Source organism: Nerophis ophidion, linkage group LG10 (genome assembly GCF_033978795.1).
Source record: "Nerophis ophidion isolate RoL-2023_Sa linkage group LG10, RoL_Noph_v1.0, whole genome shotgun sequence".
NCBI lineage: Eukaryota > Metazoa > Chordata > Actinopteri > Syngnathiformes > Syngnathidae > Nerophis > Nerophis ophidion.
Genome location: NC_084620.1, coordinates 45,810,257 through 45,939,700, shown reverse-complemented (window position 1 = coordinate 45,939,700; position 129,444 = coordinate 45,810,257). Strand labels below are relative to the sequence as shown.

Here is a 129,444-nt window from a genome sequence, read left to right as displayed (position 1 = left end):
GGAATTCTAAAGAATTTATTTGTAAATTATGGTGGAAAATAAGTATTTGGTCAACTATTCAAAGCTCTCACTGATGGAAGGAGGTTTTGGCTCAAAATCTCACGATACATGGCCCCATTCATTCTTTCCTTAACACGGATCAATCGTCCTGTCCCCTTAGCAGAAAAACGGCCCCAAAGCATGATGTTTCCACCCCCATGCTTCACAGTAGGTATGGTGTTCTTGGGATGCAACTCAGTATTCTTCTTCCTCCAAACACGACGAGTTGAGTTTATACTAAAAAGTTATATTTTGGATTCATCTGACCACATGTCATTCTCCCAATCCTCAGCTGTATCATCCATGTATCCATTCTGTTATTTCAAATAAAGCCATCGATCCTGAAAAATTAGCTCTGTATCCATACAGGTTCTCAACTAGTAGTCTATATATGTTTATGAAACTGTCCATTCTGCTCTTGAACAGTTACCCAAGGATTTTAGAAAACTGTGGAAGTAAAGAAACAGGTCTATAGTTTGTAAATTGGTGTTTGTCTCCAGTCTTATAAATCGGTACAAATTTAGCTATTTTCATCTTGTTTGGGAATTTGCCCATTTGAAATGATAGCTTACTAATAAACATTAATGGTCCTGAGATGTTTTCAATAACATTTTTTATCCTTTCCGTATCAATTCCTTTACAAAGTCTTGGATTTGCATTTTTTTTCTCCACATTTTTACTATTTCCACTTATGTCACTTTCGTGAGGAACAGTGAGTTGGGATTTCTATCTATGGTGTCATTGAAGTCCTCAGTTGAAACTGGGTCTGGAATTCTTTCCTTCAATTCTGGTCCAATAATTACAATGTAATTATTGAAGCTTTCATTTATGTTGCCGTCTGAGAAGTATTGGGGGTAATCCCTCTTCCATCCATCCATCCATCCATCCATTTTCTACCGCTTGTCCTTTTGGGAGTCGCCCTACTGTGGCCAAACAGTTCGATTTTTGTTTCATCTGACATCACATGGACAAAAATAAGACCTTCTGGAGGAAAGTTCTGTGGTTAGATGAAACAAAAATTGAGCTGTTTGGCCACAATACCCAGCAACATGTTTGGAGGAGAAAAGGTGAGGCCTTTTATCCCACGACCACCACACCTACCGTCAAGCATGGTGGTGGTAGTATTATGCTCTGGGCCTGTTTTGCTGCCAATGGAACTGGTGCTTTAAATGGGACAATGAAAAAGGAGGATTACCTCCAAATTCTTCGGGACAACCTAAAATTATCAACCCGGAAGTTGGGTCTTGGGCGCAGTTGGGTGTTCCAACAGGACAATGACACCAAACACAGGTCAAAAGTGATAAAGGAATGGCTAAATCAGGCTAGAATGAAGGTTTTAGAATGGCCTTCCCAAAGTCCTGACTTAAACGTGTGGTCAATGCTGAAGAAGCAAGTCCATGTCAGAAAATTAACAAATTTAGCTGAACTGCACCAATTTTGTCAAGAAGAGTGGTCAAAAATTCAACCAGAAGCTTGTGGATGGCTACCAAAAGCGCTTTATTGCAGTGAATTTTGCCAAGGGACATGTAAGCAAATATTAACATTGCTGTATGTATACTTTTGACCCAGCAGATTTGCTCACATTTTCAGTACACCCATAATAAATTCATAAAAGAACCAAACATCTTGAATGTTTTTTGTGACCAACAAGTATGTGCTCCAATCACTCTATCAAAAATAAGAGTTGTGGAAATTATTGAAAACTCAAGACAGCCATGACATTATGTTCTTTAATAGTGTATGTAAACTTTTGATCGCGTTAGTATATATATACAGCATGTCTCTGATCCGCGACCTTGGTGCTCTTGCAAACGCAATAACACAGCAAGTCATTCCAAAGTCAACAACAACAGGTGTGTCCATGAGAGACGGACTTTTTTGTGTCTTCACTGCACTGTCCTCCAGGAAAGTCTGGAAGCCAGGGAAACAATGCAAATGACAATGTTTGTGAGTGAAAATAAATGTGCTTTTCACTCGTAATTGTCTATTTTAATCCAATTCAATCCTATCCACTTTATTTATATAGCACATTTAAACAACAAGAACGTTTCCAAAGTGCTGCACAGCCATGTTAAAAACAATATTAAAAAACAATATTATGATCCACCAAAGACTGAATAAAAACAAAAAATAAATAAATATAAAAAATATATAAAAATAAATATGATTAAAAACAATTTTAATGGGTAAAAACAATTAAAACAGTAAAATAGAAATCAAAAAGTATAAAAACACAGAGGACAACACAACTCACATAGTGTTAAAAGCCAAAGAATAAAAGTGGGTCTTAAGAAGAGACTTAAAACACTCCACTGTGGAAGCAGTTTGAACATGGAGGGGCAGAGTGTTCCAGAGCTTAGGGCCGACCACAGAGAAGGCCCTGTCTCCCCTGGTCTTAATTCTGGTCCTGGGCACCACGAGCTGGAACTGGCTCTCGGACCTCAGAGCGCGCGCAGGAATGTAAATTTGGATGAGGTCCGAGATATATTGAGGTGCCAGTCCATGTAAAGATTTAAAAACAAACAGCAATGTTTTAATATCAATTCTAAAATGAACAGGGAGCCAGTGCAAACTCTGAAGAATTGGGGTTATAAACTGGCGTTTCCTGGCCCCTGTTAAAAGTCGTGCTGCCGCGTTCTGGACTAACTGCAACCGGGAGAGAGCTTTTTTGCTAATGCCAGCATAAAGTGCATTGCAGTAGTCCAGGCGACTTGAAATAAAAGCATGCACAACTTGTTCAAAAAGGTTAAAAGATAAAAACGGTTTAACCTTTATTAAAAGACGAACGTGATAAAAACATGATTTTAAAACGCCATTGACTTGTTTGTCTAGTTTAAAATCGCTGTCTATTGTGACGCCAAGGCTGGTGACTTTGGGACGCACATCATTTTGCAATGGTCCCAAGTCAGTGAGGGCTGGACTAATAGCTGAAATTTCCGTTTTTTTCCCTCATTCATTATTAAAAAATTCTGTGCTAACCAAGCCTTGACGTCGCATAGACAGTTGAGAAGGGGTGTCAGGGGCCCTCAAATTCATCCTGCAGGGCAGCGATCCCATGTTATCCAAAATCACAAAAGTGTCCACGGTTCTGTTCGCATCCTCTGATCATTGGTGGCAGCTTTAGGGTACTTTGAAGGCTGCCAGCATCTTCCAATTTGTCGACAAACCAGAGCAACGCTTACTCCAATCAGCAGATGTCTTCAACGTCTTCGACTGAAGGTTCGCCAGGCACTCGGCATTCATTCTCAACCCAACCACTTGGTCCAGACAGGCAGGTTCTCCTAAACCTGAGACCATGTCCATTTCGTTGAGAAGTAAGTAAATCAATTCCATCAATCTTGTCATCAATATTAACTGATAGTTCCTTGTCCCACACACCGTTTACCCTCTGAGTGGAGTTACCAGCTATTACATTATAAAACAGACTAATAGTCACTGCCCCCTGGAGGTTGAAACAGCACTTGTGCAATAGCAGGAATTTCAGGGTGTTCAATAAAGCAGAGTTTTTCAGTGAGATACAATCTGGTGTGCCATGGAAGATGATTTAATTTCACCTATTTGGGTTAAAAATATTTTTTACGAACCAGTAATTATAGTCTGCAAATGATGTGTTGTTGTTGAGTGTCGGTGCAGAGTAACTGTGTAATAAATACTCTTCCATATCAGTAGGTGCCAGTTGGTAGCTAATTGCTTTGTAGATGTGGGAAAAAGCGGGAGGCAGGGTGCAGGTAAAAATGTATCTAATGCTTAAACCAAAAATAAACAAAAGGTGAGTGCCCCTAAGAAAAGGCATTGAAGCTTAGGGAAGGCTATGCAGAACGAAACTAAAACTGAACTGGCTGCAAAGTCAATAAAACCGAATGCTGGACGACAGCAAAGACTTACTGTGGAGCAAAGACGGCGTCCACAAAGGACATCCAAACATGACAAGACAATCAATAATGTCCCCACAAAGAAGGATAAAAACAACTGAAATATTATTGATTGCTAAACAAAGTAGATGCGGGAAATATCGCTCAACGGAAGACATGAAACTTGCTACAGGAAAATACCCCAAAAAGAATAAAAGGCCACCAAAATAGGAGCGCAAGACAAGAACTAAAACACCACACACAAGAAAACAGCAAAAAAAACCTCAAAAGAAGTCAGTGTGATGTGACCGGTAGCTATGGCGTAGTGGGTAGAGCGGCCGTGCCAGAAACCTGAGGGTTGCAGGTTCGCTTCCCACCTATTGACATCCAATTCGCTGCCGTTGTGTCCTTGGGCAGGACACTTCACCCTTGCCCCCGGTGCCGCTCACACCGGTGAATGAAAGATGAATGAATGATAGGTGGTGGTCGGAGGGGCCGTAGGCGCAAACTGGCATCCACGCTTCCGTCAGTCTACCCCAGGGCAGCTGTGGCTACAGATGTAGATTACATCCACCAGGTGTGAATGGATGATGGGTTCCCACTTCTCTGTGAGCGCTTTGAGTATCTAACAATAGAAAAGCGCGATATAAATCTAATCCATTATTATTATTATTGTTATTATTTTGATGCATGCTTGGTTATGTTTTAGAGCAGGGGTCACCAACCTTTTTGAAACCAAGAATTACTTCTTGGGTACTGATTAATGCGAAGGGCTACCAGTTTGATACACACTTAAATAAATTGCCAGAAATAGCCAATTTGCTCAATTTACCTTTAATAAATAAATCTATATGTATAAAAAAAATGGGTTTTTCTGTCTGTCATTCTGTCGTACATTTTTTTGCCTTTTACGGGAGGTTTTTTGTCGAGAACCAAAGGATGAAAAAAATACTTAATTGAACGGTTTAAAAGAGGAGAAAACACGAAAAAAATGAAAATTAAATTTTGAAACATAGTTTATCTTCAATTTCGACTCTTTAAAATTCAAAATTCAACCGAAAAAATGAAGAGAAAAACTAGCTAATTCGAATCTTTTTGAAAAAATTTAAAAAAGAATTTATGGAACATCATTAGTAATTTTTCCTGATTAAAATTATTTTAGAATTTTGATGAGATGTTTTAAATAGGTTAAAATCCACTTTTAAATAAGAATTAAATTTGATTCTACAGATTTTCTAGATTTGCCAGAATAATTTTTTTTGAATTTTAATCATAATAAGTTTGAAGAAATACTTCACAAATATTCTTCATCGAAAAAACAGAAGCTAAAATGAAGAATTAAATCAAAATGTATTTATTGTTCATTACAATAAAAAAAAATACTTGAACATTGATTTAAATTGTCAGGAAAGAAGAAGAAGGAATTTAAAAGATAAAAAGGTATTTGTGTTTAAAAATCCTAAAAATCATTAAGGTTGTATTTTTTCTCTAAAATTGTCTTTCTGAAAGTTATAAGAAGCAAAGTAAAAAAATAAAAACATGTATTTAAACAAGTGAAGACCAAGTTTTTCAAATATTTTCTTGGATTTTCAAAATCTATTTGAGTTTTGTCTCTCTTAGAATTAAAAATGTCAAGCAAAGTGAGACCAGCTTGCTAGTAAATAAATCAAATTTAAAAAATAGAGGCAGCTCACTGGTAAGTGATGCTATTTGAGCTATTTTTTAGAACAGGCCAGCGGGCTACTAGTCTGGTCCTTACGGGCAACCTGGTGCCCGCGGGCACCGCGTTGGTGACCCCTGGTTTAAAGCCATATCCAACAATTGCGACTTTTTAGTGTCAACTGAGTTTCGTTTTGTAATGATTTCTGCTGGTGGTGTGCCTCTGGATTTTTTCAACACAAAAAAGGTTGAAAAACACTGCAATAAGAGTTATGCTCTGTGATGTAATGCCTTTTTTGTATAGAATGAAACACAAATCTTATTTTGGAACCTGGTATTTCTTTATCAATTGTCCAACTGTACACTCTAGTAACACCTTAATATTACGAAAAATGTTGTTTCCTCGCCAACGTATATGACGTCATTGCTGTGCGACGGACATCGGAAGACACTTCCCGTCGTCGTCGTGTCTTCTTAGCGCGCTCGGCGTATATAAAATGTTGTCCTTTTAATGGTTATAAAGTCACATTTTCTGTTCCGCTACATGTTAATGTCATGCGGCGGTGTGCCTGCGTGTTTATCCAAAACCGTCGAATAAGCAACGGCTGACAACCAGCTATTTCTGGTCCTCAAATTCATCCTGCAGGGCGGCGATCGGATATTATCCAAAATCCCAAGAGCGTCCACAGTTCCGCTCGTATCCTTCGACCATTGGTGGCAGCTTTGGCGTACTTTGAAGACTGCCAGGATCTTCCAATTTGTCGACAAACCCGAGCAGATATTCCGTTGTCGTGATGGCGAATAGGTGGATATCTTCAACGTCCTCGACTGGAGGGTCGCCAGACACGCTGCCTTCCTTCTACACCAAAGAGTCTGTTGTGTGTACAGCAACAACCCCCGTCGGACGTCGGAAGACAGTTGCTGTCGTCGTTGTGTCTTCTTAGCGCGCTCGGCGTATATAAATGTTGTCCTTTTAATGGTTATAAAGTCACATTTTCTATTCCACTACATGTTAACATCAAGCGACTGGTCCTCAAATTCATCCTGCAGGGCGGTGATCCGATGTTATCCAAAATCACAAAAGCGTCCGCAGTTCTGCTCGCATCCTCCCACCATTGTACAAAGAATGAGTCCATCATTCCCGGTGAAAAATCAATGATTCAAACAGTCTTTTATATAAATAATTAAACAATGTTGATGTTTTGTTGGACTTGACGTTAGCGCCCTATTTTCTAGATCAAGGGTCGGGAACCTTTTTGGATGAGAGAGCCAGGAAAGCCAAATATTTCAAAATGTATTTCCGTGAGAGCCATATCATATTTTTTAACACTCAATACAACTAAATGCGTTCATTTTTAAGTACGACCAACATTTTTAGAGTACAAAAAGTCTCTTATTCTTTTTCATAACATTGTTATTCTGAAGCTAACCAATAATAAATAAAATGCCATGTCTGTTGATCATGTATTTGTTTGTCCATGTGCTGTTTGTCTTTTGGACTCTTTAAGTTCCAGTTTTTTCCCACTCCCTTGTCTGGTTTCCTTGGTTACTCATTTGGTCCCCCTGTCTCTGGTGGACAAAATGCCTACTCACCTGCTTCCCGAGCACTAATCAGAGGCAGCGTTTAAGCTTGTCTTTGCCAGTCAGTCGCCCTGGCGTCAATGTGATCTTTTCTTGCTCTGTGCTGACTTGTTTCATGCCTTGCCATAGTTTCGTGCTTCATGCCATGCCAAGTAAGTTTTGTTTGATTCATGTTCTTAGTCTGTTTATGCTTTTGCTTTCTTCCTTAGCCCAAGTTGTGCCTCCGCTGCGAGCGATTTTTGTTTGTATCTTTTTTTAGTTTAAATTAAGTCATGTTCTTACCTAAATGCCATGTCCCGAGTAGTCTGTCTGCCTTCCTGGGAAAACAACCCCACAGCAAGCTGCGACCCCCCCATCGTGACATAAAATACTTCTTACCGTTAATGCAACTTCTTGAACAGGTGCGGTAGGAAACGGATGGATGGATTTAAATGCATGAGAATGTTTTATATTTTGAACGTTATTTTTAGCACTGTGAATTCCAGTGGAATTATTCTTAATTATCATGTTAAGCAATGTCAGCTAAGATATATCTGAGAGCCAGATGCAGTCATCCAAAGAGCCACATCTGGCTCTAGAGCCATAGGTTCCCTACCCCTGTTCTAGATGAATCATTCGTCATTTTACCCATTTTAACATATACTTTTCCCCATTCAGTGTAAAGATAGTTAAAAGTCAGCACATGAAACATTCATTAAATCGACGTATTGCCTGAGTTTGACCAACTATACACGCTAGTAACACGTTAACGTTACGAAAAACGCTGTTTCCTCGCCAACGTATATGACGTCATTGCTGTGCGACGGACGTCGGGCGACAGTTGCCGTCGTCGTTGTGTCTCCTTAGCGCGCTCGGCGTATATAAATGTTGTCCTTTTAATGGTTATAAAGTCACATTTTCTGTTCCGCTACATGTTAACGTCAAGCGGCGGTGTGTCTGCGTGTTTATCCGAAGCGTCGAAGACTCCCGAGGAAGAAAGCGACGGCTGACAACCATTCAATGAAAGTGTTAGCATCACATTAGCAGTTTAATTAACGACAATATTACACCGCAGTCGACGCTCGGCTCTGCTTCCAGGCGGATTTATAATTAATACTCGCTCTTTTACAACGGTAAGTAACATTTAAACATACCTGCTTGAATGCGGCGTTTGATTGAAGTGTGCGACACGCTAGCCAGCCGGCAGCTAGCGTGCTAATGCTAACGGTTTAATTGTTCTCTTTTTATTCATTCACGTTTTGCCGTTGAAATGTCAAATACAAATCGTCAAAGCTCGTTCGCGTTCGGAATAAGACAATGCGAGTTAGCTGACGTTTACAAAATGTGAGTTTTTTTAATTTTTATAATATGCTGCCGTTAGCCTGTTAGATTCGGAGTTAACGTTGTAAAACAGCGTTTTTCAACCACTGTGCCGCGGCACATGAGATACAGTCCGGTGTGCCTTGGGAGATGATCTAATTTCACCTATTTGGGTTAAAAATATTCTTTGCAAAGCAGTAATTGTAGTCTGCAAATGATGTGTTGTTGTTGAGTGTTGGTGCTGTCTGGCAGAGTACCTGTGTAATACTCTTCTATATCAGTTTGTGGCAGCTTTGTAGATGACGGAAACAGCGGTAGGCAGTGTGCAGGTAAAATGGTGTCTAATGTTTAAACTTAAAATAAACAAAAGGCGAATGCCCCTAAGAAAAGGCATTGAAGCCCAGGTAAGGCTATGCAGAATGAAACTAAAACTGAACTGGTTACAAAGTAAACTAAAACAGAATACTGGATGACAGCAAAGACTTACTGTGGAGCAAAGACAAACTACTTCTGGACATGACTGATTGATTGGAACATTTATTCGTAGATTGCACAGTTCAGTACATATTCCGTACAATTGACCACTAAATGGTAACACCCCGATAAGTATTTCAACTTGTTGTAGTCGGGGTCCACGTTAATCAATTCATGGTAAATCAACAAACAACAAAGTCCCCACAAAGAAGGATAAAACAACTGATATATTCTTGATTGCTAAAACAAAGTAGATGTGGGAAATATCACTCAAATGAAGACAAACTGCTACAGGAAAATACCAAAAAAGAGAAAAAGCCACCAAAAAAGAGTGCAAGACAAGAACTAAAACACTAAACTCCAAATAAGTCAGGGTGTGATGTGACAGTACACCTACTTTGAGACAAGAGCTATAGTGATGCATGCTTGGTTATGCTTTAAAGTCATATCCAACAATTGCGACGACGACTTATTACTGTCTACTGAGTTTGGTTTTTGAAGGATTTCTGCTGGTCGTGTGCGTCCGCATTTTTTCAACGCAAAAATTGTGCCTTGGCTCAAAAAAGGTTGAAAAACACTGTTGTAGACCTGTGTTTTTCAACCACTGTGCCGTGGCACACTAGTGTGCCGTGAGATACAGTCTTGTGTGCCGTGGGAGATGATCTAATTTCACCTATTTGGGGTAAAAAATGTTTTTTGCAAAGCAGTAATTGTAGTCTGCAAATGATGTGTTGTTGTTGTGTGTCAGTGTTGTCTAGCGTAACAGTGTAATTAATACTCTCCCATATCAGTAGGTGGGAGCCGGTAGCTAATTGCTTTGTAGATGTTGGAAACACCAGGAGGCAGTGTGCAGGTAAAAAAGTTATTTAATGCTTAAACAAAAAAAATAAACAGAAGGAGAGTGCCCCTAAGAAAAGGCATTGAAGCTGAGGGAAGGCTTTGCGGAACGAAACTAAAACTGGACTACAAAGTAAACAAAACCAGAATGCTGGACGACAGCAAAGACTTACTGGGATGTTATGGCTAAATCAGGCTAGAATTAAGGTTTTAGAAGGATCTTCCGAAAGTCCTGACTTAAACGTGTGGACAATGCTGAAGAAACAAGTCCATGTCAGAAAACTAACACATGTAAGCAAATATTAACATGGCTGTATGTATACTTTTGAACCAGCCGATTTGGTCACATTTTCAGTACACCCATAAGAAATTCATAAAAGAACCAAACTTCATGGAACGTTTTTTGTGACCAACAAGTATGTGCTCCAATCACTCTATCACAAAAAAAATAAGAGTTGTAGAAATTATTGGAAACTCAAGACAGCCAAGACATTGTGTCCTTCACAAGTGTATGTAAACTTTTGACCGACCACGACTGTACGTAAAGCGCTTACAATGTATACCAGCATGATGGGCTACATCAATAACATTCTATTAGAGCTGCGTTAGCATAGTACACAACATTAACTCCGAATCTAGCAGGCTAACGGCAGATTATCAAATAATTAAAAATTTTTAACGTCAGCTAACTACCGTTGTCTTGATGAAATTGGTGCAGTTCAGCTAAATGTGTTGGTTTTCTGACATGGACTTGTTTCTTCAGCATTGTTCACAGGTTTAAGTCAGAACTTCGGGAAGGCCATTCTAAAACCTTCATTCTAGCCTGATTTCGCCATTCCTTTACCACTTTTGACGTGTGTTTGGTGTTATTGTCCTGTTGGAACACCCAACGGTGCCCAAGACCCAACTTCCGGGTTGATGATTTGAAGTTGTCCTAAACAATTTGGAGGTAATCCTCCTTTTTCATTTTCCCGTTTACTCTCTGTAAAGCACCAGTTCCATTGGCAGCTTAACAGCCCAGAGCATGATACTACCACCACCATGCTCGACGGTAGGAGTAATGTTCCTGGGATCTACTCCAAACATATTGCTGGGTATTGTGGGCAAACAGCTCAATTTTTGTTTCATCTGACCACAGAAATGTCCTCATGGAGGTCTTCTCTTTGTCCTCGTGATGTCATGGCTAAATCAGGCTAGAATTAAGGTTTTAGAATGGCCTTCCCAAAGTCCTGACTGAAACGCGTGGACAATGCTGAAGAAACAAGTCCATGTCAGAAAACCAAAACATTTAGCTGAACTGCACCAATTTTGTCAAGACAACACGAGTTAGCTGACGTTTACAACTGTTAGTTTTTTTATAATAATCTGCCGTTAGCCTGCTAGATTCGGAGTTAATGTTGTAGAATATGCTAACGAAGCTGTAATTGAATGTTATTGACGTAGCCCAGCATGCTGGTATAGATCGTAAGCGCTTTACGTACAGTCGTGGTTAAAAGTTTACATACACTTGTGAAGGACACAATGTCATGGCTGTCTTGAGTTTTCCAATCATTTCTACAACTCTTATTTTTTTTGGTGATAGTGATTGGAGCACATACTCACCAAAAACATCCCATGAAGTTTGGTTCTTTTATGAATTTATTATGGGTCTACTGAAAATGTGAGCAAATCTGCTGGGTCAAAAGTATACTTACAGCAATGTTGATATTTGCTTACATGTCCCTTGGCAAGTGTCACTGCAAGAAGGCGCTTTTGGTAGCCATCCACAAGCTTCTGGTGGAATTTTTGACCACTCTTGACAAAACTGATGCAATTCAGCTTAATTCGTTGGTTTTCTGACAGGCACTTGTTTCTTCAGCATTGTCCACATGTTTTAAGTCATGACTTTGGGAAGGTTATTCTAAAACCTTAATTCTAGCCTGATTCAGCCATTCCTTTACCACTTTTGACATGTGTTTGTGTAGGGCTGGGCGATATGGCTTTTTTTAATATCTCTATTTTTAGGCCATATCGCAATACACGATATATATCTCGATATTTTGCCTTTGCCTTGAATCAACATTTGATGCATATAATCACAGCAGTATGAAGATTCTTTGTGTCTAGATTAAAACATTCTTGTTCATACTGCATTAATATATGCTCATTTTAAACTTTCATGTAGAGAGGGAAATGACAACTACCGTATTTCCTTCAATAGCCGCCGGGGCGCTAATTAATTTAAAACCTCTCCTCACTCCTGTGCTTATTCAAAGCATGCGGCAAAAGTAAGCAGGCGCTAATAATTTTAAAACCTCTTCTCACCCCTGCGCTTACCAATGACATGCAGTAAAAAATTGAGTGTGATTTAAAAAAAATAAAAACAAATATTCTGCGTCCACGGCTCGGTGGTTGGGGACCACTGCTCTACAGCATGTCATCGCGCCCACTTTTCCACCAGGCTGTTTGCGTGCCGGCCGGACGCATGCATTTCGCTGCTTCTCATACGAGATCGCAATGCATACTTGCTCAACAGCCATACGTTTTACACTGATGGTTGTGATATAAACAACTTTAAAACTCTTAATAATATGCGCCACACTCTGTGAACCCACACCAAGCACACTTCTGGAGAGTATTGGCTCTGTGGCAGCATAGGGATTACCCATAATGCCGTGTATCTGTGACTATTGGATATAATATACACGCACCCCCAACCCCGCCCACCTCAACGAACGCACGGAGGGGGGTGGGAGGGGGATCGGGGGCGCGTGTATAATATATCCAAGAGTCATGGATGCACGGCATTATGGGTCATCCCTATGCTGCGTTTATAATGTGCCACAGAGCCAATACTCTCCAGAAATGTGTTTGGTGTGGGTTCACAGAGTGTGGCGCATATTAGTAAGAGTATTAAAATTGTTTTATATCACAACCATTAGTGTGATCTGTATGGCTGTGGAACAAGACCCCTGGTTTACACACAGTAAAGACAAAAAAAAAATCCTCAGCCACTTTGAAAATAACATCAGGGAAGCGTCGCTCGTGACGTCACGTATTTGACCAGGCGGTGAAAGCAAGCATGCGCTTATTAATTTGGTGAGCGAGTTTTGCCCGGCAGTAATTCAAGGCAGGCGCATCTTACATGCCCGGCAGCTATTCAAGGAAATACGGTAAGTCAATTGACCAAAACGGTATTTATTAAACAGTTATCAAGCAGTGCAACAAACATTCATGTAATTTCCAAAACAGAAAGCGCAAGATTGTCAGAGATATTTTAAAACAAGATATTAGTGCACTTTTGTGCATGATGTCACTAAGATGACATCAAAACAACACTAAATTAAAGTGCACTCTTTGTACAGAACGCCACTAAAATAGTTTAAAACGGTGCACTTTTGTGCATGATGTCACACAAGATATTTCAATAACTGTCAAATAAAAATAAGCTGCATAATAGGAAATCAAATAGTGTATGTCCTTCACTATATGGTAGATTACTGCGGACATTATCTCCTTTTGTTGTTGACAATTTTTTCATACGGCGTTGATGGTGTAAGTGGGCCTGTAGCACCGAATGGGGATGTTGAAATGCAGGGTTTCAATCACTCTTCATTCTCTAGCAGGTGACTTTTCAAATGATGCTACATAATAGCTGTAATGCTACCTTTTGTAGCAACGATTTGCCCCACACTTGACAAATTACGGTTGTCTGTTCGACATATTCCCGCTTGAAGCTAAACCACCGGCAGACGATGGCCCCCTGCTGTTTTTCTTGGGAATGAATTCTTCCTTCATATGTTACCAGATTCGCACTTTCTTTCTCGTATTACCGCTCGCACCACAGCAAAAGTTACCCATGCTGCTACCTCTTTGCTCCGCGAGGGTGTAAACGTGTTTGACATATGTAAAAAGGTGCGCTTGCTTTCTTTGAGAAGGAGTCACAACAAAGAGTGGGAAGAGCCTGTAGTGTAATGCCTGCAGATAAAAGCAACTGCGTGAGACCGTATACTCGAATATCACGATATTGTCATTTTCTATATTGCACAGAGACAAAACCGCAATATCGATATATTGCCCAGCCCTAGTATGGTGTCATTGTCCTGTTGGAACATCCAACTGCGCCAAGACCCAACCTCCGGGCTGATGATTTTAGGTTGTCCTGAAGAATTTGGAGTTAATCCTCCTTTTTCATTGTTCCGTTTACTCTCTGTGAAGCACCAGTTGCATTGGCAGCAAAACAGGCCCAGAGCATCATACTACCACCACCATGCTTGATGGTAGGAATGGTGTTTCTGAAATTAAAGACCTTACATTTTCTCCTCCAAACATATTGCTAGGTATTGTGGGCAAACAGCTCAATTTTTGTTTCATCTGACCAAAGAACTTTCCTCCAGAAGGTCTTCTCTTCGTCTTTGTGATGTCATGGCTAAATCAGGCTAGAATTAAGGTTTTAGAATGGCCTTCCTAAAGTTCTGACTTAATTGTGTGGACAGTGCTGAAGAAACAAGTCCATGTCAGAAAACCAAAATATTTAGCTGAACTGCACCAATTTTGTCAAGATAACACAAGTTAGCTGACGTTTACAAATGTTCGCTTTCTCGATGATAAACTGCTGTTAGCCTGCTAGAATCAGAGTTAACGGTATAGACTAGGGGTCCCCAACCTTTTTTGCACCAGGGACCGGTTTAATGTAGGCATTATTTTCAGATAATGGCAGATATAGCAAATAAGTGCATGAAAAATGAATGCATAAACAAACTCAACATAACATTCAATTAATGGGAGCCCCTGTTCTTTTCCCTTTGCAAAAAAGCTCCTCATAGACTTGTGTTTTTTTGCTTATTTTTGCCCGTGTTAGGCTTTGTTTTGGCTTTAGTATCTGATGGGTTAGAGGTAATATATCACATTTAAGGACAAAAGCATGGGTATACAGTATAAGAAAGCTACAGATACTTTACATTAGTTCCAATAAATTTCTAAAAGTTATGTATTCGTATTTTGTGCAATATTTCATACATAAATACACTGTTAGCTTTTTTGTTCCGATTTTACATGCGCAAATACATCCGTTATTGCTAACTACTTATGTAATACGACGATGTGCAATAATATCAGCACTTGAACTTATTCGGCCAAAAGAGATGGGTATTTATTTATTTCAGCACAATTATTATATGCACTGTCTATCTGTGTTGGCCCTGCGATGAGGTGGCGACTTGTCCAGGGTGTAACCCGCCTTCCGCCCGATTGTAGCTGAGATAGGCGCCAGCGCCCCCCGTGACCCCAAAAAGGGAATAAGCGGTAGAAAATGGATGGATGGATGGAATTTAGCACTTCTCCATCTGCCTCATGCACATGAACTCCTATGGTCACTTTGTTCCTGATCTGCCCTGATCTTAGGTCATCTACATATGAAACCTAAGTTTTGGCTACGATTTGGCACTTTTACATTTTATGTTTATTAATGTGCATTGTCCCTTGTAACAACAATAGCAAATCAATCAATCAATCAATGTTTATTTATATAGCCCTAAATCACAAGTCACTAAAAGGGCTGCACAAACCACAACGACATCCTCGGTACAGAGCCCACATAAGGGCAAGGAAAAACTCACCCCAGTGGGACGTCGGTGACAGTGGCTATGATGACTATGAGAAACCTTGGAGAGGACTGACCCCCGACCCCCCAACTCCTTATTGGTGTCTGGTGGGACTGGCAAAAGTTAAGTGGGAGAAAATGTGATTGGTTATAAATTATTTAAAGTCTCTGTGCGGCCGGGTAGCAAATGCGTCACGGACCGGCGCCGGTGGTTGGGGACCACTATGCTAACGAAGCTATAATAGTATGTTATTGACGTAGCCTGTTATAGATCGTATGGGTGTAGTGCTTTACGTACCTGTTGAAGAATGATAACACAATCGTATAGAAACAGTTTAATGTTTAACCATCACTAATGTGTCGGGTTTAGTTTAGTCTTTATTTGAAGGGACAATGCAGAGAGACATAAAGCTCAAAGACAGATATGTTCTGCAACAGATTATAGCTAAATAGCTCATTTCTATCTGCAGTTCCTGGCTACCTGAATTAAAGAGATACAAAAATCATGCAATAAAATTATACTATAGTATGTAATCAAATTTAAAAAGTCATAGAATGCCTTTATTGACACCTATCATTTACATCATAACACAGACAATACATGCTCTTGTTCACATCTGTCATTTGTAAAAAAAACAACCATGATTTTGATGCACACCTCAGTTTACAACAAAATGTTCTCATGCATAAACATAATACACATTATGTTGACATGTCAAACATAGTGGCCAGGCCGTGTGAACAGCTTTGAATGCTCCAAAGCCACTTTTTAACTTCAATTCGGTGGTCATGTGTTTTAGGTGACGCGCTGGCGCAGGTTGCAGGGTGTCCGTGGAGAATGCGAGACAGTGGCGGTAGCCTGACCCAGAACCGCTGGCAGGGAGATCTGGGTCTGACTGCTGTCGGCCAGGACGATACTGGAGGAGGTACGCTGTTTTTTTTTTCTTCACGGGGAATTCATAATGGATCATATAGTGATATGTACGTATATGACTCTAGAAGATGTTGCAGTGTTCAAGGGGACATGAAAAGGGACTTTGGTGGGCCGATAGTAGCCTGGTTGGACATGTGTGTTTGAGAAAGCATTATAAAAAGTCTCAAATAGACTGCTCGGTTTTGCTTCCCTCTGAATTTATTTTTGTTGTTTTGGGTGTTTAATTTCAAACAGTTTCTTTATACTGTACAGGCCAAAAGTTTGGCCACAACTCATTTACCGTAATGTGTTTTTTTTATTTTCATGACTATTGTAGATTGTCACTAAAAGCATCAAAACTATGAACATGTGGAGTTATGTACTTAACAAAAAAAGGTGAATAACTGAAAACATGTTTTATATTCTAGTTTCTTCAAAATAGCCACAGCTGATTACTGTTTTACACACTCTTGGCATTCTCTCGATGAGCTTCAAGAGGTAGTCACCTGAAATGGTTTTCACTTCTCAGGTGTCATAGTTTTGATGCCTTCAGTGACAATCTACAATGTAAAAATAGTCATGAAAATAAAGAAAATGCATTGAAATGAGAAGGTTTGTGTCCAAATTGTTAGCCTATACTGTATATTTATTCATATTTGATCAGATTAATTTCCCCTAATGGATTCTAATTATGCAAAACCAACTTTTCTTATCTGTTGGAGCTTAACCATCTGAGATTCCCATAACTTAGTCCCCCAAAATTTCCATCCAAGCGTAGAGGCATGGCGGAGCTATTTATAAAAACAGTCTTGCCTTCTTCCAAATTTTCTCCAAACGCGCCATTTGCAATTTAAGATTTTAGTGAGAGATTTTGCCTTGGTGACGTCAGTGGATATCTCCATTTATGACACAGGTTTACCCGAAGAGCTTTGCACGTTATTCCGTTGCAGGTCAAAGTTACCAATGAGTTCCTTTTCTTTTCTCTATCCTCTTCTTGTGGGTCGGACCAGCTCGTAATATGCACACGCATTATTAAATCTTCCGCATGTAGTTCTAATTAGTAGCTGTCAATAGACACTATGGAATCTCCAAAAAACTACAACATGACTGATGGGTTGGAGATGCAGTTGAAGAGGGCTTGGCCTGAAAGATGGCTTCGGCACATGAATAAGACAACAAACAGCACATTCTGAATAGACAGACAGAAAGCGGCATACAGAAGGTTTGTAATACATAATCTACCATATTTTCCGCACGATAAGGCGCACTTAAACCCGACAGTGCGCTTTACAACCTGGTGCGCCTAATGTAAGGAATTATTCTGGTTTTGCTTACTGACCTTGTAGCTATTTTATTTGGTACATGGTGTAATGATAAGTGTGAACAGCAGATGGCAGTAAAACACAACAGATACACAAAATTTCCAAACGTATTTGACCACCCATCCAAATGATAAAAATCAGGTGTCCTGATCACTTGGTCCGGCCACAGGTGTATAAATCAAGCACTTAGTCATGTAGTCTTTTTCTACAAACATTTGTGAAAGAATTGGCCACTCTCAGGAGCTCAGTGATTTCCAGGGTGGAACTGTCATAGGATGCCACCTGTGCAACAAATCCAGTTGGGAAATTTCCTCGCTCCTAAATATTCCAAAGTCAATTTTTGGCTTTATTATAAGAAAATGAAAGCGTTTGGGAACAACAGCAACTCAGCCACCAAGTGGAAGGCCACGTAAACTGACAGAGGGGTCAGCGGATGCTGAAGTACATAGTGCAAAGAGGTCGTCCACTTTCTGCACAGTCAGTTGCTACAGAGCTCCAAACTTCATGTGACCATCCAGTTAGCCCACGCAGAGAGCTTCATGGAAGGGGGTTTCCATGGCTGAGCAGCTGTAGCTAAGCCATACATCCAATGCAAAGCGCCGGACGCAGTCGTGTAAAGCACGTCGCGACTGGACTCTGGAGTGATGAATCACGCTTTTCCATCTGGCAATCCGATGGACAAGTCTTGGTTTGGAGTTTGCCAGGGGAACGGTGCATTTCGGACTGCATTGTACCGAGTGTGAAATTTGGTAGAGGAAGAATTATGGTGTGGGGTTGTTTTTCAGGAGTTGGGCTTGGGCCCCTTAGTTTCATTGAAAAAAACTTTTGAATGCTCCAGGATACCAAAACATTTTGGGCAACCTTGTGGGAACATTTTGGAGCGGGCCTCTTCCTCTTCCAACATGACTATGCACCAGTGCACAAAGCAACGTCTATAGAGATATGGATGACAGAGTCTGGTGTGGATGAAGTTGACTGGCCTGCACAGAGTCCTGACCTGAACCCGATAGAACACCTTTGGGATGAATTAGAAGGGAGACTGAGAGCCAGGCCTTCTCGACCTGTGACCTCACCAATGCGCTTTTGGAAGAATGATCGAAAATTCCTAGAAACACACTCCGCAACCTTGTAGACAGCCTTCCAAGAAGAGTTGAAGCTGTAATGGCTGCAAAATGTGGACCGACATCATATTGAACCCTATGGGTTAGGAATGGAATGGCACTTCAAGTTCATTTGTGAGTCAAGGCAGGTGGCCAAATACTTTTGGCAATATAGTGTACGTGTAGACTGCAATATAATGGCAGTCACACAAGAGATATGTGTAGACTGCAGTTTGACTCAAGTAAACAACACAAACATTGTATATGTTCCATTGAAAATATAGATCTATCAAAAAGTTTTAGTACGATTTTGGTAAGCTATGAAGCCACATCGCTTGATGGATTGTACTGTGCTTCAACATGCGAGTATTATTATGGTGTGTGTATAAGGTAAGACATATTACCTGGCATTTTGTCTCACAATATTATGCAAAAGCAACTTTTCTTACCTTCTGGTACCTGCTGATCTGGATTTGGGATCTGCATAAATCCCGAACAATTGCGCGCGACCACCTTTGTAGTCCATGAACTTCTTTTTTTTCTTTATCTTCTTGTTATGGGACATTCAATCCTCCGCTGTTGCCATTTCTAATGTATAGTGTGAATTTCTTACTTATATCTGTCCGTAAACTCGCCATGAAAGCGTTAAAACATATTGGTGTAATGAGTTTACATTAGCCCTTTGAGACACTTGTGATTTAGGGCTATATAAATAAACATTGATTGATAATTCAGCCAAGGAATGTCCCATAACAAGAAGATAGAGAAAAAGAAGAAGCTTATCGTCTACGGTGTCGGACTTATGCAGATCCCAAATACAGATCAACAGGTACCAGAGGGTAAGAAAAGTTGCTTTTCCATAATATTTAGAAACAAAACGCCAGATAGTGTCTTACCTTATGCACACACCATAATAATACTCGTATATTGAAGCACAGTACAATCCATCAAACGGTGCGGCTTTATAGCTTACCAATGTCCTACTAAAACATTTTGATAGATTTTTTTAAGCGCCATGTGTAATGTTCTATATTTTCAATGGAACACATTAAATGTTGGTGGTGTTTAATTGAGTCATATTGCAGTCTACACCTATCTCTTATTTGTGACTGTTATTGTATTGCAGTCTACGTGCATTTCTTATGTTTGACTGCCATCTACTGGTCACACTTATCATTACGCCATGTACCAAATAAGATAGCTTCAAGGTTGGTAAGCAAAACCAGAATTATTCCTTACATAAGGCGCACTGTCAAGTTTTGAGAAAAAAGACGCATTTTAAGTGCACCTAATAGCCCGGAAAATACAGCATATCCTTTATTTATTTTATTTTTTTGCTTAAAGCAAGTTGCAATGAGACCCTTTTAACTTTTACTACTTACAGTTAGTGCTCCAAGTGCTTTGAATTTCCCCCTGCCTCCCACTCTCCTAAGAGATGTACACACATGAAATGTCCCGAAACCACTGCCGTCATTTCCATCATTTCCTCCGTTTGTATGTCCTCTTCTCGATTACCTGTTTTTCTACTGTGGTTACTTATCTATTTTGTTAGTGATCATATTTGTTCATGCAAGATCTCAGTCTTGTAGGAGTAGAGATTGGCTTGGAGGTGGGACAGAATCCTTATTAGGTTGGTGGACCATGTTGATATCGTTGCACACCACACTAAGATAAACTGCTCAGTGCCGGATTTTATTTGTTTCTTGTGGAGTCTGAAATAGATTACACATCTCTTCGGTTTGTGGTGCTGTAGACCTGAGCCAATATTTGGTAGGTCAATTAGAATAGAATATATCTTTATTGTCATTGTACAATGAAATTGTAAGCAAAACTAAGTGCAAACTTAGTGCAAATTCATAATAACGCATAACAACATAAGAACGTAGATAAATAGATAAAAATACCAACCACACAGCTCACATGCACAGACGATCTTGTCTTGTGTTCAGCGACACTATTGCTCTCAGGTCAAAAGTGTTCTTTAATCTGTTTGTCCGACATTTTATTGTCCTGTATCTCCAGCCCGAAGGCAGCAGTTCAAAAAGTTTATGTCCAGGGTGAGATGGGTCCCTTATGATGTTTTGGCCTTTTTTGAGGCACCTGGCAATGTACAGTTCATCAAGGGAGGGGAGAGGGCAGCCATTGATCTTCTTGGCAGTTTTTCTGACCCTCTGAAGTGCGTCTCTCTGCCGCCGTGCATCTGGCATACCATACACACATGCAGTATGTCAGCACACACTCTATTGAGCAGCGATAGGACACAAGCAGTTTTTGTGACAGGTGGTTCTTTTTGAGGAGTCTCAGAAAGTAAAATATCTGCTGTTTCTCTTTGATGGCCACTGAGGTGTTCATATGCCATGACAGGTCTTCCTCAATGTGGATCCCCAGGAACCTTAAGTTAGAGACCCTTTCCACATAGTTCCATTGATGTACAATGGTTGGATGTTTATCGTTTTTTTCCTCTGGAAATCCATGATCAGCTCCTTCGTCTCGGTGGTGTTAAGGACCAGGTTATTTTCCCTGCACCAACAAGTCAGCCGCTCCACTTCATTTCTTTAGCCGGGGGTGCCCGCACTTTTTCTGCTGGCAAGCTACTTTTCAATTGACCAAATCGAGGTGATCTACCTCATTCATATCATTTATATTGATTTATTTATGAAAGAGACGTTTTTGTTAACAAGTTAAATGGGTTTAATGATTATACAAGCATGTGTAACACATATAGATGTCTTTTTTTCATGAAGACAAGAATATAAGTTGGTGTATAACCTGATTCTGATGACATGCATTGATTGGAATCAGACCGTATATGATAACGCCCACATTTTCGAATGGAGGAGAAAAGAAGTCCTCTTTTCTGTACAATACCACATGAAAGTGGTTGGTTTTTGGCATCTTATTTATCCAGCTTCCATACACTTTACAAGAAAAACATTGGCGGTAAATTCCGTAGCTTGCTTGATTGACATTCACGGCACCCGAAGGTCTTGTAAGATGACGCTGGCTGCTGCGAGATCATTTATTTGAAAAAATGGCCGAGAGGAAGGCGAGAAACACTTTTTATTTCAACAGACTCTCGCGCCATACCTGCCGTCAAAAGCCTAAAGACCGACTGCACAGTTCCTATCTTCACAATAAAAGTCGTGCTTCATGCTGCCTGTGCTAACAAAATAAAGAGTCTCGAAAAGCTGGCGTGCACAAGCGCTTGTGCACGCCAGCTTTCCGAGCGATTGCTTGTGCACGCCAGAATGTCAATCAAGTGACGTCTTGGTGAAGATTGATGATCGCTAATTTTTAGGTCAATTTTTTTAAAAGCCTGGCTGGCGATCGACTGACACATCCCCCGCGATTGACCGGTAGCTCGCGATCGACGTAATGGGCACCCCCGCTTTAGGCAGATTCATCCCTCCCAGAAATGAGGCCCACTACTGTGGTGTCGTCTGCAAATGTAATAGTGGTATTGCTGGCATAAGCAGGGGTGTAGTCATGAGTGGAGAGGGTGTAGAGTAGGGGGCTAAGCACGCGGCAATTAATTGAACGGTACATTTTTAAATTAAATTGAGAACTTTTCCAGCCTCGATCACCGCTATGTGCATGCGTTATGTCCTGCAAGAGCCGTCACTCTTTGTTTCCGTTTCAGCAGTTGTGGGCATTTGAACTACATGCACATAAATTGTAATCATGGTGACTGCAGTAAAACTCCCTACGATTAGTATCACTGTATTAAATTGAAATTATTGGTAACCACACAGCGATACATTTATGGGGTGATTAGCATTAGCTTTCCAGCTAGCGTAAATGCGAACATGAAAACAAATCGATAGTAAAAAGAAAATCAATCAGTGTGATTGTAAAAAAAAAAAAAATACTGGACACTGCAGGTGAAGTTTCCTTTATTCCTGTTATTTCTTGTGAGGGAATTAGGTATACATGAATTATGGATACAAACAAGCAAGTAAACAACAATTAATGGCCATTCACATCTTATTTGAATTAAGTGTAACCAACACTTTAGGTTGAATTACCAATATAGAAGACATACTTTCTGCTCACATTTTCATAATTCAAGCAATTTTCAATGAAACTACATAAAGCAACATTTTAAGAGGAGCTTTACCTGCTAAATAAAGTTCAACATCTGTCCTCTGTCCTGGCGTCCACCATGGATGACAGCGTCCCAGATGTGTGGAGGCATGTACAGTGGGGCAAAAAAAGTATTTAGTCAGCCACCGATTGTGCAAGTTCTCCGACTTAAAACGATGACAGAGGGCTGTAATTTTCATCATGAAACCAAAAAGTTCTATTTTGGTTTCATCTGACCACATTACATTCTCCCAATCCTCTGCTGTGTCATGTATGTATCCATTTTGGTATAAACTCAACTCGTCGTGTTTGGAGGAAGAAGAATACTGAGTTGCATCCCAAGAAGACCACACCTACTGTGAAGGATGGGGGTGGAAACATCATGCTTTGGGGCTGTTTTTCTGCTAAGGGGACAGGACGATTGATCCGTGTTAAGGAAAGAATGAATGGGGCCATGTATCGTGAGATTTTGAGCCAAAACCTCCTTCCATCAGTGAGAGCTTTGAATGGTTGACCAAATACTTATTTTCCACCATAATTTACAAATAAATTATTTAAAATTCCTACAATGTGAATTCCTGGATTTTTTTTTTCACATTCTGTCGCTCACAGTTGAAGTGTACCTATGATTAAAATTACAGACCTCTGTCATCATTTTAAGTAGGAAAACTTGCCCAATCGGTGGCTGACTAAATAGTTTTTTGTATGCTCCCTCATCCCTGTTGATGGATGGTGTTGGCCCCTAGCTTCCTAATTTACTTTGCCTCCTTCGTCGCCCTCCTGTACTTAATTGTTTCTGATTAGATTACCTCTCTTTGTGTTTCCCAAGTCTGTGCGTCAACGTAATTTTCTCCGCCGTCACTTCTGTTGTCTTTTGTGGCTTAAATTTGTGTTGCAGTTGTATATTTTAGTGTTGGCGTTTTGTCTTTGTGGGTTTTGCAATCGTGCTGTAGCTGAAAGTTTTTGTTTTGCAATTATTGATATTGTCCTGTTGCGTTTGTGTTTATGACCTTTCTCGGTCACCTTAACTATTTGCCATATTTTTATATAGACTTAACATTTATCATCCTTAATTTTAAAAGTGATAGACTTCACATAAAGTCAGGTGTTCTTAAATCCAATGTTTTCCTTTTACTAGTATCGATAAAATCAATCGATTCCCTTTTAAAACACAGTTGGATCAATATCTATCTTCTGAAAGGCAAACTTTCCCAGAACATTTTGATATGGTTAAAATGTAGGAATATGAAAAATATAATAATATAAATATAATATTAAAAAAATATATAAATGGGTTGTACTTGTATAGCGCTTTTCTACCTTCAAGGTACTCAAAGCGCTTTGACACTACTTCAACATTTACCCATTCACACACACATTCACACACTGATGGAGGGAGCTGCCATGCAAGGCACCAACCAGCACCCATCAGGAGCAAGGGTGAAGTGTCTTGCTCAGGACACAACGGACGTGACGCGGTTGGTACTAGGTGGGTATTGAACCAGGGACCCTCGGATTGCACACGGCCACTCTACCACTGCGCCACGCCGCCCCTTTCAGTCAATCATTACATTCCTACGCAATTTGCATTTATAAAAACAATTCTAAAACGTCGACAAATTATAATGGCAGAACATAAACATATTCAAACACACAAATAATAATAATACAGCTTTTATAAAGCCTGAACAAAATGGGGCGGCATGGCGTAGTGGGTAGAGCGGCTGTGCCAGAAACCTGAGGGTTGCAGGTTCGCTTCCCACCTATTGACATCCAAATCGCTGCCGTTGTGTCGTTGGGCAGGACACTTCACTCTTGCCCCCGGTGCCGCTCACACCGGTGAATGAATGATGAATGAATGATTGATGGTGGTCGGAGGGGCCGTAGGCGCAAACTGGCAGCCACGCTTCCGTCAATCTACCCCAGGGCAGCTGTGGCTACAGATGTAGATTACCACCACCAGGTGTGAATGAATAATGGGTTCCCACTTCTCTGTGAGCGCTTTGAGTATCTAACAATAGGAAAGCACGATATAAATCTAATCCATTATTATTATTATAAATGCTTGTTTTTTTCTGCCAAGAAAGTATAGTGTGTGTCCATTTATTTTAGTTATAAATAGAAAAATACAACTTGGTTCAAAGCTTTTGGTGTGTAAATACTTTTTGAGTACATTTAACAATTCCGCAATAATTACTGATAATTAGGGTAACAATAACTTTATTTGAAGGTCCCCCATCTCTTCCTTAATAGAGACCGAACTTATTTTATTTTGGTCATGATTTTTCTTCAAGTGCAAAATTTTGCTAACAGTATATTGTTTTTTTTTTATGTAACTTGGATATTTAATAGTGGCATCCCAACTGCAATGTTAAGGTTTGCAAGAACTAACCTGCATTATTATTATGTAATATTACACCCGTGGTTAATTTGATCCTCAAAATAATGTTGACAATTATCGGCAATAATTTGTAGAACAATATATCGTTATGCAAAATGTGTTATCGACCTAGGTCTAATGAGATGTTTTCTGAGAAAAAAACAACAAATGTATATTTTTATACTTTTTAAAAATTGTTAAATATATATTTTTTATATTTGCCTTAATTTCAAGGTAATTCCAGAATAAGGAAGTTATCTTAATGCATTTTATTAGTTAATATTTCACATTCATGATATTTAACTGTACAATTAAAATTAATGCAACCTTTCTTTGCCTTTTAGGTGGCATCCCAGGAGACCACCTCAACGTCCCAGTTTCGGACCACAGCATTCCCAACCCATTGCACCTCCGGCTGGGCCAGAAGGAAAAGGTGTGGCGGGGAGAGTTTGTTGAGGAGGAGGAGGGGGAAGAGGAGGAGGAGGAAGAAGAAGAGGCGAAAGAGGAGAGGATCGGCTGGCTCGAAGCTATAGGTGTCGAGGAAGACCACCCCAAACTGAACGTAGGCAGCGCCATTGAGTTTGAGGGGGATTGTTGGGAAGATAACGTGGCGGAAGAAGAAGAGTATGACGGAGAGCAGGCGGCAGTTGCTGAATCGAACTTCCCGGACTTTCCCTCCCAGTCCACCCAATACCCGAACTTTGCACCGTCACAGACGCAAGATGATGACACCCTGCTTGTGGATGAGGCATTTTCCCAGGTTAGGACAGGAGGACGCCACTTCCAGTCCCGTCACAATGGCTTTGGCACTATGAAGCGCTCCCGCCACCGTTTAAGATTTCATGGTGGCATTGGGTTCCGGCTCAGCCAGAACTGGAAGAATTGGCGGCAGCGGGCCCAGTGGGCGCACTTCCTGGGTCTGCGATGGAGCCTCAAACGGAAGTACAATATTTACGGAAAACACAGAAGGGTAAAACAATACCGGGTATCTCCTGACACAGACTATGAAGACAACTGCAAGGTTTCTGACGCAAGGTTCACACTGGGGGGCAGAGGTAAGGAATTTTCTATTAGATTACGTTTGTTTTTTCTGCTCGTTCAGCTTTTTTTTTCCAACTGTGTCTGCATCATTTAATTGGGGAAAAAGATTCCTGTGACGTAGAAAACTGCTTTTGTAGAATTTGTCAAAACACTAGAAATAACAAGCTAACGCTGTCCCATCGCCTCAATCCATGTCAGTGACGTTTATACAAAACTGTTACGGGGAAAAGTGGAAAAAGACAATAAGACACAGTACATAGGGCTGGGCGATAAGGACGAAAAAGTATATCTCAATATATTTTTACTTAAACTCGATATTCAATGATATATTTTTTTATATTTTCTGGTGAAAGTATACCTATAAAGCTATTCATTTTGAGCGAACTGCACTGAAATTGAAGTGAATGACAAAAAACGGTCAGTGGCACTTTTATTAACCCATTTAGTCAAGATGGGTATTAACAGCACAGGAAATAAACTGTTTAAGTAGTACAGAATTATATAACATAAATAAAAGAAAAAAACATTCTTTCTACGGAAATTAAATAACGTAGCTGTGCAAACAATATAAAATGTATCAAACTCAGATAAAAACTACATTTGTAGGCAGGCACTTTATAATTCCCTAATGGATTGTCACACACAAGGTTCTGGTCAGCGCCAAGTAAGTGACTTTACTTAATTGTGCGGCTATGATCTTCCTCACTTTGGCATACAATTGTGGCAGCATTCCTCGTGTGAAATATGCCCGGCTTGGCAACTCAAACAGTTTTATAGGTATAGCCTGGTTGGTAGGGTGCCCGTGCCAGCAACTTGAGGGTTCCAGGTTCGATCCCCACTTCTGCCTTCTTAGTCACTGCCGTTGTGTCCTTGGGCAAGACAGTATACACACCTAGTGCCACCCACACTGGTTTAAAAATGTAACTTAGATATTGGTTTTCACAATGTAAAGCGCTTTAGATTAGATTAGATAGTACTTTATTTATTCCGTCAGGAGAGTTCCTTCAGGAAAATTACAATTTTCAGCACAATCCCATTCAAGATCAGACAAACTTTAAAGGGAGACAGAACAGGATCGCTGACGGATCTGCCGGCTTCCAGCGCCCCTTACAAAAAAAGATGAGATACAGGTAAACAAGGGGGGGAGAAAAAAATAGAAGATAAAATAAAAAAATCGGTCTTAGCCTGGGCCCTGGAGAGGGGGTGCAGACTGAGGCCAAGGGAAAAAAACAACAACTCATAGCCATAGTACACATCCCTCTTACTTGTGTGTAAGAGGGAAACATCAAACATCAAAGAACACATAGGACATTAAAGACATTAAAGCAGCAGATACAACCAGACACTTCTACATACAGCTATGAATAAAAAGTAAAAGAAACATATCCACTGTGGTGGCCTCTGCGGTGTTCCACGCCATCGTCCGCTGGGGTGGAGGAAGGATGGCCAGAGACAGGAGCAGACCCAACAAAGCAACCAGGACAGCCGACTCCACTCTCGGCCAGTGTCCAGTCCGCATGGATGAGCGATGATACGTCCAAGGAGACTGAGGTGTCCGACACCTGCTCCCCCCCAGCCAAGACACCGCGAAGCCTCTCCGTCCCAGCGCTCAGTGCCAGCTCCGCAGCCCTGTCCCCTCATCCGCATCACTACAGAAAAGTGCTATATAAATATAATTCACTTCACCAAATGTGGCCAAGTAGACACATTGTGGGTTTCCTGGACGTTCTCTACATTGCTAAAAGAAAAATCTAAAGAGAATCCCTCTGCCATCTTCCACTAGATGTTTTAATACATATATTGCCCACTTGAACATTCCCTCTTTTCTTCTACAGCTCTCTCGTCGTCATTTGGGATGTCCGCTGTGACCTGCCCTATGTTGCCTCTTATTGACCTGTCCTTAATGTTTTGCCTTAATGTCAACTAAACGTGACTCAACATAGTAAACAACCAACCAATCATGAATGTTCTTATACGTGCAAGGAAGGAGGAATGGAAGGTGTTTAGTAGCTCATGGAGTGTGAGAGGGAGTGGGAAGTGGGGGAGAACAAGGAACACAACAAATAAGCGGTTTGGTCATTTTAAGATTCAATAAATTATATCGATATTGCGATATTTTCTTAATTCATATCTTCTTTAAAATTATATCGATACCTCTTACAAACTCGAGATATCGCCCAGACCTAACAGTTCGAATTGTAAGTTTGTTGCTGTATTCGTCTGTTTTTCCCACCCTTTTTTTTCCATAACACAGTTTTGCATTAATGGAACAGAATTTTACTTTGTAAGTGTACTTAAAAAGTACAAGATATGTTTTCAGTGTAACTCGTCCAGAACAGACATACAGTAGACCGTGGTCAACATAACATGAAGACCGATTATTCGCCACAAGGGCGGCGCCTTGTAAAAAGTTAGGAAAAATAGGTAAATATGGGGCGAAGGATGTAAAAAGGCAAATCCCAAACTTGGCTCCTTAGGGGGGATGCGTACCGTATTTTTCGGATTATAAGTCGCTCCAGAGTATACGTCGCACCGGGCGAAAATGCATAATAAAGAAGGGAAAAAACCTATACATCGCACTGGAGTATAAGTGGCATTTTTGGGGGAAATTTATTAGATAAAATCCAACACCATGAATAGACATTTGAAAGGCAATTTAAAATAAATAAAGAATAGTGAACAACAGGCTGAATAAGTGTACTTTATATAACGCATAAATAACCAACGGAGAACGTGCCTGGTATGTTAACGTAACATATTATGGTGAGAGTCATTCAAATAACTATAACATATAGAACATGCTATACGTTTACCAAACAATCTGTCACTCTTAATCGATGAATCTGATGAAATCTTCTTCCTCGATTTCGCTTTTAAACAACTCTGCCAACTCCAAAGGTATGCGCCGCTTCCTCTTGTCGTTTTCTGCTGCATATTTCACTACGTCCAGCTTGTAATCTGCAGTACATGATTTCCTTTTCAGTGCCCTATTGGTTCAGCCCTTCTCAGTTTTTATAAATTATCGCCAACGTTGAAACGACCCATTTTAATAGCTACGGCAATAGCATATAGCAGTTAGCATCCCATGACCCACAATGCACTTCTGCCATGACCCTAACCCGCCGAATTCTTATTGGTTGACGTGTGTGTGACGATTGCTGACGTGTGTGTGTGTGTGACGATTGCTGACATTTTCTTCGTCTCTTCCGCGAATGAGATAAATACTATTATTTAATATTTTACGGTAATGTGTTAATCATTTCACACATAAGTCGCTCCGGAGTATATGTCGCACCCCCTATGAAAAAAACTTTGACTTATAATCCGAAAAATATGGTATTTGTGCACCTAAGCCTGAAGAGTCGCTTGTGTTATGACCTTAGTGCTCTCACAGAGTGTTACTGCCATAAAACAGCCGGTCAGTCCAACAAAAGTCAACGACTGAAGAATCGCTTGTGTTATGACCTTAGTGCTCTCACAGAGTGTTACCGCCATAAAACAGCCGGTCAGTCCAACAAAAGTCAACGAACAGGTGTATGTCCATGAAAGACGAGGTAGGAATTTGGATCTTCTTCGCTACACTGTCCTCTGTGGGAGTCTTACGGCAGCGACCTTGCCCTTGCCAGCGGAAACATACAATCCAAATTAGAATGTTTGTGTTCAAGCAAGTGAAAACCAATTCAAACATCATTCCTTGTCAGAGACTATTTTGAGAAAATAGTCAGGAGAAAAAAGCAGACAAAACCCCGTGACACAGAAAAAAATGTAGCCCTTGTAGCTTTCGAGAGGCGCTGCTGGAAATATCAGGTGTGTTTTATCTTCTTTGCCAATTCCTTGTCAGTGACACTGATACAAAACCGTGTTACTTGCAGAAAAGGGACGAAAAAGGCGTTTATGACTTTCATATATATATGTATATATATATATTAGAGAAATAAGGCATTTATGAGTTTTTTCTTATCTTTTTTTCCCGACAGACAAACCAAGGAGCGGAATTTCTCCCAACAGACAAGGGGACAGAGGCAGACTGGATCTGGAGAACAAACCTGCGGAGCCTGCGCTTTCCGGAGAACAAATGAGCTGTGTAACTGGTGCGAGTCCAAGAACTACATTAGCACAGGAATAACCATTGGCATGAGCACCGTTGCGGTCAACGCTAATACCTGGTGGGAGTATCACACCGTTCTCTATTGTTCACACTCTAGGTATTCTTGAAGAATCGCTGCAGAAGTATGGCAGTTTGATACCGATCCATGTCGAAGACGTTGCGGAGAGGCTTCAAGATATCTTTGACGATAACTTTTCCCAACCGCACAGGTTAGAAACGCCCCATAAGGTTTTGGAACTGTACCAAGCATAAAACAGGACATGTTTTTTAATTTTTGTAAAAGCTGACATTTTCCCACAACACTGATTTGTTAAAATGGCGCGTGTGCGTGCGTATCTACACACATATATATCCCACAAGGGACGAGTGGTTGAAAATTAATCAGACTCCTTTAAATGTTTCACTCTTTCTTTCATTGAAGCCATTTGCTTTAGTCAAAAGACTTAATTTTATTTTTTTATTATGTCCAATCAACAGTGTATCTTGACAGAAAAAAACTGTTGATTTTTTTGACAATTTATTTAAAACAAAAAACTCAAATCACATGTATTTATGTATTCAGACCCTTTGCTCAATACGTTTGTTGATGCTCCTTAAGCATTAATTACAGCCTAAAGTATTTTAGATTGCGATGCCAGAAGCTTGGCACACCTATCCTTCGGCAGTTTCATCCATTCCTCTTTGTAGCACCTTTCAAGCCCCATCAGATTGGACAGGAAGCGTTGGTTTTCATCTGAGATGTCTCTGTATATTGCTACATTTATCTTTCTCTCTATCCTGGCTAGTCTGTTTTCTGCTGCATAGGGCCCTGTCGTGACTTTGCTTTGTCAATATAGAAGGGTAGGCAAACGACTTCCATGGCTTGAGGGACCATATATGGCAGTCCTTGAATATCTCATTCTGCCTTCCAAAATTGTGCAATTGATTTGACGCAGTTCGCCATGTTGCAGCTGGTTTGAAACTCGGTTGTCAGACATTCTGAAAATACGACCACAGAAACTGGAAAACTGCCAAGTCGCTGTCATAGGAAAATCGCAAAATTCCTGGCCTTTTTTCTGTGTTGCTTATTTGTCATCAAGATGTAAAGTCCAAAAAAGATAGGGTTTTACAAGCTTTACAACAATACAAATGACAGGGCAGTCACTACTGGTGACACACCTTAAAGTCTAATATAGTTTCTGTTTATGGACGTTTTACTCTGTAGGAAAGCAGTGGTCCAACACTTAATACAATCCTTCCAGCGTTCCTCTGGATCCACTTTGGCCAAAACGTTCCGAGTCAACTACAAACGCCATGTTCTAACCATGGATGACCTTGGTACTCTGTACGGGCAAAATTGGCTCAACGATCAGGTAGGATGAGCTAATGTATCATTATGCAAGTACAGTAGTCGTGTCAAAGGTGTCATACTGCCATCCTTTTTTCCAGATTATGAACATGTATGGCGACTTGGTCATGGATTCGGCTCCAGAAAAGGCTAGTAGAATGTTATTTAAAATAATCTTTTGTTGTAGCGTTTATTATTGTCATCTTTGTCTTCTTTTTCCTTTTTCAGGTTCACTTTTTCAACAGCTTTTTTTACGATAAACTAAGGACAAAAGGTTACGACGGAGTCAAGCGGTGGACGAAAAACGTAAGTATGGTCATTGTTTATATACGCTACTGCTGATGCAAATCTTGGGGATAGTAGTGATCGTAAAAATTACACAAAAGTTAGTTTGACCCTATGAACTATTTTGAGTTCAAAGAGATTTATTTACTATTAATTCTGATCGCATTGAGTTTTTTCTCCCAACATATCTAGGGGTGTCCCAATCCAATATTATTATTGTTATCGGATATCTGCCCGATATCAGCAAAAAAAAAAACAGGTATCATCCGATCAGTTTGCATTTAAAATCTCAGATTTAAGCAGCCCCGGAGCACGTTTACTTGTGTAAAGCTGTATAAGTTAAATTTCTTCCACACAAAGGTGGTCTTCTCTTGTCTTTTAGTGAAATCATTTATAAATTGTAAGCAATGTAGGTTTTACTATTGAAGGGTTTCCCCCAGATTGAAATCTACATGATCATATAATTTGCATAATAGTTGATGGTGCATATATATATTAATGCTAAAAATAATGTTCATATATTTCAGTTCATTTTCAGTTTATTTCAAACATGCATACGATACAATGTAATGCATCACATATTTCTAGTTGTTTCATCACAGCCCTTCCAAAAAGGAGTGGGAAGAAGCAGAGGTCATTTAATCCTACCCCTTTTTATACAATAGTATTTGTATCCTGTTCTGTTTATTCACTGTTCTCTGTAACAGAACAGTGAATAAATAATAAATAAATAATATACCATAGTAGATAAACTAATATTAAATATATCAATAATCTTTATCGTAATAAAAAGGTTTCAATATGTTAATCATAATTATTGTTCTGTGTACATAGTAAACACTTGTAGTTTCAACAGTCTCTTAAACTGATTCATATTGGTGCTTTGTTTGATTTCTTTGGGTAATCCATTCCATAATTTAATTACACATACGGATATGCTAAAGGTGTTAAGTGTTGTACGGGCATACAAATGTTTAAAATAAGATTTATCTCTTTCGTTGAGAAGAACTGTTGTACATTCTTGGGTAGCAGGTTATAGTTAGCTTTGTAGATAATTTTAGCTGTTTGCAAATGCACTCCATCCATCCATCCATTTTCTACCGCTTATTCCCTTTTTGGGGTCGCGGGGGGCGCTGGCGCCTATCTCAGCTACAATCGGGCAGAAGGCGGGGTACACCCTGGACAAGTCGCCACCTCATCACAGGGCTAACACGTTGAATTTAATTATTTTGGATTCAATAAAGGGTTTGTATTTTCTCTTTATCCAACGTTATGTATTATTCTAATTGAGCTTTTTTATGACATTGTTAGTGAACAAAAGCACAGTTAGTTGTTAAAAAAAAAAGGTCCGTTATTAGTAATTAGGATTAACATATTTTTGTAATATTGTTTTGTTTATTTTTATAAAAGTTATTGTACAATGTAACTCAGGCTGTACACCACTCCCGTCCAAAGGCAAAACCCAGTAACTCAATTTCGGTCAAAACTGAGCTGATAATAATTTTGGAGTTCCTAGGTGATATGCTTTACATTAGTGTATGCGATATTGTAATTTGTTCCGTAAGTAAGCTGTTATGCGCATTGCAGGACCTAGCAACTACCACATAACCGCGTGGATACAACAGAAAAACCTAGAATCTCAAGGGACCAATCGGAGCTTCTTTGTCAGTCGCCTTATTGTCTTTTAATGAGACATTTGCACGAATGCGGGCCGACGGTCAACCTGATTGTGATATTATGGCACGAGGGGATATTTGGAAGATTGGCCCAGGACGATGCAAGCACCTTCATTAAATGTATTCTTGATTCTTCCCCTTGCATACTCTTTTGGGCAGATAACTGTGGAGGTCAAAATAAAAACTGGACGCTGTACACGGCTCTTGCCCAATGTGCATACGCAGAATGGGGCCCACCCGAGATTGTAATAAAATATCTGGAGAAAGGGCACACACGTTCATGAGAGCAGATTCAATCCATGGCTCAATCGGCAAGAAAATGAAAGCTCAAGAAAACATCTATACGTTTGATGACTTTGTAGATCTTTGTAAGACAGCATCAAGATAGATTGGTTTTCCTTTGTTTTCTCAAAATCCGCTAGAAGTGAGTTTCTAGGTTTTGCCTTTGGACGGTAGACCAGTGGCAGCTGCTGGTCTTTCAAGTATGGACAGCTATTTTTCAGCAACTCTTTAAACATGAGTACAGTCTCCAAATACATCCATCCATCCATTTCCTACCGCTTATCCCGTTCGGGGTCGCGGGGGTGCTGGAGCCTATCTCAGTTACAATCGGGCGGAAGGCGGTTTACACCCTGGACAAGTCGCCACCTCATCACAGGGCCAACACAGATAGACAGACAACATTCACACTCACATTCACACACTAGGGCCAATTTAGTGTTGCCAATCAACCTATGCCCAGGTGCATGTTTTTGGCGGTGGGAGGAACCCGGAGTACCCTGAGAGAACCCATGCAGTCACAGGGAGAACATGCAAACTCCACACAAATATCCAGAGTCCGGGATTGAACCCAGAACTGCTCAGGACCTTCGTATTGTGAGGCACATGCACTAACCCCTGGTCAACCGTGCTGCCCCAATAACGTAAAATAAACTGCTCAAAAAAATTAAAGGAACAGTTTTTTATTAGGGTATGGAGTGAATTCAATTGCACTTTTCTGATAAGGTTTTGGTCAGGTACGTGGAAAAGGGGGTTGTTAATCAGTTTCAGCTGCATTGGTGTTGATGGCATTAACAACATGTGCACTAGAGGGGCAACATCGAGATGGCCCCCAAAACAGGACTGGTTTTGCAGTTGGAGGCAATTTCAAGTTCCTCCCTCTTGATCTTTTTTAACTGTTTTTCCACAAGTGTTGGCTTTAGCTTGAGTCATCATCACGACTTGGAGCATGAGGCGATTTCTTAACCCTCCTGAAGTTGCGCAGATTGTCCAACTCCTCCAGGATGGCACATCCATGTGTGCTGTTGCAAGAAGATTTGATGTTTCTCCCAGTACAATCTCCAGAGCATGGAGGAGATTCCAGGAGACAGGCAGTTACTCTAGGAGAGCTGGACAGGGCCGTAGACGGTCCTCATCCCATCAGCAGGACCGATATCTGCTGCTTAGTGCAAGGAGGAACAGGTTGAGCACTGCCCGAGCCCAACAGAATGACCTTCAGCAGGCTACCGGTGTGAATGTCTCTGCCCAAACAGTCAGAAACAGACTTCACGAGGGTGGCTTCAGGGCACGACGTCCTGTAGTATGCCCTGTGCTCACTGCTCAGAACCGTGGAGCTCGATTGGCATTTGCCATAGAACAACAGAATTGGAAAGTCCGCCACTGGCGCCCTGTGCTATTCACAGATGAGAGCAGGTTTACCCTGAGCACCTGTGATAGACGTGAAAGGGTCTGGAGAAGCCAAGGAGAGGGCTATGCTGCCTGCAACATCATTCAGCATGACCTGTTCAGTGGTGGATCAGTGATGGTCTGGGGAGGCATTTCCATGGAGGGACGAACAGACCTCTAAAGGCTAGAGAACGGCAGTCTGACTACCATTAGGTATCGGGATGAAATCCTTGCACCCATGATCAGACCCTACGCTGGTGCAGTAGGTCCTGGGTTCCTCCTGGTCCACGACAATGCCCAGCCTCATGTGGCAAGAGTATGCAGACAGTATCTGGAGGATGAAGGAATTGACACAATTGAATGGCCCTCCACAATCACCCGATAGAACACCTCTGGGACATAATGTTTCGGTCCATCAGACGCCGCCAGGTTGCTGCTCAGACTTTACAGGAGCTCACTGATGCCCTTAGACAGATGTGGGAGGACATCCCACGAGACACCGTTCCGTCGTCTCATTAGGAGCATGCCGCGACGTTGTCAAGCATGCATACAAGCACATGGGGGCCACACAAGATATTGAAAATAATTTTGAGTTGCAGAAATTGAATTTAAGCAAAATGGACGAGCCTGCCACGTCATTTTTTCACTTTGATTTTTGGGGTGTCTATATACTGAGCCCTCTGTAGGCTGAAAACGATTATTTCCATCAAAAGATGTGGCATCCTTTTGTTCCTGAGACATTAAACTGTCCATATCAGTATAAATATCCAACATTTTTTTTTCACCATTGAAATCTGATGTGTTTTCAAAGTGTTCCTTTATTTTTTTTTGAGCAGTGTATATATACATGCTTGCTTGTACAAAAAAATCACTTAAAAAAATATAAATATCTCCGTATCAACAGGAACAACGGAGTGAAAGTTGAAAAATGCTTTGGCAGTGAGCATCCCCCCAAACCGCCAGCCGCTGAAGCTAAGGTGCAGCGAAGGGTTGAGCAGGCAGAGTCTCGTCTTAGTGCTGAGGCTTCAAGTGCGTCTTTCTTATGGTTGATCAAACTTTTTCAGTGGCCACACTTTCTATGCATCACTAGTCAATAGTGCTGGAATAATATAGGCTATAAATCCATTCATAAAATATATTACTTTAAATTGTTTCCACATAAAAAAAAATCTAATTTCTTAGGTGTGGCAGCTTTAATTTAGATGTGGCCCCACATTACGATCAGTTACATATTAGGTAAACCCTGCTGTAGGATAGGAGCTAGCAGCTACTGTACACAACAGCTAAACACATGGGGTTGTAACGGTACACAAAAATTTCGGTTCGGTTTAGAGGTCACGGTTCGGTTCATTTTCGGTACAGGAAGAAAACAAAATATAAATTTTTTGGTTATTTATTTACCAAATTTGTAAACAATGGCTTTGTCATTTTAACATTGGGAACACAATTATAATCCTGCCCACGTTAATCCACATTAAACTGCCTCAAATTGTTGCTTAGATTAAATAAAATGACAAAATTGTGCTACATTAAACCGTTTCAAGTCAACTCATCATGCTTAATTTATTACAGCATTTGGGAAGCCTGTAGTTGATTTTTATCAACGTGATAGCAGGGTCCTTGCCATTCAAATCTCTGCTGCTACATTACTAATGATTAATGTAACTGTAGCTGAAAAAATAGAACGATAGCAATTAGGGATGCACCGATTAATCGGTAACCGAATATATTCGGCCGAATATGGCAAAAAAAGCCACATTCGGCCTTCGGTGGAATGAGTTAAATGCAAGGCCGAATAGTGGCGTGTGACGCAATGACGCAATTTTTTGACGCGGTGAGGCAATCAACCAACGTGCGGTGACGTTGTAACCAGGCGCCTTCGGAAAAATGTCAGCAGTGTGGAGATGTTTTTAAGTGTTGGAAAGTGACAAAAGTATTGCAGTTTGCAACGAATGTTCAGCCAAACGGTCTCGAGGAGGTGCCTCGTGGCCGACGTCTTTGAGAGGACAAATAAGCTTGCGACTGACAGTGCCAAAGCAAACGGAATTTCAAAGAAGGTAATGGAGTTTATGGCTTTGGATGATCAACCTTTTAGTGTTGTGGAGGACATTGGCTTTCGGAGACTCATGGAGCACATTGAGCCCCGTTACACGATACCGAGCAGAAACTATTTCTCTGATGTGTGCTCTTTACATTGTGTGTGTGCTGTTTACATTATTAGCCTGGTGTGTAGGCTACCTGTATAAGTGTATGAGGTTACAAGCACACACTTAATTGAGATTTTTGCCAAAAGGACAATAATTAATTTGTTGTGGGTTTATTCACTTTATAAACAGACAACATGCTTACTTGACCCTCTTCCTGGGAAACTGATCAAGGAGCTCTTTGTATTATTAGGTCCATCAGTGCTAAATATTATAAACTTATCACTCTCCTCGGGCACTGTTCCCCTAGCATTCAAAAAAGCGGTTATTCATCCTCTTCTTAAAAGACCTAACCTCGATCCTGACCTCATGGTAAACTACCGACCGGTGTCTCACCTTCCCTTTATTTCAAAAATCCTTGAAAAAATTGTTGCGGAGCAGTTAAATGAACACTTAGCGTCTAACAATCTATGTGAAACCTTTCAATCCGGTTTCAGAGCAAATCACTCCACGGAGACAGCCCTCGCAAAAATGACTAATGATCTATTGCTAACGATGGATTCTGATGAGTCATCTATGTTGCTGCTCCTCGATCTTAGCGCTGCTTTCGATACCGTCGATCATAATATTTTATTAGAACGTATCAAAACACGAATTGGTATGTCAGACTTAGCCCTGTCTTGGTTTAACTCTTATCTTACTGATAGGATGCAGTGTGTCTCCCATAACAATGTGACCTCGGACTACGTTAAGGTAACGTGTGGAGTTCCCCAGGGCCCTGCACTCTTCAGCATCTACATGCTGCCGCTAGGTGACATCATACGCAAATACGGTGTTAGCTTTCACTGTTATGCTGATGACACCCAACTCTACATGCCCCTAAAGCTGACCAACACGCCGGATTGTAGTCAGCTGGAGGCGTGTCTTAATGAAATTAAACAATGGATGTCCGCTAACTTTTTGCAACTCAACGCCAAAAAAACGGAAATGCTGATTATCGGTCCTGCTAGACACCGAACTCTATTTAATAATACAACTCTAACATTTGACAACCAAACAATTAAACAAGGCGACACGGTAAAGAATCTGGGTATTATCTTCGACCCAACTCTCTCCTTTGAGGCACACATTAAAAGCGTTACTAAAACGGCCTTCTTTCATCTCCGTAATATCGCTAAAATTCGCTCCATTCTGTCCACTAAAGACGCTGAGATCATTATCCATGCGTTTGTTACGTCTCGCCTCGACTACTGTAACGTATTATTTTCGGGTCTCCCCATGTCTAGCATTAAAAGATTACAGTTGGTACAAATGTTGGATCCGCTTTGGACTGGACTCTCGCGACTGTGTTGGATCCATTGTGGATTGAACTTTCACAGTATCATGTTAGACCCGCTCGACATCCATTGCTTTCCTCCTCTCTAAGGTTTTCATAGTCATTATTGTCACCGACGTCCCACTGGGTCATTATTGTCACCGATGTCCCACTGGGTCATTATTGTCACCGATGTCCCACTGGGTGTGAGTTTTCCTTGCCCTTATGTGGGCCTACCGAGGATGTCGTGGTGGTTTGTGCAGCCCTTTGAGACACTAGTGATTTAGGGCTATATAAGTAAACATTGATTGATTGATTGATTGAATGCACTTTATTTTTTTAGGGAATGCATGTTTTGTTTTAAGGCCTAATATAAATGAAAAACTTTGTGTTTTTTTTTAAAAGCAAAGGCTACTGGAATATTTAAAAAAATGTCAATATTCAATAAAATTGTACTTTATTTAAAAAACATGTCTAAAAATGTATTGTAGGCTATTTATGCAATATAAAATAAAATTGTGAAAAACTGCATTCATTATTCGGTATACAGTATTCGGCCTTCGGCCAAACGTTTAAATTGTATTCGGCTTCGGCCACAAATTTTCATTTCGGTGCATCCCTAATAGCAATAGGAGAGACTATTCATCCCTGAACACCATGGAGTTCATGTAGGCTTTATCTTGCAGTTACATTATTATATCAACTATGACTCTTCAATTAACATCATGTCCTTTTTTGCTGCTTCAACACAGCTCAATCAACACCGTTTGTAACACACGCACACAGACACACACAACGCAAAATGAGCTTACGTTACGCTTAAAGCTAATTAGCCTTCACTTCAAGCCAGGACTGCGAGTGAGCTGAGCTGCAGTTTGTTTCTAGAACGTCAACGGGCTCATAGTGATGTTTATAGTAGTTGACTGGGAAGTGTTTATTATCATTTGGGGAGAGTACGCAGCTTTATGCTCACCTGTTAAACAAACACCTATCTGCTCGACACTGAAGCGCTGACTACATGCGCTTTGAATACGCACTACTGATTGGTTGTCACCGTTCTGAATACGCACTGCTGATTGGCTGTTACCGCTATGGTTGTAACCAATCAGATGGCTGTGTGGTTGGAACAATGCTGGGTGCTGTGTAGGAGACAGAGGCAGAAAGCAGAGCAGCTTGTTAAGACTTTAGATTAGGCGGCTACTTCATATGTTCGTGTGGAAATTTGTTCGGTACACCTCCGCACCGTACCGAAACGGTTCAATACAAATACACGCACCGTTACACCCCTATAAACACAAAAAATATAACATTAACTAGACACACAGAATAAGTCTCCTAAATCAAACAATTTTGCTGACTGAAACACGGCATTTGTCAATATAAACAAGTACAGTTGTAACAAAACTTAAAAGTAGTTTGTGATATGAGCTTTCTTGGCTTTTTGTTATGCTTTGAGTTGTGAGCACAATTAGAGTTAACAGCCTCCTCGCCACCGGTTGAAGTTAGTGGATGTATTAAATGTCAAATGAAGCTCATAAGATACACCCCAAAACATCCAGTCTGCCTTGCAATCAATTGCTTATAGTTGCAGATTGACATATCTCAGTTTTCCATCCATGGTAACGAAAAAAAAATAAGTGTGAAGAACATAACTGAGAAGTGGCGGTTGGTATGAAATAATAAATTTCATGACCGACTGTGTGGCCAACTTGGTGAGGCAGTTCGAGCCTTGCAATGCTAATCTAAAGTCGTCAGACTTGTCACCATACTGAAGCAGGAGGAGCCAGCTTTTGTGCCAGCAAAGATATTAAGCTAGGGCTTGACACGACGGCAAAAAAAATTGTCTTAATTTTTTTGTATCATCCGATCTTGATTAATATCACAATTTTTGGTAAAAGGTAAATAGACGTAGGGTTGCGCGATATGGCCTTTTATTAATATCTCGATATTTTTAGGCCATGTCCCGATACACGATATATATCTCGATATTTTGCCTTAGCCTTGAATTAACACTTTATGCATATAATCCCACCAGTGTGATGAGTCTAATTTTCTATATTAAAACGTTCTTGTTCATACTGCATTAGTATATGCTAATTTTAAACTTTCATGCCGAGAGGGAAATCACAACTAAGTCAATTTACCAAAACTGTATTTATTAAGTAGTTATTAAGCAGTGCACAAACATTCATGTAATTTCAAAACAGAAAGTGCAAAATCTTCAGACATTTTAAAGCAGAAAGTGCAAGATTTTCAGACATTTTAAAACAAGCTATCAGTGCACTTTTGCGCATTATGTCACTAAGATGACATATCAAAATAACAGTAAATAAAAGTGCACCTTTTGTACAGAACCCTACTACAATAGTTTAAAACAAATAAAGTGCACTTTTGTGCATGATGTCACACAAGATATTTCAATAATAGGAAATCAAATAGTGTATGTTCTTCACTATGTTGTAGGTTACTGCGCCCGTCATCTCCTACTTTTGTTGACTATTTTTTTCATACGGTGTTGATGTGGAAATGGTTGCTTCGGCATTTTATTGGTGTGGCACCGAACGGAGATGTTGTTATGCAAAATTTCAAACACTCCTCATTCTCTCGCAGGTGAGTTTTCAAATGATGCTACATTAGTAGAGCTGCTACTTTTTGTAGCAGCACTTTTGCCACATACTTGACATATCACGGTTGTCTGTTCAACATCTTCCTGCTTGAAGCCATACCACCGCCAGACGATGGATTCCGTGCTGTTTTTCTTGGAATTCATTCTTCCTTCATTTTTTACCAGATTCAAACCTTCTTTCTCTCATATTACCACTCGCACCACTCCGCTAGCACCACAGCTAACGTAACCCATACCTCTCTACTACGCGAGGGTGTATGATGTTGGACGCACGACAATATGTGATGTATGTAAGAAGGTGCGCTTGTTTTTACGTCTCTGAGAGAAGGAGACGAGAACGAGTGAGAAGAGCCTGTAGTGTATTTCCCCCAGCTAAAAGCAACTGCGTGAGAACATATACTTGAATATCACGATATAGTCATTTTCTATATCGCACAGAGACAAACCCGCAATATATCGAGTATATTCGATACATTGCCCAGCCCTAAATAAAGCCAACGATTAGTTCAACATTTTATTAACATACTGAGTAATTAACAAAGCTAATTATATAAGAAATAAAGAAGTAAAGTATATAGTCATCACAATATTAAAAAGTCCATAAATGCAGTGCAGAAAAAACACACATTCAATAGGCTAAAATCCAGATATAAAGAAAACACAGTAACATTATAATGTACCAACAAATTCCTTAAGTTTACATGTTTTCAAGTAAAAGACAGCACACACAAGGATGCATAAGTCATCATCTCATCACTGGTGGCTAAACGATAGTATTACAAGCTGTCAGGTTTTAGTTAACTTACCAATGAAGATGTTTAAAGGGGAACATTATCACAATTTCAAAAGGGTTAAAAACAATAAAAATCAGTTCCCAGTGGCTTGTTGTATTTTTCGAAGTTTTTTTCAAAATTTTACCGGTCTCGGAATATCCCTAAATAAAGCTTTAAAGTGCCTCATTTTCGCTCTCTGCGAAGACACTGGCCATTTCCCTGTGACGTCATACAGTGCTGCCAATGTAAACAAACAATGGGGATACCACAGCAAGATACAGTGACATTAGCCCGGATTCAAACTCGGATTTCAGCGATTTAAGCGATTCAACAGATTACGCATGTATTGAAACAGATGGTTGGAGTATGAAAGTATTGAAGAAGAAACTGAAACTATTGAGCGAATAGCTATTGACGCTATTCATAGCCATAGCATGGCCAAATAGCTGCGTTAGCATCGCCGGTAAAATGTGCGGACCAAACGATCAGGACTTTCGCATCTTTTCACACTGGAGCAACTTAAATCCGTCGATTGGTAAGTGTTTTTTTCGCATTAAATGTGGGTGGAAGGAAACGTAATATAGTTGCAAATGCATCTACAGGTTATCCATACATCTCTGTACCATGTCTGCTTTAGCACCGCCGGTAAATAGCATGCTAGCATCGATTAGCGTAGCATGTTAGCGTCGATTAGCTGGCAGTCAACATCAACAAAACTCACCTTTGTGATTTCGTTGACTATCGTTGCAAATGCATTTGCAGGTTATCCATACATCTCTGTGCCATGTCTGCCTTAGCATCGCCGGTAAAATGTGGAGACACTCCAGCACATTCAATGGGGGTCTGGCGGCAGACACTTTCGCATCTTCGGGCCAGTGGTGCAACTTGAATCCCTCCCTGTTAGTGTTGTTACACCCTCCGACAACACACCGTCGAGGTATGATGTCTCCAAGGTTCCAAAAAACAGTCAAAAAAACGGAAAATAACAGAGCTGAGACCCGGTGTTTGTAATGTGTTGAAAATGAAAATGGCGGGTGTGTTACCTCGGCGACGTCACATTCTGACGTCATCGCCCTGGATAACTCCTAAGTCACGGCTTACATTTATTTCGCTGCCCTCAGCTGTGTTCCGTTATTCTGCTCATATCTTTGATTCTATTTATTACTGCGGGACCTTGTAACTAGAAGCAGAGCGGGAAGAGGTTGACTTTAATTAGCTGTTCTCGCAGACATTTCCACCATATTTGATCAAGTTAATACATGCTAACAGCTGATCACCGCGATTGACCTGAAATTCATCCCGATAGGTCCTTATCATATAATTGCCCAGCCTTAAGTTAACATATCGAAACAGTGGCATTTAACCATGAATATATGAGGAATCTGCTTGAAGGAGACACTGCAGAAGTCTGCTTTTCCATATTCAAACGACCAGCTTTCAGTGCAGCACTTTTTTTGCAAGCTCCCCTGACTTTCCGCTTTAGCTACGGAGGCAAATGTCCATCCACTAACGTTAAAATAAAGGCCTACTGAAACCCACTACTACCCATCTGATAGTTTATATATCAATGATGAAATATTAACATTGCAACACGTGCCAATACGGCTTTTTTAGTTTACTAAATTACAATTTTAAATTTCCCGGGAGTTTCGTCTTGGAAATGTTGTGTAATGATAACGTGTAAGCCAGACGTCACGGGTTTTTAGGAAGTATGAGCACACACACCTAAAAGTCGTCTGCTTTAACGGCATAATAACACAGTATTTTGGACATCTGTGTTGCTGAATCTTTTGCAATTTGTTCAATTAATATTGGAGAAGTCACAGTAGAAAGATGGATTTGGGAAGCTTTAGCCTTTAGCCACACAAACACACAGTGATTCCTTCGCGGTCAAGTGAACATGGATCCTACCGAATGTCAACCAGCAGGTTTCGGTGAGAAAATTGTGTTTAAAAAGTTGCCTCTTACCGGATATCAGCTGAGCTCGCGCCGTCCGTACAGCTGCCGTCGACTCCCCTGAGACACTGCGCGTCAACACACTCGTGGACAAACACCTCTGACTATCAGGTACTATTTAACTCACTAAAACACTAGCAACACAATAGAAAGATAAGGGATTTCCTAGAATTATCATAGTAAATGTCTCTAAAAACATCGGAATCCGTCCCAATGCAATCGCGTTTTTTGTTGTTGTTTTTTTCTAGTACGTCGCTATCAATATCTTCAAACACGAATCGTTCATCCTCGCTAAAATTAATGGGGAAATTGTCGTTTTCTCGGTCTGAATAGCACTTTTTGTTGGAGGCTCCCATTAAAAACAATGAATGTGTGAGGAGCCCCCACACTTGTGACGTCATCGTCTGCGACTTCCGGTAGAGGCAGGGCTTTTCTCTTAGCACCTAAAGTTGCGAACTTTATCGTGGATGTTCTCTACTAAATCCTTTCAGCAAAAATATGGCAATATCGCGAAATAATCAATCAAGTATGACACAGAATGGACCTGCTATCCCCGTTTAAATAAGAAAATCTCATATCAGTAGGCCTTTAACTTCTTTGCGGTAATTTCTAACTACTGAAGTTATTTGTTGTACATTCTATTGTATTTAAAAAACTTTATTCATCCCTATGTGGAAATTTAGCGGGACGTCCTCGTGAGCGATACCAGGAAGGTTTACATAGGACTAGCCTGCTGGCTGGGAACTCCCAATTTCTGTGGCAGTGGCCGGCCAGCCTCATCCTCTTGGCTGCTCCTCCTCGGCAGTTGCCCATATAGGTTAGTGATGTGGATGTTCTGGTCCACATTCAGAACAGCTTGTAGCATTCTGGTGTAGCACCCATCAAGGGACTTCAGTAGGGTGTGTGTCAGGGTCCAGCTTTTGCAGGCATACAGGAGGACAGACTTAATGCTTTATGTGTCAAGGGAGATTAGAGGTACCACACTCGACATACCGTTCAGGACCCTCCACACTAGAACATCCTGACCTTAAGTTCCTGTTCTGTGGAGTTCATCCAGGAACCCAAGTATTTGAAGTCATTGACCTCTCGCAGAGCGTTGTCATGTGATGTTGTAATTGGTGGATGGTCCATGTACAAGTAATATATATTTATGTATAAGTGATTACCTCAGTCTTCTTTGCATTCAGTCTGAGGCCAACCTCCACTCTGTTCAGGACTTCCTGTGTCTGCTCCGCACAGTCAGTTGTAGCATCAGCAGTCGTACCTGAGCAGGCCATGACAAACACTTGGTAGAATTTAGTGTAAAATCTATGTTAAGTTAAGTGAACCTGATTTAAGGTATTGTGTTGACATTCCCGTTGTGTGTAATTCATTTGCATGACTTGTTGTTACACACTGTTTCTGCAAATATGCAACGACTTTATCTGGGGGTGATCCGAGGCTGCATGGCTGTCCTGCTAGTTGTGTGTGTGTGTGTGTGTGTGCGTGCGTGCGTGCGTGCGTGCGTGCGTGCGTGCGTGCGTGCGTGCGTGCGTGCGTGCGTGCGTGCGTGCGTGCGTGCGTGCGCGCGCGCGCGCGCACGCACGCACGCACGCACGCATAGTTGTTATAATGTAATTATTTTTCTGTCTACGGCCTCTCGATGACTTGCCCAGCGGCACGGTGGGCCCAGATCTGGGTGTCTTGTCGCTGGCTGGCTGGCCGTCCTGCCTGGGGCCGGTGATACCTTGTTCCCTGTGTACTGCACCTGCTGTTTTGGGTTGGGCTTTCTGGGTAGCTGTGGCCGTACTTGGCTTCTGCACATACTAGGAAACAAACATATTGTACATGCAAACATACATACACATGTATATTTATACATACATACAGTAGGTGCCAGTTAAAATCAAACTAGATTTTTTTTTCAGCATTTGCTTATAAATATTCAGGTTAGCTATTAATGATACAGTATTTGTGGTTATCTACTTTTCAGATCGTTTCGACTTACGTTTGCTATGGATTACCTCTCTGGCTCTAATTTCCTCTGGGCGCCAGACTTGTAGTTCTCATTTAAAACACTAAGGAGCAGTGTCTCCAGAAGGAGCAACCGCAGCTGTCCAGACTAGATGACTGCTGTGTTTCAATGCAGGGGCTATACTCTTCAGAGGGACCCAGCCCATGCGCTCGACAGTGTGGGTCCTGGCAAGAGTCCTCCAGCAGTGGCTGGAGCAATATGTATGGGGACAATCAAGCATACAGGACACTTCCTGGTTAAATTTGTTTCCCCGCCCTTACATTTATGTCACATATCTGCTGCTCAGTTTGCAAGTTTGAATATTCATAAACTTAGAAGAAAAATGTTGAATAGTTTCATGTTCTGTTGGTCCTCTACCCGATTTTAGAGGAAGCGGCTAAGATCTAGGTCTGATTTTCCAGCGGTTAGAGCCGCCCGATCATGGTTGTCATGGAGATGTGTAACTTGTTGACAAGCATTCTAAAGCTCTTATTTCTAAATATTTTTTAATGATGGATATATTTTTATTCTTGTGAATGCTTGTTGTAGTGGAACATTTACCTTTTTAAAAACACGCAAACAAGGTATCTCAAAGTCTTCACGGTCCAGCCATACAGCAATTACAATTTTGTCAAATTGCTTGCATTATATCAAGTACTAGTAAATATTGGCCTAGCATAATATTATCATCATATAATTATTTGCAATGAAGGCAGAGGAAATGAATCTCAACAACTGCAGTTTCAGAACAGGTTTATTAGTTTATATGGGTTATAAAGATACTTTGTTTTTAAATGATTATCCAAACTGGTGTTTTGTGTAATTTTTTGGTTCGTTATCAAAACTAGATTTTTAAGTGTGTCATCCTCAGTGAAAAAAGGTTGGATACCCCTTATGTAAGCTTTTTTATGAATATGAATATTTTTTTACCATGTAAGTGTCACTGATTGGGAATTGTAATTGTGGTTATGAAAATGCTCATTGAAAATTAAATTACATCTCTTTGATTAGGCTTTTTGTTTGAAACCAACTACCAACCATCTGGCCCTGACACTGTGCCGATAAAATTTCTGACCCTTGGAAAGATTTATTAAGGACCCCTGGTATAGAATACTTGTGTCCAAAAGGGTCATTACAGTAGTTATAAGCTATTTTGATGGAAAGTACATATATACTACATATCCCGTCCCGGAGTGGACGGGATATGTAGCAAAATCTTGAAAGCCATAGCCAATGTGATCACAAAGCCTCTGTCACTGTATAAACCTGTCACTTAGTGCTGGCATTGTACCCAAAATGTCCAAACTGACAAAAGTAATCACAATTTTTAAATCAGGTGATAAAAATCATATGAACAATTATAGGCCAATTTAAATTTTACCAACATTTTAAAAAATATTTGAGAAAGTAGTCTATAACCGACTGAATGGCTTTCTACAAAAACTAGATATCCTTGTCCCCTCCCAATATGGTTTTCGTAAAAAAAGCACCACCTGTATGGCTATACTCGACCTCTTGGAAAAGGAAAATGCGGTATTGGCATTTTTTTTTATCTGTCCAAGGCCTTTGACACAATAGATTTTGAGATCTTATTGTATAAGCTATAACACTATGGTGTCAGAGGGGTACCTCTCGATTGGTTCCGTTCTTACCTATACGGAAGGCAACAATGTGTATGCGTCAATGATCACAATTCACCCTGTATGACCATAAATTATGGGGTTCCCCAGGGATCCATATGGGGCCTCACCTTTTTATCCTATACATAGATGATTTTTTAAACTCCTCCAAAACTTTTCATAAAATAATTTTTGCCGACGATACAAATTAGTTTACCTCAAACAGGAGCCTACACGATCTATAAGTAACTGTCAATTCAGAGCTTGTGAAAGTGGATTCCTGGTTCAAATGCAATAAGCTCTCACTTAATGTGATTGATTGATTGATTGACTGACTTAATGTAAATAAAACTAATTTTATTTTATTTCGTTCTAATAAAAACCGGACAAATACTGAGCACTGCCATATCAACATCAATGGGCAGGAAGTACAGAGAGTGTACTCCACAAAATTCCTGGGGGTCATCATTGACGAATACCTCAAATTCAAATGTCACATTAGCCATCTGTTAAACAAATTATCCAAATATGTTGGCCTGTTCTTTCACCTTCGTCATTATCTTCCTCTTTATGCTCTACTTACCCTATATAAAACTCTCTTTCAACCACATCTAAACTACTGTAATGTCATCTGGTGTAAAACCATTCCTACCTACCTTCACAAATTAGAATCCATGCAAAAGAAAATTATACGGGCCCTGTCGTGGTCCAAGTTTAATGCCCCCACTCGACATCTATTCCATAAATATCATCTCTTAAGACTGACAGAGTTCCATATTTATCAAAATGCTTGTTAAACCTATCAAGTCATTTACAGGCTGAATCTTAGGCTCTGTAGCTTGGTTCCTATCTACCATCCCCAGCATGCCCACAACACTCGTAACTTAGATCTGATATCAGGTAAACATCGTTTACTGGTTTGTACCGCTCAAAGTGTTGTATGCAGGGGACCAAAGATTTGGAACCAACTTAATGAGAGCCTGAAGATGCTGTATCTATTCTCTAACTTCAAAAAGAAACTGAAAACTTACCTATTAACCACCTATCTTTAATGCCTCGTGGGTTAGACGACTGTTAGGTTTTGAATGGTTGAATGAATGTGTATGCTTGCTTCAGTACTATTAGCTTGTGTTTATCATATAGCGTTGTTGTTGTGCTTGCTACCATGTTTCATCATTCCTTGTATATACTGTCCTCTGGACCCCTTGTCAAAAGCTTCTTTTAGCTTATTTGGGGGACCCTTTCACGTACCAACATCTTTAAATGATATTCACTACTATTGTAATTGTTATATGGTATTGTGAATAAAATTGAAAACATTGGTACAATTGGCTTTAATACAATGTTGCTCACATTTCGATTTTTCTGAAACACATTTTTAAAGTTTAAGCACTTTTTGTACTAAAACAGTCATTCATGGAATATTTTATTATATAAAAACTAATTGTTGGTGTTTTTTTTAATGTACACAATTTAAAAAGTGAAAAAAAATAGAGGCTCCCGAGTTCTGATTTCTTCCATATAAGGACATGCACAATTTTGCAGGAATGCATTTGCATTGAATGTTTTCAATTGATTCTTCAACCCCCACTGAAGGTCACTGTGACCCTCATGTCTGATACTGTGGGTCGGCAGTCGTAAACTATGTTTTGTAACGTTTTCCAAATTGCATCTCTGCAATCTAAACTAATTACCCAATAAACAAAAAACAAGCTTGTCTGAAAAGAAGCACAAAGAAGCAAAATATTATATTGTCCAACCCCATCCATCCATTTTCTTCCGCTTATCTGAGGTTTGGTCGTGGGGGCAGCAGCCTAAGCCAAAAGACTTCCCTCTCCCAGTCTAACCCCATCACTGAGGCATAATAATATGATTCCTTTTCTACAACAAAATACATGATGACTTTATATAACAATATTTGGTATATAATTACAGCATACATACAGTATATAATTAAATTCATGAATACAACTGTTCTTCTGAGTTTACATGAAAACCAGATATGACACTATGCCTTGCCATCAGCACACCAAGGAAGATACTTTAATTTTTAGACTTTACAAAGACTACAATGAGTACCCTAGGAAGAGCTTTTGTAACCTACTTGTTTTGAAATGGTTTTATTATCTGTTTTACATTTTGCAATATAGATATACATTTGATCAGACTTATATTTTAGCTCATCACTATGGCCAAGTTTTGTAAGTATTCAGTAAAGTCAGGTTTAAATATTGTGTTCCATTGTTGAATATTGCACACTACTAAATCAGTATTTATGGGTCATGCTGATATTGTATGAGCTCAAAATTGCTAACGACCAATGTTCAAACTGAAATACGGTATTGTATCGCAGGTGAAAAAGTTGTATTGAAACACCCTTAGTTATGTAGTTTGCACTTTTACAGTATGAATGTGTTTAACAACCCTAACACTGCTATTTTATTTTCAGAACATTCTGACTTTTTTGAAATAATTTTCTGGTAATTGTCTTTAATCTAGTATCTTGGCAAATTTTCTTGAAAACTTTTTATTTCAGTAGTGAAAATTTGCGGTTGGCACTAATAACCGGCAAAAGAAAGCACCAAATTAAAGATTTGACAGGTGCATGCATTGATTTAATTCCTGTTTTCCCCACAGGTGGATATCTTCAAGAAGGATCTGTTGTTAATCCCTATCCACCTGGAAGTGCACTGGTCCCTGGTCAGCGTGGACATTCCCCGTAAAGCCATCACCTACTTTGACTCCCAGCGGACCCTCAATAGACGCTGCCCAAAGGTAGGATATTACCTAAAGAAAAGTTACAAGGTGAACTTTGTTCTGAAATCCTCTTTCCGTGTCTGAAGTTTAGACAGAAAAACAACACCAAAAATGGCCATTAAATGCTGACTTGCAGTGGAATTGTTGCCACATACCTCTAAAGCCTGAAAATTCCTATCCGTCTGTGGAGGAGTTTTTTCCCCCCTGTTCACATTAAGGGTGTGCCCGTTGTAGCTTCCTCACAATTTGATTACGACTCAAAGCGCTTCGATTCAATTAATAATCAATTATTATGATTGTCAATGCGTCTTTTTCCCCATGCAGGCTTTCTTTTAACAAGGTATATTTGTCAAATTCCATTAAATTAAATGTACCTCTATTACCTTTTATTTGTAAAGGACAAATAACATTTTCCAAGAGAGAAAGCTGCTTTTATTAAATGACCTGTAATACATTAAGTGTAGTTTGAATTATTTGCTGTCTGTGAAAATTTTACTTAGTCAGAAATAAATTAGTACACACTTAATACAATTTGAAAATAACTTGTAACTAAAATCATCACCTTTTGCCATGGAGTTTTGTCCGTTAATAGCAATCTTTCTCTAAAAACTTCTGGCCAACTTCTTAACTTCCACCCTGTTGGCTAACAGTCTGTTATGAGTCTGTTCCTTCCTTTTTCAGTTCCTGGCAACTTCTGGGTGATGCAGTTGTTTCTTTTGTTTATGGAAAATAATAGATTTTTTAACATTTGTCAATATTAATCTCCACCTGGTTGCATCTAAGAATTGACGTCTTGACACACTCCTTTGTTCATATCGTACAGCAACACAGGAAAGATGGCAGAACACAGACGTTTTTTTACAGGCAGTTTGACACACAGAAGGGCTATCCGGCTCTGAATACTACTTCCAGAGCTGTAAAACATGCGGGTTAACTTAAATTCCTGATTCCATCTAGTGGTGCTCCTCACACAGAACTGTGAATCAGGAAAAAATACCCAAAATTCACAAAAGTCTAATAATCTGTTTTACACAAAGGTGGCGTTGCGCAGTTGTTACGGCTGTGGTACTACTTATAAAGCTGGAAATGTTATAGCCAAAACCTGATTTTGTTTGTCGCGGCTTTTCACCCAGACTAGTACAATGCGGTGGGAAAAAAACTAAATTCCTGGCTTAAATAGCGTTGTTATGGCTCAGAAGGGGGAAAAATACAATTCCTGGTCGTTCCTGTCTCTAATCTGTTTGTCTATATAGATATATAGGTAGTACTTTATTGATTCCTTCAGGAGAGTTCCCTCAGGAAAATCTAAATTCCAGCAGCAGTGTACAGAATTGAGATATAATTTAAAAAGTAAATAAGGGGGGGTATAAATGGAAACACAATTTTTAAAATATTACAATAAGAATAAATATAAAAAGCAGCAATGAGAATCCAAATATAACAAGAGAAACTAGGCAGTAGTGACCATGTTATGAAAACGTATTGTACTTTTTTAATGTTTTGCATCCCCTGTCATCCTAGTACCCCCCGCCACCCTCCCCAGAGAGAAGTAATGGCGTGTGGGACAAAGGAGTGTTTTAGTCTATTAGCCCTGCACTTGGGATGAAGCAGTCTAGCACTGAACAGGCTCCTCTGGCTATTGATAATGGTATGCAACGGGTGACTGGCAACATCCATGATGCTCACTAGTTTTTTCCACAGTCCTCTTGTCTGCCATCGTCACCAGTGAGTCCAGTTTTATTCCGATGGTAGCACCGGCCCGCCTGATCATTTTCTCCAGTCTGGAGCTGTCCTTCTTAGATGTACTGCCCCCCCCCCAGCACACCACAATGTAGAACATAATAACACTGGCAACCACAGACTGGTAGTACATCCACATCCATCCATCCATTTTTTCCTTTCAACCACAGGAAAAAAGCAACTTTTACTGCCAGTGTAAAACAGGATTTAGTTATTTTCTTGAGTAGGCACTTGTGATTAGGAGCTTTAAAAATAAAATGTGATTGGTTCCATTGATTGACAGAGGCTACAAATGTCCAAACTAACATTAGCCTGTGAAGATGACCTTACCTTGTTGCTGCTATGTTTTTTGTCAGCACATTTTTAAGTATCTGCAAGCAGAGGCCGTCAAAAAAGACCAACAAGAATTTTTGATGGGGTGGAAAGGATTTTTCAAAATGGTAAGGCCCTTTTTTTCCCCGTTATAGAGTTATGTGCTGTGTGTCACATGTTAACAAAATAAAAATGTGTGTTTTTAGAATGTGGGCCGTCAGAACAATGACAGTGATTGTGGGGCGTTTGTGTTGCAGGTAAGTTTTGCAAATTTTTTAACTAGCAAAAAGAGCAATCGCAATAATTATGACTTTTCTGTGATCATGTGCCGATGCCAAAGCAAGAAATCTACAAGTTATGGATTATTTTGAGTCGTTTCATTGTTTTTATTGCAGCTTTATGCCCGTTTGACAGAGGCGGCCTTACCAGAAAGTTAATAACTGGCTAGAGGAGAACTATTCATATAATAATGAGAATGAGAATATGACTATTTTTAAGTGTGTTTCTAGAAACTCAACATAATACAGTTAACATACAATTAACAAACGAATGAAAGATAGCATTTCGTAGATGGGCTCTGATTTACATCCTTTGGTTTTTGCCCTTAAAGTCCTCTTGTCCAGAGACATACTTCCTAAATTTGTAAACCATAACAAAAATGAAAAAATATTTTTTGATAGTAAACAATATCGATCTACCTACTGTAGTATCGACCTTACTATACTTGGTATTGTCACTAATGATATTTGTATCCAGCGACCCCCTACAACCCCGAACGGGAGAAGCGGTAGAAAACGGATGGATGGATGGATATTTGTATCAATCCGCCTTTGTTTACATTCAAGAACTTAACTTGAGCATATATTTACTACGGTGTGTAGTGTAGCATGTTTTAGGATATCGCTAGACAAAGTCAAATGCTGCTGATACATCCTCTGACTATCTAAAATTGGTCTTCTTGCCATGTCTCCAACATGAATACGTTCACAACTTTTGCCTCACCCCGCGTTGCGCAATGCGCATGCATGTGTTCGACGCTACATACTCAAACATGCTCCAAACTGAGTAGTTAAAAAAAACATCTAGGATTCAAATGACACGCTCCAAACAGTTTTAGATCAACCAAACCATTACATCCCTAATAAGTTCATATTTTTGGTTTTACCCTTATTGATATGTTATTGAAAATATAGTGTACTGTGTAGGATGACACTGAAACTCTTAACCTGAGGGGAGGGGGAAACGACGAGCTGTTAATGAGGGGGAAAACTGTGGTCTTTGGATAGTGATGATTTTGTACATGTAAGGAGGAGTTTTTCACTGTTTGAATAGAAGAAGTTTGCAGTAAACCAATATTTTGTTTCAGTACATTGCAGGAGGCAGTATGGTTTGTTTGTTGGAGATGTAGCGATGGGGGTCATCAGCGAAGGAGTAAGAATGGATACCAAGGGGGACGACTGATGAGGGGTTGGACTCTGAACTATGCGCTCACGTCATGTAGGTTCTGTCCTCTGACTGCGTTTTCATTTGTTTATGCAGTAGCTTCTGCAGGGGCTGGTGCGTATCTTGCAATTATCTTCTAAAAACACTAGAGGGCACTGTTTTCCGGAGTGAGTAACCACAACTCTGGTTGACTCGCGATTGGTGTTTTGTGTGTAGTTTTTGTAAACAATTGTGACCCAAGCGACATCCTGGAGCTGCAGCGAATCGATTTTAAACAACGGTCACTTTATGGTACAAACCCCGTTTCCATATGAGTTGGGAAATTGTGTTAGATGTAAATATAAACGGAATACAATGATTTGCAAATCATTTTCAACCCATATTCAGTTGAATATGCTACAAAGACAACATATTTGATGTTCAATTTGATAAACCTTTTTTTTTTTTTTTTTGCAAATAACGATTAACTTTAGAAAATGATGCCAGCAACACGTGACGAAGAAGTTGGGAAAGATGGCAATAAATACTGATAAAGTTGAGGAATGCTCATCAAACACTTATTTGGAACATCCCACAGGTGTGCAGGCTAATTGGGAACAGGTGGGTGCCATGATTGGGTATAAAAACAGTTTCCCAAAAAATGCTCAGTCTTTCACAAGAAAGGATGGGACGAGCTACACCCTTTTGTCCACAACTGCGTGAGCAAATAGTCAAACAGTTTAAGAACAACATTTCTCAAACTGCAATTTGCAAGAAATTTAGGGATTTTGACATCTAAGATCCATAATATCATCAAAAGGTTCAGAGAATCTGGAGAAATCACTCCACGTGAGCGGTATGGCCGGAAACCAGCATTGAATGACCGTGACCTTCGATCCTATCAAAAACCGAGATCAATCTCTAAAGGATATCACCACGTGGGCTCAGGAACACTTCAGAAAACCACTGTCACTAAATACAGTTCGTCGCTACATATGTAAGTGCAAGTTAATGTTCTATGCACAGCGAAAGCCATTTATCAACAACATCCAGAAACGCCACGGGCTTCTCTGGGCCCGAGATAATCTAAGCGGGACTGATGCAAAGTGGAAAAGTGTTCTGTGGTCTGAGGTGTCCACCTTTCAAATTGTTTTTGGAAATATTCAACATTGTGTCATCCGGACCAAAGGGGAAGCAAACCATCCAGACTGTTATCGACGCAAAGTTCAAAAGCTTGCATCTGTGATGATATGGAGTTCATTAGTGCCCAAGGCATGGGAAACTTGCACATCTGAAAGGTACATACAGATTTTGGAACAACATATGCTGCCATCTAAGCGCCGTCTTTTTCATGGATGCCCCTGATTATTTCAGCAAGACAATGCCAAGTCACATTCAGCACATGTTACAACAGCGGGGCTTCGTAAAAAAAGAGTGCGGTTACTTTCCTGGCCCGCCTGCAGTCAAGACCTGTCTCCCATCGAAAATGTGTGGCGCATTATGAAGCGTAAAATACGACAGCGGAAACCCCGGACTGTTGAACGACTGAAGCTCTACATAAATGATAAATGGGTTGTACTTGTATAGTGCTTTTCTACCTTCAAGGTACTCAAAGCGCATTGACACTACTTCCACATTTAGCTATTCAACACACAATTTCACACACTGATGGAGGGAGCTGCCATGCAAGGCGCTAACCAGCATCCATCAGGAGCAAGGGTGAAGTGTCTTGCTCAGGACACAACGGACGTCACGAGGTTGGTACTAGGTGGGGATTGAACCAGGGACCCTCGGGTTGCGCACGACCACTCCCCCACTGCGCCACGCCGTCCCTAAAACAAGAATGGGAAAGAATTCCACTTTCAAAGCTTCGACAATTGGTTTCCTCAGTTCCCAAACGTTTGAGTGTTGTTAAAAGAAAAGGTGATGTAACACAGTGGTGAACATGCCCTTTCCCAACTACTCTGGCACATGTTACAGCCATGAAATTTTAAGTAAATTATTATTTGTGAAAAAAAAAAAGTTAATGAGTTTTAACATCAAATATCTTGTCTTTGTAGTGCATGCAGTTGAATATGGGTTGAAAAGGATTTGCAAATCATTGTATTCCGTTTATATTTACATCTAATACAATTTCCCAACTCATATGGAAACGGGGTATGTACATAATGCTCTGAAACCGGACGAGAAGACGCTCGCAAAGGTGGACCGTGCGAGCCCTGAATGAATTGAGGCAGAGTACAGGTGTTAAGGAAAACCTCCAAATGATGGTCTAAAACAGTGGTCCCCAACCTTTTTGTATCCGCGGACCGGTCAACGCTTGAAAATTTTTCCCGCGGCCCTGGGGTGGGATCCCTTTTTTTTCTGTTTTTTTTTTCTTCTTTGTCATGAAAAAGGGACGTTTTTGTCATGAAAAAGGGAGTTTTTTTGTGGTTGGTGTACTATTTGTAAGTGTATATTGTGTTTTTTATGTTGATTTGATAAAAAAAATTCTTCTGCGGCCCGGTACCAATCGGGCCACGGCCCGGTGGTTGGGGGCCACTGGTCTAAAACAACTGACTAATTACAGTTCTGTGTCCTCGTAGCCGCCGACGTGAAGCTACAATTTTTGGAGGTGCATGTAAAGGTCTGCCGGCAGAGAAGCCACCCGGCTTAAGTTACGTAAGCTACGTGATGCGAGTGCAAATTTTAGCCTTAACGGGTACCTATCATGCAAAACCAACTATTCTTACCTATTGGTATTTGTTTTTGTGTATTTGGGATCTGCATAAGTCCTGAAAATTTGAAATCCCAACAATGGAGGCATGGGGGAGATAGTTATTAAACAATCTTGCCTTCCGTCATACTTCCTCCACACAAGCAATTTGGAATTTGCCCAACTTTTGACGTTATTTCAACTGGTGATGTCAGCGGATATCTCCATATAGGGTTGTACGGTATTAGTATAGTACCGCAATACTAATGAATCATATTCGGTACTATACGCTAGGGCTGGGCGATATTGGCTTTTATTAATATCATGATATTTTTATAATATTGCGATATTTTGCCTTGGCCTTGAATGAACACTTGATGCATATAATCACAGCAGTATGATGATTCTATGTGTATACATTATAACATTCTTCTCCATACTGCATTAATATATGCTAATTTTAAACTTTCATGCAGAGAGGGAAATCACAACTAAGTCAATTGACCAAAAGTGTATTTATTAAATACTCTTCAGTCTCTCGCGGGTGACTTTTTAAATGAAAGAACAAATTAAAAGTGTTGCTACCTTTTTGTAGTAACACTTCTGCTGCATACTTTGCATATTGCTGTTGTCTGCTGAATATCTTCCCACTTCAAGCCAAACCACCGCCAGATGATGGACCCCCTGCTCTTTATTTTGGGCATTTATTGTTCTTCCTCCATTTGTGATCAGTTTCACACCATCTCTCTCTTGTATTGTCTCAAGTTCCGCTCCGCTCGACTTGCCTCAGCTAACGTTAGCCATGCTGCTACGTCTCTGGTCTGCGAGAGTGTGTGACGCTACATGCGTGACAGTATGTGACGTATGTAGTAACAAGGCGGGCTTGTTTTATGTCTCTGTGAGAAGGAGACAAAAGAAGGAGTGAGAAACGGCGGTAACGTAATGCACACAGCTAAAAGCAAGTGTGGGAGAACATATAATCGAATATTACGATATAGTAATTTTCTATATTGCACAGAGACAAACCTGCGATATATCGCCCAGCCCTACTATACGCCTCTGAAAAATAACGGTCCCCCCCGTCGTCGCCTTCACGTCGTGTCATTGCTGGGTTTACGGGCAGACTAGCATGTTCGATAGTGCACAATCACAGAGTAGTTACAAACAGACACAGTGTATGGAAAGAAAAGGGAGAACGGACGCATTTTGGCTTAAAAACTAACGATAAATGTGAAGATATAACACTGAAACGCCCACCAGAAGAGGTACTTTCGGACATGGCTGGCAAGCTAGCTAGCAGCTATAGTCCAGCCGCAGTCTGGAGTGTTTGTTACTTCTAAATCACTAATCTTCGCCTCCATGGCGACAAAGTACATTTCTTACACATATCATCCCTGCAGGACAAGGAATAGCTAAACATGCTTCACTACACAGTGTGTATCGGTGTCACAATGTAAAAAAACGCCATGGGTGGATCTACACCTAACATCCACTTTAATGATACCAAGTACAGGAGCGTGTCTAGTTGATACTACTATGATAACAGATATTTTTTCAGATCACATCTTCTTTCTTTTTTTTTTTTAAAATCATATTGTGTTTATAAACTTTGGAAATATGTCCCTGGACTAGGGCTGGGCGATATGGCCTTATATTAATATCTCTATTTTTAGGCCATGTCACGATACACGATATATATCTCGATATTTTGCCTTAGCCTTGAATTAACACTTGATGTATATAATCTCACCAGTATGATAATTCTATGTGTCTACATTAAAATGTTCTTGTTCATACTGCATTAATAATATATGCTCATTTCAAACTTTCATGCAGAGAGGGAAATCACAACTAAGTCAATTGACCAAAACTGTATTTAGTAAACAGTTATTAGGCAGTGGCACAAACATTCATGTCATTTCCAAAACAGAAAGTGCAAGATTTTCAGACACATTTTAAAACAAGCTATGGGTGCACTTTTGTGCATGATGTCACTAAGATGACATATCACAACAACACTAAATTAAAGTGCACTTTTTGTACAGAACACCACTACAATAGTGTAAAACAAATAAAGTGCACCTTTGTGCATGATGTCACACAAGATATTTCAATAACTGTCAAATAAAAATGACCTGCATCATAGGAAATCAAATAGTGTACATCCTTCGGTATGTGGTAGGTTAATGCGGACGTGATCTCCTTCTGTTGTTGACAATTTTTTTAATACGGTGTTGATCTGGAAATGGTTGCTTCACCATTTTGTAGGTGTGGCACCGAACGTAGATGTTGTTGTGTTGAGTTTCAAGCACTCCTCATTTTCTAGCGGGTGACTTCAAATGATGCTACAAATTAGCAGTGCTGCTACCTTTTGTGGCAGCACTTTTACCGCATACTTGACCTATTACAGTTGTCTGTTCAACATCTTCCCGCTTCAAGCCAAACCACCACCAGACGATGGACCCCGTGCTGTTTTTCTTGGACAATATTCCTTCCTTCATTTGTTAGCCGATTCGCACGTTCTTTCTCTTGTGTTACCACTCGCACCGCTCCGTTAGCACAACAGCTAAGGTTACCCATGTCGCTACCTCTGTGCTCCGCAAGGGGCGTATGACGCTGCACGTGCGACACTGATGTATGTAAGAAGGTGCGCTTGTTTTATGTCTCTTTGAGAAGGATAGACAAAAAAGTGTGAGAAGAGCATGTACTGTTATGCCCGCAGCTAAAATCAACTGTGTGAGGACGTACACTCGAATATGACGATGTAGTCATTTTCTATACCGCACAGAGACAAACCCGCGATACCTCGAGTATATTTGATGTATCGACCAGCCCTACCCTGGACGCATGAGGACTTTGACCATGACCAATGTATGATCCTGTAATGACTCGGTATCGGGTTGATACCCAAATTTGTGGTATCATCCAAAACTAATAAGCACCCAAGCAACAGAAGAATAAGTGATTATTACATTTTAACAGAAGTGTAGATAGAACATGTTAGAAGAGAAAGTAAGCAGATATTAACAGTAAATCAGGGGTGTCCAAACTTTTTCCACTGAGGGCCGCACACAGAAATATTTAAGCATGCGGGGGCCATTTTGATATTTTTCATTTTCAAACCATAACAAAATATATGGATTTTTCTTTTAATTCTTTGTTTTTTTAATAGTAAAACTGAAATATGCAGTACTTAGATAGATAGAACTATATTGATTCCTTCAGGAGAGTTCCTTTTACTTAGCAATTAAAGCCCTCAAAGATCAATAATGCAGGACACCATTGATTTTAATTATTTAATATTTTTGAGTAATCACAGTGAAAAGTTAAATAAAATCCTACTAAATATATTTGAGATCCGAAAGGTTCCCCACTGATAAAGTGGTACATTTTTATCAGGTTTTTTTTTACTTTTAACACCTAAATTTCAAGATCAACTTCCGATACATCTGCAGATTTAAAGTTTGAACTATTATTTTGTTTGTTTAATGCTCTTTTGTCAAAACGATGTTTTTATATTGCAACCACACATCATATGGAATATTTTTTCCACAGGAAACATTTTAAAGTGATAATTTTTAATAATTCATTATAACATAGATTTTTTTGGTCCTTTTTTTTTTTTGAGCAATGGAAAAAAAAGAAAATAAAGACAAAAGGAAAAAAAAACTGCCTGCATGGCAGCTTTGTGTCAACATTGCCACTTTTTCTCATTAGATTTCACCTCATTCCACTTTTTTATTTTTTTTATTTTTGCTATACTATCAATTTTGCAATTTTTGCAGAATGTGTGGCGGGCCGGTAAACGATTAGCTGCGGGCCGCACTTTGGACACCCCTGCAGTAAATGAACAAGTAGAATAATAATTAATTTTCCACCACTTGTCCTTAATAATTTGACAAAATAATAGAGTGATAAATTACACAATATGTTACTGCATATGTCAGCAGCTAAATTATGAGCCTTTGTTTGCTTACTTACTAATAAAAGACAAGTTGCCTTGTCCATCCATCCATCCATCATCTTCCGCTTATCCGAGGTCGGGTCGCGGGGGCAACAGCCTAAGCAGGGAAACCCAGACTTCCCTCTCCCCAGCCACTTCGTCTAGCTCTTCCCGGGGGATCCCGAGGCGTTCCCAGGCCAGCCGGGAGACATAGTCTTCCCAACGTGTCCTGGGTCTTCCCCGTGGCCTCCTACCGGTTGGACGTGCCCTAAACACCTCCCTAGGGAGGCGTTCGGGTGGCATCCTGACCAGATGCCCGAACCACCTCATCTGGCTCCTCTCGATGTGAAGGAGCAGCGGCTTTACTTTGAGTTCCTCCCGGATGGCAGAGCTTCTCACCCTATCTCTAAGGGAGAGCCCCGCCACACGGCGGAGGAAACTCATTTCGGCCGCTTGTACCCGTGATCTTATCCTTTCGGTCATGACCCAAAGCTCATGACCATAGGTGAGGATGGGAACGTAGATCGACCGGTAAATTGAGAGCTTTGCCTTCCGGCTCAGCTCCTTCTTCACCACAACGGACCGGTACAACGTCCGCATTACTGAAGACGCCGCACCGATCCGCCTGTTGATCTCACGATCCACTCTTCCCTCACTCGTGAACAAGACTCCTAGGTACTTGAACTCCTCCACTTGGGGCAGGGTCTCCTCCCCAACCCGGAGATGGCACTCCACCCTTTTCCGGGCGAGAACCATGGACTCGGACTTGGAGGTGCTGATTCTCATTCCGGTCGCTTCACACTCGGCTGCGAACCGATCCAGCGAGAGCTGAAGACCCCGGTCAGATGAAGCCATCAGGACCACATCATCTGCAAAAAGCAGAGACCTAATCCTGCGGTTACCAAACCGGAACCCCTCAACGCCTTGACTGCGCCTAGAAATTCTGTCCATAAAAGTTATGAACAGAATCGGTGACAAAGGACAGCTTTGGCGGAGTCCAACCCTCACTGGAAATGTGTTCGACTTACTGCCGGCAATGCGGACCAAGCTCTGGCACTGATCGTACAGGGAACGGACCGCCACAATAAGACAGTCCGATACCCCATACTCTCTGAGCACTCCCCACAGGACTTCCCGAGGGACACGGTCGAATGCCTTCTCCAAGTCCACAAAGCACATGTAGACTGGTTGGGCAAACTCCCATGCACCCTCAAGAACCCTGCCGAGAGTATAGAGCTGGTCCACAGTTCCACGACCAGGACGAAAACCACACTGTTCCTCCTGAATCCGAGGTTCGACTATCCGACGTAGCCTCCTCTCCAGTACACCTGAATAAACCTTACCGGGAAGGCTGAGGAGTGTGATCCCACGATAGTTGGAACACACCCTCCGGTCCCCCTTTTTGAAGAGAGGAACCACCACCCCGGTCTGCCAATCCAGAGGTACCGCCCCCGATGTCCACGCGATGCTGCAAAGTCTTGTCAACCAAGACAGCCCCACAGCATCCAGAGCCTTAAGGAACTCCGGGCGGATCTCGTCCACCCCTGGGGCCTTGCCACCGAGGAGCTTTTTAACTACCTCAGCGACCTCAGCCCCAGAAATAGGAGAGTCCACCACAGATTCCCCAGGCACTGCTTCCTCATAGGAAGACGTGTTGGTGGGATTGAGGAGGTCTTCGAAGTATTCCTTCCACCTGTCCACAACATCCGCAGTCGAGGTCAGCAGAACACCATCCGCACCATACACGGTGTTGATAGTGCACTGCTTCCCCTTCCTGAGGCGGCGGACGGTGGTCCAGAATCGCTTCGAAGCCGTCCGGAAGTCGTTTTCCATAGCTTCCCCGAACTCTTCCCATGTCCGAGTTTTTGCCTCCGCGACCGCTGAAGCTGCACACCGCTTGGCCTGTCGGTACCTGTCCACTGCCTCCGGAGTCCTATGAGTCAAAAGGACCCGATAGGACTCCTTCTTCAGCTTGACGGCATCCCTCACCGCTGGTGTCCACCAGGGGGTTTTAGGATTGCCGCCCCGACAGGCACCAACTACCTTGCGGCCACAGCTCCGATCTGCCGCCTCGACAATAGAGGTGCGGAACATGGTCCACTCGGACTCAATGTCCAGCACCTCCCTCGTGACATGTTCAAAGTTCTTCCGGAGGTGGGAATTGAAACTTTTGTCTGACAGGAGACTCTGCCAGACGTTCCCAGCAGACCCTCACAATGCGTTTGGGCCTCCCAGGTCTGTCCGGCATCCTCCCCCACCATCGCAGCCAACTCACCACCAGGTGGTGATCGGTAGAAAGCTCCGCCCCTCTCTTCACCCGAGTGTCCATAACATGAGGCCGCAAATCCGATGACACAACTACAAAGTTGCCTTGTATGTTCACTATTTTATTTAAGGACAAACTTGCCCTAAGAAACATATGTTTAATGTATCATAAGACTTTTTGTTAAAATATAGCCAATAATGCAATTTTTTGTGGTCCCCTTATTTAGAAAAGTATCAAAGTATTGAAATAATTTCGGTACCGGTACCAAAATTTTGGTATCGGGACAACACTAGTAGAGATTTACCCAAAGAGCTTTGCGCAAGTCTGCCATTGTTGTACGACATAATAGTCAATAAGGTATTTTTTGTCTATCCTTTTAATGTAGGCCAGACTTGCTCGTACATGCATATATATCATCCGCTGTTGCCATGTATGAGACAAAGTAGGATGACATTCTAACTTATATCTGTCAGTCGACTCATTATGTAAGTTATAAAAGCTACAACGTGGTTGACGGAAAAAGACGCAGCCGAAGTGTAGGCACGTGAAGTTGACTGCCCACACAGCTTGAATATGTTGTGTAAAATGATCTATATAAAATGGATAACAAGGAACCACCATTACTTGTTATGCAGACCACAAGAAAGTATTTTAAAAGCACAAAAAGAAAATCATATTATGACCTCTAAGTGTTGCCTGTGTAATAGAGGGTGTAGGTGATTTCAGTGGATGAGTCTATAGAGCAGACCTGGGCAAATTAAGGCCCAGGGGCCACATGCAGCCCGTTGATCTTTTTAATCTGGCCCGCCAGAAAATCCCAAATATTTTTTTTTAGGTCTTTAAGATGGAAACTGTAGCTGCCATTATGATGTGCAGTGATGTTTTCAAATGACCGTAAATCTTGAATTATACAAAGTATTTCAATGGTTAAAATCCGCGCTTTTGCATGATAAACTATGGTAGTCTAAGTCACAGCAGCTCAGACGAGGTCCCAAGCAGTGTGGGTGGGGAGCATTTCCACAGAGTGTTTCCAGAGCGGCCAGCCTGAAATGAGGGTGTCAGAGACAGACGTGGAAGGAGATTTTTTACAACAAAGTTCTAAAGCTTAGTGATATATCAGATTTTAGCCGGGGTTTTTTTTACCCTTCACATTCATATTTTGCTGTTGTTGCCTTTTCGTTGCGTTTAGCTTGATTGTAAAATGTCGATCAAGAGTGGGGGGGTGATTCACATTCATATGTTGTCAATTTTCATTGTTTTATCCTTTATAGTTAATATTTTAAATCCCACATTCTTTATTTTCATGTACATTCCAGGTGTCTAATTCAGTAAAACAATTTCAAATTCCATTCCATTTTTTTAAGGTTATAACATGTTTTAAGGTTATAAAATGTCAGAACATTTTAGCATTCAATCAGACATTATTGTGAAGTTTTGTATTAGTGTTCCTAAAAATCGGATATACCGGCCCCCAGATCGGGCTGGGCGATATATCGATATACTCGATATATCGCGGGTTTGTCTCTCTGCGATATAGAAAATGACTATATCGTGATATTCAAGTACCGTATTTTTCGGAGTATAAGTCGCACCTGCCGAAAATGCATAATAAAGAAGGCAAAAAAAAAAAAAAAAAAAAAACATATATAAGTCGCACTGGAGTGTAAGTCGCATTTTTTGGGGAAATGTATTTGATAAAACCCAACACCAAGAATAGACATTTGAAAGGCAATTTAAAATAAATAAGGAATAGTGAACAACAGGCTGAATAAGTGTACCTGTAATATGACGCATAAATAACCAATTGAGAAGGTGCCTGTTACGTTAACGTAACATATTATGGTGAGAGTCATTCAAATAACTATAACATACAGAACATGCTATACGTTTACCAAACAATCTGTCACTCCTAATCGCTAAATCCCATGAAATCTTATACGTCTAGTCCAGGGGTGCTCATACTTTTTCTGCAGGCGAGCTACTTTTCAATAGACCAAGTCGAGGAGATCTACCTCATTCATATTTATAATTTATATTTATTTATCTATGAAAGGGACATTTTTGTTAACAAGTTAATGGTGTTTAATGATAATACAAGCATGTTTAACACATATAGATTCCTTTCTTTCATGAAGACAAGAATATAAGTTGGTGTATTACCTGATTCTGATGACTTGTATTGATTGGAATCAGACAGTAGTGATGATAGCATCCGCATTTTCAATAGGAGGAGAAAAAAAGTCCTCCTTTCTGTCCAATACCACTTGAAAGTGGTTGGATTTGGCATCTCATTTGTCCAAATTGCATACTCCTTTTTAAACATTTTGTTATGAGAGTAGCATATGTGTGTGTGGCAGCAAATGAGTGACTTCAGTGAGTGTGTGGGCGAGGGAGGAGAGGGAGCGGTCGCTGAGGGCGAGGGAGAAATACATTGGCATCAAACTCTGTAGCTTGCTAGCTTGTGCACGCTAGCTTTCTGAGACTCTTATTTTGTTAGCACAGGCAGGATGAAGCCGGTCTTTTATGGTGAAGACAGGAACTCTGCAGTTGGTCTTTATAGAGTTTTGACAGCAATTACGGCCCAAGAGTGTTGAAATAAAAAGTGTTTCTCTCCGTCCAGTAAGTGATTTTTTTCTTAATAATGAGCTCGCAGCAGCCAGCGTCATCGCACAAGATCCTCGGGTGCCAAGAATGTCAAACAATTGACGAAAGTAAGTCTTGGTGAAGATTGATGATTGCTGATTTTTATGTCTATTTTTTTTCATGCCTGGCTTGAAATCGACTGACACACCCTCCGCGATCGACAGGTAGCTCGCGATCGACGTAATGCCCACCCCTGGTCTAGTGTCTTACGTGAATGAGCAAAATAATATTATTTGATATTTTAAGGTAATGTGCTAATAATTTCACACATAAGTCGCTCCTGAGTATAAGTCGCACCCCTGGCCAAATTATGAAAAAAACTGTGACTTACAATCCGAAAAATATGGTATACGTTCTCACGCAGTTGCTTTTAGCTGCTGGCATTACACTACAGGCTCTTCCCACTCTTTGTTGTCCCTCCTTCTCACAGACAGCAAGCACACCTTCCTACAAACGTCACATACGTGTACGCCCTCGCAGAGAGGTACTAGCATGGGTAACGTTAGCTGTGGTGCGAGTGGTAATACGAGAGAAAGAAGGTCCGAATCGGGTAACAAATGAAGGAAGAATTAATTCCAAAGAAAAACAGCAGGGGGTCCATCGTCTGGGGGTGGTTTGACTTCAAGCGGGAATATATCGAACAGACAACTGTAATTTGACAAGTGTGGGGCATAAGCGTTGCTTCAAAAAGTAGCATTACTGCTAATATGTAGCATCATTTGAAAAGTCACCTGCTAGTGAATGAAGAGTGATTACTCCGCATGTCAACATCTCCATTCGGTGCCACACGCCCACACCATCCAAATGCTGAGGCAAACATTTCCAGATCAACACCGTATGAAAAAAATAGTCAACAACAAAAGGAGATAATGTCCGCAATAACCTACCACATAGCGAAGGAGGAACACTATTTGATATCTTATTATGCAGCTCATTTTTATTTGACAGTTATTGGAGATAGGCGCCAGCGCCCCCCGCGACCCCGAAAGGGAATAAGCGGTAGAAAATGGATGGATGGAGTTATTGAAATATCATGTGTGACATCATGCACAAAAGTGCACTTTATTTGTTTAAAACTATTGTAGTGCCGTTCTGTACAAAAAGTGCACTTTGATTTAGTGTTTTTTTATATGTCATCTTAGCGACATCATGCACAAAAGTGCACTAATAGCTTGTTTTAAAATGTCTCTGACAATGTTGCACTTTCTGTTTTGGAAATGACATGAATGTTTGTGCCACTGCTTAATAACTGTTTATTAAATACAGTTTTGGTCAATTGACTTAGTTGTGATTTCCCTCTCTGCATGAAAGTTTAAAATGAGCATATATTAATGCAGTATGAACAAGAACGTTTTAATGTAGACACATAGAATCATCATACTGGTGTGATTATATGTAATAAGTGTTCAATCAAGGCTGAGGCAAAATATCGAGACATAAATCGTGTAAATATCAAGATATTAAAAAAGGCCATATCGCCCGGCCCTACCTTTTTAAATTCGACCTCCTGGGTCAAAATAATTACCCAGGCCTGCTATAGAGGATGGAATCTGAAATGGTATCAAAGACCACACTTGGGGATGGAGGTGGGTTTTGGTGTTATTTCCTTCTGTTGTGTGTCAGTAAACATACTGAACTTTGTGTATCATTTTCTATTTATTTGTATCATGCAATGTGTCTGTTATCACTTTATAACCGGAGCCATCGTGACTTTTCTTTTTCCTTCCCTCTGGTACTGCAGTACTGCAAGTGTCTTGCGCTGGAGCAGCCGTTTGATTTTGGACAGCAGGACATGCCACGCCTGCGGAGGCAAATGTACAAAGAACTGTGTCACTGTAAGCTAACCCTGTGACCCCTTTTCTCCCACCCTTGGATGAGAGGGGGCGGGGCCGGGGCCGGGGCCAAGATAAACAGCCAACATCGTCTTCTATTGCTTGTTTGTGTTGTCCCTCACTCTGTAGTCATCAACTCTCTTTGCAAATAAAAGTCATAACATACTGTACATAAGCATACAACACAAGAATTTTACTGTTCTGCTATTTAACTCTGACAATCGGCGCAACCACCGTCCCTTGGAAAAAAATCAACCTATTTTGGGGCAAAAAAGCCACAGGTTGGAGCTCCCTTTATACTAACAGTAACAACGTGATTCATTCTTTTTTTGTGTGACGATAAATACTTGGCTAATTGAGGATTTTTGTTATTTAGGGGGAGATGAGAACACACAAAGAAGTTTTAAGAAATTGCTATATTTTTTTCTTTGATTGTGACGTTTATAATTTCCAAAATGTTTTTTGTAAGAAATTTTCATTTGTTCAAGGCCCTGTCTTTTTTTTTTTTTTCTCCTCCTAAAATGAGTTTCAACAACTGTTTTATACATCTTCTACAGTGCATTCTGGTCGCTTAAAATTAAAAAGGTGGCCTAACAGTGTTTGTGTGTTTTTACTTAATGAATTATACATTTACCTATATAGTAACTATTCAAATAACAGTTTACTTTATTAAACAAAGTCAACAGTTTTTATTTGACAATTATTATATAGATTTTTATTTTCAATGCATGTTCTAAGACAATTTCTAATGTCACATTTTGCTTCTGAAATTGATAAGACGAGATAGTTCTTTATTGAGCTCCTTGACTTGGGCAAACATTTTTAAAGCAATTTATTGTATAACCAAATTGTTTACTTTTTTGTGCACATAATTTATTTTTATGGTTCTTTCCCGGAAAAGGGGGGAGTCCCATCTCCGGGTTGGGGAGGAGACCCTGCCCCAAGTGGAGGAGTTCAAGTACCTAGGAGTCTTGTTCACGAGTGGGGGAAGAGTGGATTGTGAGCTCGATAGGCGGATCGATACGGCGTCTTCAGTAATGCGGACGTTGTACCGATCCGTTGTGGTGAAGAAGGAGCTGAGCCGGAAGGCAAAGCTCTCAATTTACCGGTCGATATACGTTCCCATCCTCACCTATGGTCATGAGCTTTGGGTCATGACCGAAAGGATAAGATCACGGGTACAAGCGGCCGAATTGAGTTTCCTCCGCCGTGTGGCGAGGTTCTCCCTTAGAGATAGGGTGAGAAGCTCTGTCATCCGGGAGGAACTCAAAGTAAAACCGCTGCTCCTCCAAATCGAGAGGAACCAGATTAGGAGGTTTGGGCATCTGGTCAGGAGTCCACCCGAACGCCTCCCTCGGGAGGTGTTTAAGGCACGTCCAACCGGTTGGAGGCCATGGGGAAGACCCAGGACACCTTGGGAAGACTGTCTCCCGGCTGGCCTGGGAACGCCTCGGGATCTCCCGGGAGGAGCTGGACTAGGTGGCTGGGGAGAGGGAAGTCTGGGCTTCCCTGCTTAGGCTGTTGCCCCCGCGACCCGACCTCGGATAAGTGGAAGAAGATGGATGGATGGATATATTTTTAAAGTGAACACGTAAAGTACATTTTATAGCCCATATATAGTCTATGTAATCTGTAATTAAAAATCCCAACAATTAAGACAAATCGATCACTTCAAATTATATGCATGTAATTTTATATATTATTATAAATGAAATACAAACTAGTTTTGTATTTCATTTATCATAATATAAATGAACAACTGTTTACAAACTAGTTTGTATTTCATTTATGAATGGAGTATGTTAAGTGGTGCTTTTTTCATTATGTATTGGGCGCACGTTATTAAAAAAACGTATCAAAGCCATAATAAAACCATTGGCGTCGATTTCTAGACCGGAAGTGACTTCATCCAGCGCGTCAAGCCCGCCTCCGTCTTGATGACGTGCGTTTCGACCAATCGCCATCCTTTGTAGGCGGGACTACCGGTAAATGACGGCGGCTCCTTGCAATAAGAAAGCGTCGTTGTGCCATCGACGTATATAAGAAAATTCCGCCATAGTTGTTCTTTCTTTGTAATAATGTCCGCCGACAACGATAATAGGTAAGAAACTATTTGCAAGGATTCACCGGAGAAAAGTAGCAATAGGCTGCGCTCACGTTTACACGCGTATCACCATGCCTGAAATGTATTTTATAATCGCTTGCGGTCATGTTAGTGAGAAGAATGTAGAATAATCTTACACCCGGGCCTACCGAGGCTAAAGCTATTAGCATCTTCATGTCTTTTCGTCGTCTTTTTCCCCTTCCTTATATAATTTCACCTTTACTTGTGTCTGCCACTTATATATTGCACTAACAAGAACCAAGCGCCTATAAAGTAATTTAAGTTTAACCGTTATGAATAATATGCTGCAGCTCCGGTAACATGTGACTGCCTGCGGCCTAGCGGCAGCTATCTAGGCCTTCCGTGCATTAATTGTCCAATCCAGTAAAGTATATCCAATATACCCTGTTTTCTTCCAATTTGGTAAGTTAAATAATCACTCTTTACTCATTGTTGGTGTTTTGCGTGTATTCTGGAAGACGTTAACACGTTATTATTAAAGCTGGTTCATGTCACATGGTTCCCAGCTAACAATGCCGGTAAAAATGCGAAATTGTATAGGAATAATATTTTGTGCCAAATAATTTGATAACCTGACTAATGATGTTAAGGCTTAAAACCGAATGGCAGGGCGAGATGCGATGTTTTATTTTCGGTATAAATGCTAATAGTTTAAACGTGACACGTTTACAATTGAATTATTCTTATTGACGAACTGTCTTAAAATGAATAATTTATAACATTTAATCCGCTTAAACATAATTTTCAGGCGCGACTGGGTTTGACGCTGACTGTTCGGTGCCGTGCAACCACCATTTTGGAATGGGAGTAACAAAAATGGCGGCCGCGGTTGATGGAACACGGGCTGCACCCTTTCGGGGTTTATGAGGTTGGGGAAGGCGCAGGTTATTATTTGTGGACTTTTCGAGGCGCGACTGGGGCGACGAAAAATGGGAACGTCTGGCGCTTCCTGGGGCTGTCACGTGTTCACATCGTCGGGTCGGCACACCAGCGTGAAAAAAGGCTGGAAAACTTGACCTTACATATGATGCCCGTCTATCCATTTTTCTACCGCTTATTCCCTTTGGGCTTGGGGGGGGGGCGCTGGTGCCTATCTCAGCTACAATCGTGCGGAAGGCGAGGTACACCCTGAACAAGTTGCTTCCTCATCGCAGTACATATGAAGCCAAACTTGTTATTTGCACTTTTGGTGTTTATGTTGCAGAAATAAAAAGAGGGGCCTTCCGTTGGCAAGTAAAAGTATTCCTCTTTAATGGCTATGAAATTGTTTATTTCTTATAGATGTTGTAAGCACAATACCAATGGTGCGGAATTTGCAAAATGCGCAACCGCATTTTGCAAATTTAACGTCAAATCAAATGTTTATTGGATTCACCACTACAGTGTACATCCACGACTAAACTACTACAAAGTGTGGATTCAGGTTGGGTGGCCTATTTCAAGTTCCAGGTAACTTTATATATTATGTTTAATAAATAGTAAACCAAGTTGTCGTAGTAGTTGGGTCAGTAGTTCTGTCGTGAATGTGCACTGTATAGTGATAAATCCAATAAACATTTGATTTGATACTAAATTATAAAAATGCGCAGCCGCATTTTGCAAATTGCGCGCCATTGGTATTGTGCTTACATCGGCACACCAGCATGAAAAAAAAGGCTGGAAAACTTGACCTTAAATGTGAAGCCCGTCCATCCATTACTACCGCTTATTCCTTTTGGGCACGTGGGGGACTCTGGTGCCTATCTCAGCTACAATCGGGCAGAAGGCAGGGCTACACTGTGGACAAGTCGCTGGCTCATTGCCATAAATATGAAGCCAAACCTGTTATTTGCACTTTCGGTGTGTATGTTGCTGGAATAAAAAGAGAGGCCTTCCGTAGGCAAGTAAAACTATTCCTCTTTAATAGCTATGAAATTGTTTATTTCTTATAGATGTTGTAAACACCATACCAATAGTGCGCAATTTGCAAAATGCGCAACCGCGTTTTGCAAATTTAATATAAAATCAAATGTTTATTGGATTCATCACTAAACAGTGTACATCCACGACTAAACTACTAACTAAACTACTACCGAGTGTGGATTCAGGCCGGTTGGCCTAATTGAAGTTCCAGGTAACCCTACATTATTATATTTAATAAATAGTAAACCAAGTTGTGGTTGTAGTTAAGTCAGTAGTTCTGTCGTGGATGTACACTAAATAGTGATGAATCCAATAAACATTTGATTTGATACTAAATGTGCAAAATGCGCAACCGCATTTTGCAAATTGCGCGCCATTGGTATTGTGCTTACATCATCGGCACACCAGCATGAAAAAAAGGCTGGAAAACTTGACCTTAAATGTGAAGTCCGTCCATCCATTACTACCGCTTATTCCCTTTGGGCTCGCGGGGGACGCTGGTGCCTATTTCAGCTACAATCGGGTGGAAGGCAGGGCTACACCGTGGACAAGTCGCTGGCACATCGCCATAAATATGAAGCCAAACCTGTTATTTGCACTTTCGGTGTGTATGTTGCTGGAATACAAAGTCCTTCCGTAGGCAAGTAAAAGAATTCCTCTTTAATGGCTATTAAATTGTTTATTTCTTATAGATGTTGTAAACACAATACCAATGGAGCGCAATTTGCAAAATGCGCAACCGCATTTTTCAAATGTAATATCAAATCAAATGTTTATGGGATTCATCACTATACAGTGTACATCCACGACTAAACTACTACCAAGTGTGGATTCAGGCCGGGTGACCTTTTTCAAGTTCCAGGTAACCCTACATAATTATATTTTATAAATAATAAACCAAGTTGTGGTAGTATAGTCAGTAGTTCTGTCGTGTATGTACACTGTATAGTGATGAATCTAATAAACATTTGATTTGATTTGACGTTAAATTTGCAAAATGTGGTTGCGCATTTTGCAAATTGCGCGCCATTGGTATTGTGCTTACAACACTGTCGTGTGTTCACATCGTCGCGCTTCTTGTTGCGATCGTCTTGTCGGCACACCAACGCGAAAAAAAGGCTTCGAAGACTTGACCTTAAATATGAAGCCCGTCCATCCATTACTACCGCTTATTCCCTTTGGGCTCGCGGCGGGCGCTGGTGCCTATCTCAGCTACAATCGGGCGGAAGGCGCATACACCCTGGACAAGTCGCAGGCTCATCGCAGTAAATATGAAGCCAAACCTGTTATGTGCACTTTCGGTGTGTATGTTGCTGGAATAAAAGGAGAGGCCTTCCGTAGGCAAGTAAAACTTCCTCTTTAATAGCTATGAAATTAATTTATTATAAGACTGTGAATACTTTGTTTTTATTAAAATAAATGGCATGACTTGCAGTAATCATCTTTGCAAACCCTCTTAATGTTAAAGTACCAATGATTGGCGCATACACACTACGTGTGGCGAAATTTATCCTCTGCATTTGACCCATCTCCTTGTTCACCCCTTGGGAGGTGAGGGGAGCAGTGGGCAGCGGCGATTGGATTCATTTTTGGTGATTTAATCCCCATTTCCAACCCTTGACGCTGAGTGCCAAGCAGAAAGGCAATGGCTCCCATTTTTATAGTCTTTGGTATGACTCAGTTGGGGTTTGAACTCACAACCTCTCAGTCTCAGGGCGGACACCCTAACCACAAGGCCACTGAGTAGGTAAAACAAGTTGCCTCTATATTGATGCTATTACACATATCTGATGTATAACACTGAAAGATGTACACGGTCAGCGGGTAAAGAGAGATGATCCAGAGATGAAGAACCACAGATCCCTTCCCCATCAGCAACAATGCTAATCAAGCAGACTTTGAGAGCCAACAATTAGTATGGGAAAAACTTTAGGCTAAGGATCTTGGTATAAAAGCTGCAAATAATGTTAAAGTTCCAATGATTGTCACACGCACACACTAGGTGTGGTGAAATGTGTCCTCTGTATTTGACCCATCCCCATATTCACACCCTGGGAGGTGAGGTGAGGTGAGGTGAGGGGAGCAGTGAGCAGCAGTCATTTGGTGATTTAATCCCCAATTCCAACCCTTGATGCTGAGTGCCAAGCAGGGAGGTAATGGGTCCCTTTTTTATAGTCTTTGGTATGATTCGGCCGGGGTTTAAACTCACAAACTACCGACCTCAGGGCGGACACTGACCACAAGGCCACTGAGTAGGTGGTAAAACAGGTAGCCTCTAAATTGATGCTGTAGTCATATCTGATTTATAACACCGGAAGATGTACATGTTTTGCGAGTAAATAGATATGAGCCAGCCAGACACGTGATCGCATGATGTAGAGGTAGGAATCCTAGATCTCTTCCCCACCAACAACAATGCAAATCAAGCAGACTTTGTGAGATCCAACGATTACTTAGGGGTAAAACTATTATCCAACTTTGTGCTAAGGTTCTTGGGATAAAAGCTGCAAATAATGTTAAAATTCGAATGATTGTCACACACACTAGGTGTGGTGAAATTTGTCCTCTGCATTTGACCCGTCTTCTGGCAGCAGTGTGCTCATTTGGTGATACAACCCCCAATTCCAATCCTTGATGCTGAGTGCCAAGCAGGGAGGAAAGGTGCCATTTTTTTTGTAGTCTTTGGTATGACTCGGCTGGGGTTTGAACTCACAAGTCTTAGGGCGTACACTCTAACCACAAGGCCACTGAGCTGGTGGCCACATGGATGGGTGGATCTTTGTCAGTGCACAAGTACAACAAATTGTTTAATCCTTACTTGAATTAATGAAAATGGACACATTGTTAGTTAAATTTGATGGACTTTATTAATTGGAACCGCTGTTGTGCATTGCCAAGAAATCGGATTTTGAATTTGGACACCTACATGCTTTAAAACTAAAATGGATGGAGACTGTTTCAAACACGTTTTTCCACCCACAGAGACAATGGCCCAGAGGGCATGGAGCCAGATGGCATCATTGAGGTAAGTTTCCACCAGTTTATTATGCTCTATGTCCTATTTCTATAAGACTGCAACAATTAGTAGACAATAAAATTAATCACCGACAAATATTTGTCACACAACAGTCATGACGTCAACACTCGTGTTTTTCCATGCGACAGCGGCATAAAAACATTGCCAGTGAAAACAATTCAGTGTGGGAACATTTCCTTCTATTCTTGTTAGACATGAATACCTTGCTCATCTTGCAAAGAGGGCCTTGATTTTCATGGCAGTACAGCTGAGACACACCAGCATTTAAAACTGAGGCATGATGTCTGTAAGGGAGGATGCGGTCTCAACCTTGCTATCTAGCTAACAAGTGTTAGATGAAATTGTGTGAAAAGTAACTCTTTTTTGCATAGGTCAGCCGGGTGAACTTTTGTCGACATCAATTAAAGTACTTTTTAAAGCAGGAAAAGGCAAAATAATAAATGCAAGTCACACGCACACTCACATACACAAGCATTAGGCGGTGGCATAAGATACCGTCTAGTAAATGGCCAACATGATAAGAACTAATCAATGATACAATTTTAATTGTCACTATATGAAGCTTTTTTAAAACCACAAGATGCTGCTTTTGTTTTTGAAGTTGTTTTCTTTTATTGCTATTTTACTTTTTTATATAAATGTATGTATGTGTGTGTATATATATATATATATATACAGTAGGGCAAAAAAGTATTTAGTCAGCCACCGATTGTGCAAGTTCTCCCACTTAAAAAGGTGACAGAGGTCTGTCATTTTCATCATAGGTACACTTCAACTGTGACAGACAGAATGTGAAAAAAGAAATCCTGGAATTCACATTGTAGCAATATTAAATAATTTATTTGTAAATTATGGTTGAAAATAAGTATTTGGTCACTTCAAACAAGGAAGATCTCTGGCTCTCACAGACCTGTAACTTCTTCTTTAAGAAGCTCTTCTGTCCTCCACTCGTTACCTGTATTAATGGAACCTGTTTGAACTCGTTATCTGTATAAAAGACACCTGTCCACAGCCTCAAACAGTCAGACTCCAAACTCCACTATGGCCAAGTCCTAAGAGCTGTCGAAGGACACTAGGAAAATAATTGTAGACCTGCACCAGACTGGGAAGAGTGAACCTACAATAGGCAAGCAGCTTGGTGTGGAAAAAAATCAACTGTGGGAGCTAGGGGTGTAACGGTACACACAAATTTTGGTTCAGTACGTACCTCTGTTTAGAGGTCACGGTTCGGTTCATTTTCGGTACAGTAAAAAAAAACAAAATATAATTTTTGGGGTTATTTACCAAATTTTTAAACAATGGCTTTATCCTTTTAACATTGGGAACACTAATAATTCTGCCCACGTTAATCCACATTAAACTGCCTCAAGTTGCTGCTTTGATTGAATAAAATGACAAAACCTTTCTTCAACATGTTCAAAAGTGCTACATTAAACCGTTTCAAGTAAACTCATCAAGCTTCATTTATTACATTATTGGGGAAGCCTGTAGTTGACTTTTATTATGTAAATGTTATATTTTTATCAACATGTGATAGCATGGGCCCTGCCATTCAAAACTAGGCTGCTACATTACTAATGATTAATGTAACTAGCTGAAAAAATAGTACAACAGCAATAGGAGAGAATATTCATCCCTAAACACCATGGAGTTCAATGACATAACAGTCAGACAGGGCTTTGCTGCCACTAACACACACACAGCAAAATGAGCTAACGTTACGCTAAAAGCTAATTAGCCTTCACCTCAAGCCAGAACTGCGAGTGAGCTGAGCTGCAGTTTAAGTTTCTAGAAAGTCAACGGGCTCATAGTGATGTTTAGAAAGTAGTTGACTTGGAAGTGTTTAGTATAATTTGGGGAGAGTCCGCTGCTCCCCAGCTAAAGGAATATCTGCCAGACCTGAAGAATTGACTCCATGCGCTCCGAATACGCACTGCTGATTGGTTGTTACATCGCTCTGAATACGCACTGCTGATTGGCTACAATTGGCTTTGTATGTAACCAATCAGATGGTTGTGTGGGTGGTACAAATGCTTGCTGCTGAGACAGAGGCAGAAAGCAAAGCAGCTTGTGAAGACTTACAAACTCGTTCGGTATGCCCGCGTGCCGAACCGAAACGGTTCAATACAAATACACGTACCGTTACACCCCTAGCGGGAGCAATTATCAGGAAATGGAAGACATACAAGACCACTGATAATCTCCCTCGATCTGTGGCATCACGCAAAATCTCGTCCCGTGGGGTCAAAATGGTCATGAGAACGGTGAGCAAAAATCCCAGAACCACACGGGGGGACCTGGTGAATGACCTGCAGAGAGGTGGGACCAAAGTAACAAAGGTTACCATCCGTAACACTACGCCGACGGAATAAAATCCTGCAGTGCCAGATTGGTCCCCCTGTTTAAGCCACTGCATGTCCAGGCCTGTCTGAAGTTTGCCAGAGAGCTCATGGATGATACAGCAGAGAATTGGGAGAATGGCATGTGGTCAAATGAAACCAAAATAGAACTTTTTGGTATAAACTCAACTCGTCGTGTTTGGGGGAAGAAGAATACTGAGCTGCATCCCAAGAACACCAAACCTACTGTGAAGCATGGGGGTGTAAACATCATGCTTTGGGTCTGTTGTTCTGCTAAGGGGACAGGACGACTGATCCTTCTTAAGGAAAGAATGTATGGGGCCATGAATCGTGCGATTTTGAGCCAAAACCCCCTTCCATCAGTGAGAGCTTTGAAGATGAAACGTGGCTGGGTCTTCCAGCATGACAATGATCCCAAACACACCGCCCGGGCAACGAAGGAGTGGCTCCGTAAGAAGCATTTGAAAGTCCTTGAGTGGCTTAGCCAGTCTCCAGACCTCAACCCCATAGAAAATCTGTGGAGGGAATTGAAAGTTCGTGTTGCTCGGCGACAGCCCCAAAACATCACTGCTCTCGAGAAGATCTGCATAGAGGAATGAGCCAAAATACCAGCTGCTGTGTGTGCAAACCTGGTAAAGACGTAATCGTTTGACCTCTGTTATTGCCAACAAAGATTATATTACAAAGTATTGAGTTGAATTTTTGTTATTGACCAAATACTTATTTTCCACCATAATTTGCAAATAAATTATTTAAAATTCCTACTATGTGAATTCTTTGGATTTTTTTTTTCACATTCTGTCTCTCACAGTTGGTGTACTTACGATGAAAACTACAGACCTCTGTCATCATTTTAAGTTGGAAGACTTGCACAATCGGCTGACTAAATACTTGTTTGCCCCACTGTATGTATATGTGTGTGTGTGTGTGTATATATATATATATAGTTTTTTTTTTTTTTTTTGCAAGAGCGCTGCACAATTTTGAGAGAACTTGAGATTTTTTTACCCTTCAAGATTGCGATTTAATAACATTTCGTAAAACTGCTAAAATGAGTAAAAGAATACATGTTACTTTTAGACGTCCAATCAGCATGTTATTGTCTTACAGAGGAAGTGCACTTTCTAAGAATTTTGTCGCACAGTCAATATGAAAGACATGACGCATGGATTTTTTTTCAATACATTCTAAATATTAAATACAAGTTTGCTTGCAATGGAGCCTACGTGAGTTGTTCTATTCTGATTGTAGAGCCCTTAAATTCCAAACACCTTCATTAAGGCTGTATATACAGGATGTAAGTCAATATTTCTAATAAAATACATATATCCAATTACATTTATAAGATTTAATATTTACGTATTTTGATCAATTTTAAGCTTACGTGGCACACTGATTTGCTTTTTTTTTTTCTTCATCACTGATTACTCGCTGCAGGCTTCGAAAGCCTACAAACATAATAAAAAATTTACTTTACGATATGTTTTTAGAATGCTGACTGCTAGGATGTTCATATATTCCCATTTTAGATGAAAAATGTCTCACAATCCTTGTGAAGAAACTGGGCGGGGGGACCATCGCTAACCTCTTCTTAAAACCGGGTGTCTGGTTGCATCGGTTTTTCGTTGACAACCCTAACGCCAAGCCATACTGGACACAATTGTTAATCTGCCCTAAAGATAACCTTGTGTGATTTCAAGCTCCTTTCTGACATTGCAGAGCAACTGGCATGAGATTGTTGATGGTTTTGATGAGATGAGCCTGCGTGAGGATCTGCTCCGGGGAATTTATGCCTACGGTTTCGAGAAGCCTTCTGCCATCCAGCAGAGAGCCATTCTTCCTTGTATCAAGGGTGAGTCATACAGCTACATGCCAGTTTATACTTGCTCACCTACACGCCGGTTCATACTTGCTAACTATTGCTATCATTGCCATTTAAAAAGAGGCATCATTGTAACATTCATGCAATGGAGGAAAATCAACACCATTCCCCTTTTAATGGTGTATTAAGTAGTTTGATTTGTAACCCAGGTTGGTGTATGGCAATTGTGGTAACACATAAAACTAAAACATAACGTCCCCTAAAAGTTCAAACATTGACGCAAAATAGCATTACTTCGACCAGTGAAAATTGTGGTATCAATCAAGTTCGTATTCTTAGTTAGGAAATCCGCGGCGATTGGGTAGTTGTTTTTGTTGTAGCTATACTAGTGTTGCGAGAGCAGTGATACCGTATACAGGTGATCAAGTCTGTGCAGATAAAGCTCCTGTATGGTCTGACAAGGGTTCTTTTGCTTATTAATGTGGCGCATGGATAGTTGGTTTACTGCGTCCTTTTTAGATTTGAATGCGCCAGACATGGCAACATCACTGAGGCATAATGGCCCAAAACCCACACTTAAGTAACACGAAAAGCACTCAGAGTATATACCACCAAGCCCTAGACTGGTGGTGGTGTACACACCCCTTCCGTCTGGCTTTGTCTTCTTGAGCAGCAAAGCACATAGTCGATCAAAGTGTTGTACACTTTGTGGAGTACATTTATTTATTTATTTATTTTTTTTTCTAAATCCCGGTTTCCACAAAATTTATGCAACGATTTGTATTAAGTGCATGAAAACATACTAATGTATTCAAGCCATCTTTTTTCCATTTAAAAAAAAAAACACCAATGGCTAAAATGATTCTATTAACGTGTATAGAATTGGGATAAGTGTAGGGTAATCAGTCTAGGGTGTATTTTGCCTCCTGTTCCAAGTCAGTAGGGGTCTGCCCCAGCCAAGTGTGGGGTATTTTGCTTTTACTGTTCTTAGTACAGGGCTGCAGCAGTCAATCACATGATTTCTCCAAGCTTGCCATTACACTTGTGTTGATAATCCTATTATATTAAAAAAGCCTAGCAAAATGTGTATTTAAAAACAGTTTTTAATAATTATTATTATTAACAAAATGGTTGTCAAAATGATTTTGTGATGTCACCGTTTGAAAACTTATCAATGTTATTGTGACAAAAATGATTGCGCTATTTTTACATGTGCTCAAAATTTTCAAGTTGTATGTATACAAAAATCTTTTGACCAAGTTATATTTAAACATGCACAAAACCTTCAAATGTATGTATGTACCCCAAGTAGAAAATTATATGTGCATATGAAGGCAAAAAAAGCATTAAGATGGTTAAAAAGGCTGGAACAAAAAAACATCAATAAATATATATGAACATTTTGCAAGATGGCACTTAATGGCCATAACATGTAACTGCACATTATGTCCATATTGATATAAACAGTGATCATTTATGATATGGGGCTTCACGGTGGCAGAGGTGTTAGTGCGTCTGCCTCACAATACGAAGGTCCTGCAGTCCTGGGTTCAAATCCAGGCTCGGGATCTTTCTGTGTGGAGTTTGCATGTTCTCCCCGTGAATGCGTGGGTTCCCTCCGGGTACTCCGGCTTCCTCCCACTTCCAAAGACATGCACCTGGGGATAGGTTGATTGGCAACACTAAATTGGCCCTAGTGTGTGAATGTGAGTGTGAATGTTGTCTGTCTATCTGTGTTGGCCCTGCGATGAGGTGGCGACTTGTCCAGGGTGTACCCCGCCTTCCGCCCGATTGTAGCTGAGATAGGCGCCAGCACCCCCCGCGACCCCGAAAGGGAATAAGCGGTAGAAAATGGATGGATGGATGGCATTTATGATATAGTTGTAAATATAGGGCTGCTTGATTTCTACCTTCAAGGTATTCAAAGCGCTTTGACACTGCTTCCACATTTACCCATTCACATACACATTCACACACTGATGGAGGGAGCTGCCATGCAAGGCGCTAACCAACACCCATCAGGAGCAAGGGTGAAGTGTCTTGCTCAGGACACAGCGGACGTGACGAGGTTGGTACCAGGTGGGGGTTGAACCAGGGACCCTAGCAATATATACGATATATATCATGGTATTTTGCTTTAGCCTTAAATTAACACTTGACACATATAATCACGGCAGTATGATGATTCTGTGTCTACATTAAAACATTCTTGTTCATACTGCATTAATATATGCTCATTTTAAACTTTCATGGAGAGAAGGAAATCACAAGTCAATTTACCAAAACTGTATGTATTAAAGTTATGATCAGGTGACTTTTCATATGATGCTGCATGTTAGCAGTATTGCTACTTTTTGTAGCAAAGCTTGTGCCCCACACTTGACAAATTAAAGTTGTCTATTTGACATATTCCCGCTTGAAGCCGAGCCACCGCCAGGCGATGGACCCCTTGCTGTTTTTCTTGGGAATTAATTCTTCCATCATTTGTTACCATATTCGCACCTTCTTTCTCGTATTACCACTCAACTGGTATGAGAATCAGCACCTCCGAGTCTGCTAGCATCACAGTAGTTTATATTTCAAGATTGGTGATTGGCTCATTTTGCCATCAATCAAAAAAGGGATTCAGCCTCAGACAGCATCCAATCATGCGGAAGCCTTGCATCCAGGCCAGCCAAGGCTGAGTCAACTTCTCATTCACTTCCAGACACGCTTGACGTCCGTGGGCGGGACAAAGCCGAGCATTTATCCAATGCTTGTCTAGTTTGGCTGCGGTGGAACAATCTACTCAGGGCTGTACACCTAGCTTTTTCACTAGTAGCACCAGTGTTACTCAATGAAAATGAGTAGCACAGGAATTTTTGGGAGCACAGAAATTTAGGAGGAATACAAAATGTCTCAAATCTCACACTGAATGTACACTGCGTAAACACAATGCCCACTGAAACGCTCAAACACATCCCTAAATTGTGCTAGCACTGTCAAACACCAGTGGGTGATAAGGATCAAAACTCATATCGCAATATAATTTGGCCCATTTACTAACCCATACATGGAAATATCCGTTGACGTAACTAAATCTCCACCATGCCTTGATTTTAAATTCACAGAAACAAGTTTTGAGGTAATGGAAACATTTTTTATTTTACTGACCAGTTCCTCCAACTTTGTTTGTTCTGTGTTTAAGGCGTGTGTGAGTAACTGGAGCCCCACTCCCTTCCTTCCATGCATGGAGGAGGAAAGGACACACGGCTCAATCTCAGTCCCATTTGGTTATGGTTTACATTTATTTCACACATGCTATACAGATAGGTAAAAATTTTACTCTAGTTTGGATGGATTTATTTTGCAAGAAAAATGCGATGAAACAGTTCAAATCTCTTTGCCCGTGTGCTCTATTATTTTTACCCCCAAAATTCGCACAACCTATTTTTAGTTGCAATGCTTGCACTGTACAGTGCTGCTACTCTGTTGCCCCATTGGGCCCTTTACCTGGAACCTGTAGTTGCTGGAACTATGTAAAAGTGTGTGGTTTGTTTCAACCACATTTCACAGTTCAAAGTAGTTAATACAAATCAGGCTGATGGTGAATCGAGGAATCGTTTAGTAATATTCTACGCTGATGCATGTAAAAAAAAAAATAAACAGACAATATTAGATCAGTTATTTTACTGAAACATAAGTAAATGAAATGTAAATCAACAGAACAGTATGCTTTGGAAAATAAAGTGTACTTACTCGTTCATAAAAAGTCAGGCTTTGTCCGCAATGTCCAACAGTCAGAAAGTTGTCCTGTGGATAAATGATGAATTCATGAGGCAGTTTCTTTTGCTTCATATTATATATTTGACATGTTTATCTTTTTTGACATCGAGAACGAAGAAAATACTAGAACCATGTCTCTTTTAAAGAATGTGCTTTTTTTCAATATTTAAAGATGAATGTGCTTTTGGGTGTTTTCATTTATCAGGTTATAGTTAGTCTCATGGCATTTAACTCATCAGTTGTCTTAGATGTTCAGCCTCTCATCAGAGTATTTTTCGTCAGTTCATTTTTTTAGACTGCGCTTGGAAAGATTTAGTCTGAGCGATTGGTGCCAAGGTCCTAACTGTCACGAATGACACAATGTGTCAGCTGACTAAGCGCCCTCGGGATTGAAATCATCTACTCCAATCAGAGCAGGTGCAAGCAGTCAGTTGCTCCTGTTGTGGCTTTCAGCAGACTGATGTAGTATAGACGTGTAACACCTTTCAATGTAAATGATCCACTAAACGGGTACAAAATGGTAAGATTCAAAGACTTAAGTCAACATGATCATCTTTGTAGTTGGAGTTCCATGCAGCGCGCTCAATTGGTTGACGAGTCAATGCGCACCCTAAAATCCATTGTTTAAAAAAACCCCAAAAAACTCCATTGTTTTTTATTTTATGTTTAATTACCGTATTTTCCGCACTATAAGGCGCACCTAAAAACCTAAAAAAAATTCTCAAAAACTGACAATGCGCCTTCTAATCCGGGGCACCTTTTATTTATGGACCAATATTGAGCCACAATAGGCGGTAGAAATGGATGGCGGTCTCGCAACTGCGGTAAGCAGCCGGCAACTTCATTTTCCCCCGTAGAAGTGCGCTTCTTCTACAGCCGCCGACCTTAATTTTCCCCGTAGAAGAAGCAGCGGGCGGTGCATGCTGGGATATATGACTGCGGGAGGCGTGCCTTTTGTGTCTATTCTGATGTTTTAAAGACTCCAAAATGGCTCCTACTAAGAGACATGCTTACGACTCTGTTTTAACAAATCACTGGTGCGGAAGTGGAGGAAGCAACAAGGGTAGATTGACAAAAGAACTCCAGCTGCTAGATATTGGTGTCAACAGGGCATTCAAAGCTAGACTGCGAACTGCGTGGGAACAGTGGATGACAGAAGGCGAACACACGTTCACCAAGACGGAGACAGCGCCGGATGACATACGCCACTATCTGCCAGTGGATCCTAAATGCCTGGGCTGATATATCAGGAATTGTCACTGAACTGCTAGACAACAGCGACACTGACTCCATTAATGATGACTTCGAAGAGACGGAGCTGGCCATATTGGATGCCGTTATTAGCCCAACTGTTTTGATTCGAACACTGAAGAAGAAGAATTTGAGGGATTCGTGGTTGGGGAATTACTTAAAAAAGTGAGCTTTACATGTTTATTTTGTGTGACATTAACGTTTGAGCAACATTGAGTTATTGATATATTATTGCTGTGCACTACTTCGTTAGCATGCTAATGTTGCACTCACTTCGGATTTACCTTAACAGTATATTATACATGTTATACATTGCTGTTAAAAGATAAATGAAATACCAGGTCACTGACTTTACCTTGGGTAAAATAATAAAACCGCTGTTTATTCATTTTGGGAGTGAACAGAGTTGTCAGAACGCTCGTTTGTAATCTATTATTAAAGTTTGACTGACCTGACTGTTTTGTTGACATTCCCTTTAGCGCAGCTCCATCTAATTGATGCATAACGTAACCCCAGCCTCTACCGTAGCACTTATTCTATGCGCCTTATAATGCGGTGTGCCTTATATGTGAACAAAGTTTTTAAATGGGCCATTCATTGAAGGTGCGCCTTATAGTGCGGAAAATACGGTAAATCTACCATGTTCGCATTGGTTCAAGTTTGTGGTTATGTTATGGTTGAAGTTTGTAGTTATGCTACCTTTGAATGATCGATGGTGTCATTTTGATAATTGTTTATATTGTAATTGTAATATTTGAATAATAACGAATGTGTTGTGGTAGTTGTGGATGTCACTTTTTGTGGGGGTGTAAGGAAACACTTGATTACTTTTCCAAACACATTTTTACAGGTGAACAAAGACAATACTAAACAGGAAGTGCTTAAAGTTTACTGAATGTATGTATATATACTGAGTCTTAAATCAATAGTGTTCTTAATGGTGTTTTTGAAACGGAACCAAGTGTTTTGCCCAGAGGGTTGTGAAAATGGGTACATTTTCAGAATGTGCTTGTTCTATTTTTGACCAAAGTGAAACAAAGAAATAATTGTAAGTTGTCTATTTTTTTAAGTTATGCCATGATTTTACCAGTCAGCCCCACGTGGGAATAGATTTTCCTCCATGTGGCCCCTAAGTGAAACTGAGTGACACCCCTGTTCTAATATAAGGAAAAGCATATTGCACAGGAAGTAAAGCTTAAATTATTTTGTGGTGTAAAAAAAATAATCCGTCCATCAAAAAATGTTAAACATTGAATCGATTTGTTCATACAATAAATTGAATCGCATCGAATCGCTCTGTTTTATAGTTTTTGAATCTCATGTATCGAGACGTGAGTCAAATCGTCCATCAAAGATATTTACATCCTTAATTCTAACGCATTATTTAGTGTATGAAATACATATTTGATTTCCCCCCCCACCCCTAATTAGACAAAGCCCAGTTTTCCTTGCTACATCCCCAACTGGTCTCAAGATGAACAGCCTTTGGCATGTTTGAACAAGGTGGGTAAGGGAATTCGTCAAGTCAGATTTTGGGACTACCGTTTGCTCTAAGTGCTTGGTCAGTTAGGAAGGGTAGAACCGCCCGCCTAAATGGCTGTAATCACACCTGATTTTAAACATTGCTTGTTGACCTATTTTGGCATCCCACCCCAAGACGAGATTGCCTTTTTGTCCATAAAACCACATTGAAGTAAATCTTTGTGTTGTGTTGCAGGTTATGATGTGATTGCTCAAGCCCAGTCTGGAACTGGAAAGACTGCCACCTTTGCCATTTCCATTCTCCAGCAGATCAACATGACCCTGAAGGGCACTCAGGCTCTGGTATTGGCCCCTACCAGGGAGCTGGCTCAACAGGTAATCAAGGGATAGTGTGTACACATTCTTCTAGATTGCCACAATATCACATTACATTGTTTGCATATATTTTCTTTAAAAAGGATAAAGAAGTCATACATACATTAAAAACAAACTGTAATTACTGTATTAAGTGTTAACTTTGGAACACTCAATCTCACAGCAACATCTTAACTTTTCCTCTTTTTTCATTTCTTTCTTTTTTTTTCCTTCAATCCAACAAAACAATACACGGCAATACCATAACAATGCAATCCAATTCCAGAACCAAACCCGACCCAGCAATCCTCAGAACAGCAACAATAAACAGAGCTATTGAGAGGACACAAACACGACACAGAACAATTCAAAAGTAGTGAAACAAAATAGAACAGCAGTATAAATACCAGTAACTATTTTTACTTGGCAATGATAAAAAGTCCCTCATTGATATCATTAGACATTTATAAAAAAATAATAATAAAAATGAACAGTGTCACAGTGGCTTATACTTGCATCTCATAAGCTTAACACACTGTGTCCAATATTTTCACACGGATAAAAATCAGTCATATTTTTGGTTCATTTATTAGTTAAAACAGATTTTAATAATGGATCCCATATTCCAATATGATTAATTATTATCAAAACTAAATGCTGTTTTTTCTACTTATTTCATCTCCATAGCTTGTGTATACCAGTCAGAATGTGTTGGACTATCAACATCTATCCATTTCTTTAATATTACCCTTTTTTTTTATGCATATTGAAAAGCATTTTTACTCTTTGATGACATGTTGGTAAATTGATGGAGATCCTCAATAATGCAAGTTTTCTTTAAAAACACTTTCACTGGCTTTTAGCACAAACTGAGCTGGACATGTGTATTGACATGTTTTTCTTTTTATACATTTTTTAACTGTTTGATATATAGTTTGTATTTGTGCCTTTTAATTGTTTACCTTTTATTTTATAGAGTTTTTGTGCTTATTTTGATTATTTTTAATTTACCTTTCAGGCTTAATCTGTGCAGCACTTTGAGGCAGTAATCTTTTAGAAATGTGCTGTATAAATCTACCATGACCATATATCTTTTTCTAACATAATATTTTGCTCGGTTTGTCAGTTGCTGCTTATTGTACTTTGTTGAGATTTTCTTCTAGAGAAGTCTCCAATCCTTTTAGTCACCATCGAAGACCACTTGCACCAAATGTAGCATCTATTTCTGGTGTTTTTATAGACTCTGTCGCTCCATGTCCGTGACCAAAAGCAATAGCTCCAGATAGCCTGAAGTCATAATTGTTTTGCGCTGCTGTTAGCCTTTCTCTCTTTAAAAGCCGCTTTCGTCGTCTTAAATTTTGCAGATGGTTGTCTGGGAGTATATCTCGGATACATTAAAGTACGCCCACACTGCGGACGTGCTGCCTCCAATTCAGACAATTCTGTGCGTATTGCTTGCATCATCTCAACATTCGATTTAGGCAGCGCTCTTTTGGTGATGTGGGGTTTTTTTATGGCCAAAATTTTACTGCATCACTATCAATAGTGCAAAATTTAACTATATATAGTACATACAGAAGATATTCAGACCTCTTTGAATTTTTCACTTTGTTTCATTACAGCCATTTGCCAAAATATAAAATTCAGCAACCAACTTGACAGAAAAAAGGGAAATTAGATATTTTTGCTAATTTATTTAAAAAAAGAAACTAATATCTCATGTTAAGTATTCAGACCATTCTGGAGTATTGAGTAAAAGCACCCTTTTGAGCTATTACAGCCATGAGTCTTTTTGGGAATGATGCAACAAGTTTTTCACACCTGGATTTGTGGATCATTTGCCATTCGTCTTTGCAGAGCCTCTCCAGTTCTGGTGAACATTTGTAGACAGCCATTTTCAGGTTTCGACAAAGATTTTCCATTGGGGTTAAGTTGGGGCTCAGACTGGGCCAGTCAAGAATGGGCAAAGTGTTCTTTGAAGCCACTCTTGTTATTTTAGCTGTGTGCTTGGGGTCATTGTCTTGTTTGAAGGTGAACCTTCAGCCCAGTCTGAGTTCCCGAGAAAAGGTTTTCTTTCAGGATATCTCTGTACTTGTCCGAATTCATCTTTCCTTTGATTGGAACCAGTTGTCCTGTACCTGCAGCTAAAAACATTCCCATAGCATGATGCTGCCGCCACCTTGTTTCACAGTTGGGATTATATTGGGCAAGTGCCCAATACAAAACAGTGACTGTTTTTTTCCACACTTACCGCTTAGAATAACACCTAAAAGTTCAATCTTGGTCTACGCACACCAGAGAATCTTATGTTTCATGTTGTTCTCTTGTGTTTTTAGCAAACTCTATGCAGGCTTTCTTGCACTGAGTCTTCCATCGGGCCACTCATCCATAAAGCCCCGACTGGTTGAGGGCTGTAGTGATGGTTGTACATCTTTGGGTTCTTCTTTACCTCTTTCGCCTGGGGAAAGTCTATTCCAGGGTGCAGGAGAGGAGAGTCCGGCTGTTAGTCGAGCAGTCACTTTCCCTGAACCTGCACCAGACATCTGTGGTAGTAATACGTTTTGTCATACTATCAGCTAGGGATGTATACCAAGTACTGTTACTTATAGGTTCCGGTTCCAAATTGGGTTGGTCCAAGTGCAACGTTTAAATTCTCTACCAACGATACTGCTATTGGTAATTGTTTTTTTTTTTTTTATCCAGCTGACCGTCGTAATTATGACGTGCACTGTAAAAGATTAAGTGTCATTGGAATCACGGGTGGAATCGGTATTTGCCAAAAAACTGAATTTAAATGTTTAAAATGTTGTAAATTGCTGTAATGTGACTGGAATGGGTCAGTAAAAAGAAAAGGTGAATTCCTTTTAACTGTGCACTTGAAAAACCCAAACCCTCAACTCTATGGTTGAGGGTTCTCGGGCCATTTCTGTGCCTGCCTAATAAACATGGACACCTCAAACTACCAAATTCATTCCAAAATACAGAGCTGAACATTTCTCAAATGACATCTGCGTGTAGTCCAGTTTAACGATCCAGTAATCCAAAGACCAATATTAATCAATTTAAAGGGAAATATTTAAGTAATCTAATTTATAAAATGGCTCAGAAGCACAATATTATCCGCTGACTGGTCTCTAGTCGCCGTCTGATGCCACTATTGTGTCGCGTTTGCGTGGCATCTACATACGCCTTGCACACCCACCTAATATTTTAGATGATTGTATTGATTCATAAGTTTGATATGATGTACAGTACCATGTAAAAGGTTTGCTGTGCCTACAGAAATATTACTTCCAGCTGAGTGTAAATTTAATGAATAGAAACAGTGAGGGATCGGTGTGATGTTTACAAAATGACATAAAATCATTGCATTTTTGACTTGTCTAAGAATTCAAAGCAGATGTCTATAAGACTTCCCTGCTGTGACATAGTTATTGTTAGCCTCTTGTGCCTAAACATTTTAACGTATTTATACCAATTACATATAGTACAAATCAGACTACCTACTGATGAATACAGGTGCCGATATAATTATAACTGTGTACATCCCTACTAATTACCTGATGCTACATCACTTAGAACATATTTTTGATGCGACTGACCACATATACCATAAGCTAAAAGTAGGCAAAAATAGAATAGATCGCTTTGACATATTAGATGCTTCATGATTTATGGTTGCCACTCTTGGTCTGTGCTTTAAGATAAATACAATAATTAGTAAATACTAATAATTAGTAAATACTAAAAACAAGCCTGGGGCTTAAACTACACAGAAGACATTTACCAGGTAAAACACACATTGTTAAAGATAAGACACAAATTATAAGAATTTGTTTCAAATGTTAGTCAATTTACTCGCATAAGTTCATGCTATCTGGGCAGTTTCTACTTTGACAATATGCTAATTTATGGGTTAGGGCCAACAAGCTATACGCATCTGTGGACATAACGGAAAGCTGGTAAACTACATTCTTATCTGTCTTTAAACTCCTTGTGCAGGTCTGGATGCTTGTTCTTTATATGTTAATTCTAAAAGGTAAAGGGGTCATATTTTTCATATGTTGTGGTCTATATAATATGTAAGGCTGGTTCTTTGGTCAAAATTTTGCATTGATTTTACAATCTTCATGCCACTTTCTGACCGTATTTTCACCGTACGCCATTTTGTGGACACTTATTTATGTGCCTCCACTTTGACTGTTCTCCCCCTCAGCCATATCGTAGTTTTTAGCACTTCCATATGGAGTCTGACATAGTTTAATGGCAACATCGTCGAATGCATGTACAAGTTGGTCTGCCCCACAACAAGAGGATGGAGAAACAGGAGCTTATTGACTACAATGGTGAACTGGTGCAAAGCTCTTTGAGTAAAGTTTTACCATGTATGGAGATATTTGTTAAAAAACCAATTGGATAAACTCTGGATAAATGTGGCCATTCTAAACTGAATGCTTGCCATGGGACGGCGTGGCGAAGTTGGGAGAGTGGCCGTGCCGGCAATCTGAGGGTTACTGGTTCAATCCCCACCTTCTACCATCCTAGTCACGTCCGTTGTGTCCTTTGGCAAGACACTTCACCCTTGCTCCTGATGGGCCCTGGTTAGCGCCTTGCATGGCAGCTCCCGCCATCAGTGTGTGAATGTGGAAATACTGTCAAAGCGCTTTGGGTTTCTTTTTAAAAAGGGGTATAAAAGCGCAACACTAGTACAACCATATGATTTAACACTTTCGGGACTTGTGCAGCGCCAAAATACTCAAACAGGTACTAAATAGATAAGAGAAGTTGGTTTTGCATAACTGATCCCTTTTTTCAAAGCATTGCATGCTTCAATATTTATACCTTCACTTTTATCGTCAGTTTTGAAGCCCAAATACCTCCTTATTGCACTTTGTGCACCCTCTTTATTAATCGATGGACTTGCTGCCACTGCCATTCTCCCTTCATTGTCTCCACACTGTTTCTGCTTTTAAAGTACATCTATACTTTGTTAGTACCGGTATACTATACAACCCTAAGTACTACAAATCATAGATCTGTTTCTCACTTAAAAGAAAAAAAGTCACATTGGATTGATTGTCTGCTACGGGAAAAATCGAATCCATACAATTTGGCTATGAAAATGTAGTCCAAGACAAACCTGTAACAAACTGTTACTTTTGGGGACCGCTTAAAGTGAGTTATATAAATGTAATAGATACAGCCTCATAAAGTAAAAAGCACTATTAAAACTGACTAGGCTTATTATCATCATTTGTCATCCAGATTCAGAAAGTGGTGTTGGCTCTAGGCGACTACATTGGCTCCAGCTGCTACGCCTGCATTGGAGGAACAAGCATTCGAAGCGAAGTCCAGAAGCTGCAAGCAGAGTCCCCCCACATTGTGGTGGGTACCCCAGGCCGAGTCTTTGACATGTTGACCCGCAAAAACCTCTGTAAGTATTCAAAGATTTAGCTTGGGTTTTAAAAGGCTTTTTTGAGTGTTTTCCCTCAAATGGTGCCCGCCCGCTCCTAAATATTTTACAGTTGTCACTACAAAAAGATAGTGTTCATTCTAAGCAGTCTTACCTCAAGTGAATTTTTTGTAAACAAACTGAAGTCAACAATGCATGTCTTTACCCCAGACAGGGCATTTGCACAGCTGATATGATTGATTTTAGTGAGGTGTACATAGTCTTACTTATACTAGGGCTGGGCGACATATCTAAAAACTGTCACGTTTTAAGTGTTCTTCTATGTCATATTTTTTTGACCCATCCAAATTAAGTACCTGGATTAAAATACAAATGTAAAGCTTTATTCCGCTGAGTTAACAGGGCAAAAATTAAATGTAAACACTAACCCCTCAACCCTCAAATCATCAATGTAAGCAGAATTCACATCAATCAGATTGAACATTTAACAATAACATGTCTAAATTAACGTGCAAAATAAGAAATATGTAAAAAATAAAGTAAAAAAAATGCTTAAAGTGTAAAAATGGAGAAACCTAGCATCTATTATCTGCAGGGTTAGTGCTTGGCTGTTCTCAACGAGGAGTATGGCTAAGGTGATGTGATCTTTGGTCTATATTTGGTTTGTTTGCGGGAGTCCAACAAACTGACTGTTACCAGAGAGCGAAAAAATGAACCTTGCTTCGCAACTTCCATTTCTTACTACAAAAGAAAAAAAGGTGGGAACGTTTTTTAACGCATTATTTTATTGTTTTTATGTATCTTTTGAAATATACGGTATATTGGTTGATTGCCCAGCCCTGAGTCCTAATGGGCTAGTAGTCTTTCAATTCTTATTTTTTATCTTTATTACTACTTATGTAAAATATTTTTGTTCCATATTAGTTTCCACTACCGCACCTTAAATTGGAGTCCTTAATCTCATTATATGCCCATATAACGACAAAGTATATTTTATTTTATTCTAAATGCAAAGGTATTAATACTTGTCATAATTTAGATGGGTTTGTTTTCCTTATTTTCAGTTTCAGCCAAACATTTGTCCTTTCTGTGTTATTAATCATCGGTGCTGAAATGTCCATATTTTGTCAGAATTAGAAGTTGCACTTTGTAAAACACTTCTACATGGACTGAATGAAAGAGTTTTTTGTGTCTGTACATTTAAGCACAATGAAAAGCAGAGTCTAAATAACTTTAAACACTGCTTTTGCGCTGTGGCATTGTTTTTTTGTTTGTTTTCCTTCCATGAGTGTGTGTTCTAGTTGTTTAAACTAGGAGAGCGGTTTATACCTAGCTGACGTAAAGCGGCTTTAAGAGTTTAAAAACGAATGGAAATCCTGAATTCAACACGGGCCAATATTTGAAGAATGGGGGTTTGCTGTATCATGATGAAACTCATGCGTGTCAACTGACTCTGGAAGCGCCCTGCTGGGTTAGCACTCTGGTGGGTGTTTTGCTCACCTGAGTTGCAAGCCCGAGCAGGGGTCCGGGGATGTGATCTTAGATCTCTTCTGAATACAGCACTCACCAGACAGGGTGCCTTCTGAACCCCCCCCTGCTATGCAACTAAAAAAGAAACAAAAACTTTTTCAGCTTCCAAACACATCCGGATGTTCGTGCTGGACGAGGCCGACGAAATGCTCAGTCGAGGCTTCAAAGACCAGATCTACGAGATCTTCCAAAAACTGCCGTGCAACACGCAGGTAACATTTGAAAACAACAACAATTAAAAGTTAAGCAATGGTAAACTTGGTGGGTTTCCGAAGGGTCATTTTTTATGTACACTTTATTTTTTTCAAGGTTGTCCTACTTTCGGCCACCATGCCAGTCGACGTCTTAGAGGTCACAAAGAAGTTCATGCGTGATCCCATTCGTATCCTTGTCAAGAAGGAAGAGCTGACCCTAGAGGGGATCCGCCAGTTTTACGTCAACGTGGAGAAAGAGGTTTGAACAATGATAACTGGGACTTTTTGGTGATGAATATATTGTCCTGACCCGTGGACACAATTCCAGGAGTGGAAGCTGGAAACGCTGTGCGATCTCTATGAAACTCTGACTATTACGCAAGCCGTCATCTTCATCAACACCAGGAGGAAAGTGGACTGGCTCACAGAAAAGATGCACTCAAAGGACTTCACCGTGTCTGCTATGGTATTAAAAAAAAAAAAACTCTTGAAGTGTTTCAAACTCATCCGCATTAATGCTAACATTGCTTTTTTGTTTTTTTTGGACAGCATGGTGATATGGACCAGAAAGAGAGAGACTTGATTATGAGGGAATTCCGTTCAGGCTCGAGTCGAGTCCTCATCACCACGGACCTTCTGGTACACACTTTTTTTTTTAAATTTTTATTAGTCTTTTCATTTTATACCTTTTATGGTCTATCAATACCAAAGTGTGTTGTCGACTTTAAAAATGCCTCTTTCTGAATAACACATTTTAAGTCATAAATAATACTAATACGCTCCCCCCCCAAAAGCCGTGACGAGAACTTATTGTTTCTCAAGACCAATACTGATATATCTGTTCTTTAAATTTAGATTCAACTGTAGTTTGGGCACACTGTTGGTAAGGAAGACTCTAAGATGACAAGCCACACGTAGATTTGTCGTGACCAAAAATATCCAATAAAATCACAGACTGCTTTAGCTAGTGATTTCCGGTAATGGCTTTTTTGCCGATATCTGATATTCCGATATTGTCCAACTCTTAATTACCGATACCAATATATAGAGTTATGTAATTAATTCATTATGCCTAGTTTTGTTGTGATGCCCTGCTGGATGCATTAAACAATGTAACAAGGTTTTCTAAAATAAATTCACTCAAGTTATGGGAAAAAATGCCAAACATGGCACTGGCATATTTATTATTGAAGTCACAAAGTGCATTCTTTTTTTGAACATGCCTCAAAACAGCAGCTTGGAATTTGGGACTTGAGGAGGGCGGGTTTGAGTTGGGGTGTAGCGTCCCGGAAGAGTTAGTGCTGCAAGGTCTTATGGGTATTTGTTTTGTTGTTTATGTTGTGTTACGGTGCGGATGTTCTCCCGAAATATGTTTGTCATTCTTGTTTGGTGTGGGTTCACAGTGTGGCGCAGATTTGTAACAGTGTTAAAGTTGTTCATACGGCCACCCTCCGTGTGACCTGTTTGGGTGTTGACCAAGTATGCGTTGCATTCACTGATGTGATTGGGCCGGCACGCAAAGGCAGTGCCACTAAGTTTTTTTTGGCACGCTGTACTTCTCCCTATGTCCGTGTACACAGCGGTGTTTTAAAAAGTCATAAATTTTACTTTTTTTAAAAACCGATGCCGATAATACTGAAACAAATACCAAAAATTTCAGAGATTACATTTTAAAGCATTTATCGGACCTCTCTAAGTTTACTCCTTGGTTGTCTCTGGGAAACGCAAACGGCACGGTAATGAGGCTGACTTTAGGGGATTGACTTTATCAGCAGCCATCTTCATACGCTTTCAAAACACCGGTTCGAAATAAAGATGACAGGCGGGAGATGTTTTTTTCGAAGGAAGTGGTATTGAAACTATCATGATAGTGGCTCTTTGTCCACCATGCAAACGTCCGATAGCTAGCGTTGGCATTAGCATTTTGATTTGTGCATCTAAAGTCAAGAGTCCAGCAGGATCGGTCTGAAATTCCATGTCTCACTTTATCTGTAAGCTCTGTTTTTGTCTCCTCAGACAAAATGTTGTTGTTTTGGAGCTTCGGCCATGATAGCAGGCTTATTTTATTTTATTTTTTCCTGGCAGCACGGCGTTCGCATCAACTTCAGTCGTTTTAACGAATGGAGAAAGGAGTGATGTATGCAGTAAAGCAAGTTGGCACATTTGTAGGTTTTTTTTGGGGGGGGGCAGGGTTCCTCCCTCTCTCCTCAATAGGCTATTTTCCACCAAAAGTTTGACTTTGACTTTTGGTTCCTGTAAAAGTGTAGTTTGTGTTTCCGCCACATTTCCCAGTTCAGGGTAGTTAATAGAAATCAGGCTGATGTATGGAGGAGTGGTTTAGTATATTTCTTCTCTGATACTTGTCAAAAAACTGACAATTAGGTTGCAGTTTTTTGACTATAACAAAATTGAAATCCAAAAGCTGAACTCACCTCACTTTAAGTATTAAGACTCATAATTACCTACACAGGTGACTGATTTCAAATATATAAAGTAGTGCCACAGGTTAATGGCCTCACTACCTTGACACATGAATTATTCTAAAGGACGCTCAACCATATAAGTGGAGCAGGACTTAATTCCTTTTTTTTTTTTGTGGAATTTTACCTATGGTTCACAATCATTATGAAATACATAACAGATGTATTTTTTTTATTCATTCTAAGTAAATGTTTGCTTACAGCGGAGCCAATGGGAGATCCTCTTCATTAAACCCAATAAAATAACAACCAAAAAGCACAAACAATACTTTATTACGTTCCCTGACTTATATGACCTAGGAATTAGTGATAGTATTCTTATAAGTGTTAACATAGACAAACTATAGCAGCTCTGTGATCACAAGCTAATGTGCCAAATGTTTACATGATGAGCTTCTTCCTCGTTTCCCTGCTCGTCAAACTTAATCGTAGATTGTAAATCATGCCTGTGCCTCGGTTGAGCAATGAAGTCCAAGGTTCCCTCTCCTACCAACTGTTGTGTTGGTTCAGGACTGAAAGTACTTTTGGTAGATAATACACGATCTGCTCTCCACTGTGGCTCGGTCTCCGTCCGAGTTCCACAACTGTATGACAGATCACATTATTGTAACAAAACAACATGGCCAAGCTAACGTCCCTACGTCTGCTGTTTTGATTGGTAGGCTCGCGGTATCGATGTGCAGCAGGTATCGCTCGTCATCAACTACGACCTTCCGACCAACCGGGAGAACTACATCCACAGGTGAGTTCCCCTGAGCACCTTCTTTTGCCACGCCAAAGACGGCCTCCAACTGGAATTGTTTGGATTTTCTCCTCATCACATCAGGATTGGCCGTGGTGGTCGTTTTGGTCGTAAGGGCGTTGCCATCAACATGGTGACCGAGGATGATAAACGCACACTGCGGGACATCGAGACCTTCTATAACACCACCATCGAGGAGATGCCCATGAATGTGGCCGATCTTATCTAAAAAAACAAACTGATTTATCGATTTGCCCCTTCATTTAAAAGAAAAACAAAACTCCGCTTGATCGTTTCCTTTCCCTGGGAAGGAAGCCTATATAAAGACGTTCCAATCCAATCAGATGTCTTGCTAATTTGCATACATGTTTTAACCTTGGTGGCTGTTGCATAATTAGAATACTACCATTTCAAGAAGAGGAAGCGCTGCATTGGACCACAGTGTTTAGATCTCTGTGTACTTGAGACAAAAAAAAACATTGGGGGGATTCAGAGTACACAATAAAAGACAACCTGTATAGTTAACGGCTGTTTCATACTTATTATATTAATCTGTTCATTGCCAGTAGTCAGTCAATGGATGATGGTGGACTACAGGTGAGTTGTGCTATATTGTTTAATTCCTCACTTTAGTAGCATCTATTTTTTATTTAAAGAAAACACGGTGGCCCCTTTGTGTGAACTACCTCAATGGTGACATAACGTGTGATGTTTATAGGACCAAACCAGTAGTCCGACTATAACAACCTGTTCTCATGTGGAGGCAAAGGTCTCCATCTTTGGGCTATTTTAAAGTGAATTTATTGACCTGTTAACTTTTTTCTTTTTTTTTTCTTTTTTTTAATAGACAGGAGACGGTGTATTAATTTTTTTTCTACATTGAATTCTGTATAGTATTTATTTTAATTGTCTTTAGAAACAATAAAGGTGTACCCTTTTTCACAGTGGAATCTGACTTGTTAAGTGTACTAAAACGCTGGAACATTGGTGCATTGCTCGAAATCACCCCGTCGTGTTTATTTTTTAAATATAAAATTAACAAGTGGATATAACAGTTTTTTTTCCCAAAGGATATTTTGAGAAGTTTCTGTGAATTTTTCTGCGTTTACACTAATGGAACCAAGTTTGCGGAGGCCGCGTTTTCAGGCTTCCCCATGTAGAGGAGGAACCGGAAATGACTTGTGAAGCCATACCACGTGACTTCCTTTGGACGCTGTTGGGCCTCGCTTCCCGCTTGCACCACATGACTCCGGTAAATTGAGTAACTGAGCGCCACTGAAAATGTCGGCCTTTTGTTTTTTTAAAACAGTCGAAAGAATGATGGTTACGCAAACTGAATAGCTAACTTGTGTTAAATTTATCAGCTCCTGTGGTTACGTCATGGTCCGTGCTAATGCCCTGACGCGGGTTTGAGCCCCGGCGACGTAAGTTCCCGAACGTATTTATCGCTGTAAACGATATATTAAAGGTGACGCATTTTGTGTCCACAGTCCATTTTCTTCCTTAAGGTGACAGACACTTTAAATACCCTCTCCTATCACATGTTGGCAACATACAATACATTAAACATTTATTATATTTTGACCAATTACATTAACATCGAAAATGTCAATGAATTACGGTTGACATGAAGCTGCTTGTAATTACAAATTTGACCAGCAGGTGGTGTCTTGTGCGACATGTTCTGTCACCAATCGTTAGGTAGTTTTATGCCTCACGTGACCATCGCTAGGTTACGTCATTCTGTTGGCGCTGAACACTCAACTCATACCCCAGAAATTATATAAATCATATATATATATATATGTTCATACTTATGGCCATAGCTTTATCACCTTAAGTGCACCGTAAAACACCGGTTTGATGAGGACCTAAACATAAACACCATCGGTCTACGTCACTGCTATATGTTGCCATGAAACATCAGCGACGTCACGTTCTGTGATATTTTAAAGTTTTTTTTATTTTTTTTAAATAACTTACCAAAGAGTGAAAGGAAAGGAGAAATAAACATGTAAAAGGGGTAGATTTTTTTTTTTTGTAATTAATGCCACAATTTCAATCACTTTCACTCTTCAGTCATTCCAATGACAGACGCACGGGGGCGCCACTGACTGACTCCCGTATTTGGTTTTAAACAGAACATTTTAGCTTAAAGGCCTACTGAAACCCACCACGCAGTCTGATAGTTTATATATCACTGATGAAATATTAACATTGCAACACATGCCAATACGGCCTTTTTAGTTTGCAGAATTGCAATTTTAAATTTCCCGCGAGTTTCTTGTTGAAAATGTTGCGGAATGAAGACGTGTACACTTGACGTCACAGACTGTAAGGAAATAGCGCTGTACCACTCATGGCTAAAAGTCGTAATTTGGACATCTGTGTTGCTGAATCTTTTGCAATTTGATCATTTAATAATGGACACTACAAAGAACAATGCTGTTGGTGGAAAGTGGTGCATTGCAGCTGTCTTTAGCACCGAGACACAGCCGGTGTTTCTTTGTTGTGAAGCAGAGCGGTCAAGCGAACATGTTTTCTCTACGTCAACCAGTGTGTTTTTGGATGGGGAAATTGTGATATATATATCTTACCGGAGACATCAGTGGATTATTTGTCGTCCTGCAACAGCTGTCAAAAAAGGCAGCTGTGAGCTTAGCTTCTCTCTAAGACACTGCGTGTCCACCGCAGCCATCCGACCTCAAGGTATGTCTTTACAATCTTTAAAATCTCACTAAAACACTATTAAAACAATAAGCAGATAAGAGATCTTCCAAAATGATCCTAGTAAATGTGTCTAATTAGACTGCCGCCGCCCGGAGCCGTCACTTTTTTTTTTTTTTTTTTTTTTCTAGTTCTCACTATCAATATCCTAATTCACAAATCTTTAATCCTCGCTCAAATTAATGGGGAAATTGTCGCTTTTTCGGTCTGAATTGCTCTTACTGCTGGTGGCTCCCTTTATAAACGTGTGGAGCCCTGCAACTCGTGACGTCAAGCGCACATACTCCCGGTACAGGAAAGTCTTTTTTTTATTAGCGGCCCAAAGTTGCGAACTTTATCGTGGATGTTCTCTACTAAATCCTTTCAGCAAAAATATGGCAATATCGTGAAATGATCAAGTATGACACATAGAATGGATCTGCTATTCCCGTTTCAATAATAAAATCTCATTTCAGTAGGCCTTTAAAGGACTACTGAAACCCACTACTACCGACCACGCAGTCTGATAGCTTATATATCAATGATAATATATTAACATTGCAACACATGCCAATACGGCCGGTTTAGTTTACTAAATTGCGATTTTAAATTTCCCACCGAGTTTCTTGTTGAAAACTTCGCGCAATGATGACGCGTGTTTGTGACATTATTGGTTGAGCGGACATATTAGCCCAGCACCACTTACGGCTAAAACTTGTCTCTTTTCTTTGCATAATTACACAGTGTTTTGGACATCTGTGTTGCTGAATATTTTGCAATTTGTTCAATTAATAATGAAGACTATTAAGAAGAATGGATGGATGGATGGATAAAGAAGAATGCTGCCTTTAGCAACCGAAACACAGCTGGTGTTTGTTTGTTGTGAAGCTTTAGCGAACACATTTCTCTACCACATGTCAACCAGCAATTTTTGGGATGAGAAAATTGTGATGTTAAGTCGGCTCTTACCGGAGACTTGTGCGGAGTAAGTGTCCTCCTGCAGCAGCTGTCAAAAAGGCAGCTGTGATCTTGGCTCCTCCATTGGCCTCTCAGAGACACTGGCGGTCACCGCAGCCCTCCGACTTTCAGGTATGACTTTATAATCTCACTAAAACACTATTGACACAATAAGCAGATAAGGGATTTTCTAGAATTATCTTAGTGAATGTGTCTAATAACATCTGAATTTCTCCCACTGCCGTCACCTTTTTTTCTTTTTTTTTTTTTTCTTCTAGTGCTTCACTCTAACTTTCCTCATCCACAAATCTTTCATCCTCGCTCAAATTAATGGGGAAATCGTCGCTGTCTCAGTCTGAATCGCTCTTGCTGCTGGTGGCTATGATTATAAACAATGTGAGGAGCCCTACAACCCGTGACGTCACGCGCACATTGTCTGCTACTTCCGGTACAGGCAAGGCTTTTTTTATTAGCGACCAAAAGTTGCGAACTTTATCGTGGATGTTCTCTACTAAATCCTTTCAGCAAAAATGTGGCAATATCGCCAAATGATCAAGTATGACACATAGAATGGACTTGCTATCCCTGTTTAAATAAGAAAATCTCATTTCAGTGGGCCTTTAAAACCTATATAAGTATTGTGAATTGGTGTAAATAAAGTAGTAAAAAAAAGGAATGTATTTGCAATTGAAGACTGCTGCACACATTGTGTATGTTTATTTTCAGTTTTGTCTGTAATTTTTATAAGAATGTTATTCAAATTAAGATTACAAAACCTGCTGTAAACCAAGTAAACAGGAAGTGACATTACTTTGGCGCGTACATTGATCCGTCGTGTTTTCCTGAACTCATCGTGTAGTAACACAGATATACTGTATACAGAGATGCCGCATTGACCCGCCATCTTAAAGCGGTCAACATCTTCATCTAGGGACAAAATCGATGAAATGTCAGCACATTCAATTAAAGTGCCAATGATTGTCAGACACACACTAGGTGTGGTTAAATTTGTCCTCTGTATTTGACCCATCCCCATGTTCACCCCCCGGGAGGTGAGAGGAGCAGTGAGCAGCACCAGTGGCCACGCCCGGGAATAATTTTTGATGATTTAACCCCCAATTCCAACCCTTGATGCTGAGTGCCAAGCAGGGAGGTAATGCGTCTTATTTTTATAGTCTTTGGTATGACTCGGCCGGGGTTTGAACTCACAACCTACCGATCTCAGGGCGGACACTCTAACCACAAGGCCACTGAGCCTGTTGTTTTGACCATGTTCTACACATGGTTAATGTTTATATTTACCTTGGAGGAAGCAAACCACTAAGTTTTATTAAAGGTCTACTGAAATGAGATTTTCTTATTCAAACGGGGACAGCAGGTCCATTCTGTGTGTCATACTTGATCATTTTGCGATATTGCCACATTTTTGCTGAAAGGATTTAGTAGAGAACATCGACAAAGTTTGCAACTTTTGGTCGCTAATAGAAAAGCCCTGCCTTTACCGGAAGTCACAGACGATGACGTCTCCCGTTGAAGGCTCCTCACGTCCTCACATTATTTTTAATGGGAGCCTCCAAGAAAAAGTGCTATTTGGACCGAGAAAACAACAATTTCCCTATTAATTTGAGCGAGGATGAAATATTTGGGTTTGAGGATATTGATAGCCACGGACTAGAAAAAAAAAAAATAAAGTTTAAAAAAATTGATTGCATTGGGACGGATTCAGATGTTTTTAGACACATTTACTAGGATAATTCTGGGAAATCCCTTATCTTTCTATTGTGTTGCTAGTGTTTTAGTGAGTTAAATAGTACCTGATAGTCGGAAGTGTGTGTCCACGGGTGTCTTGAGGCCAGTGTCTGATGGAAGTCAACGGCAGATACAAGGACAGCGCAAACTCAGCTGATCTCCGGTAAGTGGCGACTTTTTACCACAATTTTGTCACCGAAAACTGCTAGTTGACATTTGGTCGGGATCTATGTTCGCTTGACCGCTCTGATCCATAGGAAAGCTTCACCTCCGGGAGTTTTAAACTAGGAATCACCGTGTGTTTGTGTGGCTAAAGGCTAAAGCTTCCCAACTCCATCTTTCTACTTTGACTTCTCCATTATTAATTGAACAAATTGCAAAAGATTCAGCAACACAGATCTCCAAAACACTGTGTAATTATGCGGTTAAAGCAGACAACTTTTAGCTGTGTGTGTGCGCAGCGCTAATATTTCCTAACAGTCCGTGACGTCACGCGTACGCGTCATTATACCGCGACGTTTTCAACAAGAAACTCCCGGGAAATTTAAAATTGCAATTAAGTAAACTAAAAAGGCCGTATTGGCATGTGTTGCAATGTTAGTTTATCTATCAATGATGAAATATTATCAGACTGCGTGGCAGTGGGTTTCAGTAGGCCTTTAAATAGTGGTATTTCAGTTTGAGCACATAAATAGATAAGGCCCCTCAGTTTGATAATTGCAGGTTGATTGGATCAATTCTCGTAGGAAAATTAAAGGCTCTAATTGGGTCTTCGGAATGCAAAGTGACAACCATATACTTGAGAAAAGACCACAACCTGCCGATCTCAGGGCAGACACTCTAACCCAGGGGTCTCAAACTCAATTTACCTGGGGTGCCACTGGATGCAGATTCTGGGTGAGGCTGGGCCGCAACAAAAGATTTCTTAAAAAGTATTTTGCATACTCCTCAGCATGTCTAGTTGTATAATGATGTTTCAAATTGTATTCCTTGTGCACCAAAACTTTCTCTGTGCAAATAAGACACGTCAGGGTGCCCCTGTGCTCAACAAAGAAATATTGCATCGCCCACTTTTCCTGGAATTCTCTTTATCATCACTAACATTTCTCTTCACTGTAGGCTTTGAAAAAGACATGTTTGGCGTTGTGGAATATATTTGTATTTAGCCGACGTTCGGAAAATTATGTTTTTTCCGCAACGTGTGTCGTTCCGCTTTTCCTCCCTACAGCAACACGGCGGTCGACGGATAATATCCGGGGAAAGTACCTGGATAGCGAGCGCGAAAACATTTTTTTAAGAAATCTATTGTTGCGGCCCAGCCTCACCCAGACTCTGCATCCAGTGGCCCCAAGGTGAATTGAGTTTGAGACCCCTGGGTTAGAGTGTCTGCCCTGAGATCGGCAGGTTGTGGTCTTTTCTCAAGTGTATGGTTATCCGGTGTCATATAGAAATATATGTAGTGTTCATCGTGTGAGGCAATGCAAATTAAACAATAAAAAAAACAAATAACGGTTTGAATTGGTCCAAGTTATCGGGGACTGTTATTACTGACGGACAGGTGTCGCGGTGTGACTGCAGCCAGGCACGTAAGAAAACCCTCGTCTCCATGGCAACTTTCAGTCATTTGCCAATGCAGGGGTAGGCAACCCAGAACGTTGAAAGAGCCATTTTGGGGCCAGATGACACAACGCTGTCAATCGCCATTTATATAAAACTCGCAGGTCGCACTAACATGAATGTTTCATATTAAGGTGGGGGCCGCAAAATATCGTTTCGCTATTTATTAAAACAATTGATATAATGTGAGTAAATGTTGATTAAAATGTTGATATGTGAGTGGATATTGATTAAAACAATTGATATTACGCCAAACCTCAGATTCAGAAGGAACAGTATGGTTTTCGTCCTGGTCGTGGAACTGTGGACCAGCTCTATACTCTCGGCAGGGTCCTTGAGAGTGCATGGGAGTTTGCCCAACCAGTCTACATGTGTTTTGTGGAATTGGAGAAGGCATTCGACCGTGTCCCTCGGGAAGCCCTGTGGGGAGTGCTCAGAGAGTATGGGGTATTGGACTGTCTTATTGTGGCGGTCCGCTCCCTGTATGATCAGTGTCAGAGCTTGGTCCGCATTGCCGGCAGTAAGTCGGACACGTTTCCAGTGAGGGTTGGACTCCGCCAAGGCTGTCCTTTGTCACCGATTCTGTTCATAACTTTTATGGACAGAATTTCTAGGCGCAGTCAAGGCGTTGAGGGGTTCCGGTTTGGTGGCCGCAGGATTAGGTCTCTGCTTTTTGCAGATGATGTGGTCCTGATGGCTTCGTCTGGCCGGGATCTTCAGCTCTCACTGGATCGGTTCGCAGCCAAGTGTGAAGTGACCGGGATGAGAATCAGCACCTCCAAGTCCGAGTCTATGGTTCTCGCCTGGAAAAGGAAGGACCCTGCCCCAAGTGGAGGACTTCAAGTACATAGGAGTCTTGTTCACGAGTGAGGGAAGAGTGGATCGTGAGATCGACAGGCGGATCGATGCGGCGTCTTCAGTAATGCGGACGCTGTATCGATCCATTGTGGTGAAGAAGGAGCTGAGCCAGAAGGCAAAGCTCTCAATTTACCGGTCAATCTACGTTCCCATCCTCACCTATTATCATGAGCTTTGGGTCATGACCGAAAGGACAAGATCACGGGTACAAGCGACTGAAAAAAGTTTTAATTTGGTTTCATCTGACCACATGACATTCTCCCAATCCTCTGCTGTATCATCCATGTATCCATTTTGGTATAAACTCAACTCGTCGTGTTTGGAAGAAGAAGAATACTGAGTTGCATCCCAAGAACACCATACCTACTGTGAAGCAAGGGGGTGGAAACATCATGCTTTGGGGCTGTTTTTCTGCTAAGGGGACAGGACGATTGATCCATGTTAAGGAAAGAATGAATGGGGCCGTGTATCGTGAGATTTTGAGCCAAAACCTCCTTCCATCAGTGAGAGCTTTGAATGGTTGACCAAATACTTATTTTCCACCATAATTTACAAATAAATTCTTTAAAATTCCTATAATGTGAATTCCTGGTTTTTGTTTCAACATTCTGTCTCTCACAGTTGAAGTGTACCTTTGATGAAAATTACAGACCTCTGTCATCATTTTAAGTGGGAGAACTTGCACAATCGGTGGCTCACTATGTACTTTTTTGCCCCACTGTAAATGACCGCCATAACCACAACACCAGGGCGAGCTCCACAGACCAAGTTAAATCCAGATTCCGATCAAACAAAGGTCTTAACTCATTCTCTTTCTATGCCACATCAATGTGGAATGCAGTCCCAACAGGTGTAAAAGTAAGTGCATCTCTATCCTCCTTCAAAACCGCTCTAAAACAACACCTCCAGGCAACTTCAACCCTTTACTAATACCCTCCTCCATTCACATCCCATCTCCCGTAACCTAATGTAAACAATCAAATGTATTTCTAATGTATATACTTATTCTTATGCTATGTGAACTCACTATGTTCTCTGCTGGCTGTACATATCCTACTAAGTAAGACCTACACTGTTTCAATGTCCATTTCTCTGCTGATGCAATTGTTGATGACTGAAGTACTGATATCAACCAAAGCTCCTCATCCCACCCCCCGGATTATAAATAATGTTAATAATTCAATGTATATACTATGATGATTAACCTGTGTGACGACTGTATTATGCTGATAGTAAACACAGTATTTGTACTATGAATTGATTAACAAGTTGAAAAACTTACTCAGGTCTTACCATTTATTGGTCAATTGTACAGAATATGTACTGAACTGTGCAATCTAGTAAAAAAAGTATCAAGCAATCAATCAATTAGGGTATACTCCACTGCCTCCCGGTGGAGGCTCGTGTGTTTCTACAAACCCCGTTTCCATATGAGTTGGGAAATTGTGTTAGATGTAAATATAAACGGAATACAATGATTTGCAAATCATTTTCAACCCATATTCAATTGAATGCACTACAAAGACAAGATATTTGATGTTCAAATTTATAAACTTTTTTTTTTTGCAGATAATAATTAACTTAGAACTTCATTGCTGCAACATGTGCCAATGTAGTTGGGAAAGGGCATGTTCACCACTGTGTTACACCACCTCTTCTTTTAACAACACTCAATAAACGTTTGGGAACTGAGGAAACTAATTGTTGAAGCTTTGAAAGTGGAATTATTTCCCATTCTTGCTTGATGTACACCTTAAGTTGTTCAACAGTCCGGGGTCTTGTTGTCGTATTTTACGCTTCATAATGCGCCACACATTTTCAATGGGAGACATGTCTGGACTGCAAGCAGGCCAGGAAAGTACCCGCACTCTTTCACTACACAGCCACGCTGTTGTAACACGTGGCTTGACATTGTCTTGCTGAAATAAGCAGGGGCGTTCATGATAACGTTGCTTGGATGACAACATATGTTGCTCCAAAACCTGTATGGACCATTCAGCATTAATGGTGCCTTCACAGATGTGTAAGTTACCCATGCCTTGGGCACTAATACACCCCCATACCATCACAGATGCCCGGCTTTTGAACTTTGCGCCTACAACAATCCAAATGGTTATTTTCCTCTTTGTTCTGGAGGACACCACGTCCACAGTTTCCAAATATAATTTGAAATGTGGACTCGTCAGACCACAGAACACTTTTCCACTTTGCATCAGTCAATCTGCTTCACGGTGGCAGAGGGGTTAGTGCGTCTGCCTCACAAGTCCAAGACCCTGCAGTCTTGGGTTCAATCCCAGGCTAGGGATCTTTCTGTGTGGAGTTTGCATGTTCTCCCCGTGAATGCGTGGGTTCCCTCCGGGTACTCCGGCTTCCTCCCACCTCCAAAGACATGCACCTGCGGATAGGTTGATTGACAACACTAAATTGGCCCTAGTGTGTGAATGTGTGTGTGAATGTTGTCTGTCTATCTGTGTTGGCCCTGCGATGGGGTGGCGACTTGTCCAGGGTGTACCCCGCCTTCCGCCCGATTGTAACTGAGATAGGCGCCAGCGCCCCCCGCGACCCCAAAAGGGAATAAGTGGTAGAAAATGGATGGATGGAAGTTATATTTCATATGATGAGGTAAGTAAGATTATTTTGAGAATGAAATAAATTCAGAGTGTCTATCATGGTTCTTCTTCTTTGTACTTTGTAAACACTTTGTTTGAAGGGTTTCTTGAAGTGGATCACATCTGTACATTGTTTGATTTCTTTGCTTAATCCATTCCATAATTTAATTCCACATACAGATATACTGAACTCGTCCGTACATAAAAACGTTTTAAATTACATTTTTCTCCAAGAGTATATTCCTCCTCTTTTGTTGAAAAGAATTGTTGTACATTTTTAAAGGAAAGAAAGTGCTGTTCCCAATATGTCCACTGGATGTCGCCATAGCAAATCTGCAGCTCCTTACCTCGGAGACATCATGCCTCGTCGGTGTGTTGTCGGAGGGTGTAACAACTCGATCAGGGACGGATTCAAGCTGACTTACGTGGAGTGTGCTAATCAGACGTAGCAATGGTCACGGCATGCTAATCGATGCTAACATGCTATTTAGGCTAGCTGTATGTACATATTGCATCATTATGCCTCATTTTTAGCTATATTTGAATCCAGCCTTTCCCTCCACCCACATTTAATGCCAAACAAACACATATCAATCGACGGATTCAAGTTGCACCAGTGGTCGAAAGATGTGAAAGTCCCTCGTTTGTTCTGTTCTGTGGTAGCTTTGCTACCGACGATAACGATGCTACGACAGATGTGTGAATATCCTGCGACACTCAAAGCAGATGCATTTCCAACGATAAAGTCAACAAAATCACAAAGGTGAGTTTTGTTGATGTTAATGACTTATGTGCTAATCAGACATATTTGCTTACGGCATGACTGCAAGCTAATCGATGCTAACATGCTATTTAGGCTAGTTGTATGTACATTTGTAGCTATATTTGCATCCAGCCTTTCCCTCCACCCACATTTAATGCCAAACAAACACTTACCAATCGACGGATTCAAGTTGCACCAGTGGTCAAAAGATGCAATCGTTGATTAGAATGCGATCGCCGAATTCGTCCTCGTTGCCGCTGTCTGTCGTTATATGGCTCAATAGCTTCAGTTTCTTCTTCAATTTCGTTTTCGCTATCTGCCTCCATACTCCAACGATCCGTTTCAATACATGCGTAATCTGTTGAATCGCTTAAGGTGCTGAAATCCGAGTCTGAATCCGAGCTAATGTCGCTATATCTTTCTGTTCTATCCGCCATGTTCGTTAGTGTTGGCGGGTGGATATAGTGATGGTGAAAATCAGGCACTTTGAAGCAGTTTTTCGGGATATTGCGTGATGGGTGAAATTTTGAAAAAAACTTCGAAAAATAAAATAAGCCACTGGGAACTGATTTTTATTGGTTTTAACCCTTCTGAAATTGTGATAATGTTCCCCTTTAAAAGTAAAGTAGTAAAGTACCAATGATTGTCATACACGCACACTAGGTGTGGCGAAATTATTCTCTGCATTTGACTCATCACCCTTGATCAACTCCTGTGAGGTGAGGGGAGCAGTGAGCAGCAGCCGTGGCCACACCCGGGAATCATTTTTGGTGATTTAACTCCCAATTCCAACACTTGATGCTGAGTGCCAAGCAGGGAGGTAATGGGTCCCATTTTTATAGTCTTTGGTATGACTCGGCCGGGGTTTAAACTCACAACCTACCGATGTCAGGGCGGTCACTCTAACCACTCGGCCACTGAAGAACTAGGGTTGTACGGTATAGTATCAAGGTACTAATGAATCAAAAACGGTACTATACTGTGCTTGAAAAGTACTGATTCCCAACAGGCATGACAGAGCGCCATCATGTCATGACATTGCTGGGTTTGGGAGCAAAAGAGCATGTTCGGCAGTGCACAATCACAGAGTACTTACAAACAGACACAGTGTGTAGACAGAAAAGGGACAACGGACGCATTTTGGCTTAAAAACTTTGATTTGTTGATTGATTAAAACTTTTATGAGTAGATTGTTAACACCCGAATACGTTTTTCAACTTGTTTAAGTCGGGGTCCGCGTTAATTAATTCGTGGTAAACTGACAATAAAGGGGAAGTTATAGCACTGAGGAAGAGGTGCTTTAAGACATGGCTAGCTAGCTAGCAGCTAACATCCATCCGCAGTCGGCAGCGTTTTAGCTACTTCTAAATCACTAATCCTCGCCTCCATCGCGACAAATAAAGTACGTTTTTTACAAGTATCATTATCACTGCAGACGAAGAATAGTAAACATGCTTTACTACACACTGTAGGGGGCGTCACTGCTAACAAAACCTAGCGCGCCTCAATGTAAAAAAAAATGCCATGGGTGGATCTACACCTAACATCCACTGTAATGATACAAACTGAAAGAGCGTATATAGTCCATATTACTATTATTACATTAAAATTGTTTATCGTCACAAAATCTTTTTTCCTTTTTTAAAAATTCCTATTATGTTTATAAACTCAGTAAATATGTCCCTGGACACATAAGGACTTTGAATATGACCGATGTATGATCCTGTAACTACTTGGTATCAGATCGATACCTAAATTTGTGTTATCATACAAAACTGATGTAAAGTATCTAAACAACAGAAAAATAAGTGATTATTACATTTTATGTGTAGGTACCTCATGTTGACACTGCAGATATTAACAGTGAATGAACAAGTAGATCATTCATTCATTTTTACAGCTTGTCCTTCATAATGTTGACAAAATAATACAAACCCCGTTTCCATATGAGTTGGGAAATTGTGTTAGATGTAAATATAAATGGAATACAATGATTTGCAAATCATTTTCAACCCATATTCAATTGAATAGGCTACAAAGACAACATATTTGATGTTAAAACTGATAAACACTTTTTTGTTGTTGCAAATAATCCTTAACTTTAGAATTTGATGCCGGCAACACGTGACAAAGAAGTTGGGAAAGGTGTCAATAAATACTGATAAAGTTGAGGAATGCTCATCAAACACTTATTTGGAACATCCCACAGGTGTGCAGGCTAATTGGGAGCAGGTGGGTGCCATGATTGGGTATAAAAGCAGCTTCCATGAAATGCTAAGTCATTCACAAACAAGGATGGGGCGAGGGTCACCAATTTGTAAGCAAATTGTCGAACAGTTTTAGAACAACATTTCTCAACGAGCTATTGCAAGGAATTTAGGGATTTTACCATCCACGGTCCGTAAAATCATCAAAAGGTTCAGAGAATCTGGAGAAATCACTGCACGTAAGCGATGATATTACGGACCTTTGATCCCTCAGGCGGTACTGCATCAAAAACCGCCATCGCTGTCAGTAACTACATCTGTAAGTGCAAGTTAAAACTCTACTATGCAAAGCGAAAGCCATTTACCAACAACACCCAGGAACGCCGCTGGCTTCGCTGGGCCTGAGCTCATCTAAGATGAACTGATGCAAAGTGGAAAAATGTTCTGTGGTCTGACGAGTCCACATTTCAAATTATATTTGGAAACTGTGGACGTGGTGTCCTCCGGAACAAATAGAAAAATAACCATCCGGATTGTTATAGGCGCAAAGTTCAAAAGCCAGCTTCTGTGATGGTATGGGGGTGTATTAGTGCCCAAGGCATGGGTAACTTACACATCTGTGAAGGCACCATTAATGCTGAATGGTCAACACAGGTTTTGGAACAACATACTGTTTGTTGTCATCCAAGCAACGTTATCATGGACGCCCCTGCTTATTTCAGCAAAACAATGCCAAGCCACTCGTTACAACAGCGTGGCTTCGTAGTAAAAGAGTGCGGGTACTTTCCTTGGCCCGCCTGCAGTCCAGACCTGTCTCCCATGGAAAATGTGTGGCGCATTATGAAGCGTAAAATACGACAACAAGACTGTTGAACAACTTAAGCAGTATATCAAGCAAGAATGGTAAAGAATTCCACTTTCAAAGCTTCAACAATTAGTTTCCTCAGTTCCCAAAGGTTTATTGAGTGTTGTTAAAAGAAAAGGTGATATAACACAGTGGTGAACATGCCCTTTCCCAACTACTTTGGCACATGTTGCAGCCATGAAATTCTAAGTTAATTATTATTTGCAAAAAAGTTTGAACATCAAATATGTTGTCTTTGTAGTGCATTCAATTGAATATGGTTTTAAAAGAATTCACGAATCATTGTATTCCGTTTATATTTACATCTAACACAATTTCCCAACTCATATGAAAAGGGGTTTGTAGAATGAAAAAAGACACAATATGTTACTGAAATTGTCAGCCGACTAATTAGGAGCTTTTGTTTGCTTACTTACTAATAAAAGAAAAGTAGTCTGATATGTTCACCATTTTATTTAAGAACAACATTGTTCTTTAATGTTTAATGTACCGTAAAATAAAGCGAATATTGCCATTTTTTTGTGGTCCTCTTTATTTAGAAAAGTATCGAGATACATTTTGGTACCGGTACCGATACCAAAATAGGGACAACTCAATTAAGAACATTAAAAAACATCAACTTCACTCGTCATCAAAGGAGTATATTTACTGGATCTTAGTTTCTTTTTAACGATTTGGTTTCTTTTTGTCGCAACATTGCCTTAAAAGCTTTATGATGATGACAGTCTGACCCCCAGAACAGATTTAATCCCCCTCGCCCGATTTCTAAGACGGAGGAAAAAAGTCCGGCACATCTCTAAATATGGCGTCCATTGAGTGTAAACATCTCCAGTCTAGGTGGCCCGTCTCCTTGTACTTCTTCTTCCATGCAATCATTCCCCCACCCGACCCCCTGTCGGGCGCTGGATTGTGGGGTGGATTATGCGAGTGGGGGGCTCGTAAAAGGTCTGCCAGGGTCTTTCTGTTTGTGTGTGACGGATGGCTGGGAGGCTGAAGGAGGGGGTCTGCTTTGCATGAGAAGAGGGGAGAATAGAGGTCTATTCAAGGGGGCCTGTCACCCTCCAGTCCCCCAACCCCCCCCCCCCCCTTTAAAAGCACACATGCATCCCTTTTCATTCCTCAGCTTTACTCCCCCCCCACCACCCACCCCACCCCACTCCCACCACCCCCAAACTTCTTCTTCTTCTGGCCTTCTTTACTTTCTGATTATTATTGATTTCATACTCATCATCTTCATTTCTCTTCTCATTTCCCCTCCTCTCCATCACGGACCATCCCGCCGTTATCCTGGTCGCCCGAGAACGTCACGGTGCAGGAAGTCATGTGCCTTTTTTTAGGGCGACATCGTTTTGAATAAAGTTGTATCATGTTGGAGAGCAGGAAACATGGTGACTATTTGATATAACTACGCCTGGAATTAGTTCTAATGTCCTGTAATGGAATAATAACATAAGAGCTAAAGCAATTTAACAGGTGCAAAATATGCTATTCAGGCCTGTGTAGCATCCAAATTATTTGGAAAAAAACAAACATATTTTGTAAAAAAAATAAAATAAAAATAAAAATAATAATAATTAAATAAAATTCTAATGGATATGATTATCAGTTGTTCATATGTTCATTAATATATACTACTTATTAACTTAGGGTAAAAAGAAGCTAACATTAAAGTAGTAGTTCAAAACTAAAATAAGCCCCTCCCACCCAAACGAAATGAGAAAATCACTATATATATGAAAACTTACCAAAAATAAATACCATGAAAATATTGTGAAATCAAACAATGAAAAGAATAAAGACAAAACAAATAAAAAAAAGTTTGGACAAACCTTTTTTTTCATGACTATTTCCATTCTGTAAATCGTCACTGAAGGCATCAGAACTATGACACCTGTGGCGTGAAAAACTGAAAGCCGTTCCAGGTGACGACCTCTTGAAGCTCATTGAGAGAATGCCGAGAGTGTGCAAAGCATTAATCAGAGCAAAGGGTGGCTATTTTGAAGGAAGTAGAATATAAAACATGTTTTCAGTTATTTCACCTTTTTATGTTAAGTACATAACTCCACATGTGTTCATTCAAAGTTTTGATGCCTTTAGTGATAATCTGCAATGTAAATAGTCATGAAAATAAAGAAAATACATTATAATGAGAAGGTGTGTCCAAACTGTATATATATATATATATATATATATATATATATATATATATATATATATATATATATATACAAACCATGTTTCCATATGAGTTAGGAAATTGTGTTAGATGTAAATATAAACGAAATACAATTATTTGCAAATCCTTTTCAATCAATATTAAATTGAATGCACTACAAAGAAAAGATATTTGATGTTGAAACTCATAAACTTTTTTTTTGTGCAAATAATTATTAACTTAGAATTTCATGGCTGCAACACGTGCCAAAGTAGTTGGGAAAGGGCATGTTCACCACTGTGTTACATCACCTTTTCTTTTAACAACACTCAATAAACGTTTGGGAACCGAGGAAACTAATTGTTGAAGCTTTGAAAGTGGAATTCTTTCCCATTCTTGTTTTTTGTAGAGCTTTAGTCGTTCAACAGTCCGGGGTCTCCGATGTCGTATTTTATGCTTCATAATGTGCCACACATTTTCGATGGGAGACAAGTCTGGACTGCAGGCGGGCCAGGAAAGTACCCGCACTCTTTTTTTACGAAGCCACGCTGTTGTAACACGTGCGGAATGTGGCTTGGCATTGTCTTGCTGAAATAAGCAGGGGCGTCCATGAAAAAGACGGTGCTTAGATGGGAGCATATGTTGTTCCAAAACCTGTATGTACCTTTCAGCATTAATGGTGCCTTTACAGATGTGTAAGTTACCCATGCCTTGGGCACTAATGCACCCCCGTACCATCACAGATGCTGGCTTTTGAACTTTGCGTCGATAACAGTCTGGATGGTTTGCTTCCCCTTTGGTCCGGATGACACAATGTCGAATATTTCCAAAAACAATTTGAAATGTGGACTCGTCAGACCACAGAACACTTTTCCACTTTCCATTAGTCCATCTTAGATGATCTCGTGCCCACAGAAGCCGGCGGTGTCTCTGGAAGTTTTTAATAAATGGCTTTTGCTTTGCTTAGTAGAGCTTTAACTTGTACTTACAGGTGTAGCGACAAACTCTATTGAATGACAGTGGTTTTCTGAAGTGATCGTGAGCCCATGTGGTGATATCCTTTATAAATTGATGTCGGTTTTTGATACAGTGCCGTCTGAGGGATCGAAGGTCACGGTCATTCAATGTGGTTTCCGGCCATGCCGCTTACGTGGAGTGATTTCTCCAGATTCTCTGAACCTTTTGATGATATTATGGACCGTAGAAGTTGAAATCCCTAAATTTCTTGCAATTGCACTTTGAGAAACGTTGTTCTTAAACTGTTTGACTATTTGCTCACGCAGTTGTGGACAAAGGGGTGTACCTCGCCCCATCCTTTCTTGTGAAAGACTGAGTATTTTTTGGGAAGCTGTTTTTATACCCAATCATGGCACCCACCTGTTCCCAATTAGCCTGCACACCTGTGGGATGTTCCAAATAAGGGTTTGATAAGCATTCTTTAACTTTATCAGTATTTATTGCCACCTTTCCCAACTTCTTTGTCACGTGTTGCTGTCAACAAATTCTAAAGTTAATGATTATTTACAACAAAAAAAAATGTTTATCAGTTTGAACATCAAATATCTTGTCTTTGTAGTGCATTCAATTGAATATGGGTTGAAAAGGATTTGCAAATCATTGTATTCCGTTTATATTTACTTCTAACGCAATCTCCCAACTCATATGGAAACGGGGCTTGTATATATTTATATTTAAAGACCTTTGGCCTGTACTTTTATTTTTAAATTATTGTATTTGTATTATGTATTTATTTTCAATTAAACTTATTTTTCAACATTTTGTACTCTTGTTCCTCAAATTTTGGGACCAGACCCAAATACCAGAATACCACAATACTTTTATTGTCATTGTATGGAAACAACAAAATTGCACAGCAATTCGGCTCAGTGCTTCTAAAACAACCTACATAAAATAGTCTTAAGACGACAAACAATAACATAAAATTTAAAATTTCAAATAATAATAAAATGTTAAAAACACATTGCACAGTAAATCTCTATGAGAATATAAATTGATGACATAAATTATTGTAAAATCAAATAGATGATACTAACTTTTTAAAATCTTGGAATAATTCTAATAATAATTCGGTGTGGGGGAGGGGGGGGCGTTGCTCCAAGGTTTCTCATAGTCATCATGGTCGACGTCCCACTGGGGTGAGTTTTTCCTTGCCCTTATGTGGGCCCTACCGAGGATGTCGTTGTGGTTTGTGCAGCCCTTTGAGGCACTTGTGATTTAGCGCTATATAAATAAACATTGATTGATTGATTGATGGATTATAATTAGATTTTAAAATAATAAAAAAAGTATTCGTTCTCATTAATAGTACAAATATATACATATATACCAGGGGTCACCAACCTTTTTGAAACCAAGAGCTACTTCCTGGGTACTGATTAATGCGAAGGGCTACCAGTTTGATTCACACTTAAATAAATTGCCAGAAATAGCCAATTTGCTCAATTTACCTTTAATAAATAAATCTATATATATAAAAAAATGGGTATTTCTGTCTGTCATTCCGTCATATATTTTTTTTCCTTTTACGGAAGTTTTTTTGTCGAGAATAAATGATGGAAAAAACATTTAATTGAACGGTTTAAAAGACGAGAAAACACGAAAAAAATTTGAATACATTTTTCAAACATAGTTTATCTTCAATCTCGACTCCTTAAAATTCAAAATTCAACCGAAAAAAATGAAGAGAAAAACGAAGCGAAAAACTAGCTAATTCCAATCTTTTTGAAAAAATAAAACCATTTTTTTTTCCTGATTAAGATTAATTTTAAAATTTTGATGACAATTTTTAAATAGGTTAAAATCCAATCTGCACTTTGTTAGAATATATAACAAATTGTCACTATATTACTAACAAAGTCAATTCATTATTTCTTCTAGATTTTCCAGAACAAAAATTTTAAAAGAAATTCGAAAGACTTTGAAATAAGATTTACATTTTATTCTACAGATTTTCTAGATTTGCCAGAATATTTTATTTGAATTTTAATCATAGGTTTGAAGAAATATTTCACAAATATTCTTCGTCGAAAAAACAGAAGCTTAAATGAAGAATTAAATTAAAATTGATTTATTATTCTTTACAATAAAAAAAATAAATTTACTTGAACATTGATTTAAATTGTCAGGAAAGAAGAGGAAGGAATTTAAAAGGTAAAAAGGTATATGTGTTTAAAAATCCTAAAATCATTTTTAAGGTTGTATTTTTTCTCTAAAATTGTCTTTCTGAAAGTTATAAGAAGCAAAGTAAAAAAAATAAATGAATTTATTTAAAATATTTTCTTGGATTTTCAAATTCTATTTGAGTTTTGTCTCACTTAGAATTAAAAATGTTGAGCAAAGTGAGACCAGCTTGCTAGTAAATATATAAAATTAAAAAAATAGAGGCAGCTCACTGGTAAGTGCTGCTATTGGAGCTATTTTTAGAACAGGCCAGCGGGCGACTCATCTGGTCCTCACGGGCGACCTGGTGCCCGCGGGCACCGCCTTGGTGACCCCAGATATATACATTTAAATTCTTTACAAAAAAATACTATAATAAATAATATATATACACACTGTACTGTTAATTAAAAAGCAAAAAAACCAATACAATAACAAACCCGCGACTCATTCGTGGATCTGACCCCACAGGTTGTGCACCGCGTGGAATAAAGTGCTTAATGGCAATACAGCATTAAAAGCCTACTGATATGAGATTTTCTTATTTAAACGGGGATAGCAGGTCCATTCTATGTGTCACACTTGATCATTTCGCGATATTGCCATATTTTTGCTGAAAGGATTTAGTAGAGAACATCGACAATAAAGTTCGCAACTTTCGGTGCTAAGAGAAAAGCCCTGCCTCTACCGGAAGTCGCAGACGATGACGTCACATGTTTGATGGCTCCTCATATATTCACATTGTTTTTAATGGGAGCCTCCAACAAAAGAGCTATTCGGACCGAGAAAACGACAATTTCCCCATTAATTTGAGCGAGGATGAAAGATTCGTGTTTGAGGATATTGATAGCACAGACTAGAAAAAAAAAAAAAGGCGATTGCATTGGGACGAATTCAGATGTTTTTAGACACATTTACTAGGATAATTCTGGGAAATCCCTTATCTTTCTATTGTGTTGCTAGTGCTTTAGTGAGTCTAATAGTACCTGATAGTCGAAGGGGTGTGTCCACAGGTGCCTTGAGGCCAGTGTCTGATGGAAGTCGACGGCAGCTGTATGGACGGCACAAGCTCAGCTGATCTCCGTTAAGAGGCGACTTTTTACCACAATTTTCTCACCAAAAACTGCTGGTTGACATTTGGTCGGGATCCATGTTCGCTTGACCGCTCTGATCCACAGTAAAGCTTCACCTCAGGGAATTTTAAACAAGGAATCACCGTGTGTTTGTGTGGCTAAAGGCTAGAGCTTCCCAACTATATCTTTCTACTGTGACTTCTCCATTATTAATTGAACAAATTGCAAAAGATTCAGCAACACAGATGTCCAAAATAGTGTGTAGTTATGCGGTTAAAGCAGACGACTTTTAGCTGTGTGTGTGCGCAGCGCTAATATTTCCTTACAGTCCGTGACGTCACGCGTACACGTCATCATTCCGCGACGTTTTCAACAAAAAACTCCCGGGAAATTTAAAATTGCAATTTAGTAAACTAAAAAGGCCGTATTGAAAGGCCTACTGAAACCCACTACTACCGACCTCGCAGTCTGATATTTTATACATCAATGATGAAATATTAACATTGCAACACATGCCAATATGGCCTTTTTAGTTTACTAAATTGCAATTTTAAATTTCCCGCGAAGTGTCCTGTTGAAAACGTCGCGGTATGATGACGTCACCGGTTGTAGCGGACCTTTCTTTCCAGCCCAATCCAAGCTATAAGTAGTCTACTTTAATCGCATAATTACACAGTATTCTGGACATTTGTGTTGCTGAATCTTTTGCAATTTGTTCAATTAACTGGCAAAACACAATAGTCCAGGATATCAGTCACCCGCTACACAAATACATAATCCCACCACCATCAGGGCGCAGGCACAGAACAATCAAATTCCGGAGGGCCCGCCTCAGGAAAAGCCTTATCCCGGCAGCTATAGCCACCCTAAACAACAGACCTGGCCGACCCGTCTGATAAAGCCTGTAAATGTGTTGGTCATGTATGATGTATTTTTGTTATTTTTGTTTTGTGATGTGCAATGTCTATATGTTTAAATGTACGTCAGTGAAAATTAATTTCCCCACGGGGACAAATAAATCTAAATCTAATAATGAAGAAGTCAAAGTAGAAAGATGGAGGTGGGAAGCGGTGTATTGCTGCTGCCTTTAGCAACACAAACACGGCCGTTGTTTCCTTTGTTTAAAATTCCCGAAGGTGAAGCTTTACTATGGAACAGAGCGGTCAAGCGAACAGGGTTCCCGACCACATGTCAACCGGCATGTTTCGGTGAGAAAATTGTGGTAATAAGTCCGCTCTTAGCGTGGTTATGAGCGGAGCTTGCGTCCTCCTGCAGCTGCGGACTATTACCTCCTCCCACCGGAGACACTGGCGGTCACCACACCCGTGACCACACCCCTCCGACTTTCAGGTACCATATAATTGTTGCGATCCGTTACTCGGATCTTCACATATTGTTTATTGTTCCATTGTCTCATTCTCCGTCTGACCAGCTTACTTCCTGTTTAGTCAGTCACCTTGGTTACACATTGATTTCACCTGCTACTCGTTTTCTACACACACCTGGTTCTCCTTGATTACTCCCTATATAAGCTTTCCTCTTTTCTTTGTTCAGTCTGGGTTCATAATTTGCCTTTGAGCAACAGTATCGACTGACTTCACGTATGTATATTCTCGCTAGCTTTTCACGCTAAGCCTTTGTTTTATTCCAGCTCTCACGCTGATGAATTGGTTTTCCTTTTTCTTGGCCTTCGTGCCAGTCTTAGTTTTTCTGTTTTCTATTCCTAGCTTTTATGCTAGCGCCCTTGGTTTATTTTGTCTGTTAGCTCCAGTATTTGTGTTCGTAGCCTGCTTTTGTTAAGTTTAATAAATAATTTAAACTTACCATTACTGTGTTCTTGTCGGCGCATCCACGGAGGGACAAACCAGGAATTACTATGCCAATCAGTCATTACAATAATCTCACTAAACACTAGTAACACAATAAGCAGATAAGGGATTTTCCAAAATGATCCTAGTAAATGTGTCTAATAACATCTGAATCGCTCTCACTGCCCTTGCCTTTTTTTTTCTTTCTAGTCTTTCACTCTCACTTTCCTCATCCACAAATCTTTCATCCTCGCTCAAATTAATGGGGAACTTGTCGCTTTCTCGGTCCAAATCGCTCTAGCTGCTGGTGGTCATGATTGTAAACAATGTGAGGAGCTCTACGACCAGTGACGTCACGCGCACATCGTCTGCGTCTTCCGGTAAAGGCAAGGCTTTTTTATGAGCGACCAAAAGTTGCAGATAACGGATTTTCCAAAATGATCCTAGTAAATGTGTCTTAATAACATCTGAATCGCTCTCACTGCTCTCGCCTTTTATTTCTTTTTTTGTAGTCCTTCACTCTTACTTTCCTCATCCACAAATCTTTCATCCTCGCTCAAATGAATGAGGAAATTGTCGCTTCTCGTTCCGAATCGCTGTAGCTGCTGGTGGCCATGATTGTAAACAATGTGAAGATGTGAGGAGCTCTACAACCAGTGACGTCACGCGCACATCGTCTGCTACTTCCGGTAAAGGCAAGGCTTTTTTATGAGCGACCAAAAGTTGCAGATAAGGGATTTTCCAAAATGATCCTAGTAAATGTGTCTAATAACATCTGAATCGCTCTCACTGCCCTCGCCTTTTTTTTTAGTCCTTCACTCTCACTTTCCTCATCCACAAATCTTTCATCCTCGCTCAAATAAATGGGGAAATTGTCGCTTTCTCAGTCCGAATCACTCTAGCTGCTGGTGGCCATGATTGTAAACAATGTGAGGATGTGAGGAGCTCTACGACCAGTGACGTCACGCGCACATCGTCTGCTACTTCCGATAAAGGCAAGGCTTTTTTATGAGCGACCAAAAGTTGCAGATAAGGGATTTTCCAAAATTATCATAGTAAATGTGTCTAATAACATCTGAATCGCTCTCACTGCCCTCACCTTTTATTTTTTTTCTAGTCCTTCACTCTCACTTTCCTCATCCACAAATCTTTCATCCTCGTTCAAATTAATGGGGAAATTGTCGCTTTCTCAGTCCGAATCGCTCTAGCTGCTGGTGGGCATGATTGTAAACAATGTGAGGATGTGAGGAGCTCTACGACCAGTGACGTCACGCGCACATCGTCTGCTACTTCCGATAAAGGCAAGGCTTTTTTATGAGCGACCAAAAGTTGCAGATAAGGGATTTTCCAAAGTGATCCTAGCAAATGTGTTTAATAACATCTGAATCGCTCTCACTGCCCTCGCCTTATTTTTCCTTTTTTTCTAGTCCTTCACTCTCACTTTCCTCATCCACAAATCTTTCATCCTCGCTCAAATCAATGGGGAAATTGTCGCTTTCTCGGCCCGAATCACTCTAGCTGCTGGTGGCCATGATTGTAAGCAATGTGAGGATGTGAGGAGCTCTATAACCCGTAACGTCACGCGCACATCATCTGCTACTTCCGGTAAAGGCAAGGCTTTTTTATGAGCGACCAAAAGTTGCAGATAAGGGATTTTCCAAAATTATCCTAGTAAATGTGTCTAATAACATCTGAATCCCTCTCACTGCCCTCGCCTTGTTTTTCTTTTTTTTCTAGTCCTTCACTCTCACTTTCCTCATCCACAAATCTTTCATCCTCGCTAAAATCAATGGGGAAATATGTCGCTTTCTCGGTCCGAATCGCTCTAGCTGCTGGTCGCCTTGATTGTAAACAATGTGAGGATGTGAGGAGCTCAACGACCAGTGACGTCACGCGCACATCGTCTGCTACTTCCGGTAAAGGCAAGGCTTCTTTATGAGCGACCAAAAGTTGCGAATAAGGGATTTTCCAAAATTATCCTAGCAAATGTGTCTAATAACATCTGAATCGCTCTCACTGCCCTCGCCTTTTTTTTTCTAGCCCTTCACTCTCACTTTCCTCGTCCACAAATCTTTCATCTTTGCTCAAATTAATGGGGAAATTGTCGCTTTCTCGGTTCGAATCGCTCTAGCTGCTGGTGGCCATGATTGTAAACAATGTGAGGATGTGAGGAGCTCTACAACCAGTGACGTCACGCGCACATCGTCTGCGTCTTCCGGTAAAGGCAAGGCTTTTTTATGAGCGACCAAAAGTTGCAGATAAGGGATTTTCCAAAATTATCCTAGTAAATGTCTCTTAATAACATCTGAATCGCTCTCACTGCCCTCGCCTTTTTTTTTCTAGTCCTTCACTCTCACTTTCCTCATCCACTAATCTTTCATCCTCCCTCAAATCAATGGGGAAATTGTCGCTTTCTAGGTCCGAATCGCTCTAGCTGCTGGTGGCCATGATTGTATACAATGTGAGGATGTGAGGAGCTCTACGACCAGTGACGTCACGCGCACATCGTCTGCGTCTTCCGGTAAAGGCAAGGCTTTTTTATGAGCGACCAAAAGTTGCAGATAAGGGATTTTCCAAAATTATCCTAGTAAATGTGTCTAATAACATCTGAATCGCTCTCACTGCCCTCGCCTTTTTTTTTCTAGTCCTTCACTCTCACTTTCCTCATCCACAAATCTTTCATCCTCGCTCAAATTAATTGGGAAATTGTCGCTTTCTCGGTTCGAATCGCTCTAGCTGCTGGTGGCCATGATTGTAAACAATGTGAGGATGTGAGGAGCTCTACGACCAGTGACGTCACGCGCACATCGTCTGCGTCTTCCGGTAAAGGCAAGGCTTTTTTATGAGCGACCAAAAGTTGCAGATAAGGGATTTTCCAAAATTATCCTAGTAAATGTCTCTTAATAACATCTGAATCGCTCTCACTGCCCTCGCCTTTTTTTTCCTAGTCCTTCACTCTCACTTTCCTCATCCACTAATCTTTCATCCTCCCTCAAATCAATGGGGAAATTGTCGCTTTCTCGGTCCGAATCGCTCTAGCTGCTGGTGGCCATGATTGTAAACAATGTGAGGATGTGAGGAGCTCTACGACCAGTGACGTCACGCGCACATCGTCTGCGTCTTCCGGTAAAGGCAAGGCTTTTTTATGAGCGACCAAAAGTTGCAGATAAGGGATTTTCCAAAATTATCCTAGTAAATGTGTCTAATAACATCTGAATCGCTCTCACTGCCCTCGCCTTTTTTTTCTAGTCCTTCACTCTCACTTTCCTCATCCACAAATCTTTCATCCTCGCTCAAATTAATGGGGAAATTGTCGTTTTCTCTGTCCGAATTGCTCTTGCTGCTTGTGGCCAGGATTGTAAACAATGTGAGGATGTGAGGAGCTCTACGACCAGTGACGTCACATCGTCTGCTACTTCCGGTAAAGGCAAGGCTTTTTTATGAGCGACCAAAAGTTGCAGATAAGGGATTTTCCAAAATTATCCTAGTAAATGTGTCTAATAACATCTGAATCCCTCTCACTGCCCTCGCCTTGTTTTTCTTTTTTTCTAGTCCTTCACTCTCACTTTCCTCATCCACAAATCTTTCATCCTCGCTAAAATCAATGGGGAAATTGTCGCTTTCTCGGTCCGAATCGCTTTAGCTGCTGGTGGCCATGATTGTAAACAATGTGAGGATGTGAGGAGCTCTACGACCAGTGACGTCACATCGTCTGCTACTTCCGGTAAAGGCAAGGCTTTTTTATGAGCGACCAAAAGTTGCAGATAAGGGATTTTCCAAAATTATCCTAGTAAATGTGTCGAATAACATCTGAATCGCTCTCACTGCCCTCGCCTTTTTTTTTCTTTTTTTCTAGTCCTTCACTCTCACTTTCCTCATCCACAAATCTTTCATCCTCGCTCAAATCAATGGGGAAATTGTTGCTTTCTCGGTCCGAATCGCTCTAGCTGCTGGTGGCCATGATTGTAAACAATGTGAGGAGCTCTACGACCAGTGACGTCACGCGCACATCGTCTGCTACTTCCGGTAAAGGCAAGGCTTTTTCATGAGCGACCAAAAGTTGCGAACTTTATCGTCGATGTTTTCTACTAAATCCTTTCAGCAAAAATATGGCAATATCGCAAAATGATCAAGTATGACACATACAATGGAGCTGCTATCCCCGTTTAAATAAGAACATCTCATTTCAGTAGGCCTTTAAGGGCTCCTTCTCCCTATTCACATTCTAATTGGCTCGCACGGCCCAGCAAGTCGCGCCCTGATTGGTCGCGCGGGAAGCCAGGCTTGAACAGGAGAGCGGGCTGCACAACAAGTGTTTCACAGCACAATAACAACTTCCACTGAGGACTCCACTCAACTTTCTCCTTCTGTTTTTGTTTTTGTTCGACAACGAACACGTTCGGTTTGGAGGAACTTTTAGCGAGGGGTGGGGGAAAAAGAAGACAAAAGGAACGACTTCGAACATTAATTGTTAATTAGCTCATTTGGATCACCCGGTGCTCCCGCTCCAGCTGCGGGAACACCAGGTTATCACAATTGTTGTAAAAAAAAAAATAATTCAACGTTTTCAAGTCTTTTTTCGAACATGTATAGCATGATGGAGCACGAGTTAAAGCCCAACGTGCAGCAGGTTCATCATTCCTCCCAGGGGATATCACCCATCCCGGGCAACATGAACCCGGGGAATGGCGTCTCTCACCCGGGCTCCAAGTCCGCCGGCGTCGTGGACCCGATGGACAAAGTGAAGCGGCCCATGAACGCCTTCATGGTGTGGTCGAGGGGGCAGAGGCGCAAAATGGCTCAGGAGAACCCCAAAATGCACAATTCCGAAATCAGCAAGCGGCTGGGAGCGGAGTGGAAGCTGCTTAGCGACGCCGAGAAGCGGCCGTTCATCGACGAGGCCAAGCGGCTGCGCGCCGTCCACATGAAGGAGTACCCGGACTACAAGTACAAGCCTCGCCGCAAGACCAAGCCCATGCTGAAGAAGCACGACGCCCAGATGCCCAAGTACCCGGCCCTGTCCGCGGGTAACCTGCTCCAGCAGGTGACGGCGGCGCAGGGGCAAGGAGTGAGCCCCAGGATGGAGAGCTACGGATGGGGCCCCGCGGGAGGTTACGCCGGCATGCAGGGCGAGGCGCTGGGCTACACTCAGCAGCTGCACCGCTACGACCTGTCGGCCCTCCAGTACCCCCCTGCCATGACGGCGGCGCAGACCTACATGAACGGGAACAACTCCTACAGGTGGGTGCTTGCACACCGAGAGGGTCCCCTGATTGCAGTGGGACTGACCCAATGGGTTCTTTTCAATCAATCAAAGTTTATTTTACTGTATATAACCCTAAAGAGTGTCTCAAAGGGCTGCACAAGCCACACCGATCCCACATCAGGGCAAGAAATAAAACTCAACCCCAATGGGATATGATGTTTTGAACTTTTTAAACAACTTTTTTGGTAAATGGGCAGTCGTGGCTCAGGTAGCACCTGGAGGTCAGTCCCCCAAAGCCCCCCGGGACCACGCCTAAAGTATCCTTCAGCAAGATGCTCCTGATGCTCCGACATCAGCAAGTGAATGTGGTCAAAGTATCTCCAAGGCGGAACTGTGCAAGTCAATATGGATGCTAAAAAAAAAAGTATTTTTAAAAGGGGGATGGGTGGTCCCCTAATTGACAATCCAGGCCCAAAATTGGAACATTGAAGGGGCTAGTGGGGGCGGTCCCCCTGAGAGGGCGTACAAACTTAATTAAATTGTCATATAAAATACGATATAAAACGCTCTACAATTTTCATGTTTATCCGGGATTTAGTCAAACATTTTGGGAGGAGTGACAGTGACGCACTTCTGCTGTGCTGCCATTTGTAGATTGATTTTAGAAATGTCTTGACTGACTTAAGACAAAGAAAGCAATGATAGATAATGTAGTTAAAATTGCAGTATTTTCTTCTTTCGACAAACATTCTTAAATTCTGTGAATATATATTTCTACTAATTTGATATGTTTTTTTTAGTTTTTGAAACCATGATTGTTTTTGAAAAAAAACAATGATAATGTAGGTATATATATATATATATATATACACACACACACACACACAGTACTTTATTGATTCCTTCAGGAGAGTTCCTTCAGGAAAAATAAAATTCCAGCAACAGTGTACAGAGTTGAGATCAATTTAAAAAGTAAATAAAGGGAGTATAGATGGAAAAAAAATATATATGTATGTATGTATATGTACGTGTATGTATGTATGTATGTATGTATGTATATATGTATATATGTATGTATGTATGTGTATATATATATATGTATATGTATGTATATATATATTTATATATATGTATATATATGTGTGTGTGTGTGTGTGTGTGTGTGTGTGTGTGTATATATATATACTGACAAGCTCTAAAGCTTTTTATATACATATCAAAATAGATAAAATATATTTAACACAATATGCATTTCATGTGTAGAGTGTGTGTGTATGTATATGTATATATATATATATATATATATATATATATAATCTTGAAATTACATTTTAAGAATATATTTACTTTGAAAAAAAACTATAGGTGTTTTTGGTCAAATACTCAACATATCCATAACTAAACATTTGCGGTCAACTAAAATATATAAAAAATATATATATTTAAGTTCCTGTACATATTTTTGTATTGTAGATAGTCTAATATTTTAATTCAAATTAGTTTTATGTTGAAAATCTTCTACGCTTTAATTGTATTTTATCCTCACCCACTAAATGAATATAACATAGATGAAATGCTCTAGACTTACACTTTGAATAAAACTATTCAAATATGTTTGTAATGCCAAAAATGTATACTTCCAAGTATGTGTGTGTATGTACACTTCTCATGCTCACATATATATACTCAGATCAAAATAAAACCAAGAACAGGCCTCGCTGTTGTCCTAAAAAGTGACACTCACACAAACCCAAAGCTCTCCTGTCTGGAATGTTGATCAGGGTGACACACAGGCTGTGTGTGTGGTCCCTTTTCTACCCACAATGCATCGCTGCTCTCAAGTCTTCCAAGTGTGGGCCAACGCTCACGATCCACATCACGCAGTTGATGCGATAGGATGTATTTGAAAACAAAAACTATTTTGCTAAGTAAACATGCCATTCAATATTTTCGTTTTGAGCTGTCTATTACATTTTAGAAAAATACTATAATTTACTCCGAATACAACCAATTTAACTTCAAAACACTATCAGGTGTATCACTACTACTAATATAGATAAGGTAGCTGGAAAGCTGCAATTAAATATATGTATATACAGTATATAAATAATTTATATTATTTATGTATTTCAAAAACTTTTGAAAAATTGTGCCCGCAGCCCAACACTGCGGGTCCAGGGGGTGACCGCCCCCTCGCCACATAACCACTCCTTGACATTGTGCCATTAAAAAAACAAACTTTTCCTTCTTTTGGAATTGCTGCCACCCCCCCTCTATGTCTGAAACTTTTGGCATTTAGGTAGTGGTCACCCCTGTCACCCTATACCCTTCATGTATGTACCATTTTTATTATATATATATATATATATATATATATATATATATATATATAAGTAGCTATTTTTTTCAAAGTTTTTTTTGCTTATTTTTAAATAGAACTCCTCCCTCCATACTTTTGATGCTTAAGGAAGGTGAATGCCCCCCTCGTCTAAACCTCTTTTTACATTTGATGTTATTTTTATTTGGTGCCCGTGTCACCCAGAGTGAATATCCACCTATAAAGCCCGGACCCCCACTTGGAGCACCCGGATATTTTAACACCATACCTGTTTTTTAGGGCCCCGGGGGGGTAAACGCCTCCCCAGTTATTCTATGAGGACAAATGCTTATTTAGACCACTGAACACATTTGAGAAATATCAGGGGCCCGGGGTGACTGCCCTCCTGGACGCCCCGCCCCCTCCCCCTCACAAGCCCGTTTTAAGTTTATGCTGTAATGACTGGGTTTTTTTGCAATATGTCTGAAATGTGCCCGCCCCCTTTTTTCCCCCCTCCCGCCCCTTACAGCCCGATGTCTTATACCAGCAGTCCCCAGCAGCCCAGCCCAGTCACCATGTCCATGGTCAAACCGGAACCGGTTTCCCACTCGCCTCCGACACCCACCCACCACCGGGGCGGCCCCCTGCAGGGTGACCTCCGGGACATGATCAGCATGTACATCCCGGGAGGGGGCGACACAGGTGACCCTGCGGCGGCGGCTGCAGCGGCGGCGGCACAGAGGGGCTACGGCAGCGTCCAGCAGCACTACCTCAGCGGGACAGTCCCACTCACTCACATCTAGAAGCCGCGCCCCACACCCCGAAAGTGTATATATATTTTTTTTAAGGTTTTTTTTTTTCTTTAGACCCACGATTCGACTCTTGACTGACAAATCTGAGCGGGTCTTGAGACCAACCTGTATAACAAAACACTTTTGGTTATGTCTCAAAACGGATGACGCCACCCATGGAGACGGCTTTTCTTCTTCTTTGACATAAATGAACCGACATGTTTTTAATCCTAGTTTGATACCGACACCGTTTTGTTTTTAGAAGTGCATTAATGCTCTCTGTGGCCGTTTGGGGCCCAATAGGGGGGGTTTGCAGGTGGCCCAGGGCTCCTGTGTGGACCTAAGCGGGAAGTTGTTTTTTAGCTGGAAGCATCCATTACTAACGACACACTTTTTTTTTCAAGAAAAGGGAGCAGAAAAAAAACTGATGTGTGAATGTTTACATTTTAAAATCAAATTAACCTGCTATTTTTTCCTTATAGATTTCTATTCTGTGTATAAATACAGAAAGATAGTTACTGTATGTAGCATTCTTGTAAATATTGTACACATTTTGAAGCTCTTATAATAAGAGCCTTTTTTGCATTAAAAAAAAACCTTTATGGCTTTCATGACTATTAATAAAAAGTAAAAACCATACAATTGTAATGTTTGTTTACATTTTGGAAGATGTATTTGTACTTGATGAATGTTTGATAACATGTCTATAAATGATTTAGTTGAAGGTAATCTCAGATGTTGAATGTGTTTTTATTTGAAGAACAGAATTGGAGGTCATTTATCCATACATCCATTTTATACCGCTTGTCCTTTCCTGGGGTGTGGGCTGGAGACTATCCCAGCTGCATTCGGGGAAGTCGCCCCCTCACCGACTCAAATGTAACTTTGTACATATTTCATAGAAATTTATAATTGAATTAATTATTAATTATACTAATTTAAATGTATGACTTAACTGACCAACAATTTTTTGGTGACTTTTCCATTACAAAACATTCTTGAAAGGCTTCAATAATTTTTTTTTTTTTTTTTTTACAATATTATTTAAAAAAAAAAAAAAATCATGACATGGATACACAGTACATATCAGGGCTGTCAAAACGATCGAGTTTACTCTTGATTAATCACAAATAATTAAAGTATTGATTGTAAACACTGTACTTAATCATGCAATTTACTTTGACTCTACAAGTTTTTACCTTTTTCTTGAATTAGCATAGCCCCGCATTCCACCTGGCATCATTGGAACCACCTTGCTGTTTCCTTTAATGTTAATAAGCTTACAACAAACTTATGCACATATATAGTTATAAAAATGTTATTTAAAACAGAGATGGGGGCGTGGTCGCAAAATATTATTTTTCTTCCGAAGTCAAGGCAGGATGTAGCCCGTGAATTAATTATCTACAGCACCCAGGGATAATCTTTGATTAGGATTAGAACCGGCCCGCAGGCCACAGCCGCCTGCTTCTGTTTTGCACGCACCAATACTCCCATCAGTGTCGGCGCTAGGAATTTTCAAAATGGGGACCCAATCAGGTCATAAAAATGGGGTCCTCCAGTACATTTTTGGGGTCCCACTTTTTTTGTAACCGTTTTGAAAACAAATGATAAATGATCCTGTTATATCTCGCATTTTATATGGTGTTTTGGAAAAAGGTTGTCATAAACATCCATCCATCCATTTTCTACCGCTTATTCCTTTCGGGGTTGCGTATCTCAGCGGCATTTGGGTGAAAGGGGGGGTACACCCTGGACAAGTCACTTTATCGCAGGGCCAATACAGATTAACTCATAAAAATATATAAAAGAAAACCAATTTTAATGCATATGTCAATTTATTCAGTTAGAAACATTCTTTCACTTTCTTTCTTCCATATGTCCCGGCAAGAAATTTGCGTTCAAAGGACTCCGGCTTATTAGTGATTCCTAGAGCCCAAAAAAAGTCTGCGGGCTATAGAGCGTTTTCCGTTCGGGCTCCAGTACTCTGGAATGCCCTCCCGGTAACAGTTCGAGATGCTACCTCAGTAGAAGCATTTAAGTCTCACCTTAAAACTCATCTGTATACTCTAGCCTTTAAATAGACCTCCTTTTTAGACCAGTTGATCTGCCGCTTCTTTTCTTTCTCCTATGTCCCCCCCTCCCTTGTGGAGGGGGTCCGGTCCGATGAGCATGGATGAAGTACTGGCTGTCCTGAGTCGAGACCCAGGATGGACCGCTCATCGGGACCCAGGATGGACCGCTCGCCTGTATCGATTGGGGACATCTCTACACTGCTGATCCGCCTCCGCTTGATATGGTCTCCTGTGGACGGGACTCTCGCTGCTGTCTTGGATCCGCTTTGGACTGAACTCTCGCGGCTGTGTTGGAGCCACTATGGATTTAACTTTCGCAGCATCATGTTAGACCCGCTCGACATCCATTGCTTTCGGTCCCCTAGAGGGGGGTTGCCCACATCTGAGGTCCTCTCCAAGGTTTCTCATAGTCAGCATTGTCACTGGCGTCCCACTGGATGTGAATTCTCCCTGCCCACTGGGTGTGAGTTTTCCTTGCCCTTTTGTGGGTTCTTCCGAGGATGTTGTAGTCGTAATGATTTGTGCAGTCCTTTGAGACATTTGTGATTTGGGGCTATATAAATAAACATTGATTGATTCATTGATGGTTCTTTCCTTCATGGATCTAAACTTTACCGCTGCTGGTATTTTTTTCTATATTTTTATTGTAATATTTTCGAAATGTGTTTGTTCTATTTTTGGCCAGTGCACAGATTCTTCCTCCATGCGGCCCCTGAGCTAAAATGAGTTTGACACCCCTGTCCGAGGGGGTGTGCAACAGAAAATATTTGAGAAGCACTAATCCGGGTTCCTCC

At 40.4% G+C, this 129,444-nt stretch overlaps 3 protein-coding genes and 1 non-coding gene across 4 annotated transcripts; all 4 read left to right on the top strand.

Moving 5' to 3' along the window:
• The first annotated feature begins 7,907 nt into the window (after positions 1–7,907).
• LOC133560897 (sentrin-specific protease 3-like) lies at positions 7,908–67,853 on the top strand. Its single transcript, XM_061913919.1, has 12 exons — positions 7,908–8,242; positions 16,122–16,247; positions 25,464–26,174; positions 30,138–30,251; positions 30,366–30,477; positions 31,473–31,620; positions 31,697–31,744; positions 31,824–31,901; positions 50,285–50,422; positions 52,501–52,584; positions 52,663–52,713; positions 67,167–67,853. Exons 2-12 carry the CDS (start codon positions 16,160–16,162, stop codon positions 67,275–67,277), a joined length of 1,683 nt encoding a protein of 560 aa, XP_061769903.1. The 5' UTR covers positions 7,908–8,242; positions 16,122–16,159; the 3' UTR covers positions 67,278–67,853.
• A 1,388-nt stretch (positions 67,854–69,241) lies between these two features.
• On the top strand, positions 69,242–96,239 carry LOC133560896 (eukaryotic initiation factor 4A-I-like). The gene is made up of 11 exons (XM_061913918.1): positions 69,242–69,358; positions 74,267–74,309; positions 78,401–78,533; positions 85,237–85,376; positions 90,621–90,789; positions 92,401–92,510; positions 92,608–92,751; positions 92,821–92,958; positions 93,042–93,131; positions 95,635–95,714; positions 95,799–96,239. Exons 1-11 carry the CDS (start codon positions 69,336–69,338, stop codon positions 95,941–95,943), a joined length of 1,215 nt encoding a protein of 404 aa, XP_061769902.1. The 5' UTR covers positions 69,242–69,335; the 3' UTR covers positions 95,944–96,239.
• LOC133561331 (small nucleolar RNA SNORD10) lies at positions 92,187–92,327 on the top strand. Its single transcript, XR_009808638.1, has one exon. It is a non-coding gene; the product is annotated as a small nucleolar RNA SNORD10 (small nucleolar RNA).
• Positions 96,240–122,488: 26,249 nt separating the features above from the next.
• Positions 122,489–127,309, top strand: LOC133560895 (transcription factor Sox-19a-like). Its single transcript, XM_061913917.1, has 2 exons — positions 122,489–123,502; positions 126,314–127,309. The coding sequence occupies exons 1-2, from the start codon at positions 122,847–122,849 to the stop codon at positions 126,585–126,587; spliced, it is 930 nt and encodes a 309-aa protein (XP_061769901.1). The 5' UTR covers positions 122,489–122,846; the 3' UTR covers positions 126,588–127,309.
• Positions 127,310–129,444: the final 2,135 nt, after the last annotated feature.

Excerpts from the sequence above, each read along its gene's own strand:
- LOC133560896 (XM_061913918.1), top strand. The coding sequence starts at position 69,336 with ATGTCCGCCGACAACGATAATAG. Across the intron at positions 78,534-85,236 it reads CATTCTTCCTTGTATCAAGG|GTTATGATGTGATTGCTCAA; the intron begins GTGAGTCATACA and ends GTTGTGTTGCAG. Across the intron at positions 92,752-92,820 it reads ACGTCAACGTGGAGAAAGAG|GAGTGGAAGCTGGAAACGCT; the intron begins GTTTGAACAATG and ends ACACAATTCCAG.
- LOC133560897 (XM_061913919.1), top strand. The coding sequence starts at position 16,160 with ATGCGAGACAGTGGCGGTAGCCTGACCCAGAACCGCTGGCAGGGAGAT. Across the intron at positions 30,478-31,472 it reads AACTTTTCCCAACCGCACAG|GAAAGCAGTGGTCCAACACT; the intron begins GTTAGAAACGCC and ends TTTACTCTGTAG. Across the intron at positions 52,714-67,166 it reads GTGGGGCGTTTGTGTTGCAG|TACTGCAAGTGTCTTGCGCT; the intron begins GTAAGTTTTGCA and ends CTGGTACTGCAG.
- LOC133560895 (XM_061913917.1), top strand. The coding sequence starts at position 122,847 with ATGTATAGCATGATGGAGCACGAGTTAAAGCCCAACGTGCAGCAGGTT. Across the intron at positions 123,503-126,313 it reads AACGGGAACAACTCCTACAG|CCCGATGTCTTATACCAGCA; the intron begins GTGGGTGCTTGC and ends CGCCCCTTACAG.